The sequence below is a fragment of the Echeneis naucrates genome, chromosome 6, assembly GCF_900963305.1.
Source record: "Echeneis naucrates chromosome 6, fEcheNa1.1, whole genome shotgun sequence".
Classification (NCBI taxonomy): Eukaryota; Metazoa; Chordata; class Actinopteri; order Carangiformes; family Echeneidae; genus Echeneis; species Echeneis naucrates.
In genome coordinates, this window is record NC_042516.1 from 10,096,651 (window position 1) to 10,240,829 (window position 144,179).

Genomic DNA, 144,179 nt, shown 5'->3' on the forward strand with positions numbered 1-144,179 from the left:
TTCATTTTCTTTGAAATGCCTAACAGATCTATTACCAATAATAAAAAAAAAGGAGAAGAAGAAGAAGACAACGTCGTGAAAGAGAATGTGAGAGTCAGGAAATTAAGTCTGCATGAGTACACATACGCATTTTCGGTAGCGGATGTAATGGACCAGTTGGACAGGACAGCTTGCTTATGTTCAGGAAAAAAAACTTGTCAAATAATGACACAAGCTAATACGAGTGCACACAAACACACACCATCTTTAACTTGTGCATTTGCATATGCATAAGCATATGACTATACAGTATGTGAATTTCTTATATATTTGCATACATTGCACAAACATGTGAGCACAGACATAGGCAGTGAGTTAGGTTTCATTTAAAAGACTATTCCCCTTTCCACTTGAGCTCATATCTGACTAACAGTGTGGAACCAGCCAAATGTGGCAGCCAACTGTTCTCCATCCTCAGGCTATCCTTGGACTTGGCCAGAGTACAACAAATTGTATCATTGTGATGTGTGCGTGAATGTGTGGATTTTGAGAAGTAAAAGTAACAGAAAAAAATGAATTGAGAGATACTGACCGTGCAGTTGACTTGAGGTTTGATGAGATGACACGGCTCCTGTTTGTTTCATGTGTTTAGAGTAAGGTTTGCTTCATTTACTATCAATGCCATGTAAAGGTAAGCTAATTTATTAATTCATTATGGTAATGGAATTCAGAGCTGCAAATCCGAGATATTAATTCTCTGCATTTTCCCTAAAGATGTTTTTTGCAACAAGGCATTTCTTCATAGGTAGTTTGTAAGTTACAAGTAGCACTGCAAAAAATATTGGTTTACAAAAGCTACTTTTTTTGTGCCAGTCATAAATGCTCTGGTAGCTCATCATGTTTGCGACGTACATGGATGTATGGTCACGCATGCATCACAACAAAACTTAAAATCCATTCACAGTGACAAAACACCAAAAAGCAAGTGTTCATCATTGAAAACATAAATATATGTTTTCTGTCTGTACTCTATAATAAATGTAAGACCACCGATTTGGGTTGTCCAGGTTTGTGTGTTTGTGTGTGTCTACTTTTATGAAAGTACAAGTGTGTCTGCGCTTTAGACGCCTAACTGTGCATTTGACAAAGATTAATAAGCAGTAACACATCTTGGGGCTACCATGGGGATGTAGACTCTATATTTTGTTAAAGCCCACATAAATAAAGCTGCAGGGGGCCCTTTGGTGACAGCAAGAGAGAAAAAATAAATCTGAATATTTTTGAAAGGACGGAAAGAAAGAAAAAAGGAGGCAGACGGATGTAAAAAGTCGTATCCCCCATTTCACTGGGGTCACTTTGAGAAGCAAATACTTCCAGATGGTGTTTTATAAATTTTTATTTATTTCTGGGGAGTGATGTGGTTTGATGACATGGCTGATGAGAATATCTCTGCAATGTGCCCTGGGACAAATGAAATGCTGTAAAGAGTGCAAGGTTAAAGAGCTCATTACACAATCTGGTAGATCACAGTTAGTGCTTCAAGTTTTAACATAAAGCCCTTCTCAATGTCTTTTAAAGCAATTCCTCTTTGGGGAAAATTAATTACAGAGTTCTGCAATATCAGTAAAGACGTTCCAGGTTTTGGTGCAGTTAATTAAAGCACCACAGGTGCAGCAGTCGTTGACCAACAAAGACAAAACACAGATGATTCTTGGAACTATTGGTGGTATATTCATTCATTCATTCATTCATTCATTCATTCATTCATGTGTTACCACTCATCTGGGGGGTGCTGGAGCCAATCCCAGCTCACATTGGGCGAGGGCGGGGTCAGCCTGGACAGGTCACCAGTCCATCACAGCAGTGTTCAATTCAATTCAATTCAAGTTCGGATTGAAAAGTTACTTGTCTGAACCAAAGTTTAGGGTTAAGGTTCGAGCCAGGATCAGATTCACAAATTGAAACCCAGTCCTTTTAATTCCCTCTTTATTTGGAATGTTAAAGTTCAGCTTTCAGCATTTTCAGCTTATGTGATAAAAACATCATCATTCAAATTCACTTGTCTGAAGCAACAACCCGAAACTCAGAGATAACATTCGTCAGTATGCTTATTTTTGCATTTACCATTGATTAAGCTGAAAAAATATCAAACTGGTTTAATGCAGAATAACAATTTAACTGCAAGATGCTCACAAAATTAATCTGACACAATCCGTTGAATTATTTCCTCCAGAAATAATAATTATTGGTGATGTGTTTCCAAGAATGTTGGAGCATCTCATTACTTAACTGTCAGTCTAAGTTTTCTTTTTTGTTTTGTTTTGTTTTGTTTTTTTCATTTAACATATCCAAATATAATTTTGACAACCTCACAACCTCAGAGCAAACTCTAAATTGCCCGCAGATCTGAGAGTGAAGTGTGTGTATGGTTGTTGGCCCTGTGATGGACTGGTGACCTGTCCAGGGTGACCCCACCCTCACCCAGTGTGAGCTGGGATTGGCTCCAGCGCCCCCCATGACCCAGCAGCAGTTAAGCAGTTGAAGATAGATAGATGAATGAATGAATGAACAACCTCAGTGCAAAACAAGCTTTACTGTTTTCCTTTGAGCCCGGGTTGGCAAACACAACTATATAATATAACTACATAATATATAACATCAAGTCTGGGATACCTCTATAACCAAAAGTTGGAGTGGTTGTGTGTGTGTTTGCTAAAAAGATGGAGGGGTAATTAGAGAACACACTTGTATTATATTCATTTATTCACTGGGGAAGTCCAGCAACACAATGCTTCGGCACAGAGACAAATTCCATATCTCCAGGTGTAATTTATTAGGGAGTGATGGTAGATAATATGGATGCTCTGGCTCACACAGGAAACAATGTGTTATCCAGTTACAATGACACACAGCTAACACTGCAAAGGGCTTAGATTAATGATGCACCTGGTTTGGTCTATATGGCGTACACGTTAAAAGCCAATGGCTTGCATGTATTAGAGCTTATTAAGAGGCCACAGATGAAGGGAAGGAGAGGTGCTTTGAGGAAGATAGAAATTAAAAGAGAAGTGAAATGGGAAGAGGAGTAAAAGAGGGACAATCAAGTATAAGAAGTAAAGATAAAAGTAAGAGAAGAAGACAGACGAGACAAAGAAGTGGATGAAAGGCAAAAAGAAGAAAGGAGGAGACAGTAGAAATCACCGAAGTGCTCCCAGGAAGCAAAGCAAATTAATCAGAAACACATGTAGAGTACAATGTGTATATTATTATCAAAGAGACCATTGTGTTGAGTTTACTATAAATTAAAGTCCATTACAAAGCAGGACTCACAACATAGACAATAACCAGGGGACACATTTATCTCCCACAATGACAGTAAGACATTATAGCCACAGAGGCATAAAGCGAAAATTTCCCTGTTAACTACGTAGGTCCTGCAGTTATATAAATGTAACAGGATACAGAGTGACTGAATGTCCTAATCACACACTCTTCTTTAAAGTCTTTGAAATAAAGAGCTCTCAAATGTGCTCTGCGTACATCTTAGATTTTATCCCAACTAACACTACAGTTCACTACAGTTCACAGTGTGCCAGAAGTAAGTTTAAATTTTTCATAACAATATTCTCACTCATATCACTCCTTTTAGCTGTGCTTCGTTATTAGCCAGGCCTTCATTTCTTCTGATATGATAAATATATATTTAATATACCAATCCACCGAGTGCAGACAGACCGAAGTTCCATTTACTGTACCTCAACATGAAAGAACAGACTTTGTTTCACACTATTAGGAAATGACTGATAGGGACAAGTGACTATGATCCACCCCGTGTGACAACCTGCTATCATTACAGTATCAAATGACCCCCTGGGCTATATTACAACCACCTCGTGTCACCAATTACTAAACAAAGATAAGTTGTAATATCGCAAGCGTGCATTTATAGTGTCTGTTGTCAAATGTTAATGTTGCATAGAGGTCATTTGGGCACACTTTGAGTCTGTATGGTGGCATTTGATGGACGGAATCACAGCAAATTGCACACTGAATGAATGGCGGAGAGGTGCTGAAGCAAAACACGAAGGACCATTATTATTAGTCATAAAACAGGAATAAGGAGCTAAGATGTGCCCTGTTGGGCCAAGACTGCTATTGCACTTTGTCTAGTTTAAGCCTACGCTAAGTCGACCAGTTCCAAAATATAGTGGCGCTCACACTGTTGCTGTGTACGCGCTGGATATTTGCAGTACTGCATTACAAAAGTGTCCTCATGTTGGTACGCACGTCTTAGGCTGTGCCCATATTTGCAAGGAAAATTCAGAACTTGCATAAAATATTTACAGTATAATATTGGAGTAGCACTTTGAAATTTAAAAAAGGAACCAGATAGTGGCCGAAGATGACACATTGCAAGTGAACATCCAAAGTTAAAGTTTCTGCATAATTTTGCTATTTAATTTAATAAATAACCCAAATTGAGGAAGATTGTGCATTTTGTCCATAACGTCTGTGATGGAAGTCAATGGATGAATGCACTTGTGTCTCAGACTACTCCCTGGCCTCCCTTATGGACCTGAAATGACAAATATACAGTCTTGCTAATCGTCAGAGGAGTGCACTTGCCATTACACACTGCACAGCCCCACAGGGACAGTTGGGGAGAGAAAAGAATGGATAATTTGCTGATCTGGACATATTCTTTGGCTCTCTCGCTCTTGCTGTGCATGCACATGTGCATCTGTGTGTCAGTCTGGGCGTGTGTGTGTGTGTGTGTGTGTGTGTGTGTGTGTACACGCATAGGTAGCAGAGTGAGTGCGTGCACATGTGCAGCAGAGGGAAGAGAGAAAAAGAGAATAAATGACTGTAATAAATGAAGATGAACATTCCAGGGCCTCTGCTCTCTTCCTGTGTTATTCTCAATTTTTCTTTCCCCCACTGCCAAATATGTATTGATTTCCATGCATATTTATAATCTGCGCTGAACCAGTGAGTCTCCAGTGTTTTCAGAGGTGATAGGCCTGCTCCATGGAGCAGAATCAACAATATCGAACACACACAGAATCTCCAATCCCTCTTCTAAGCTCTGATGATATAAAGCACTCATTTCCAACTCTAGTTTGTTCTGGCATTGTGTACCTTGGGTGTGGTTGAAGGTTGCTTTACGGTCCTATGTTGCTGTGGAACATTATTTATTCATTTTTTTTCATCGCCGTTTGATTCTCTAAATCACGCTTAATATCTCTCTCTCTCTTCTGCTGTATTTTATGCTTTGTGTACTTTACTATACAATTTATTGGGTCATTTTAACTTATTTCCTCTGCCACTTCCCTTTTTCCGCTCTTCCTGAATGGTATTGGATGCTGTTATATGTCTTTGCGTGTGTTAGTCTTCAAGCTGGTTTATATAGCACTTTGATGAGACGACATCCCCCAAAGACACCCAACGTGATTAATTCTCTACTAAATCTTGGATTAATCGTAATTTTACACAATTATGTTCTACTTTTCTATGCTACCTAAACACGTATTCCATTCATTCCTCTTCCATCTGACATTGCGAAGTACAATGACTTCATCGTTTATTCCCTATCAATAGGCTTTTTGAGCGTAAAGCTCTCAAAGGGGAGACACAGGATAAAGACAAGAGGCAGGTCTCCTAAGTGGCTCTTCATCTGCCTGCTGTCAGGGTTGACCTTGCTCTGATGGCTCTCTCTTTGTGTATGTGTATGTGCGTATGTGTGAGAGAGAGAGGGAAAGAAAGGGAAAGCAAATGCTTCCTCTGTGTATTTTTTTTTTTTTTTTTTGAATAATGTAAATGTGTTTGGGTACTTGTGTCAACTTCAACACAAGACTCTTTACATGGTTGCTTATATAGTGAGCACAACCAGCATAAATGCATGTAAGTGTGTATTTGGGATAATGACGTTGTAAACATTGTAGGCCATCTTGCCGTCACTCTCTTTTCCCATTTTTTTATTTGATTTTATATCTTACTTTCTACAACACATCACATGGTTTTCCCTTTTTCCAGGTACTGGCTTTAAATGACCACAACACAACCAATTCCAATTTTGTCTTGTGTGAGTTGCCCTAGTCTGAAGTGGTCACTGGTCCTCTGGATTCATTGTAAAGGTGAGCACAAATCTTTTGGAATACACAAATATGAACATACATTGCCAGTCAAAAGTTTGGACACGCTTTCCTGTTCATTTGAATGAGAAAATGTGTCCAAACTTTTGACTGGTAGTTTAAGCAGGAACCGACAAACACATATGTCACCCCAATAAAAAATAGTATAATTTCAAACAGATGAGAAAGGCATGCACCGGCATGCACCACCACGGAGGTGCAGTCAGATTGAACACATACTTTGTTGGTGCCCAGTCTGTCCAAGGGTGATTAAATATGAGGCGGAGCCCAGCACACTAATGGGTAGATGGGAGATTTCCCCTGGTGCCTCATCCCCGTCACGCAATGGATCAAAAAAAAAAAAAAAAAGTCAAGTGATTGAGAGTTACATCAGCCAAAATACTATGTAACATGAACTGAATACAATGAAGATGACCCAACACTGTTTAGATAGAAGGTGCTGTGTGTGAGTATTCTTTGTGTAACAAATCATGTTAAATATAACCCAGTTGTGAAGATTAAAGGGCGATTGTATCTTAAAATGATTCTTTGGTCAAATATCAGAAATGTATGCCAAAAGAAAGGGAAAGCAATCGCAGAACAAACTGACATATCCTGCATCCATCCTTGTATCAATATAAATAAAATATGTAAAAAAAAAAAAAAAGAAAGAAAGAAAGAAAGAAAGAAAGAAATCTCAATTTATACATGCAATTTTCCCTGCTTTATTGTGCTTTGGAATACAAATGTATCTTCATTGTCATTGCACAAGCACAACAGAATTAAAATACAATCCCCAAAAGTGAAAGAAAATAACAGCAACAATTTCAAAACATTAACATTTTTCAGGTGTTGCTGGACTCATATTATTGTATTTTACAGAATCTTCCAGGTTTTAGTGCAGGAATGGTTCTGCCATAAAAACTGTTCTTTAATCTGATAATCTGGCTTTTCAGTGTTTTAGCTGATCCAAAGGCAGAGTAGGACAGGACAATGGAATAATAGAAGCGGCATGAAGAAAACAGGCACTGGCAGCAGAGGGCACATGAGCTGGCCTAACTGGTAGATGAGGATGGCTCTAATTGCTTCATCAACTTTAAATGGCTTGACATCCTTGTTGGACAGAGATTGACGATAATAAACATTATATTGTTAGGCCCAAGTAAGCAGAACTGAAGCAAAACTGAATTTACAATTTGCTAGTACACCAAGACTAACAGGTTAAAAGCACCATAGAACCAAACCTTGTTAAATTATTTTTACAATGAAAAGAATAAAAATGTGTCGCAACTTAAGTAAAATAGACCATTTCAATTATTGAAATTTCACTTAAGGAAAATAAAAATCGTTTAAACTTTCATCGAACATAATGGGAATAATTTTCATTGTTTATTTGTTCCTTGATATTTCTTATCTTTAATATGCATTAGAAAGGATTTTTCCCCAAAAGGAATAAAAACTATAAATTTAAAAGAGTTAAATTGATGAATGAATTCATGACTTATGACCAAAAATGTGTTTTATGAGGTCACTGACCTTAGTCTCTGATCCTTGACATCCAAATTTGAATCAGTTCATTCTTGAGTCCAAGTGAATATTTTTACCAGATGTAATGAAATTCCCTCTGAGTGTTCCTGATATATTGCATTTATAAGAGCGGAGGATAACCATGACCTTGAACTTTAACCTTTTGCCCAACAAAATCTAATCATCTTTAAGTCAAAATAAATGCTTTTGCCAAATCTAAAATAATTCCCTCAAGATGGTTTTGAGATGGTTCACATTCAAGAAGCAAAAAATGTGCTTTGTGATGCCATTTCAACCTTTGACCACCAAAATCAGTCCGTCCTTTAGTCCTAATGAATTCATGTGCGAAAGACAGCACAAGGAATGAAAAATTAATTTGCCAACAACAGTTGACCAACGCTAACCACCACAAACCCACCAACACAAAATGCCGTTTCGTGCAGATGAAAAGGTAGCTGTATTAGTTTTACTGGCAATGAACACTTTTCTTTTTCTTTTTTTGCCTCCCAGCATTTGTAGCGTCACAGAATCTTAAATAATCTTCACTACCAGTTGGTGGTCCAGTATTGGCCAGATAGTCTTGGCTGATAAACTCAAATTGTCCTTCACAGATCTCAATAAAGCTCCAGGATGTTACAATCCAGAACTCTGTACACACACAACTGTGTTGTGACAACAAGGCTGTGTTTACAGAGCAGTGGCATTCCCTAAATAATGGCGGGTTTTTAGAAACTACTGTGCAATTGTCATCCACTGCTGGCTGTGAACTTGCCAGACAACGCAATACCTTGGCTACACTTTCTCTTCCCAATGCGCAACAAGCATTGCGACACATGATACACATTGTTGCAGAGAACCGGAGTCAAAAGGGAAAAACGGAGAGAGAGGTGAAGACTTTGTCATTGAATTACTTTTGGTAAGAACATAAATGCAAACCCAGCCGATATGAAAAAATTGCACAACACAAGATCTTTTGTCAAGCTGCTCCTTGTTAAGGTCAGATATCACAACTTCAGCTGGTAGACCCAAGACTTTCTGAGTTAATTCAGCCAGATGCTGGCTAGCATACAGATGTGAGAGGGTGAATATGTCATTCCCAAAGTGTCAAACAATTTCTTTAAAAGGACACACCATATAAACAGAATAGTTAGCTACTTTGGCCCGCTAGCCGTCTTTTCACTTCTGCTGGAAGAATTCATGTGGATCGATAAAATTATCTATAAGATAAAAGGAATCAGATCTTTCAGACTTGGAGGCAGCAGTAGTAGTAGTTACATGCCTTGTTTTCATTGAGCTGAAGTGTTTGTCTGCCAGTAACACTGAGCAACATGAATTAGAAAAAAGAAATGCAAAGGATCACTAACACTCACTAGTGTTAGATATGCTAATGCCTGTGAATGGCAATATCTTTCAAACTGTACAGCTTGTAGTTATGCAGTGCGAAAGAGAGCATAGGCCCACTGGTGTTTACTCCCCAGAGGGCTAATAGCGAAGTCAATAGTCAGCCTTATTAAGTGAGTGGGAGATTGATTTTAACTTGCCAAGCATGTCCGCTGCCAGAATATGGAAAATCAAGATTTCCTTATATGACAGTTTTAGATAAGCAGCACTCTTGGATTCACTGTTGCCTGTCTACATATGGGCTTAAGTCCACCCGTACCTCGGCTCAGACTTCAGTACGTCGAGTCACTGCTCATGTTAAAAGTTCACCGCTGCTTTTTGCAGTGGAGACAAAGAGCATCCATGTTAACCTCAGACAAAAAAGAGTAGATAAAAAAACAATGATGCCATGATTAAATTTAGCAGTAACCTGAAGGGGAAAATAAGAGCTGTTCCGTATTGCACAACAAAACAACTACATCTAATGAGTGGGACTGCCTTGATATGTGAATTGATGAGACAAGGAGCTTCAAGATCTGACAGATTCAGCTTAGCGGTTGGCAATGATTGATCATTACACTGTGCATTTGCGCTGCTCTTATTAATTAGAGCAGCACTTTACCAAGTTGGGAAAGCAAATTTTCAGTTACTTCGAAATTTAGAAAGTAAACTGGGCTGCAATACAGCTTCATTTTTGATTTCGGAGGAGTGTCAAAATGTTTACAGTTGATAAATATTCATTAAATTATTCAAGAACATTTTTGGTACGCAACCTGTTTTACATAACTAATGAGTTAACTGTACATTTGGAAAACGTCAGCAACTGTATTATTTTTTTAAGTTTCTAGATGTTCTTCACCGTAGCAGTGTTTTTGGATGTTGTGAGTAAAAAACTATCCAATTAATTTAGTTTTGACAGCAAAATATTTTGGTAGCAACATATGATATGATATGATAAACTGTAAACTCACTAAGGGGAACTGTGTCACTAGCAGAAAACATTATGGACTGCTTGTAGCACTCTTTAGGGAAATATCTTAATCTTACAAATTTTATATAATTTTTGGATGTGCTGGATCACACTTAAATAAGCAGGAAATAAATGTACTGTTGCTTTAAGCTTTATCAAAGTAGTGTGAAAAATAGAATGAAGCAAATATAGGTTTAATTCTGTAACGGCTAACTGTTTTGTTATGACAGAAAAATTAGCATAATGTACCACAATTGCAAGAATATGCATATTTTCCACTCCTGAAGGATAAAGTTTGTATGTTTTGCTGAACTGTCTTAAAGACGTGTTTCTAATATTATTCTAACCTGATTGTTCCTAATGGAGTGGACTCAATATGAGAAAATTATTGCAAAACAGATCAACAGCACCACAAAATCCATCCTCCAACAGAGCCTGTTGATTTGACAACGCCTCACTTCATCCTAAACTGAACATAAGGACAGTAGATAGTTTTATAAGTGACAGTACTGAGTATTAAAACTTCCCATAGCAGTCCGCTCAGCTTGACAGTTTCATGGAGCGATTGATTGGAAAACCCCACTGGTTCCTATACAAAGTATTTTTGTATATAGTCAATGTGAAAATAGTTCTTCTTCTCAGTTTATTTATTCGTTTAGTAAAACATTTTCCTGATGACTTAATGGTCTCTAATTTGACGTCTTGTATAATATAACATGATGTTAACTTTTAAAATCATGCTCCCATTAGGAGAAAAATAAACAGTGCTGTGAGACCTGGTGTTCTTCGACACCCCCCCCCCCCCCATCATTTATCAATAAATGATGTGGCCCCCTAATGGAGTTGATGCTTCAAAGAAAATCTGAGAAAATAGAAAATGAGCCAGTTTTATGGCTAGTTTTGGTGGATTTAAAAGGTCCCGTTGAGTGGGCACTGTTGATGAATCCACCTCATACCATTGCCATTGGCCATCTGCCTCGACCGGTTGGGTTGAGAGAGGGAGAGAGAAAGAAAGAGCGAAAGAGAAACGAGGGGGGGTTAGCATAGGACACAAACGAGAGTTGAACTGTTGAATTTAAATTAATTAGCCTGAAAACTAATTGTTTGCTCTGTAAGCAAGCGCGGCACCATCGCAGCAGCTGCTTGTTAAATCCGCCACTGTTGGGGCATTTGGACGTGAACTTTTGTCTCTCTCTCAGAGAGCTCAGTCTTCTTCCCTTGCTGCTTTTAAAGCACATGGAAGGAGCCTATGTGGTCATTACTGAAGCTCACCCCAACTCCACCTGCTGATTCTGTATTCCTCCTAATAATGCATTCACCCTCTCCTCCACATTACACCAAGCTGTGTCTGATTGTGCCTGAGCCGGCCTGTGGTCAGCCAAATTACAAATAATAAAACATCAATGGTCACACAGATTCATATTTGTGCCCGAACATTTTGTTTGGGTTTTTATCTGTCGGAAAATATAAGCCAAAGTGTGGTGCAAATGTTAATGTGCTTGTATTTGTTATGCAAAATTGAAAAGGGGTTAAAAAGCATCCCTCAATATTGCCATAGCAACTGCATGAGCCTATCATAGGCTCTGGTCTTTTTTGGCTCTATTCCACCATCCTCTCCTTCCCCTGTCATTTTGCCCTCCCGCTCTCTCTCCTCTTCCTTTTTGAACATTCTGCCTATCTGCCACCCCGCACGACCTTCCTCGCTTTCACTCGTCTTCCTCTTTTCTTTTCCTTTTTTCTGTGCACATTTCATTCATTCTTCCCCTCGCCTCAGCTCCTCCTCTGCCTACCCATTCCCAACTTATCTTGGCAACTGCTCCTGACCCTGTAACATCGACATCCTGTGTGACCTTCCCCTCTATCCCATCTGTGTCTCTACATGCTCTCTTTCCCCCTCTCATTCCATCTTTTCAAATCTCTCATATATTTATAATTCAACTTTTCTGTTTTGTCTTTCTCTCGTTTTGCATCCACTTTTCCATTCCTCTTCCATTATACCGTTGCCCTTACATAACATTATCTATGATCTGTCTGCACGTGTGTGTGTATCAGTATGTTTGCATGTGACAGGCCACATACTAACTATAAAGGGAATTCAAACTAGGTCAGGCCTGCATTTCTAATAACACTACGGTCTGCTGACCTAACTTTCCTGGCTGCCTGATGTGTATGGGTTCATGCTTGCATCAGTTTCTGTAAATTTATCTTTTCTTTTTTTTTTTTTTTTGTTCTGACTTTAATTGTGTTGCCCTGCCCTATGATAATAATAACCTCAATTTCCTAGTGACATATTGACATCAAACCTTGCCAGAGAGCAGTGAAATCAGCCAGACATATTTCAGGCCACAGACCGCCTGACAGTCTGCCATAAGGGACACACTCCAGAGCACAGCTCTCTGTAAGTAGTTAACCTCTTGTCAGAGGTTGGGATGGTAATCAGTAATAAAATAGTGTGTGATATAGTTAATGTACACACCATCTGGTACCTGGTCAAAAGCTCAGCTATCATGTGAAAACATTATCACACAGGAATACTCATATGGCATTGAAAATTGATGCTGATATGTACCTTAAATTTAAGTTAAGGGTAAGTATGATCGTTAAGGTATAATAGGTAATATAACTATTTAGTTTGATGTAACTGGCAAACCTGCCAAAAGATCTTGACTCTTATCAATGTAAATGAAATGATTGATACGTTAACGCCACGATCGATGAGGATAAAATTGCATTGTTTATAATAAGCCGTGAATAAGTTAGTTAGTGTTCACCACTGCAATCAATCCAGATCTGGGGTTTACTATGGATGGATTCCAACAAATAGATTACATCAGTGTTTCCCAGAGATTCATCTTGGGTTATTTTGACTGAGATGACACAAAAGGCACAAAAATAGTAAAATACATTTGTAAAAATATCAATAAGTACAAGTTAAAAAAAAAAAAACAACAAAGAATCATCATTAGTCAACTTAATGACAAAAAATATGTGAAGACGTGTGATTTACATCAGCGTCTGTCTGGTGATGGTCATAAATTCGAAGCACATTATGTAACTTGCAACTATGGCCACTGTGCTAAAACTGCCGTAGAGCCGAGGGGTCTTTATGCTGGCATGATATAAAGACCCATGCATGATAAAATATGCTGGTGGGCAGGTTAATCCTTGATTTTATGCATTACATAACAAAAACAGATTTATATATTTATATATCAGCGGGTAAACTAATGGCTGCCTGATTCAATTTTCAGTATTTGTGGTAAAGAGCTTGGTTTTACAGGCCCCTCGGGAATTATTTGGATTTTTGAACCTATTAGTCCGTCAGGTTGCATTATTCTTAATAACTAGAAGATTAATGGACTGATTAGTATTAAAGATTGTGGTTTCCAAAAAAAATGTGTGTTTTTAAAAGTCATATAAATTGCTGGCATAAATGTAAAAAAAAAAAAAAATTGTCATTACATTACATACAGCCATACAGCCTCTCATGCGCAAATTTTTTTATTTTATTTTTTTTGGTTTATGTGTCAAATTACAGTTTTGACAGATACACAAGACTTAATAGTTATAATATCAACTACATTTATTTGGCAAGTTTGCTCAACAAGAACTTTCAACCTTAGAGAAGTTTACCAAAAAAAAAAAAAAAATGCAATCTTTCAGTGTTTAATAATGCTGCCAAAATGTATTTGTTAAATCTGTGAAGACATCACATATTTGACAGATGCAACTAAGCAAGGAGGGAAGAAGGATAAAGAGGGGTGTTAAGAGGGGATCTCAGTGAAAGAACTGACTGTGCTGGCTCTCCAGGGAAGCACTCTCTGCTCAATCGCTTGCTCTTAGGACCCCTCTAATGACATCTCCAGCACCAGATTGCCTCCCCCGCCAGAGCACTTGTTTTACGCTATCGTCCCAGAGAGATGTTCCTAACATAGGGTGTTAAGCAGGCGGACGTGGGTGGGAGGGGGCAGTCTATCAGACAATCAAATGACAGGATTTTCTCTTCCAATCATTTTTGATAGCATGTCTCTTTCCTCTCAAGCAATGATAATGAATTTAAAAATAGAAAGACTGATTTTTCGTCCTTTCCCTCCATAATGATTAGTTGTCCTTTTCTTTAAGGTGTTCGTCGTTAATTTCCTTTCTATTTGTTTCTTCATATACACAATAAATAAGGTCATAGTAATGAAACTTGCAATATTAAAACAGGAGAACTTTAAACAAAGAAGCATAAAAGAATAGGTATCTGTATATACTTTGTACCTCGAGTAAGTCAATTTTTTTCTTATGTCCAGTGTATTACAAATATAATAAAGTGATAAAGGAGGAGGCGGTAAGGTGAAATGAATTTTGCATCTTTGATATTCTTGGTCTTCACCATTTTGATCACTGCGTTATCTACTTTTACTCTCTTTTAACTTTTTTTTATGTATTTGTTTAAATTCACATTTTTTTACCAACTCCATTAAACTCTCCTTTTGTTCCTCTGCACAGCATTACTGGTTTATGTTGAGGTGATTTACAGAAAACAGCAGCAAAATTTGTGACTGGGGCTGCTGTTCCACACACACAAGCCTGGTGGCAGCAATAAGTCACTCAAAGCACCCCTAATTTATCTGTATTCATGTCTCTTTATAATCCCCCTGGATAATACCAGACAGCTCCATGCTTTTAAAAAAATCTTTGTGTTTTTAAAACCTTATCAAGTAGGTTGAATTCAGCAAATCGTTTTACAGATCTAATAATGGAATGAAAAACTAATTTGTATTTGTTTGTGTTCTTTGAAAGGGTTGATGTGATAGCACTCACAGAGCCTGTGATTGGGTGGTCGCCTCACAGCAGGAAGGTGCTGGGTTTGATTCCTGGGCCTGGAGCTTCTACAGTCTCTTCATGCCTGTGCAGGCACTCCAGACTCCCCCCACACTCCAAAGACCTACATATTTAGGTGACTCTGTCTCTGTATGTCTCCATGTGTTGGCCCTGCGATGGACCAGCAACCAGTGCAGGCTAGACTCTAGGTAATAGATGGATAGAGAACTCACACAGCCAGCTCTCTACATGCAATGCATGATTACAGTTAACACACTTTTACACTGCATAATTTCACTCTGGAACCAAAGTAAATGTAAAGTCACTACATCGCTGTCGAGTCAAGTGTCGCATTCTTTGGCCATATTACTCCAAAGATCGCTGTCCTCACATGAACATTAGCAGCAGTTTTCTCAGCAAATGCCCACGAACAACGCTCACTTCCAAGTCACAAATCCCTCTAGTGGTTGTTGTAATTACAACTGTTGTGTGTCAGTTGCTGGAGTAAGTCCACTGAGAGAGGAGGTTGGGATGGTTGGTTCATCAAAACACCAGACTTTAACACAGCACATACATTTGTTTCCTGTTACCAAGATATAGTTAACATTGGTTTGTTTTAAGCAAAAAAATGAAATGTTCCCAAACTGTAAAACCGCAACAGGTTAGTTTTATAACTGAAAAAGAAGGACAAAGCAGTCATTTTAACCCAAACCACTGCTGACTACGTTTGACTCACAAAATGTATTTCATTTCAGTAATCATTGATAATAGTTTTAGAGGCTACAGAAAAATTCTACTTGATATTGGTGCCACATTGGAGAACTCACAGGTATGCCATTAATTACAGAGAGTCCATTTAGAGAACTCAGCATTGATGGTAATAGCATGGCTATGGGCAGTAACAATGGCAATGTTGCATTGTATAAAAAGAAACACAAAAATAGTCAGAGGCAGACATTAACCACACAGCTGGAACTGTACAGTATACCTATGCATTGGAACAAATAAAAAAAAAAAAAAAAAAAAAATCTTACGGCTAAATTGTTGATTAGCAACGCTGTCGTCAATCATGCTTCAGTTTTTCATGTCTGTGGTGCGACTGTAGTTGCTGAAGTTTCTCCTTTAAGACAGTGCCTCCTCACAGGCAACATAAGTACACCTGTACACATTTGAGAGAGGGATACTGTAGGTTTAAGGGCACACTTAGGGTTCCCTTTAACCTTCAGTTCAGACAGAAACAAATAAGAAGTGAGCACCCTAATGTGCCTTTAAACTTGTCAACAACAAAACCATCCATACACAATTATACCACTTATTCCTTCAAGCTATAGGGATGTGAACATCCAGGAAGACAAAATGTGGGCGACAATTCATTGGATTGCAACCGGCAACACCATTGTGTTAAACGATGAAAGAGGTCAGAAACATTACTGGGATATGAAAATAAATGCTCTCTTACAGTGGATAGAAGTACCTTGAAACTTGTGTTCTAATGCAGTCAAGGCAATATCTGACAGGAATAGCTGGTTGGGGCAGAGCTACTTTTAATGAATTTGTATACTCTTTGTTACTGGGCGTTGTAATCTATAAACTCAGCAGCTCAATTTCTGTTCAAAACATTCTACGTTTATATGTAGCTATAGATAAAGAACAAAGCCGCTAAAGCTGGTTGAGGAGTGATTGGAATAAAAACACTGTGAAGTTGAAATATTGAGAAAAAACTGGAAAGTACAGGTACACATCCCTTTGAAAGTGAAGCACACTTCACACATTAATGTTAATCAGTTAGCCGCCTTCTACTTAATTTCACAGTTACCACAAAAGTCATGTAGCCTACTTAAGGTAAGCTTTGGGCTGAAATCACTCCACACTTACCAGGAAACCCCTGAACCACTGAGTTTAAACTGCGGCGCCAAATCGCCACTAATACCTGTAGCAACATGGGTGCACCAGTTGGTTATAATTATATTAATTGCGCCTCCATGCTTGTCGGTGTGAATGCTGTCCGCATCTGCTTTTAGAAACAGTGGCATATTCGTTAAGTTTCACAGTTCAGCACATAAAAAAAAAACCCAACTCCCCTTTCTTTCTAAGCCATCCTCAGTGATTTTACTTAACTCGGAGTACGAAGAGTGAAATTGTGGGTGCCACACTGCCACGTGCAGCTGTTCCAAGCCGCACACTGTTCTGAGAGGGCGCCCCGTTGTGGGGTGCATCGGTTGAAGAAGAATAAGTGTGCTGGGTGTTGTACCAAATGTGTATTAAAAAAAATAAATAAATGAACCTCTTCTAGAGTCCTTTTCTAAATCCTGGCACAACTTGCACCTGATTGCCTCACTTTGTCTTCTGCTGCCTTCTATTATCTCTAGTTCTGTTTTTTGTATCTCTATTCTCATTGTTTCTCCATTTATACTTTACGTTTTATACGCTCCTCTCACCTCCATTTGTTTGTCTCTCTCCTCCATCCCTCTCTTCTTCAAGCCCCTTGATCCTTTTGCTCCTCATATAGTCTACAGTTTGTGTCAACCCCCCTGATGCCCATCCCTCCCTTCCTTCAGCTCGCAGGAGGGTCAAGTGCACAGGCTTTTGTCTCAAAACATGTGGAGGGAATTAATTGGCTTCAGCATTTGGCTCTTTCCGCTCGACTGCTTCTCTGTGGCTGTCACCTGGCTCTCATCGCCGCTTCTCTTTCTCTCTCTTCTTCTTTTTCCTTCTCTCTGTATTTCTTCTATCCCTCCCTCTTTTCTCTCTCCATCTCTCTGGGTTTGCTCATTTTCACTCCTCCTTGTCTTTCCCCCTTTTTCTTTTTCTTCTATGCGTCTTTCCTGTCACCTCCGTCTCCTCTCTCTGTGTCGTGGCCCCCTTGTAAGATCAAGCCCTGTGCTGCAGCTGAAGGACTCTCATGTTGTGTCTAATGAGGAAGGATAATGTGTGCTGTTACAGATGATGGATAGGAGACGGAGCAGATGGACAACAAAATAGAAGAAAAAAAAGACAAAAATCACAGTGATATCTATGTATTCATACTTATATCCCATTCAGGGTGTATAAGAAATCATTTCATGGTTAAAGTTTCTGCTAAACACAAATTATCATCATCTCAGTACATCTTTTAAGATTTCTTAAAAAGAAGATTCTTTGCATTTCCGTTTATTTGTAGCCCAGTCCGTCTATCTGTGACTTCGTAGTTGAAATTTGAAGCTATGGTGCATTACGGTGGCATTCTGTGGAAGCTGCACAGATGGATGACAGTGCATCAGTCCTCTCTGTCATTTCACCATCCTCGCGCCCATTCATCGACCCACCCATCCTTGCATTGTCACAACCGTCACAATTCTAAAATGAAAGGGGAGAAACTGTTTTACAGAGGGGCTAAAGATTGATTCAAAACCACCTCTTTCCACTTCCTTATCCTATTTTATCCTTTCCCATCAATCCAGCCATCCGACCTCCTCACACCCTGAAATTCAGATGCTTAAAGAAAAGGGGGAAAAAAAATCAAATTTTCCCAACCCCTCCTTTTTTTCTTACCCCAATTACCAGACCCCACCCCTCAATGAACCCAAGCCCCTCTACCCCTCCCTGCAGCCCGTCCTAAGAAAGAGGGATAAATCAGGCTGCATATTAATTGTATTCAATGGGGCGACCATGTGCCTGGCGTACTCCTTGTTTCCATGACAACTGGCTCAGGAACCATAAAGATTTCAGGGGCAAATGGGGCTTGGAGGGTGGGGGTCGCCCCAAAAGAGGATAAGCATAATTACAGTGAGATAGAAAGCCAGTCAGAGAATGGTGAGGTTTGTAAGCAAGTGTCCCAGGCAGAAAGATACTGTACAGTCTGTGGTCTGCTTGAAATTTAATGGCCAAAACATCTTTTATGCGCTTTTAAAAACTGCTTCTGTCACGCAGTGTGTTACTGTGCACTGTTTGTTTTAAAATTGATGTTACCCCCCCCCCCCACACGTTTTTTTTTTTTTAAAGGAAACATTAAGAGCAGATCACCTGACATAAATATCACTAGACATATTCTGCATGCTTGTCCGCGCTGCAGAGTCACTACATCAGTGCAAATGATCTGTCCTTTCATCAGTTGTCTGTTCAGTGGAGGAGCGTACAAAAGAACTCGGAAGTCTTTTCATCCTGACCTGGCTCGTATTCCTTGTAGTGAAATGGATTTTCAGCTGATTAAGCACAACATATGGCCTGCTGAGTGCACTCACCCTTCGCAGAATGTATGTTCAAGAATTAAAATATATATATTTATATGTACGCATATTAAAGAAAGATAATTGATTTGTCGACACATTTCTGATGAGCAAATACACATTGTCTGTCAGTGCCATCTGTTTGATTTGGACTCTGTGGTGGAGCGTAGAAAGACACCTTATACACAGGCTCTGCTGCAGCATCATTAACACAGAGAAATAATGGGGAGTGATCAAAGAGCTTTCTATAAAAAACTGCTTTACAGACAAAAGATGAATAATAATAGAATGTAAATATGTTTTAAATTCATCTAAACTGAAGGATCTGGAAATCTGTCTGTATCTGCATGGGAAATTGATGTTGGCATGCATTAATTAAGAATTACATGAAAATTCTTTATTGATTTGCTTCATTTCGACAGCTGCTGGATGTTTGTTCCCCTGCTTCCAGCTCACCTGATGACGTGATGACCGATAATCTACTTTCTAGATCTACCCTTCTGCACCTTCTCCACCCACAAACGCTGCCTTTCAATCTTCACTTGACCCATTCGAGCTCCTCCTCCTACTACTACTATAGTTACCATTTCCATCCATCCATCCATCCATCTTCTACTGCTTTTTCCGTTTCCAGGTTGCAGGGCTGTTGGAGCCAATCCCAGCTCACATTGGGGGCGAGGGGCGGGGTAAACCCTGGACAGGTCACCAGCCCATCACAGATAGTTCCTTTTTTTTTTTGTAATTATTATTAATATAGTAATGTAAGACAATAAATGGGTGAATTTCTGAAAATGTTTGTTGCAAAGGATTTTTATGTTATTTCAGATTTCATTTCAAACTGTCAATGTCAGAGGCATATGCAAAGGATAGCAATGAAATGTAGGAAGCAGGTACCCTCCCTCCCTGAGCACTTATGTACTCACACACTTTTTTGGCACACGTGAGAGCTGTGTTTCAGGGTGCAATACATTGACTTTGCAAAAATTTGTTTTCTGAATGACTTATCTAGCATGTCAATACCAAGAATTAAAATTGGCCATGCCTCTTTTTGTCCCAAGGATATAAGGCTGCAGACAAGGAGGTTTACACACAGACACACACACATTTACATGCACATGCACATCTACACATTCACATGCACATGCCAGGGCATAGACTTGATGTATTATGCATGAATTTGGTTTAATTGCAGGGATCCTATTTGCATAACCTCTCCTAGTTTGATCAAATATGCTCATCTATATTGCAGCCCTCTGACCTTGGCTTTTGGCAGGTTAGTTCTTGTGGATGTGTGTATGTATGTGTGTGTGTGTGTGTGTGTGCACAAGTATACAAGATGTTCAAGTATACAAATATTTCATTGTAGGCTTAGATTCAATAACTGTATACATATTCCATGTGTTCAGAACACCTTTAGGTGTTTGTGTGCGTGGGTTGTGTCTAAGTGGGCCATAGCTGAACTTGTTTGATCTTAATAGTCCCTGTCATCCCCACTAATGCCGGCCGAGGCCCAAGGTAGTTAATCTCAGTGTAAATGTAGTCTGTCAACTTACTGCAAACTGAATTTGGGAGGTCAAATTCAAAATATAATTGGTTAACAATTTGCTGTAACATTCAAAACCTGGACCCAATAACAAGTCCACCCTTGGTCTCAATGGGTCTGACTGTTGCTATTTCACAAATGTAAAGAATATAATTTTCCATTTATCAAAATGTGTATCAGCATATTCATATCTTCACATCAGAATAATGTCATTCTCCTGTATTGCATATCCACATGTAGATACATTAGAGGTCAACCAACATGTTTATATTAATATTCAAATTATTGTTATTTTGGGGGTTTTTGTTTAGTTTATCTGCAATGAGGGTTTAGCAAAAGAGAATTAGATTTTTGTAGCTCAATGTTGCAAAATAAATAAATCTTATACCATGGTGTCCTCCAAAATGATCCTACAGTTAGATGAACAACTCTCTAAAACAATATTGAGGAAGACACATAACCAGATTTATTGTAGGACTGTATTATAACCACATTACTTTTAGCTAGTTGCTCCTAATAAACTGCCAACTGAGTCCATATTTGATATTATCAGTTCTATGAACAGGCTAAATTCAATTTCGTTTGCTGCGGAAAGTGCAGTGACTCATCTGAACTTGATTTTGTTTCAAGTACTGGGAACATTTTTAACTTTTTAACTGCTCTGTCTTAGCAAAGTTAGCACTGGTGTTTTGATTATCACAATAACTGTTGCATTTAAGGTAATTTTATTTATTTTATTTTTTGTTTACAAGATTATTTGACTTATAGGATGAGTAATGTTAAATGCTGTAGCCATTACGCCAGCCCTCACCATCTGAGTAGGATGATGAGGGTGGGGCTTTGTCTTTAATCTGAAGGTGACGCAGTCGGGCCAAAGGTAAAGTGGCTTCACTGTCACCGCAGCATCAGTAACACATCTTTAGCAAACTTCATGCGAAGTCATTCAAACTTATCGCTTTCATATTTTTTTCTTTCATTCTTTGGACAATAAACTCTGATCACCTGAGAACCACAATCGCTCACTGGATAGTTTGTTTGGCAGCGTGTTAAACATGCCGCTTCACTGCTTGTGGTAAAGCTGCAGAAACCAGGTTAAACTGTTAGGACCTTTTGCCCCGCCAGTGACTTACTACATCCTGTACATTTAAAATTGAACTAGATCTGCTCAGTCTCTCAGAGCTCTGTGTTCCTTTTAGAAACTCTCATTAATTCAGAAGTTGTTTACACGCTATTGAGATCAGCTAGTTACATAAACTTAATGATTAGCACCACCTTCTTTCGCGCTTGCTTGTGCAGCTCCTCTCCTTGTCAACTGAGTTGTTTCCTCCTTCACTGTAAACTATTGCAGTGTTCTCCTATATATAGGCTATCCTGGGGGAAGAGAAATCAAACAAGATAACATCTGACGCACAGCTGTTTTAACTTGACAGTTTGCAGTGTTTAATTTGGGGCTGTTGCACAGGCCAGGAAAGAAATCAGGTTTCAGTCCTATTCACAAATGAAGAAAACACACCATGGATGGTATTCAATATATTTTTTTCAAGGTAACACAAACAGTGGCTGCCTGCCACATAAACAGTTTGCATTTGTTTGAGTGTGTCGCGTTCCTTTTGACCTTTCTCTTTAGTTCCGTAATGATTTCACTGGATGGAGTAAAATCAGTTCTTGTCGAGGCAAACTGAAGAAAACTAACTTTAAAATTTGGCAAAGACTAAGGTAAAAAAAAAAAAACAAGTTGAAAGTAAGTGTCAGACTGAGCAAGAATCTTTTGTGATCAGACATCTGAATTCAGAGTAAAAATCTTGAGTTCCTAGTAAGTCTTGAAATGAATCTGTCTGTACTGTTGCATGGCATTGCTACTTATTGCTACATCTATAGCCCTGATCAGAGAACTTATCCAGTCAAAAACTACAGATTACAAAAGTAAATTAAAATAAAGACATATTTACTTCACATTGCATTTCAACACAGTTTGCACACTAAGTGGAGCAAAACAACTCCCCAGCCCTCTCCACACTGTTTTTTTAACATAATTCCTCATATAATCAGAATTTTGGACAGCGAAATCCGATGCTAAAATACACTGTGCCAGAACTCTTTCTCAAGCAGCATCTATACAGTTTACTGGAAGTCTCGAAATTGGTTCCCCGTGGCTCCAAATTTCTCTTAACTTTGCACATGTATGAACTTGACTTGGGCCTATGGTCAGGAATTTTTGTTTGTGTCCTTCCTTCCATCCTCTTTCTGTAACTTCACTAAATATGATTAAGCTCAGTCCAGGCCAGAAGGAAATACTCTTACCTTTTTCACATCCCTTAAATCCCTCCAAGAACCCACTGTATCATCCAGGCCTCCACGTTGGAGCTGCTATCTCAAACCCTAATTCAAAACCAAGTTTAATGGATGGATGAGCAGACAGATGGATTGGGGGATCGATGGACCGATAAACGAATTGGCAGACAGATGGACGAATGAACAAATGGTTGGATAAATGGATGGATGGATAGGCATTTTTACACATGGCTGTCTGTCTGTATTCCTGTCATGTCCAACGTGAGGTTTTTTTTTTTTCCGGTTTTTTGGGGTTTTTTTTTTGCGCTCAGCACAGATCTATGTGTGTGGGTGTGCATGTGCGTACATGCATGTGTGCATAGGAAGCGAATTTAGTTTTTATGTGTGCTTTTGATTATGTGTGCCAAGCAGCTGTGTTCAGCAGACAGGTTATCTTGGAGGGATGTGCGTCAGACGGCAAGATGATATTTATTTGGCGGGGCAGATCAGATTTCTGCTTGGACCATTTCCTACTGTAGGCTCCATGCGGTTCCGTGACGTCCTCCAAACATAGGAAACAGCACTTGCTTTTGGCCCAGGCCTGGTGCACATGCCGTAACTAGAACATGGCAAGGAAAAACAGGAAACAAAAAAAAAAATAGCAACAGATAATTTGCTCTAGCATATGCATGCATTTTCACCAGTCTTTGGGTGTGTCCCGAAAATATAGCTAAGATTAGACATGGTTGTATGTCAGTAAAGTTGAATCCCGCTGATGAAAACAAATTCCTGTATGTGTCATGTCTCATCATTTAAGAGCAGACAGCCAAATCTGTTTGTGCTTGTGTTTAGATGAATGAATGCAAAGCACTACATACGGAGCTTCTGTAGCTACCATAGTGGCTACATGTCAATAGCAGTCTAAGCAGTCCCTGGAGCCTTAAAACCACAGATGGTATAATTCTCCTAGACGCGTCATGCCATAAGCTGTTAATTCCTTTATGTTGAATTAAAGCAGGGCTTATTACAATGGGTTGTCATGTGCAGCTGAAAGGTGACATTATCATAATATAAATTGCTATAATAATCTGCAAATCGTCACCAACTACTTTTTATTAACATGTCTATATGTTTAAAAGTTTTGAATTCCTTTTAGAGCGTGTCATTGATCTTGGAAATCCACTTTGAGTTTGTCTTCACTTCACGTTTCCCTCTCTAAGACTTAGGCTGTAAATACCAATAACCTTACTAGAGGAAAGAACTGTGAAAGAGTCATTAATTATGGGTCAATGGTTTGGCAAGAGGCCACTGAGTGCAATCTATGAATTAGGAGCCGGCCAGTAGAGCCATTTGCATAATACTGGGGGACGAAATTGCAATTCCAGCGATCTATAGAGAAACAGTTGTGGGCAAAGCTAATGCATCCAAGTCAAAGAAGCTAGGCCAACATTCATAATAAATTATCCCTCATCTATGCAATCACTTGAAGAAATGATTGCTCTCTTTTCTCTCATTAGAGTCTCCTCTCTTTTTATCTCCTGTCTTTATCCTCTTTTTTTCCCTTCTTTATTTCGTTCTCTCTCTGCCCTTATTGGCATCTGTATGTGAATCAAAAGCACAAATACATACGATTATCCAAGTGCGTACCATTGTCTAGTTCCACCTTCCCCAACCTCAACTGTTCCGCACTGCCATTTAGGTGAATCTCTGTGCCTGCGTATCTCGCGAGGCGATGACAGGTGATGCATGGTAATCACATCAATTACTGAGAGCTTTTCCTTAGAACACCCCACAGAAGTAAAAAGCACAACCAATGTTTGTATGAATGAGGGAAGAGGGGCTTTCAGGGACGGGGTGGAGCGGGTGGCAGGGTGGAAGTCACATCGAAGATTAAGGAAGAAACATCCATGCATTTTATGCCAGCGATTTGTTTCAGCTATAAGTTCCTTTATTAAGGAAATGATTTTCTTTTTTATTTTGCCAGGGGAAGTTTGTAGTACTTTAAGATCTATAAACATTCAGAATGGTTAGAAAAAACTGATAAGTCTTGGGCATCATCAGACACTTTTATAAATCACATATTTCAACATTAACTATGAGATGGGCTGCAAAACCACAAAGAAGCACACATCCCTTACTGTTCACCATTAAAATGTCACACTCTGTCTTACCATTGCTAATTTAGGCTCCAAACATACAGTAAAGCATTTTCCCATAAACAAATCTACAATAAAAGGACAGTGGTTAGCGCTGTCACCCCACAACAGGATGGTCACAGGTTTGGTTTCCAGCCTGGTGCCTTTTGGAGTTTGCATGTTCTCCTCGTGCCTGCGTGGGTTTCCATCGGGTACTCTGGTTTCCTCCCACCATCCAAAGACATCATGTTTGGGTTAACTGGTGACTCTAAATTGTCCATGGGAATGCGTGTGAGTGGTTGTTTTTGTCTGTTTGTCTTTGTGTGTTAGCCCTGTGATGGACTGGGGACCTGTCCAGGGTGTGCCCTGCCCTCACTTGGAACATTGGCTGGGATTGGCTCCAGCACCCCCCGTGACCTGGAAACGGAGAAGCGGTAGAAGATGGATGGATGAAGCACACAGTAAAGTTTACCAGTTGTAAGAGATATGATTAATTCCCAACACTTTAAGAATGAGACCTTTCAAAGTGCAAATGTCAGATAATGGCGCGCCCCCAGACCTTTCCAAGAGTTTGGGGGCGAGAGAGTCAGTGCAAAGTAAATAAAGGCTAAAGCAGAGAGAAGGAGACAGAATGAGACAGACGCTCAGAGAAAAGGATAGAGGTAGACACATAGAGGATATGTACTATCCTGTGTCTTAAATCCCTCTTTGGCTGGACCATCTGCAACCCTGTCAATGTAGCTGTAATTAAAGGTTACAACAGCCGAGGCCACCCAGCAGGGGGCCGCCTGCCTCGACCCGCGATGCACGTCGAGTGCACCCCTTCACCCTCCACTGTCTCTCTGCGTTGGCCCTAATCTCATTTGACATTAACTGGGAAACAGTGCAGAAAAGGGGCTTTCCTTAGGAAACTATGTGCCAACAATGTTCAAATCCAGGGACCAACACTGAAAAACACAGAGTGGGAAAGTTTTAGGTTGTTGGGTTTATTATTGTTGTTATTGTTGTGGTTAACAACTTATTTTTTCATTCCATTTGAACTTTTTCTTTTTTTCCAGTTAAATCGTGTATTTAATTTCCACATAGTTAATTTGAACATTTTCAAGAATCAGGTAAAAAAACATCTAATCTGGACATTTTCTTTGACATAGTGTGTTATTATATTCCATTACTCCCAGGAACCTTTCTGAGTAAAACATCTGTTGAGGCAAAATAAATTGCTTACTGCCATTTTTGCTGTTTTGTTTTTTTTTTTTCCCTTTTTTTCCCTTATGCCTGTATGATAGCTTGAAGATGCGAATAAGAAAGGTTAACTACTCTGGACTGTGTGTAGCAGGAAATCTCAGGGAAACGCAGGTGGCAAGATGTAATTGTAAGTGAAGAGGGACTTTTGTGTCTCTCCCCAGGAAATGCATGTGGGCTATTGCTGGTCTCCCTAGATAGATGCTCCTCAGCTAATACCTAGAAGATCAGGAGGGTGCAAGGCATCTGTTTGTTATGACTTAGTGGTCCTGCATACATTACTGGCTCCTCGCCACACAAACACACAAATCACCACCACTGCAGACACATGTATTGCGCACACACAAACACACACATGCACGTACTGTATGTAACATTTATTAGTTATCTTGGCTCACACTCGCAGGAAAAAAATATTGCTCTCCTGCTGAGCTGCGACAGCAATGAAAAAACACTGTTTGCAATATTTCTCTATCCACTGTATCTCTCTAGCTCCCTCATCCTACAGCCCATGACCCTGCATTGCTTTAGAGTTTGTGATGCTGTATGACAAATGATACTTCCAATATTTCTCAAGCATCATTTACGTTAATATGGATGGATAAAATACTAGAATGGCTTTTCAATGTAGAGTATCATAAACTAAAAGAAAAGTCAATGTATCGCTGTAAACTCAATCTGACTGAATCAATACTTTGCTGAAAAATTCTCAGTAAAAATTGAATACAGTAAGCTTCATAAAATTAGCCTGCTGAACAACTCGTAACAAACCAGAGAGCGGGCAGAGTAGAATAGCAGAATGAATGTCAAAGAAATTGGGAAAAGAGAAGAATGTTGAGATTATGGTAAGGTGGCACTGAATGAACAATACCGAAGTGGAAGCGATATCGCTATTTTTAACTGATCTCGGAGCAGCTGTCTCTCTAATAAAGAAGAGCGTTGTCTGCATTCATCGTGTAACTTACTGTACCTCCTTGTAGCAACAGTAGAGTTGTCTTTAAAAACTACCTTGACTTCCAGCCATATTTATCATTTCAGTAATTGGGTGTGACCATATTCCATTGGGAAAGGCTGGAGACTGACAGGTAGAGGGGACAGCAACACTTCTTTAGACGTTTGCGCTTGTATGTTGAGGATAATCCTGGTATCTTTGACAGGTGATTAGCAATAGCCATAGCGTGCCTATCATGCTGTACTCGACTCAGCTTGTTCTGCTCTGATCTCAGGTGTGATTATGCACACATCCGCAGATGTGTCGGACCTATACTTGTGCAGAGGCAGAAGTTGCAAGCAAACAATGAAAAGTCCAGCCAAAGACTTTCAGCACAAGCGACACAGGCAGCACTAAATGTGTATGCTATAGTCTGGTCTAGATATTTGGTTTATATTCAGTCTAATAAACAGATTAATCGCTGAGTTGTTCTTCTATATACTGTGAGTGATGAATGGAGCAGCATCTGTGCCAGATTCTCCTATTAGAGTGGCAACAAGTGCAGGTATTAGTGCTCCACTTGGACCATGTCCAACCATACACACATCACACCTACACACACTCTCACAGACGGAGTGTCTGCCCTTGCAGGTGTTTGGCTTGCTAACAAGCATCCTCTAATTATTCTTTTAGAGAGACAATTAACCACTGACATCGTAACAATCATGATCACTAATCAGCTGATGATTTCCACAACATCATAATTCACGATCTTGTAAACCTTGTTTGTCTTGATGGCATTTCAATAGTAAAACTTTAATTGATCATGTATTTCCTGTGTTGGGCCATAAAACTTCTTTATGTCTTGGGCCTTCTCTCACATGCACTTTGTTTTTGATCTAAGTTTTATCCCAATAATTCCCTAAAAAGTAGAACAGAATGCACATGTCTATAAAACTGAATGATGCTTTCATTAGTGCTTTGACTCCCGTGACAAAGTTTCTTAGTATAACATGGATTTTACATCACAGGATGAAAGTAAGGCCAAAACACTACATTAGTGAATTGTAGGCTCCTGTCCATGCAGGAACTTTGTGGTACCTTGGGATTTACCCTTGGCTTATTGCTATGAACTAAATAGGAGAGAGGAAATCAATATCTGTTGACAGCTAGTCAATCCTAGACTCAATGCTGAAACTCTAGTCTGCTTAAAAGGACGCATCTTCCCTACACACATTCAATCTCAAAAACGAAGCCACATAGCTCAGGACAGAGAAAGCCCCATGTAAATCGGACCAAATAGAAATAAATCGCCTGACAGCATCACTAAATAACTTTAAGTCCAGCTGTCCCCGACTGGAAATGGGTTTACGTCGACTTGTACTGACAGCATTTACATGTGGGTGAGCCTGTGGTGGTTTTACACGCCTGGACTCCAAATGAATAGAAATCCTGACACATGGAAAAACTGGCTGAAGCTCCTAGGTCTTAAAAGAGGCCCTTCAGCATGGAGAAGGAGTGTTGTCACATATGGGGGGGGAAAAAAAAAGCAATTTCGGTCTTTCACGGTGCTTGGATAAATCAGATGATGCATTTCTGTGTGCATGCAGGAGTTGATTTATCAGCCAGTATCAGTGGGGTTGCAAAAAAATCCCCTATTAAGCTTAGGTGTTTGTTATCGTTTGGTCTATTGCCTTGAAAAAAGTAGCTCCCTCTTTTTCAGTTTCATATGGTGCAACTTTTTTTTTGTGGAAAAAAAAAATATTATTCGCAAATATCTTATTCTCCTCTTCCCTGTGGGCTGAATACAATTTGTTGCTCAAACTCTGTTTACATTGAACATAATTCCTTTGTATGCATTGTTCATACAACTCATGCTGTTCTTATTACTCCTGCTCCATCCAGTCTATTTCCACGTGCTGGGTGAGAGGCTGATCACAACCTGGGAAAGTTGCCAGTCTAAAACCAGGTTAATGCGAAGGCTAATACAATGTCACAACTTATTTTAAGAATCTATTTAACTGAATATATTTCTGGGAAATGTGTTTTATTTTGTAGGTTTAAAGGTAAATGGTCATGGCCTGGGCAAATGTGAAAAGGAGCTTTGAGATTTCATATTAGACCCCTGGGCCATAAAGATGGGAAACCTTTCGAAAAACACAAATGGCATGTGGCGGCCTGTTTTTATAGCCAAATACAAAAAAACAAACCAAACAGGAAGTCGTGTGGCTTTGATTTGTCATCCATTCACGTAAGAAGCAAAACACTTGTAAGAAATGGTCCTCTACGGTTGAATTCAGCAGTGTACCCGCATTATTTTGTCTTTGTCATTACAGCTTCAAATGTAGCATTTAACAATTGCAATAATAAAAACGCACCTTTTAGTTATTTCCTAAGAGTAGAGTAGTAGAGTATTTTCTTCAGTGAGTCACTTCACAGAGGAAAAAATTAGGCTTACTTTAAAAGCAATCATGAACACACTAATTAAGTCTGGTAGTAGTGGGTGTAATTGCGGTTTGTGGCTGGGATGAAAACATGCCACTCTTGGACAGCTGTAGCACAGGGTTGCGTACATGGCTGCATTCACAAAACTGTATGTGGATTTGGCCAGTGATGTTAAAATCCATTATACATATCACATACTGCATGTGAAGTTAGTCAATCTCTTCCCTGTAGGAAGTCTTGTTGAAAAATCACTGGGCATCATTATGTGTGAGTGTTATGCTCATAGGTGGCATTCATGTTCAGTTATGTGTGTGTGGCCATGTTTGGGGGCAGCTTGTGCTGCATCTCCATGTCTGAATGAGTATCTCTGTGTTGAGGGCATCCATTTAACACTGGTGATAGTGGCATGATGAGAGACAGCCAGGGGCCTCGGGACCTGAGGTTGCAAAGACCCCTGACACATCTGCCTTCAGGTGAGTGTGTGTGTGTACCAGAGAGAGACACCAGCATTTATATGTATCTAGTATCCCTTTGTGTTGCGTGTATGTGTGTCAGGAACGTGTGTGTGGTGTGGTGTCAGCAGACTGCAGTAGTAACTAGCACCAGAGGGAGACATTGGGCACATTTTTTGTCAGACTGTCCTGACCTATAGTGAAAGAAAGAATGAGACCGAAAGAAGGAAAGAGACAGAAAGACAAGGAAAAAAAAAAAAAACAACATTTAGATAGATGGAGAAAGAAAGGAGGAGAGGCTAGTTGAGCTGACAGATCACAGGAGCCTTGGAGCAGGGCCCAGTTGTCCTCTGTGTATGGTTGGCTGGGGGGTAGGTGATGTCAACCCCTGACAGGTAATTTGGTCTGAGCTGGACTCCCTGGAGCCAACAACACACATACACTAGCCCAGCACACACACACACACTCATACAGTCACAATATTGTACACACTCACTTTCACATGCACTATCTCAAACCTGGCCTGTATCCCCTCAGCTACTCTATATTTGGGTGTGTTCTTCAAAAGGACATTAAGAATGAACACGCAATAATGTCAAGTGTTGTTACAACAGAGCAAGAGGTACAGATCAGTCAGGAGTTCAGCCCCATCTGTAAGGACCCATCCTGTGGAGACAGTGCATGTCAAAGCTTTATTACAATCCATCCAAAAATTTCCTACTCACCAACTGACTGGATTATATTTCCTTAGCTTCAGCCACGTTGATGAAAAAGTCTCACATTTTCGACGTAAGAGTCATGAAAGAACAAGAGAACATATTTTTTCGAAGAAGTTAAAAATTCATTGTGGTGCACGTTAATGAATGAATATGGTGCTGACTGTCTATGTAAAGGACCCCTGAGGAGTCTCTATCATCTGTTGCACGATGCTCTGCTATAGATGTATCACGAAGGACTTCTTTGACAGGAGCAGTACTGCAGTTGAAACTGTGTTGGGCAGGATGTGCAGTCTGTCTCTGCCTGTTGGCCAATTACTGTTTCTCTCTCTGCACTGGGAACTGAGGTTCTCACCTTGTCTGCCCCAGCTGTCCCCGTGGAGCCCTGGTGTGTTGCGGATAGGAAGGCATGGTGAAGGCACGTCATCTGGCAGGCTTACTTTGTCCGTTAATGCTGTTTAGGCCAGGATGTTTGCACATTGGCTTTAGGGTTGATAGTGGCTCTAATTTCGGTTTGTTAATCCACTCTACTCTAAATGAATATAGATGCTAATCCCACTTTGCATGCATTTTCTCCTTCTGCTCTGACACGAGATGAGAAATCCATTCGGTGCAGAGAATATGAAATAAAGACTTGCTGCCTTGACAAAACATTACCTGCCTGAAATCTCAATTTCAGACTGTGTTTAACATTCCAGTTCTATGTGGTTTCTTTAAGATATTTCCATGACAACACTGTTGGTTTGTCTTCCGGTGAATGTTTGAATGTGGCCTCACAATTTTGTTGGAAATGTATTTCCTTCCAAATTATTTTTGTGAGTTTGCTCAGGAAAGAACAATGGGTTTTATTTTATTTATCGCCATGCATGTTGATGGCTTATTCAACAGACGTGAAAGCCAAAATAATATTGTACATTGTTAAAATATTTTAAGCAAATCATAATTATTTTTAGTTAAACGCCATATAGAAGTACACTTTACATTACACTTTTTTATATTTACATGCTTCTTTAAAACTGTAACTTTTAGATTCTGGTACCAAATAATGAGTCACAGGCCACTGATAGGAAGGCCACCCCATCTCCCAGAGTGGCTTCAAGTACCTATCTCATAGCAGACCTTTTATTTCCCCTTGTGTGTTCTGTATGTGAAAACATGTCAACACGCTGGTTGGCCCAGTCAGTGCTGCTCTGGCCTCTCCGGACTCACTAACTGCCTAGTTTATGTCTTGTCTGTCTGCTACTTGGATAAATTTGGCCTGGCTTGACTAGGGACTGTCTGTCTGCTGCCCAATTATTTTTCCCAAGCCAGGACCCCTGAACTCTCTTCTTCCAGGACAGACTTGTTCATCCCATGTGTACCGTATTTGTGTCGTTGAAGGTTGGTCTGGTCAGTGCTGCTTCAGTGAGGCAGGCAGGGGCATGTCTACCTGCTTGTGGCCGTGGCAGGCTGTTCAAACGATGAGAATGAACAGATAGGGTCATCTCTGGATGCTGAGGACTTACTCCACATGCCAATTTTGCAATGTTTTAGAGAGACAGAAGTAACAATTACAATTTTCATATTTGCTTTTGTTTGATGTTGAGTGTGTGATATGGCCCTTTAGAGGCATGCCAAACTATGGCTGCCATGGTATTTTGGTCTTCGCCTGCCTGTGTTATGGCTCCCTATTATCTTCATCAGGCAAGGACTTCTAAATCCTCTGGAGAAGAGACATGGAGGAGTGATCTCATGGAAGGTCATGGTCTTGGCAAGATGCCCCAGGAATTAATGTACACAGACAAACACTTACACATAAGCAAGCACAGGCAGTCCATTGTCATTTCCATCTCTCACATGTCTTTTTATCAGCAAAGCTATACTTACTTGTGGAATGCCAATAGATTCATGCACTCTCACACACACAACAAAGACAAACACAATAGCACACACAAAGTTCACAAACAGCATAAATTCAAATCTTTGGGGGCCAGACAACATCAGCCAAGTTAAGCAGAGGTGAAGTGTGTGAGCTATTGGTAATGATAATCTGGAATGGGAACGATAGGGTCAGTGTTATTCCTCACAGCTACTGCAAAGGACTCTAGCGAGATCTAACTGTCTGACAGCTTGTCTTCCTAATGTGACATATCAGCCCTTGAATCCTTCAAAAGACAAAAAGCAAGAGCTTGAGTTGAACTGAGTACTTAGAGCATCTGCTCTGCTAGTGAAGAAGAGGAAGGCAACTTGTCAGGAATAAAACAAAGAGAAGCAAATCACTAAACAGGCAACATACCAAAAAGTGTTCCTATAGAGATAGAAATTCAATCCTGGTTCATTAGCAACACAGGACCTCTTGCTCACTTTCAAAACTAAGGACTGAGCAACAGAATTGAGGCTTAAAAAACCAGAGGCAAGGCTAATAATAATTAGACCAGAAGGCCCAGGGTGCAGTGATAGGATCAGTTGTGACTCAACCAAAAGTGTAACTTGGGCCAACAGACAAAAATGCTTTGGGCTGTTTTTCATGGAGCACACACAGAAATAGTTGATTTGAATAGTGTCAGTGCCCTGCAGAAATCTCATATATTTAACTTGATAGAAATTCAGAAAAGAAACATGTAGTTTTCTCTTTTTCTATTTAGGAGTTGTGTAGTTTGCCATTAGTGAGGGTCAAGAGATGAAGACTGCAATAAATTGACAATGTTTCCTTTCAGTGAAAATGACAAATCTAAATAAAATTAATTTAATGGCAAAATTATTCTACACAAAATTTTATACTCTCTTCGTGTGTGGCTTTGTTTAAGGTTGGCACAGTTGCATTTACTAGTGACACTGTATCATATGACAGTGGGGAATTTGCACATTTTGTGTTGTGTTTTAGTGGTATCATCGCAAAGAGAATGTAAGCATTATTACATTACCTCATTATTCATCCCACCCATGACTGTTCCCCTCTCTACCTCTCTCTGTCTGTTAGCCTCCCTCCTCTCTTCCACACACATCCTCTACCCCCCAATTCCCCTGGTGGCAGCCAAGGCTCTAACTGAAAGGCTTCGAGGGAGAGAGAGAGAGAGAGAGAGAGAGAGAGAGAGAGAGAGAGAGAAAAAAGAGATGGCATAAGAGAGAGGGAGTGTTACACACATAAAAAAAGGAAAGGAGATCCTGGCACCAATGTACATTGTTTTCGCTCTTTGCCATGTTTCCTATTTTCGCTTTCCTTACCCCCTCCTCCACTTCCTCACTGCTCCCTCCATCTGCCTTGCTTTTTAGTCTGTGGCGCTCCAGGCAGATCAAAATTCAACTCACTGATGTGTGACTAACATTAGGACACACAATACGCAGCCACAAACACTTTGATCATAATTCCATTTAAAAGTGAAAATGTACGTAGCAAATAAAGAATGAGGAAGACAGAAGGAGGAGGGAGACCAGGAGGATGGGGAAGAAAAATAGGGAAATCATTATGCTTGTTACTCTGTCTTCATGCCCCATCAAGCTTGAGATGGTCGGCTAAATGTCAAGAAAATGAAAGGCACTTACTGTACACAATTAAGGATTAGTTATTAAAAATATGCCCACAGCAAAGATGGATGTTTTATTTTTACTTATTTATTCTTTTTTTCCCCTCATTTCCAGATTTGCTTAACAATTATTGTGAGCTGAAAATAATATGGCAGTACTATGGCTTGCAAGAAAATATGTGCTTATCCCTGTATTGAACTCGGCCATGTTTTGGCTGTAGTGCAATTAAGAAGCTTACAATAACAAACAGGTAGTAACAAACTCTAATATGTTCATTTTTGAGAAAAGTTTGAACCCACGTACAGTAAAGGTTGAAGGTTGACTTCATAGCATTCCCTTGAATACACTTGAAATTTGTAAATTAGGCAGTTATGTTTCCAATTGACAATGAATTCATATTAATATGGGCACGTGTCCGGAATCCAAAATATTTCCAATAAATAGTTAAAATAAATTATTGACACTACACAATCTATACCCATCACACCTGAGGTTACATAATGATAACGTGAACATTGAAGTTCACGTGAAAAACTCTGACCTGCACTAATGGGCTCTCCCAGGCCTTTTCTCAGAAGAATGAGTATCCGCTGCAACAGAAGATGACCAGTGTCAGTCTCTGTGGCAGGTGTGCAGTGTCTGTCAGTCTTCACACAGACTGTGGACGTAAAATTACCATCTCCTTATGTAGATGCAGGTCTATTACTGAAGTGTCTGAGCAGGAGAGACTCGATCGTCCTATATTGTATTGCTGCTTACAAAATCCACAGTCCATTCTTGGTTGCAGAAAACTCAGTTTGTTCCATTTAGCATGCAACATTCAAATTCCACTGAAAACAGCAAAAACAGTCACCTACACTTTGTACAGCCAAAGCAGCCAAAAAATCTTTGCCCTTCTGGTCAAACACCAGTTGTCACAGGTAAACCCTGATGCTTATATTCTTGAGCACACAGCACATTGCAGCAATACCTTAGGTTCAAATAGAGAAATACAACAGATTGAATTCTTTCGTACATCATACTTGGCTCCGTCGCCATATGTGGATAATAGATTCTCTGTACTTTGCATTCAGGATTCAATAGTACTGAGAGAGAGAGAGTGGTCATAGAAGCTGCAAGAAAGAATTGTCTCTTTGAGTCTACATTTCTGATATCAAAATCAAAATCACTTAGTTTGCATTTTTATCAACCTGCCCATGGTTTCAACACATCCACTTTCAAAGAAGCATTGGTGTTTGCCAGAAATGCAACACTGGGCATTGTGAATACAATCAATCTGGCTGATAACCTGCACATTCAATTTTTATACTCTGTCTAGAGGATTCCCTCTAGAGAGACGGCCACATCCTGTGTTCACTGTTTCCAATATGTGGACGTCGTAGAGCAAAAGGAGACAATAACTGCTTCCCAGTTACATGCTGTGCACCAATCTTTGTATCTTGTCTAGCTATGGCTGCATCCTTGATGTATGATGATGATGTTGATGTATATAAAATACCTGCGCAGCCAATACTCTCAACTAGGGGTGTGCTAAAAATCGATTCATATAAGAATCGCAATTCTCATTTACTACGATTCAGAATTGATTTAAAATGTCCCAAAAATTTATTAAAAAAATTTCAAACAAACAAAAAAAAAAACAAATCCGCAGGCTGTCTGCTTCCATTTTGTTTGCGGAACGTCCTGACGTCTCCACGGAGCTGGTTTTGGAACATACACGTGCACACCAAAACGAGGAGGAAACTACAATAATGGAGGAAAGAGAGATTCAACCAGCCCCGTCCTCGTTGAAGGCAAAGATTTTGACTCATTTTGGTTTTTACCTAGATCACTATAAAATCCATTTTATAGTAATGAAGTAATGAAAGTAAGTAATGAAATATAGACAATGTTGGCCAGTTCTGTTATTCCGTGTTCATAATGAATTCTGTTTTTAATGTCTATTTCAATGATTCTGTGATTCCTTGATCGCGGATTTTATAGGGCCCTATTTACCGAATGCCTGGGAATGCTGAGCTTGACATGAACTTCACAGTTTGCAAGGTTTCCAAAATGAGGAACCTATCTTTAACTACACTATGTCTTTTATAAATAGACCTTGTTAAGCAATATGTGATATCGCTTTTATGCAACACTTCCATCTCAGCATGGATAAATGTTTAAAACTGTGAAAAAGACACTTTCATGTCTCCATTTGTCATTCTGTTTCGCAAAGCAGACTGGAGTGGATCGTGAGGCTCCTTTGCACACCTATAGATTGACGCAGAAATCATTATTAATTAAATTGTTTTGGATCAAAAATTTATTTTGAATCGAATTGTAGCCCCAAAAATCGGAGTTGAGTCAAATCAAATTGTGAGATAGTAAAAGATTGCCACCCCTACTCTTAACATTATGTGATGATTGTAGCAAAACTTAAGGGGAAAGAAACGGCCCTCACCCTGTACAGGAGACCGGAGGCTCCGTTACTGGCTTCTAATCGCTTGACATGATCAAACTAGGATTGTTGGAAGTGTCCATGGTGTTTCTCCAGCAGCGAGAAGAACACATAGGGGCAGCTACTGGGCTTTTAGGTTTCATGAACTTGAGTGAACTGCAACATAGACTGACGTAAGCTTGCTATGATGTGTTGGGTTAAGTTGATCTTCACATGTACCAGCTAGGGTAGAGAACCATTGGATATCCTTACTGAGAATAAAATACTCGAGACAACCTTGAAATGTTGATTTTCTTGTCAGAAACAGTTTGACCATCACAAATGGACTTATTGGCATCCGGGCTTCAGTTTATTGCAGTGTCCTTTTCCATTTTTGGATCTCTAGAAAATATTTCACTGAATGAAGTTGAGATTTGTAAAGTAGGTTACATTTTTCATTGTTTTTTAAGTTAAACAGCTGACTGTGACAAATTTAGTCTTTTTTACATGGAGGCACAGTACACTTTTTCATATTCACAGGATGCTATTAATATATTTAATCAAAGACTGTATTTTTAAAGTCTACCAAATACCCACAAGAGCAGAGAAGACTGAAATAAACATCAGAAGCAGTTTGATTTATTCTAAATGTCCTGGATTTTGTTTTCCGTTGAAAGAGAAGGGAAAACAGGAGGTGGCGGTAACCCTCTCAGTCCTGCATAAACATTCATATAAAATAGTTTTCCTTGACAAGGAGGGATAGAGGTTACATCACAAATACTCTAAGATGTGTGTGCATGCATTTGTGTGTGTAGGCATGTGTGTCTGAAGCTGATAGCAGCAGCTCTCTCTCTGCAGGTGGTCGCACATGTGAATACCCAAAAAGCTGACGCTTTCTGTCAGTGATCACAGCCAGCAAGGTGAGAGAAGGAAAAAAACACACCTTGAAAAGAGAAAAACAACACATGATACCTTCACCACAACATTGTTCAAAGACTGTCTTAAAACCTTGGAAGTGACACTGCGGCAGCAGCTGAAAAATAGTTTGGGAGGCACTGAGTTTAAGCAAATAATGAATTTATTATTGAGGTGATGTGCACTCACTAATAAACATGCAGTACAGTTGGCCCTCCTGCTGTGAAGAGATTTATGACTGCATACACTATGGCAGGAGCTTCTGCTGGTGCATATGGTGTGTTTCTGTATTTGAAGTGTGTTTACGAGCAAAAGACAGAAGAGGAGGATGGGGAGATGAATACAATGAGAGATAAGTGATGAGGGTAGATGTGTAGCAAGAACACTAGGAACAACTGTTCTTTTCTTCACACATCACACAATGGTACAGGGAAGGAATTATAGCACAAACATGACATAAACCATAACTGTGACAAGCCATGGCACAATAATTCAGTTTTTCTACCACATTCATTTTAAATTAGATACATTTCACAATATATGTGGATGTGTTTGTGTCAAAGAAACTGAGTGTGTCCTGTTAAAAACCAAGCCCATTGGATGTCTGTGAAAGCACCGTATTTAGACCTGTGGTTATACATATTATAGCTAACAGCCTAAGTAAAAATGATGGAAGCAAAAGAGAGAGGTGATGTTGTGTATGGAACAATGATAACTGGTAAAACAGTAGGCTGTTTCTTTTCTGAAACCACAAGTCTACTTTCTTCATCCCAGATTACAACCTTAAGCATATGTTTATTATGTCAGCCATAATGATGGCTGTCCGCTAACCTTAGGGAAGTAATTTTTCCGCCTAAACCTAACTAAACTCTGACAATGGTCTACAACCTTAGCCATCCATCTATCCATCCATCCTGATTATTTGTCAGGATTGTGCCAATCCCAGTTGACAATCCAGAAATGATGATGACACGCCGAACAGAGGCTGGTCGTTAGAGGGCGCCACCCCGCCTGTTCCTCATGAAGAAGAGTCACCGATGAAAACCCTTGTTTCCTGAATTACTTTTACATATATATTTCAAAACAAGAAAACATGCAAACAATATATCCCGGGGATAGTGACAAAAAATAATAGTGTGTAAAGAAATATGTAGATTAAAAATGTTCACCGGTGTAGACAGCAGTGACATATTTCGCGCCGGGAGGTGATGAGCGATCACCTGACGCTCATCCGCGCATGGGCGTGGTCTATTTTCTGGCGTCCCTGGACCCGGTTCGTTCATTCAGTGCGGCTGCGCAGCACCTGCCGGTCCGGACCTGTTGGACGCAAGGCTTATGACATTGTGACATATCTTTGCCTTTCAATAAGTGTAAGCGGAGGAGACGAACAACCACTCACACTCAGGCCCACAGGGCTGAAAGTAACCGATCAACCTAGACGTGCACAGTCTTTGGCCGGAGGAACCCCACGCAGGCACGCGGAGAACATGCTAGCTGCACGACCGCAGCGCTAACCGGTATGGCCCTGCGTTGCTTCTCCTCTCCCCTGAGAACCATTCCTCTTAATAAAAAGGTGTGTGATGTGGGTTTGGTTGATGGGTGAAGCAGCCTATAACGGCCCAGCAGGTGTCGAAGGTCAAAGGTGAAGTTGAGAGTTTCGGCAGAGGCATCGGCTGTTTGAAAACAAAATGGCCAATCGTAAATGGTTTAATTCTCCAGCCTCCGCTTCCAAATTTGGGCCCAAACCGTGTGGAGGACACGGAACCGGCGGAGGCTGAGCCGCAGAGGGAAGCTAACGGAAGGAGGAACTCAGGCTCCCGCCATCTTAGCTCCGTCAATTAGCCCCTAAAGCGCAAAGCACACCAGGCCGATCCTCCTCTCTTTTTGTCTTTGGGATCATCCTCTGCACAGATGAAAACTCATTAACCCTTAAAGGCTTCCACCGGCTCAGCGTGCTGCACACACGCAGGACAGAACTCCTTCACCTCGTCTTGGAAAGGACCTAAGTCACAAGTTCAGGAGTGGATGGGAGGACATTTAAACACCGAGAAACTACCCCGGCCCTGCTGAGACTGAAATCGAATGCAAACTAGGACGAGGAGGCGCGATCTAAAGTAAGTTCAAGTTGTGTGTTAATGTGTTTGTGTCAGCACCCGCCGTGGTGTTGACAGCGCGTTTGCTTTGGCTATTTGGACGGCTTTGTTCTTCCGCTGTGTGTTTAATCATATATCCAGTGCTTTGTGGATATAATGGTGTGTTTCGTTGGGTCCTTGAAATGATGAAGCCTGGTGTTGTAGGTCCGTCTAGTCGTGTGTTTGCTGTTGGTGATTTTACATAGTCATCGTTAATGAGCTTCTGCATACTGTATTCAAGTGTGCCCATTGCTGTGCCAACATCTGGTTTATTCACTGCTTTACTTTCTAAGATGGTTGTTTACAGAATGTGGTAAGTGCGCCTGATCGGTGCCAATCAGTTTTTGCTGCCTCTCTTCACGCTCATAAATTGCTGCTTAAAAAACAGTCCTAATGAATTTCGACATATTCAATTGTTGGTTGAGTTGTTGGGACCGGTTGCTGTCAAGAAGGTGAGGGTGGAGTCCCCCCCCCTCACGTTGAGGTATCCATGAGCGACGTCACGCAGGCCACGCCCATCTCCATTCATAATGTAAACTGATGGTCTTAGTCCTTCATGGCATGGAGGTCACAAGAGGTTGGAAGTATCAGTTTACAATTTTGGTCCATGTTGACATGATTGCATTACATTGTTTCTGCAGATTTATCAGCTGCCTATTGATACTGCCAAGCCGAAGGAGGCCAGTGGGAAAATAACCAACTCACTGTCATGTTCACACACCCGGTTTGAGACAACTTTTACATTGTGACAAAGGTCAATATCATGCTGGGAGGAGCAATTAGGAAATGGTAAATCATGCACACAGTGAGGAGCAATACAGCTATGGTATTTAACTCAGTGATCATATCAAAGGGTCATAAAGCGAAGTGCCAAGAAAACATCACCACTACCAACCTTTACCGTTGACACACAGTAGGTTTGGACCGTGAATTCATGGAGTCTTAATGCCTCAGCAGAAATCCAGATTCATCAGACCCAGCTACATTTTTCACTGTCCAACCTTGAGCCTGTGCCCACTGCAGCCTCAGATTTCTGCTTTTGGGCCAACACAGCAGAAGACCAATACTGCCAGCCAACCACCCCGAGGTTTATCATGTGCATTCTGAGAGGTTTTTTTTCTCCTCCCTATCACAGCTGCAGAGTGGCCATCAAAGTTACAGTACCATATCATGCAGTTTCTATTGCAGAATTGTCACTCACTGGTTGTTTTTGCTTTGGTTTTGGGCACAGTCTCGAATAAACTCTGGAGACTGTATCTGGTGAAAACAGTGAAACAGTTCCAGAAGTATTCAAACTAAGCACCAACAATCAGTCAAAGTCTGATGTCTTTTTTTTTTTTTCTGTCCATTCTGACGATTGGTGTGAACTTAAACTGACGTTCCTGACCTAATTTCCTTTCTTTGCACTACTTAGTCAGGGCATTGCTGATCAATGAAAAAACAACAAAGGGCATTGCTGATCAATGAAAAAACAACAAAGGTCATGTGCTGTATTAAATCCTCCTTTAGTCCCAAATCTCTAAAAACAAGAGAATTTTGGATACACGTATCAACTGACCACACATTCTAAAGCCATTGGTTACCCTCTTGCTTGAAGGCAAAGTAACAGTATCAGTAACAGTAACAGTATAAATCAAGCCCATCATTCCTCCAAACATCCTTGAACATACATGCCGTAGCTACTCTTGTTTCACATATTTAACTGTTTTTATATCTTCCCCATTTTCTATTTGTTGCATGTCTTGAAATTGAGCATGTTTCCCTTAATATTGTGCTTTTAGTTTCATATCTGCTTTATCCTGGGGGCCCACCTTTATTATCTCAATATATTCTAAAAGACACCATACCATACAGTCTCTTTGTGAAGCCCTCTAACCTTGCTCTCAGGTCTGAGAGCCCATCACAATGTTCCACCCCCATGGTACAGAACAGCAATGACAAGTTAAGTAGCCACAGAGGATTAAATTATATGAAACTCATCCCCAATGGATCGACGTGTGTCTTTGTATTCCCCAATCTGGAGACTAAAGGATGAAGACAATTCATCATGTCACTGCTGGTACATGGGATAAGTGACAAACGGATTGTGTGTGTGTGAGAGAGAGAGCTTGTATATTCATTGCACTTTTGAAAGAGCTTAACTAAAAATGAAATATGATATGGCCAATAGATTTAAATGGGAAACATATGTACAAGTGATGGCCACAGTCAAAGATGATGCCTCATATTCTTAGGATTTGATTGGTATTATTTTAAGGAAACTTGATGACTACAATAAATGTTACTACTGGGACGTGTCAAGATATTAATCTACGTCTTACAGGGATATATAGTTATGTCACAGATTTTATTGTGACACATGAAAAGTGGCTTTTGGGGCGTATGCATATAAATTGGACCACTACAGAAGAGAGTTGGGAAAAGTGAACATTTTCTGTTTTTGCTGGGAACAAAAAAGCAAATAATTTAGAGTTCATTTGTCACTTCAGTGATACTGCTTACGCTGTTAAAAACAGCTTGCATAAATTCTTGCCTGCTAACATAACATCTTGGCAGATACATATCTGACTAAAAAAACTCACAGAATAAGAGTTTGAGAAAAGGCTGAGTAGTAGTTCAGTTGTGTCTTGAGTTAAGCACAATATTCTTTCTCTGCATGTGGGCAAAAGTGATTCATTTACAATCCTGGGTAAAGAATTGAAAAAAAAAGGACAACACCTAAATTCAAAGCATATTCAGCTACACATAAAATAGTTTTTCAGATTATTTCTGAATCGACCATAGTCAATGTTGACATGGGTTTTGTATGGGATAGTATCTAAAGCCTGAGACTGCTTTAGACTGCTTATTTATTTATTTATTTTTTTTTTTTTGAGAATGTTCATCCTCTCATGAAATCTTGCTCCTAAATTGTGGGTACCCTTTTTCAAATAAATTTTCAATGTGTCGGTTAATATGAAAGACTTTTGCTGTGTGCTGCTGTGCTAAAAATTGAGTAGTCGACAGTGTACTGCAGATACTGAGCTTATGGATTCGGGGTGAGATTGTATTACAGTTTTAAACTTTACCATCATCTCTCCTCAAGCACAACATGAACCAAAGCACATTTGTTGCCTTAGTCTACTGTGATAGTCATTGACATACACCCTCTATGCACTCCAGTCACTTCCTGCTGACTTGAATCGGGGTTTAAGGTCTATTTAGAGATGAAAGGTTTGGGCAATGGAGTGACTTTATCTCTGTCCAGTTGTTTTTTTAATGTATTTTTAATTATAAAACAATAGGATTGCCAATAGCAGCGCATACTGCTGTTTCTCCTGCTTGCATCACCGAACCTTGCAGTAACTGCTCAATGCATGGCACTCACCTGTACTTTCTCTCTCCAAATTGACCTTTTTAATGCGTTAATTAAATTAAAACGGCAAATCATTGCACACATCTTAAGCATCGAAGAATGAGAAAAGGCTTATTTAAAACCTAAGGATGGCTAGATTATATGTCCAGGGGCGTATGATACTTATTGGAGCACAAATTAGTCACACGGTGAGGCAAATTAAATCTGAAATGACCATGCAAATCAGGGCTGCATTTAGGCATTAAATGTACAGGCACACAGACACACATTCAGGGAGAGTGGTTTATTAGTAAGTATAGCTGAGGGATGTTTAATATGAATTCTTAATTTACTCTTCTAACTCCAGGGTAAGAGGCAGCCACTGTAAAATTATGTTAAATTTACAATATAAGGAACAAATATCCACATTTTAATATTAGAGAATAATAATTTGCTTGGGCAAGTGTGTTTATCTAGTTGAAAAAAGTGCTTATGAAGGAGATAGAATAGAACAGTTATGAGCAATAAAATACAGTCTGATATGAATGCAATATGGTATTAATATAAAATAAATATTAATATATGACTAATGATTTCTTATATGAATCTGAATATATCTTCCAGTGTCGGCTTAGAATAATCCTTACATAATGAAATATGTACATAATATTAAATGTTTCATGATCAATAATAAAAGTGTTGTATGAGTTCCTATTTTTTTTATTTATTTTTTTTTTAAACACATGAGAGCTACATACATCACTTTTAAAGGCATTTTTGATATTGAGTGGTGTGACTGAGTTTACTTTGACTTAAACATCAAAATTACATGGTTTGGTTGGATAAGTCATGATAGGAGTTCAAACTCATGGAATGATTGCAAGAATAATCTCTGCTTTTCTCCATGCCATTTTGATACAAGAATAAAGTGGTACAAGGGCAGTTGAGTGTAAGGAATGCAATACGGAGGAGATGTGATGAATCTATTCTCATGACAGTAGCATACAGGAAATAATACTATCCCAGTGAATTTAAGGCTACTGATAAGTCTGGCTCAGTACTACATTTCATTTCATTGAATGGAAATCCATCTGATGTTCCTGCATTAAATATTTGCTGCAGTGTTTAGTGGTACTGGTGGAGTTGAATGACAGTGAACCACTCACCCCATTCCTTGTGGAAGGAATTAATGCCAACATCTGTGATCCAATTACGTGAAGTGAAAGAAAAGAAATGTGCTCACGTGTGACATTTTTGCTTGAATTGTGTTAAACACAGTAATTATAAACACATATCACAAAGGCTTGTTTGCTAGGGATGCGACGGTACAGTTCTCCCACAGTTCGGTATGCATCACAGTTTTTGGGCCATCTTAATATAAAACTACTAGAAAAGGCAATATATTGCATGTAAAAATAATTAAAAGCAAGCACAGATATAGTCAAACCACTTTAAAATGTAACACCCCTCTATAAAAAAACAGAACAGTATCTAATAAAAAAAACATTATTGTAACCACCCTAATTGGAAACCACTTAACTGTTACAAATAGAATATCTGAGAATAGCACAGATGTAGTCAAACTACAAAATGAATCATAAAAGGAGCACTTATCTTAGTTGCTCAAAAAGGCAATATCAAACAGAAAGTGTAGTATCTAATAAAAATAAACAAAATTTTAACCCACTCATAGAAACTACTTAACTGCTACAAATACAATCAACAATCAACAAATGTGAACAAGACATTAAGTGCAGCATCAATTCACAATAGTTAAACTGCAAAGCAATGCTTGCACACCAAAATGATCCCACACCGTGGACTTGTAAGAGGACGGCACCTCTTCAAATGTTCTTTTTTCTGAGTCCTGTTCACTCGTCATGTTTGCTCAAGGTTTATTCTCCACTCTCTTTTCCAGTATTTGCATGCTGAGTGCTGATTGGCTCCTGGGAAATCCAGGGACTTCTGATTGGCTCTGAAGGCAGCATGAACAGAGCAGTGCTGCTCTCTACTGTGTGTGCTTCGAGTGTATCTAATCGCACAACATGCGCTGTACCAAGCTTTGATAGAGTTTCGTGACAGGCCGAAGCGTACCGAAATACCGTTGTTTGCCTTTGTGTATTGAACCGAACAAGGCATATTGAACAGTTCAATAAAATATTGATTATTGTTGAATATTGAAATAATTCCATGGCATACTGCACACTCAATGCACACTCAGAAGTTTGGATGGCTCCTTACTGTAATGAGCTGGACATGAAGATACACATTTTATTAATATATCACAAGACCTCATTGTCAGACAGAAATGTCTTTCTGCACGTCACAACCAGTTGGCTTTGCCACGGAGCGGACTAAATAATGATGTGCATGTACAGTATTTGTGATTTGGTAGGACTTTAAAATGTCTGAACCATTACAATTTAATAATCTTATCAACCACTTGAGGTGCTTTACACTGTTGCGCCTACTCATTCACATTCATATAGTGCTCCTGCATACATACACATGCTCAGGATCTTGTGTACGCACACTGAGTGAGGCACTGGGGGATCCAGAGATCGACCCGCTTTATCTCCTGAGCTGTATCCGACCCTGAAACATCATCTTAGGATGTCACAACACAGTCAAGTCAGGAGCAAGGAGAAGTTAAACTCAGCTGTCTAACTTTATTACTTTGGGAGTGTTTAATGTTCAGTGCAGAGGCGACACGGTGTCCAAACTGCAGGCCTGCTGAACTGAAATTACCTAAAAGTGAATGTGCATGCATTTGTTTCCCTGCCTTCATCTCGGCGTGGAATAGCCAACAGCCTCCCTCTGACCCTGAAGAGGAATAAGTGAAAGGGAAAATTTAAGAATGGATGAGTAATATAACTGGGTGAAACATGTATGGGTATTAAAAAGCAAAAAGATATTCTATAGACCCATAAAACTCCCTTTGGTTTTGGTGAGAATTGAATGTTTTACGTATTTTTTCTTTGAGGCCAGTGAAAAACCAGACAGATCCAGTCTCCCATTTATCTTGTAGTAATGCTGTGAGCTTTGAATAAAAGTCAGTTGTGAGAGGAGTTTTAATTTATCAGCAAACTAAGTCAATCACATAAACCACTATCACTTTTTGGTTTAAAAATCTACTGCTACACCGTTATTTAAGTGATTCATCTTCAAGTGCTACATGTCCATTTTTCTAAGCTCAAAAATCAAAAAACATTATAGTCTTTAGTGTGTGTGTGCGTGTGTGCGCCATCAGGGTTAACATCAGGAGACTGCCCTAAGCGCTTCCTGACATCTCAAGGCATCCTCTCTTGCCTGTTGTCTTACTGTCTTCCTCATCTTCTTTATACTCCTTATACTCCTCTAACTGCTCTTTTTTTGATTAATTGAAAACCCAACCTTGTGTCCCATCTCCATCGCCTCTTCCTACTTACTTTTCTCTTTAGGAGCCTTCTTGTCTCCTTCAAATTTCAGTCTTGCCTCCCCCATTTCCCTCTCTCTTCTGTCCCATCTCCCTCGATCCTCTCATTCTCCCCCCCTCTCTCTCTGTCTTTCGTTCAGTGCCAGGTCGTGGTGCTCGGTGGTTCCCTCTCTCCAGATGGTCCACTCTGATCATTTATTGATGACAGGAGAACAGAGGAAGGCCTTCCCAGCTGCTGCTGCCTGGCACCCCACTCTGTGTGTCTCTCTCTCACACACACACACACACAAATAAGCAGAGACGCACATATTCTCACAATGACTCGCACACAGGCTTGTAGTTATTGGGAGAGACTCGCATCCGATCACACATACAAACAAGCAGACAAAAAAGATTTTTCCCTTCATCTCCTTCATACGGTGTCACACATTTCTGCGTTGCTCTCTTCAATTGTCAAGCGTGATCCTGTGCTGCACTTTTGCACCTTTTCCCTCCATCCACCTCTCTTTTCCTGCCTCCAGCTCTCCATCTTTCACCTCCTGCTGTAGTGTTACTGACTCTGTCACACAGGAACAGACAGAAGGAAGGACAGAGGGTGGGAGGGGGGAGTGAATTTCAGAGCCTGACACTAGTGTGTAAGATTTTCAGAGTTTACACATGCAGTAATAATCTACATGCTATGTTTATAAGAAATAAACATCTATATAATAATATATCTGATTTTTTCCACATAGCTGCAGTTACAGCTCTAATTTTCTCAGGATAAAAAAGTGCAACTGGTTTGTTGTCAGCATTGTAAATTCATTCCATTCATGCTGCCCCCTAAACAAGCTGTCTGTGTGAACTATAGAATCCACAATCCTGTCTCCTATGATGCGTGTATATTTATTGCTAGTGTGCATTGCCAAATATGTTTTGAAGGAAACATGACGGCTGCATGGGTTCTGGACTATGTTGTGGATGTGCTTGGTTTCTCCACAACACATTATGTTGTAGTGACGTGCTCAGGTTTGACAGTAAGAAATTGGGAGTCTTGGGAGACTTAGAGATGTCCTAGGCCCTGCATATGTTTAGGTTGAGGACACATACAAGCCATCAAAGCTAAACAACCATCGGTCTCTTTTGTCCCCACCCTCTGGTTCAAGACATAGGAGTGTTTCCTGAATTAGCTCCCCAGGTTCATTTGGGTAATCTGTCAGGATAAGGATAATCTGTCAATATTCACAGGTGAAATTCAGAGCATCACAGTACAAGTACATGCTGTGTTAAGGTTAGATTGCTTTTGTTGATAACATAACATCATGCATAAGGTTTTAAAGTGATTGTGGTGAAAGCAGTGGTCTCCTATGTTAAAGTCTGTTGTTTTGTCCATTCCAACCAGATTTGTTTGTAGTTTGACATTAGATAATATCATACAATCATTTATATAAGCACTTTAAAGGTTTGTTACTTGAGCATTATTGTCTTATTTTTTTTTTTTTTTCTTGTTTTTCAAAAACACTTCACACAACCATAAGAGGACACTTAAGAGTAAAATGCAGCAACGGGTCATAATGAGCTGCTTACACAAGCAACGTGTATTTATTTATTTATTTATTTATTTTGTATGGGAGGGCTGTGTCAAACAGTCATAAAACAGTTCATTTAAACATTACAAAGAAAAGAAAATACATAAACCTGTCAGTTTTGAAAATATAATGCATTCATTAAAACGTTTTCTTCAAGTTGATTAAAAATTGTTATTTGGGGACATCCTCTTTTTCATACATTGGGTTTATGTTGCAACTGAATACACCAATAATACAGAATAAATTATCATTTTAAGGATACAGGTTGACACATTAAAATTAGAACTATCCCTGCTGTCATCATGTCTTCATACTATATAAGAAACTTCCCATGAAGTATCTCATATTGGCCACTGTCGGCTGAGTGTGTACCCCTTCTCCATGCTCTTTTCACACAACTGGGATCTGACATTAATTACAGTGAATGTGTAAAAGAAGAGCAGACCTGAGCTGAGTGCACTCTTTAGTGTTGCGTGTTTGGCGACTGCACTGCGGTTCTTGTGATGGACGATTGGACTGGAAAAACAAAAAGAAAAACAGAACAAAGAAACATTACATGAGAGGAAACCCAGTGTGACCTATGTAAACAACATATAAGACAAGGAAACAAGAAGCAGAGGTCCATAACTCCTGTTACTGCCTATTGGGAGCTAAACTGCTCCTCTGTTCTTGAGGAGATTTCGCCTGTGGAGACAACCCATTTTGCTTTATGTTTACTTGCAGTGTCCTCTTCTTTTTCACCCTATATGTTTTTTCTCTTCATCTTTTGTTCATCTCATCTGCTCCCAAGTCTCGATGGTCCAGAAGACCTGAAAAGCAAAGTCTGAACACAGTGAAGAGTCAAACTCTCACTGGCAAGGCACTTTTCAAAGCATGGTTATTCTAGTTTTGAGCTGTGTGAAGGACACATGATATGGATGTCTGCTTCTGCTGTCCAGGGCCAGTGAGATTTCTCTGTAGTCCTCTCAGATCCAGAAGTCACTGAGAAACTTACTGACATGATATCCTTGAAGGAAGACCATACAGGCAGTATGAAGGTGTGCAAGGTTTTTTATATTTAATATATGTCCAGGTTTTGTTACCCAAAGCCCAGCATAACCATGTCCTTCCTGTGACTGTGTCATAAATAGCCTGAACTGAGCATGCTACAACTTTGAAGTTACACATGGGAGACTGCCGTGATATACAGCTGGCTTCATCTGGGTACCCCAAGAGATGAATGAAAACACTCACATGCACACAAATATATTCCTTCATACAACACACACACACGCACACACACAAGAGCAACCTCTCTATTACCCCAGAGGTGCCGTTAGTGGTAACACACATTGTTCTGCACTAGGAGGGTCAGCCTATCTCTAGAGCACAGAGAGTGAGTGAAAAAGGAAGAAAAGTGCGTGTGTGTGTGTGTGTGTGTGAGAGAGAGGGAGACTGGCAATAGCTATCTGATTTGTAATCACAGAATATATGTATTTACTGTATTAAGAAAGGTAACTCATGATTCACCAACACTTTTCATTTTCACACGAGTTTCACTTGAGATTTTAAGATTAAAATCAACATTCATAAGTATCTATCTTGTCGTTTTCCTCAAAACAGAGAGGTTGTACATATTTTGTATTTTATGAGGTAAATGATGATAATGCCTCAGACACCAACACTGTTAGAAAATATGCTGCAATTCACGCTGGCTCATTCATCAAGAGCATGCAAATGCACCTCTAGGTGGCAACATTATCATGTGTGAAGCTGAATGAATGTGATGCAGAATCACAGCAGCGTTTTCAGCAATAATTAATTGATCACAGTAAAAGAAAGAACATGATTTTCTACAGGTTTAACACACTCACTGTCCCAAAAGAAGGATTTCACAAAGGACTAAGCATGTATTAGAAATAAATTTAAAACAGAGATTTTGTGTGGTTGAGGTGGGAGTGTTTTAGCAGAGAGCAGGAACGTTAAAAAACTGATAGAGGATGCAGTTTTTGCTATAATTCTTCAGTTCCCATAGACTGCCTCAGGAAACATCTGCAAGCCTGTGGAAAAGGTTACAGAGATGGAGGACAGGATGACAACCCATGTGTCTATGTTTGTGTGTGTGTATGTGCATATTAGGGACTGAGACAGGTTGACAGCCACAGAGCCCTGCTGTGGTCTAATCCTTTCACAGGTCACAAAGGGTCACCTGCATGTGTTCGTCTGTGTATGTGAAAGATACACACATACATCAACATAGCTATTTCCATTTCCACATTACTACAGTTAGACAGAGTTAAGCAGCATAGAGGGCCCACTGTATGTCCCAAGCCAACTGTACATTCCTTTCTGTCCCATTGGACTTTCTATTGCACACAGTACCACATCTGGATAACTTTAACACCCCCAAACATACCTGTGCCTGTATGTGGGAGAAAGCGTGTGCGAGAGGAATGTAACCTCAAATCATGCATACCAACATGCTACTGTTTAGTCCGCCCCCCCACCGTATTTAAGGTTTCATTGAAATTTCAGAGGCCTGGCCAACGCCTATCTTTTTGATGTCCCTTTTCTAATCCGCCCTTGTTATTTTTGGTTCATAAAATCAGAGACATGATTTATGTCATGTCCTGTGGAGTGTTATTCAGAGTTCACATTTTCAGTAAAATGTCTTGCACTTGAGTGAATTCCCTTTATCTTTTCAAAGTCAGTTTGAAAAGCATCGTAAAAATGTTCATAAGAACAAATTTTACTGGTGCTTACAACAGTTCACATGAATACCGCTCAGACTCCTTGATATACAGCTTTCCAATTCAGGACTGACAAAGGCTTGTTATCTTGGAAGAATTTTTAAGATGAAAGTTTGAAATGCAATATAACAAAATTTTAATATCATTGAACAAAAAGACCCTTTGGCATCTAAGATAAAAAGCAACTAAGTGAGAAAGAATGGAAAGAGTGGGGGCGCGAGCCTGAGAAACAGACATGCAGAAAGATCTGTACAGGTGAATGAGTTATGGTGGGCTGCTCATAGTTTCTGACCCTGCTATGTCATGCTGGGGACTGCAGGCTTAGAGCTTAATCATAAAGAGTTGCTGGCCCTGAAGACTTTGGATACAAGGTAAAAAACCTTGCCGTGGACAGATCAAGATATGTACATCGAAGCTGTTTGATTTTGCTTGTAAGACATCTCAAGTGCAGCGTATCCAGGAGTTTCCTCCCAGTGTTTCCTGTTTGGCACAGGGAGACGCATGTTTTACAAATGTATTGAACTCTGTGATTAAGGTCCTCAGACTGATGATTGTGTTCCAACATTTTTATTTGTTATTTATTTATTCATTCAAATAACTTTAAAGTTGTATTCTCACCTTGATAAAACAGATTTAATTTTTCATTTGTCTTTTTGTCAATTCTAATCCTCTGCTAATAAGAAATGTAATTACAGTGCAATTGTAAAATTTCTCATCATTTGGTTGCATCTTAATATAGCATCCTCTCTCCACCTCTTCATGCACAGAATACAAAACACTTTATAAAGGTACACAGTTCAGTTTTAAAGTCTTTGCACTCAGCTGTGAGTGTTTAGCCTCAATAAAGCAGCAGGAACCTAATGAGTCAGTTACGGAAGATGGGAAAATATGGGGAAACTGTGCCCTTTAATTCTGTGGGAAAGTCTTCAATCACTTTCCATGGAAACTTTGATTTGTTTTCATATACAAGAAATGCTGTGCATGGAAACCCTTCCATCTCCTTTGGTGCTGCAGATGTGATTTTAAGTATGTAACAACGAAAAATAAAATAATAAATAAACCTCAGTATGTTATTTCAGAATCAGACATTGGAATATACTATGATTAAGTAAATGAGAATTTAAACAGAAACCTTCTACTAATTAGTGCAGCATTAAAACGTTAAACTGTGAAGTAGCCCACTGATAGCTGTAGTTGCTTAAGTGGCTAAAAGGATTTTATTAGACTCATCTGTGAGTGTTTAACATTAGCGAAGCAGCAGGTCTAATGAGACAGTAAAACAGATTGAGCCTGAACCACATGTTGGATCTCACCACTTGTCTGGGAGGTCCTTATTAAAGAGTTTTCTCAAAGATCGTAAGGTGTATCGGTGATATTGTGCAGGCTTTCTGGGCCACATTATGGCAGTATAGGGTGCTATAGGAACATTAGTTAACCATCTGTAGTGCAGCATTTTAACATAAATCACAAGCTTTATCTTTTCTGTCTGTCTAAACTTCAAGGTTATTCTTTCCTATCATTAGAAACAATCATTACAATGATACTTAAAGGAAACGATCGTATCGAATCAAAGATATATCAGCTCATTATATTCAGGCAATTTTATGAAATCACTTCCACCCACCGGGGTTCACTGCCTTTCAACACTGGTAGGAAATCTGACATCAACGGCAGGCAGAGCATGTCATGATGTCATGCTTTGACTTACTGTTGCAGCTTCAAAGTTCATATTTCATAATCTCAATAGAAGATCATCTCACACACATGGTTCTTCCATTTCATCCAGCTTTAATTCATCTTATTGTCTCACCGCCAGACACATCTCTTGAGGGAAACCAGTGGCAAACAGGAATAAAGGTTGAGAAAACAATCAGAGCACTTGCACAACTATGTTTTAAATATAGATATTTGATCATTTTGTGCATTGATTCTCCTTTATGATCATGTTATATTGGAGAAAAAAATAGGGGTTTAAAAAAAACCACGCTTTTTTTGTGTGGAGCACTGCAGTGGAAAATTTATGTAATCCTCAGTGAGGCTACAATCTGCTAATCCCTCATCAATAATACATGTTTTAGAAAAACATGTAAACATCCCTTACTCCTCTGTTCAAAAATCGGGCTACCAAATCTGACAATATAGTGTCCTACTGTTCTAAAGGCATCTGTAAAACCATACACAAAGATCTGTAGGCAGTGCTAAAACAGGATTAAAATATAGGAAATGTATTGTGAATTTTTCTGGTTTCATACAATGATGTGTGTGTTATACCACATTGGTGTAGGAGTTTCTAAGAAGGTGTCACTCCTTGTGAGGAAGCTGGGGGATCTATCCTCAGATGACTTAACATCTGGTCTGATCTTGTGGTTTTTAAACAAGGAATAATATGAGCAGTCAGTGATTTGACATTGTGTTCCATAAAGTATTCAGTTCCAAAAAGAAGCAGATTTTTGATTCTTTAATAAATGATAAAGCAGATAAATATCTGCCTCTCAAATTCTCAAAGGCAACTTGATGTAATTAGGACATATTTTTTCCATGCATTTAGAACAATGATTAAATGTGGCTGCCCAGTGTGTCCTCTGCCTGCACTGGGATTTCAAAGCTCGGTGCAAATGCAATCAAGTTGGCTTAACTACACATCACAGTTGTATTATACTTTTGTCGATTTATCATCAAGTATGTCCAGAACAGAAAACTATTCCCCAGCTATACAGCCACAAGTCAACAGGTGGAGCTATTCCACACAACATTGACTATGGGTGGTTGGCTGAGTGTGACCCACTGTGAGGTCTTTACTGCAGTCGCTTAATGCCAGTTCAAAGTCTGGGATCTACTTGCAAGACAGGTGGCCATGATGCCATCTCGTGTGTTACATTCCACACTTAGTGACAGCAGTGGTTTCTATACATTTTGTTTATGTTTTTAGTTCAGAATAGCTCTGGGGGTTTAGGATGATGCTTTCAGAGCTGCATTCATAGCAGTTTTCCAATGAATGTGCAATGTGGGGGAGCCAATTGCTTATGAGAACAAGGATTTGACTGACAACTGTGTGACGTACATGAACTCAGGCTATGAATTATGCTCAAGTCAGATGGAAAGTCAGAGGTTATCCTAACTAAAGAGTGTGATTTGCGTCCCCCTTCAGCTACACTGCTGAGCAGAGAATAGTGAAGACAGGCAGGAAAAAAAAGAGAAATAGTGAGGCCATGCCACATTTATTTATTTACTTTTTAACTAAAGGAATAGGCGTTCAAATATGCAGTGTATCTTCCATGAAGAACTCTCCTCATTGAACTAATCATATTAGGAAGCATTGGTCTACTTAACACAACAGAACAATATGCTGACATTAAAAGTTTTCCCCTAGCCCTTAAAAGTTTTTTGCATTGTCAGATGTGTGCCTTTTTTCCCCACAAATCACAATTTAATTATTTCCACAGATGCCGTTTGAGCTTGGACTCGTCCCATGTTGTTCTCATTAACACATGGGAAAGGTCATGTGTGTGTGTGTGTGTGTGTGTGTGTGTGTGTGGGTTGGGGGGAGGGGAGGGGTGTGCATGCACAACATGTAGGAATCAGCTTGTAGCTCATGTTTATGCATAGTTTTCTCTCTTTCTTCCCGTCTGTCTGTAAACACTTTTTCATCGAAATTCTTTGAGCAACAAACTCTTTGAAGGACATTGCCTTTAGGTACGTCTGTCTTCAAAGCTGCGCTTCTGTCTCTGTCTATCTCTTTATTGCTAAGCCTACACTTGTGCAGCAAAAAACAAAACTCCTAATTTCACATCCCAATTGTTCAAAGCATCGTGCACATAGATGTAGAGTTGTGTATGCATATCTTTTTGTGTGTGTGTGTGTGTGTGTGTGTGTCTATCTATCTGAGTCTTTAAGTTGCTGTTTTGGCTACAGCAGGGCTGAGTTTGAACCAAAATCCTACAAAGAAGTTTGAAATCTGGCTTGGCTTTTCTGTTGAGCTGTGGTGGGTGCTATCGCACACACATACACTCAGAGATGTGGTGGGAACGCTATCAAAGGGAGAGATGCCTGCAAGGCACAGCAGCCTCAAGCCCAAAATTGATTTACATAGTGGGAGAAAAAGAGACGTAGGGGAGGGGAATAGTGGAAATGCGTTAGATTGGGGGTGTAGAAAAAAGAGAGACTGAAAGATACTGAGGGAGTGCAATAGATTTTAGGATACATGCAAGTATTCCCAGCTAAACTGAAAGCTTGTTAAAATAATATGGCCATTGTTAAATCATATTTTTCCTTCTTGAGGGTTTTAGGGATTTAAGGATTAATAAATGTTGCTGCTGTATGCGCCTCGATGCTTCACTTGCGTTAATTTCAACCTTGAATTCCAAAACTTAATTTCACAGCTAGGCTTAGCTCATTACAACATAATCACCCCATATCTTTATTGATTTATGACAAGTCATTTGACCAAAATAGCACCTGATCATTTGATGCAAAAGTTCAAAAGTCCCATGTAATAGTTATCCTCCTTCATTTCCTTTTTTTTTTTTTTTTTTAAACTACAGGTATGGACCCTAAAGCATCTTTCCTGGTTACAGCACTGATGTGTTCTTGTGGTTGAGCTGCCCTCCCATGTGAGACAAATGCTTTAAACCTGGGTTTCAGGATGAGAGAACACATTTCTTGCTTGATTCAATGGAGAGTTAAATGTTCAGAATAAAGTGCTCAGACTCACTGGGCCGGATTTGGAACTTGCATAAGCGCCGCACAGATGTACTACAGCGTGTGAACTCGCAGCCTTTTTCTTTTAACTACCACCCTCTGTTTTGCACAGACTTTAGAAAGAAAACAACTGTCATGCACAAAGCCAAGCAGAAGTTTATTTTCACTTATTATACACTTTGGTGTTGTTATCTAATAGGTGCTGTTATCAATATGCACACTGCCGTTTTGATAAACAATGGAGGATTATCTTGATGAAATGATGTAATACATGATTTTTCTTTTGACTATAATGGTACATGCAGACTTCTGCCTGACACTGAAATATTCAGATTGTCCCACTCATTTTAACCTTTTGGACATGCAATGTAGCATCATTTGCATCAAGGATCTTCATTTATGTCAGATACTGTACATCTCATTCCTTGACATGTAGGAATATGAAGCTTAATTAATTTTATTTATTTATTTTTTACATTTTCAAAGTTGTGGCCACTGACCATAAGGAGGACAATCTCCTCAGCAAACTAAATGTTAAGATTTCCAACCATCCGGGTCGTGGGTGTGCTTAAGCCAATCTCAGCTCACTCTGGGCGAGGGCAGGGTACACCCTGGACTGGTCCATCACAGGGCCAATATACAGAGACAGACAGAGACCAACAACCTCTCACACTCAGACCTACAGACAACTTAGTCACCAGGTAACCCAAATATTATGTCTTTGGACAGGGGTAGGAAGCCCACGGAGACATGGGTAGAACATGCCCATACAGAAAGGCCCCAGGCTGGGGAACTGAACATGCAACCTTGTTATTGTGGGGAAATGGCGCTAATGTAAAGATCTCGCCTCACATAAACGTCTCTTAAATGGTGAAAATGGCATAAGTAGTGAAACAATCATATATGGTATAGTCTGTGTTAACCCTAACCCATGGCAGTTTGGGTAATACGTTTTGTCATATGCTCAATGTTTTGTGTCTTGCCTTATTCCTATTGTAAGTTGCTGTAATCACCAATGGAATAGATGTCCAAAAGCACAAGTATATGACCTAAATTGTCCCCGTGTCCTTGGTCTATGCAGGAGTTTTAAATGATTGAGCATTGTGCTTGTCAGGTGAGTGAAGTCTGAAACTGGAGTATCCTTGAGAGCAAGACCTACAGAGCTCTGTAACATTTGTTGCATGTTTTTCTAGTATATATGTATTGTAGGGATGGAAACAATAAGTTTGTACAATTGGAGCATTCGTTTTTGTTTTTCTGAACATTTTGCAGTCTGGATGGGCTTAAGGATTGACAGTATTAATCAGGACTGGGTGATAAATTGATTTCATAGATTTTTAACTTCATCACAACACTTCCCTTCGACTCCCATAGTTCAGAGCGGGCTGAGCTTGTTGTTATCATATGTGATTCACACAACCACAGTGATGCACTGTTAGGCTCATCATCTTGGACAGATACATATGGCAATTTCACTTTGACAAAAATGGCATCAGACTTTGTGAGAAAATGAAAAATACGAATTTTTTTACATTTGAACCATTTTAACACAAAAGGGATTTTTTTTTTTTTAATCCAAGAAAGGAAAATCAAAACAAGTTTTAAATTAAATCTTTGCCAATTTAGTTTGTTTTTAAGATGGAAACAAATCGATTAAAAACATAAATCAAGTTTGGTTTGAAGAAATTGGAGGTTTAAGCCATATCTCCCTGCCCTAGTAATGACATAGTCAGATTGAGTTAAACATGGCCATGCTTATTGTGGTGTTTGCCTCTGGAGCCCTCATTGTCTCATTTGCATGTGTGTTTGTATGTGTGGTAGAGTAAAGGGTCAAGTCTATGTGGAAAATATCCGCTTTGTCAAAAATGTCAATCCATAGTGCTTTAAAATGTGACACAGAATTGGCTCAAAACAATTCACATGGCATGCTGCACACTGACTCAGCTCCTGGCCTGCAGCAGTCTCTGCAAACAGAGGCTCAATTGCCTGTTAACTCAATCACTCTCTGTCTTTCTGGTGTGTTTCCCCTCACCAGATTTCAACAGGAAGGTGTAAGGAAAAAACAAGACATCAGCTGGATGAGATGAATTCACCTGCACTTGTCTTCATCTTGCTCACTCATATTTCTCATAACTGAATTGGAGATTAGTCTTTCACAGAATCAAGGGTTACCTTTGAGAAACAAAGACTGAAGTTCAGCGGTCAGCAGCTTCTAGCTATTCAGATGTGAATAAATGCACCTTTCTTTCTCTCAATATCCCTCATACTGTCTAAATCTGTTTAGAGTGAGACATCATTGGGACTTCTTTTGTTTATGAGGGCAAAAGTAAGCCTCTATTATGTAAGTCATGAAAATATAAGCTGATTTTTTTAGGGTTCCATTTGTAGTAGTCTGTAAGTTTCCAGAAAATGAATGGAAGTCAATGTAATGCCCTCTGAAGTTGTGAGGACATGGCTGTGTGTGTGTCTGCTGATCCTGTTGTTTTCTGACAGAGGTCACACCAAGGCTTCATCCTCTGCAGAAGTTCTGTGTTTGTGCACACAGTTTTAGTTTTTCGCTTCTACTGTGACATTGGGCTCTGAAATGTTTGGTGTCTTTGCACTTTTGTCCTATGGAGATAATTAGTTATGGCTGTAAGGTGTCAAAAGAGCCAGACCACTTGAGCCATGTTTTCATCTGTTCATATTTCTGTGGATGTGACCTCTGGATGTGAAATCTGTGTGGGACAGAATTATGATACAAAGAAGACGATTTGATCTGAACAAGACGAATACAACCCCATTATTAATTAAAAGGCCTGATGTAGGGGAAAATATCTCTTTGAGATTTTTCAGACAGAAATTCCGATTGCGATTTGATTTGCAATTTCATTTTGGGCTTTTCCAAGTGTTGGTCACTTGTTTGGGTGTCATTGGGTTCCCAGTTATTACTCTGTCACACATCAGATCACTGAGTAATAAAGTCGACGGAATCGCAGCATGTCTGAGACATGAGGATTTTCCACGAGGTAGCCTGATCTGCTTTACTGAGAAGTAGCTCAGTGAGGACAGCATGGACATTGGATTTGATGGCTATACAGACATAAAGGCACACAGATCCATCAGAAGGCTGGGCTATCAGATATATCCTATTAGATATCACATAGGCCAATTCAAAATACACAAAGAGGGTGTGCTCAGTGATGCTGCACACAGATTTCTTCATTTATGTAGTTGGCTCAACTCATCATTAGCATCACCGGAAATTGGTGTCCCAGAAAGCCACTGTGTTATTCAAACCATGAACAAAACGACACTTCACAGATTGTCAGTGGACAACTGTACATCGCATTGGATGTTACATGGGCAACTAAATTCAGAGTGCAGGAACAAGTGTGTATGAGAGACTGATCTGCTTTCAGACTGTTTCATCTCCCACAGGAGTTTGAAAAAATCACGTCAATACTAGTCTACTTTCCAGGTCTGAATAATGAGGAAGCTGCAGTAATGACAACTGACAGCTCTTCAATGGCGCACTTTCTTTATCTCCAGATCAACCTGTGTGTTGGGCGACATGTGAGCTGGCTTCACCTTCTAACTCGGGTGTGTACACATTTGGGTGAGGCTACTTGGGTGAGAGTATGACTCTCTTATGGGGAAAGCTGTTCACTCTTGGTCTGACTCCCTGCATAAAGTATTTTCCTCATTTACAACTTTTGTCATTTGCTAATTGTTATGTCTGAAATTGTGATTTTGATGAAAATCGATTGATCTCTCAGCCGTCACATAATGTTCTTCAAAATGGCTAAACGTTTGGCTCAGCCGCATAGACATGGACATAGAAAATGACAACATAGGTTTTTGGTGTGACACGAATGAAGGAGAAATAGCTTTTATCTTTTGTAAGGTTTTGTCTTCTTGAAACACAGAGCACGATTACGCTAATGGAGAATAAGCCAACATTTGTGTTTCAATATCTCACTAAGCTCATTGTTGGAAAAAAACCCCAAAAAAAATAACTGATCTCACAGAAATTTTGAATACTAAACAACCAATATCTAAAATAATTTATGATTTCATCATGAGGGTCTTTTCTATGCTTTTTAAGCCTTTCATTCCATATTCTGTGTAGTGCTCTTGAAAACACAATCTGGATTTAAAGTGCCACTGAAGCAGCTTCATGTGGCAAGCTAATGACATCAAAATGCAGATTGGGAGCTTTGGCTTTGGCACAAAAACACCTCTCACTTCTCTGACAACTGTATGCTCTATGTAACACACACACACACACACATACACACACACACACACACACACACACGTAAGCTCACTATTACAGCCCCACAAGCACAACTGTGTTAGCAGCTACTCCTCCCAAACGCCAAACACACGCACGGTCCTCTACTCACACAGTTTGCACAGTTAAATCAAACTGATTTGCTGCCATTGTGAGAGGAAATTAGCATAACAAGGATGGGATCAAATGAGGTAGTTACAGCTTGAATCATAAATTGCAGACTGAGCGAACGTGCGGCTGCAAATGGATTGTAGTTCACATCAGTATTCATGAAAAGAGAGAAGTAAGCTTTAGAATTGGTTGTGGTTTTTTTTTTTTCTCTCATTCTCAATTTTATATTGAAAACCCTGTATCTCAATTTTTGTCTGTTTTTGTACAATATTTAGTTCAATTAAGTCAAGTGGGGAAATGACCAAGACTAAAAGACCTAAAGATCTAAAGACCAATAATCTTTAGATGGTATTGGGGAATTTCCATTTTGTGGATGAATGGTTGAATTATCTGTTTGCTTGAAAATGTTTTTAAAAGCTGATTTTCTTTTAGAGAAATTAATGTATTTATAAGGTAAGATTTCAGTCATATGCCTTTTGAATCCATATGGTGATGTTGGCATGAAGACAGGTTCTGTGCATGTAGAAGTATAAGCATGATCAGGTAAAAAAGAGTTTTTGCTCAAGTTGTAATCACCAGTTACTCTGCTGTCAGAGATTACAGCAATCTATCAATCTATCTAACCGCCAATCTATCTATGCATTAAGACTCTGTGCTTAAAGTCATGCATACATTAATATATTATGACAAAGAATTATTGTCTTCCGCGAAATAGGAGACTATTAACAAGCATGATGTTCATTTTTAATGTACAGTACTTTGGCCTGCCAATAAAACACGTTATTAAGCAAAAGAAGCAATGATGTATAATGTAAATGTCATCTTTTTGGCATTCCACGTTTGCCAAAGCAACTAAATCTCTTCAGCATTACAAGCATGATAATTGTATTGCAAATGTGACTGTTCACCAATAACTTATTAATTACAACACTGAATTGGTTATCCACATTCGCTGTTTGAATTTTAAGAGCTGCTTTACTTGATGAAATTTCAACCCATCTCTCTGTCTCCTTCTTCCCTGGGTCTGCCTCTTGTTCAACATTTGTACAGTCACACTTTCCAGTCTTTCTAATTTCTCGCATTTCTCACATTTTCCTCCTTTCTCTGCCTTCTTACTCTTTTTCATTCCGTTGTGCAGTGAATGTTTTCATGCACTAAGCCATCTGTTGACATGATGCAAGCAAATAGAGTATTAACATGAAGCAGACATGTCCATAGAGGCTTTAGGTATGCGATTCCATGTCCTATACAGTACCAGCCATATCTCTAATACCAATAATGCATTAGTTTTTGGTGAATGCACAGTTTTTGTGGTTAAAAAAAACAACAAAAAAACAGTTCTGACTTCTACTTGAATGGCCCAAATCTTCATCCAAAAGGGAAGACACCAAAGGCAAGAGTTTGAGTACGCATCTGAAACCATCAGTAGAAAGCAAGGAAGCAAAGTGAGTTGTGATAGATTCATCACACATGTCAAAGTGAAATTCTTGCCTACATTTGAAGTGTTGAAATGTGGATGGTGGGAAATCTTATTTATGCTGAGGAAGTAACAAATTGAAGACTAAAATAATATTCCACAGGTAAACTGTTTTGAACACCAAACGTACACACTGCCTGTTGTATGAAAGGTGGGTCCGAAAAGTTTTATTGTGACAACTGCAATATATTAAGCTCGGAATAACAGCAGTAACAATGGGCTCCAATGGTGGCACATAGTCTTGTAAGGGAAAAAAACCAAACAAACATGCCACTATCAAAGCATACCCATTTAAATGCTCAGCAGGTTTAAAATATCCAGATTTTTTTCTAATATGAGTATAAGAGTTATCTCTCTCCTGTGGCTGCTGCATCTGTGTTTTCTAATGACAGGAGTAAGATGGGCAAAAAAAAAAAAAAAAAAAAACCAAATCTACAGCTTCTTTTCCCACTTATACCACCTGCTGTCTTGTGTTACTGCTACTGTGCAAAGTACCACTACAGTTTTGCATCTATCCTTCACAAGCATCTTTTCAATGCGAATGGGTTGTTGGCTGGGATTTATTACCTCTCATGTACAATTGTTGTCTGTTTACCTGGCTCCTGTCCCCAAAACACTGTCTTAGAATAAGATTACATGGGATCGGGCCGATAACTGCGAGTGTGAGCATCTCTATGCTTGGATCTTTGGTGAATTAAACAGACGTAGTTTGCATAGTTCGACAGTTAATTGACAAATATAGTATGTGGCATAGAATAGAAAAGACTGATGAAGAAAGCCTTCATATAGTATCTTTAAATTGCCATTTGGCTTGTTGATTAAGTAAATAACACCAACATTAGTTAAGTGGAACCAAGTCTGAATAGTTTTTCTCTTCTTGCACGTGTTCAGAAAAGCATACAGGTGATGATGAGGCATGCTCATAAGAGGCCCTGACAATAAATAAATAAATAAATGAAAAAAGTTGCTGTTGATAACTTGCACAATGAGTGCTTTAATATGAAAAGGTTAATGCCATATTCCTTTGTGACATTTTGCTTGCTAAATATTCACCATCATGGATTTGGAGAGCTTAACCTTCCATATGAATATGAGGAGGTTATTGAGAAATACATTTCAGCTTCCAGGCATGACTGATATCACAGAGAATCCAGATATTAGCTAATAAAAAAAATTGGAACTCAAAACAGCAACTTTGGTCTTAATCAAAAAAGCCTTTGTTACTTATTCTGCTCCATGGCTGATAGTGACGTTTCCCTGAATGTAATTAAGCTTGAGCCTGTAAGGATAAAAAGTAAGCTTGTTAATACTTTCTGGTGTAATGAAAAAAAATAAAATAAATAAAGACAAAGAATAAAATACACACAAGTACTGTCTCCCGTTTATTGCTTTAGAAATGATATTGGATCTAATAACCCAGAGCTCTGAGACCACATAGCAGGCTATTATTATACCTAAAAAAAAAAACAAAAAAAAAAACCCAAAACACAAAAACCACACCTGGCAACTGAAGGATAGAGGAAGAGAAGGAGATTATGGAAGGAGGGAGGATTAAGAGAGAGAGAGAGAGAGAGAGAGAGAGAGAGATGGTAAAGAGGTGTACAGAAACACCATGGGGTCAGGAGAGGCAGTAGCAAGAACATACAAGACAATTGAATCAGTAATCCATCAATCATCCTCTGTCTTTGTATTCTACAACGACTTAAAGTAATAGGAGCAATTGCATCAAGCCAAAAGCTTGAGGATGATTAATGAGCTACCGTCGTGTCCATTTGTGTCTATTACTCCAGACTCAACTGCTTGGGTCCAATTTTTTTGAGAGTTAAGTGGCCTTTGACATGGCATCTCAGTGGCACTATGTGTATAGCAGATTTCGAAGAACACGACGGAGATGCACCTGGCTGACTTCTATGAAAAGTAGTCAGCCATTTTTCAATGATGTAGGCTTCTTGTAGACTACTCACATGATGTTTTACTTTGCAGTGAGCACAGAAAAACCAAGGCAATTATTCAATCTACTAGTTCATGACCTCTGCTTCGAAAACTGCCAGGCTTTAACTCTGGTTTCATGCAGTTCATTCCAAGGAAAAGCCCCACTTCAAACAAACGAGCTTCCTACAAACGGCACTGAGAAACTATTCCTTCACCAGACTGTTCATTCTCAACAATATGGATGCATTCAGATTAGGGCTGGTCTGTCATTAATGCATTAATCAATAAGTTTTTAAAAACTGAATAGTTCCAGTGTTGATTGTTATGTCTTTACAAAGGGGGGCATTGTTTTTTCCTTGGTCTCAGCTGCATTGTGAAATATTGGATTATTACTTAAGTTGAGAAGTCTTATATTTTCCATATTTGTGCCTTACATGTGACCTTGGAACCCCCTTTTTTTTTTTTTCGTCCCTTTTAAACTTTATGATGTCTCAAGTCTGGGCCAAGCACAGCTAATATGTATTGTTCCTGAATCATTCTGTTGAAGAAAAATAACCTGTATCCGTGCACATGGATGTTTTTTGGATACAGATGCTTGTTATGCCTATTCACCTCAAGTAAAAGAAACAGTTGAGCATCCTCCCACCTTCTCTGTATATCATGTTAGGTGTGCACTGTATGTCAAGGGGGCGCTCCTTTAAAAGTTGAAAGTTTAATAATTCTCTGTGTTTGAAATTCACATTCCTAATTTAGACATGCCCATATATAAAATATTCTTGCTATCCAGAAACTTTGATTAATACACATCCATGCAACTGCAAATCTCAATGCTGCACAAGAGCAGACATTTATGCATCTTAAATGGCTACAGTGTCAAACATGAGCTCACAATCTGACACAAATGCAGAATGCAGGCGTTCCTCCTTTGAAACTCCATATACTTTTTTTTTTTTTTTTGGGTAACACGAAAAAAGACAGAGGGTGGGGGCTTATGTAAGGGGGTATGGGGCAGGGGGGGGACAATCTCTTCAGCAGCCCAGAGTCTTTACAGTGAGTCATGGTGAAGCCGGCTGGAGAGAGATGGAATATCCTACCATGCATGGATTGTGGTAATTGCCCCTGTGTATGGGATAGAAAGAAAGAAAAAGAAAAATTGTGTGTGTGTGTGTTGGCAACACCACCTCCAGTCTGAACTGATGAGCTCATTATTTTTGCTCCCAGAACCCCCTCCAGTCTTTGGAAACAGCAACACACAGTGGAGCTCAGTGTGAGGTTGTGTCTCTGTGTGTGTCTGCGTGTGTGCGGGACCATGGCCTTTGCCTTGGAGGTCTGCCTCTGAACTATTTATTGTAAAAGCGATAGGGATAAAGAGAGGTGGTAGCGAGGGGAAAAAGAGACAAGCAGGTAAAAAGAGAGGAGAGTGAGCCAGTCAAAGCTGCGATCATGTCAGATCTGGTAAGAAGTGAAAGATATTTAGTAATGCTGTATGATGTGCTTGTTTTTTTTTTTGTTTTTTTTTAAGGAAAATAAAAATACAAGTTTCTGAAGATGAGGATCATAAGCTTTGAGGATTAAAAAAAAGTAGCTTTAGATGGAAGATCATGTTGCCGTTGTCTAATCGCTGTTCAAATCCTGTGATCTGTTGCCTTCCCTGTTTTGCTTGTGCTCAGTATGGGATATATACACATCAGACTTGACATGATTGTTACACCACAAAACTCCCAGTCTTGCATAAAAATTCACAAGCCATGAAAGTAAGAAGCATCCTGCCAGAGGATCTCATGCAACATGTAGGCTGATATAAGGAGCCAAATGACTGCACAGTCACTGTGTAATTAGCATTTCAACCTTCTTACTAAGCAAGATTAGGGACACACACATACGGAGGGGATCAAATCCCTATCATTTTGATAATTAATGCCAATATAATAAAAGGCAGGCCGTCAAACGTAAGACTTTGGGCAAGACAGACATCATATGGCAAAAGTGAGCTGCATGATACAAAACAGACACACACACCCACTGTGCTTTCATGTGGTTTGAGTTTGGAAAGTGTGTGTGTGTGTGTGCGCTTATGGATATATGTGTTCCTTAATGAAATTTAAATTCTTTCATTACGTCCTCCTTAATTCATGGATCCTGAATTTGTGTGTATTTGATTATATGTCAGTTAGGCCAACCTCTTTTTTTTTTTTTTTTTTTTTTTTTTTTCCCCTGTTTGGGTCAGGTCAGGTAAACTGAACCATTTTCATTGTTTTCCTTTCTTTCTGCCTGTGTGTATGTGAAAAAACCACAGAAAGCATGTGTATAATTAACAGCACGATAAACCCTGCTGTGTTAAAATGCAATTAACACCACCAGTCATCTCTCATATCAGAAAATCACACAGAGGCGTGAGCAGGGTGGACGTGTGCTTCATCATATAAACTGAATATTCTCCGTAATCATATTTTGTAAGACCCTATTTGCATCTGAGCATCTGTCCTTTCATTTAAAACCCCTATCTATCAATCCACTTTGCCAAGGTTTTGCTTTTTTTGCCTGTCATGTACTTACTTCCATGTCTTTGTCTAACCAGATTCCATTTTAAAGTACTCAGTGTACTCAGTGCAGATTGTTTCTAACAACTGTCAGGTATGTAAAATCAGAAAACTCTTGTCTTCAGGATATTTTTTATTTTGCTGCAATATTCTTTGCAGCAGTTGTTTATTGTAGAGGAGAAAATGCTTCTGTCATGTTATGAATGTTATCATCCATCGTCTACGGTCTGGTTTGCATAGTGCTTCTGGGGGCTCGTGATTACATCAGATGTGGCCCGAAGAGAAGCAAAGCTGCAGGGTTCGGTTTTTTGGAGGATGTGCTTGGTTACAACGGATGGAAAAGGAATTAATTCTTCAGCTCTTTTGGCTGATGACGTTGAAGAAGTAATGGTGGCAGAGATATGGGGGCCTTAGCTCATCTAGGGGTAGTAACATTACAAGAATCCGCTTGTGTGTCAGAGAATTTGGTAAAGAGCTGTAGGAAAGTACCGAAATAAAGCAGACAACAAGCAAATCAACTCTAAAGGGAAATAAAAGGGTAAAACCAGTATAGTATGGACTGTCTATGCTATATAGATGCACCTCAACTGCTAAATTTTGTAGCATCACACCTGCCAGCTCTGGTGTTCTGACAACAACCATTATTCTAGAGGAATTATTTCATATTTCAGACTGGGAAAGCCATACTGTACAGCTCATGCATCATAGTCCTAGATCTGCACGTTAATGATGATGTGGCGACAATGTCCACTCCTTGTTTTCCTAAGGGCTTTAACACAAGACCTCTCTGTCATGCCTTGTCAGCAGCTGGAGCTACAAGCCTCATTTACCAGATTCAGATCAGTTATGTTGCACCACAGTTTAACTGCTGAAAAGTACAGGAAAATAAAGAAAGATAGCATCTGAACTAAAAACAAGCCCATAAAAATGTCCTCTAGCAGCAGCTATTACCGTGTTGTATAAGGCTCTGAATCTAAGCCAGCAGTATTAAGAATCAAGTATTACCGCCAGGTCAATAAGTTGCTGACAAAGCAGTTTTTGCCCAGATAAGAGGTGCCTTTTCATTCAGGTCTCACATAAAGTAAGAATAGATAACAAGCAGCTGATTTGCAGTATTGATGAAGATAACGACAGGCAGAGGGGAGACTGTTAAGTCAAGGATACATTAGAGACAATGGAAGAAACCGTGATGAGTCTGTTTACAGCTGGAACAATGTGAAAAATAGACAATGGTAAAACAGATTAAATAGATAATTGTGACTTTAAGGAAGTTTGATTTAATAAAGTCACATCTGTGTTACACTATTACTATGCTACAGAACTGAAAGCCAGCCAGTGAACCATTGCAGGTCAGGACGGGGACAGGAGAGGAGAGTTTTTCCAGGTCCGCTGCAGCTGTGGACATGACAGCATGGGAAAGCTACAGGAGGCGGAGATAGAGGGAAAGAAGAGGAAGAAAGACATGAATGAGCTGCACTGTGGGAAAGTGGAGTTGAGCTGGAGTCGAGCTGGCTGCGTGTCCAGCCACTGCTGAACTGATGTGAAGCAGTAAATGCAGAACTGCTATGTGAAACAGAGCAGGTCAACTCTGCTCCTCTTTCTCCTTGTTTCTAGCTTTTATGGTGCATTAAACAGTAAAATTGACCAACAAGTTAGCAATAAAAATAGTAATAATAATAAGTGCGTTCCCCAAAATATCAAAAGAATCAGTGTAATGAAGTTTCCCATGACTGACTAGGCTCCATAAATTATCAAAAGAACAACACAGGAACTTAAGTTGTACTGAGTTCTGCACACAAAAAAAAATCACGCTGCAGCAAACTTTACTGTATTTGACCTGCAATGAGTTACTGCAGAAGTACTGCACAGTAGGAAACAGGACTGAAAAAGGGTGAAAGGCAGGATTCGTTCAAGGAGGCAAAAGAGGGAGACAGAGAACCAGCTTCAATCGACAGCAATGATGATTGAGACCGAACACGAGAAGGGGCTTGTATTCACATTGTGTTATGTTTTTACAGCTCATCATATGGTAATTGGAATTATGACATCACTTTTCACACTTCATCATAAGGTTAACCACTGAACAAGAGGGGGGGGGGGTGAAGCAAAAACAGGATTGGAGAGGAGAGACAGTTCTTACATCATTGGAAGAAAAATGTCCTCCCTATTTAAAACTATCTTCAGATTGGACAGTGGGGCTTAAACAGAGAGTGAGTGTGTGTGTGTGTGGGGGGGTGGGGGTGTGGCCATATGACTGACGCATATACGCAGCCAATCACAAACAAGCATTCAGGTTCACTGCTAAGTTTACTGGGTCAGTACAGATGTGAAAAGAAGAAGAAAGCAGGAAATAGAGGAAGGGAGTGCACATTGGGTTCAGTATCTGCGAGTACCAGTCACAAATTTTCCTTCTCGGCAGCGTCTGCTCAGGCTTTGGTGCTCTTTTTCTCCGTCATGCTCAATCATTTATTTTTATCATCAGCTCTTTCTTTTAGACTTTGCTTCCACATTTCGCCCTTTTAGTTCCACATGCTACAAATTGTGTATTGTGCCCTTTCTCTCCATTGCTGCATGTCCTCTGTTTTCCCTCATTTTCCTGTCACGAACTTCCAAAAATGAACAGATTACATGCTTCAGATTAGTTTGCCATGCAGAGCATTGTTTTGTTAATTAAACATAAAACAGTGGCAAGCCTTACTATCCCCAGTTACAGAATAGATTTGGAGGTTGATAGGAAACATTTTTAAAAATAATACTATTGACAAATGTGTTGATTTTGTCCACCATTTTAGCTGTTTCCCTGCATGTCCTTCCATTTTATTTTTTATTTATTTGCTTGCTTCTCATTCTGTTGCATTTCCTCTCATTTTTCCTACCTTTTTTTGCATCTTTGTTTTTCACTCCTGTCTCCTTTCTTCTAAATCTGCCTCCTGCTTACTTCCATTGCTCCATGTTTGCTGTTATTGTAGTCAGCCAGCAGGTGTATATATACACCTGCCAGCTGACTCAAAGTATTTGAAATATCAGGGAGGTGCTTAGAAAAAGATCCAAGCAAAAGCTGGAAAGTAAGTGATGTTGTAGAATATATTTTTGATTGTGGAGGATTATGTGGGCTTAAATTGAGGGGTAATTTTACTGAAATCCATTTTTTAGCGTTTTCTTTCTTTATTTTGTTTTATTTTATTTATTTATTTATTTATTTTTTTTAACATGGCTTGTGCACAGTTGAATAGAAATATACCTAATGGGGGCGGGGCAGTACATGAAACAGTAGATGAAACACAGATACAGCATAGGAAAGAAAAGAAATCACAGAGAGAGAGATCAAGAGTAAAATATAAAGAGGGTAGGAGAAGCTGAGAAACACAAACAGGGGAAATAATAACAGGCTGAGGCAGCGGAGAGATAAGAATGAAATGTGAAATGGTGGCTTGATTGGGATGAAAATGAGATGACACAAATGAGACAGAGAGGAATAGAATTGATGCACTATTCGTCGACAACACAAAGGGTGCCACACACATTCCTTCATAAACAATTTAAATGTATTTCTCGTATTACACACTCTTCAGTTATTCTGCACCATATGCTTGTCCCATTTACTTATGGTTTCACATGCAAGCGGTGCTGTGACTGTAATTTAAGTATAATTTGTTTCTGCCATTTCATATGCCTGTATCTTATTGTTACCCATACGTGGCATTCAGTTTACATACAGTATGCTTCTATTTCCACCATCGCCATCAGATAACATTCAGCACAATCACACTCGATATTGGACTGGCCATTCTTTCTTTCATAGCATGATGTTTTTCTGATTACCATCAGAGGCAATATGGGGCACTGCAATTCACTTGCAAATGCTGCATGTATAAGACAGCATTATGCTTTTATTGGCGACTGAAAACATTTCTAATATAAGGACAGACACAGGGGGAGGAATAAGAAGGCACTTTGCTTGGTGCAGCTCTCAGTAATACAATTTTGTGTACTGCAGCAATAGAAGACTCCCTCCTGTGTTGAACATATACTGCACTGGCCTGTCAAACAGGCTTTTATTATGAGAGACAGACAGGGAGAGAGCATCTGAGACAGCAGGAACAATTACAGTATTATTTGGGGTTTGGTTATTTCCTGCCACCCTGCGTGTTTTTATGGGAACATGCAAGCAGCTGTATTTTGTGTGTGTGTGTGGGGCTTGGTTTGTTTTGTCCTGTGTCTTTTTCCACATATTCTTCTCAGTTCACTTAGATAACACACAGGAAATGTATGTTTTCCGAATCCTATGATACAGAGGCGACATCCGGAATATTAGATGGACAGCAGTGATGATATTTTCCATAATCATTTCTTTTATCTTGTGGATAGTTGCCCTGCCTGCCCTACCTAAAGCTACCAACACCATTCCATCCCCATGTTTTCTCTCTCAGGATATGGCAACAACATGGTGTTATTGGAATTAAAGCTTTGTGTCAAGTGTGGTCATGTGACGTCAGGCAATGGTGGCTATGATGATAGTGATGGTTTTACTGAGTGTTAAATAATCACTCCAGTGCTTATTGTATGACATTTAGACATGGCATAACTTTTTTTTTTTAAATATGATATGATTTTTCGTCTTCTAATGTGGCATCAACAATGTGCATTTCAGTGGACACAGTTCATTGAGTTTGATTATTTTTCAGTGATCCCTATTTAAAACGATTTATGAGCAATCACCTATTTTTTTGGAAGCGCCTGTTCTTTGAATAGAAAGGCGATCCCTGTTCCTTCAGAGGACTGTAGACTTTGTAGCGCTGCAGAAAACCTGACCTGTTCTTTCATTTGTGCTTGATTTTGGCTAATGGATGATAATGACCCAATTCTGAAGCCCAGAATTTTTATAACAGCAGCAGTTGCATTCAAGCATATTTTTCTACTCCAAATTGGCCTTTTTACTTGAATTAAGGACGAAATTCTAGCCAGACTGGCTGTTGGATCTGCATCATGTCTAGCTATTCTGGTCAGTGGATAATTTTTACTGGCTGTCGTCAAAAACATGCTCCAAGTGGCACACTTTGCTGAGTTTTCTTTATTGAGTAAACCTAGAAACACAGCTTTTTGCATGTGTACCTGGAGTTCTACATTATACTTGAAAATTTGACAGCTTTTCGGAACAGGGCACAGACTCTGGAGCAGCTGTTGAGCTCTGTGTCACATCTAGTGTCGGCTGTTGGGAAGACTGACAACACAGTGTTAGTCACTTCTTTGCAACAACTTCAGCAACTGGAGGCTAGAAGGCAGCAGAGTCCACCTCTTGCAAGTAGACGGTGAAATCTGAGTTAATTTTAACAATAACAAGCTCAACATTGTGACCCCACTTTGAGAAGAATTTAGTATGTGACCACATCATAAAACCACCAGAATTCATCAGTACTCTGTAACCTTAAAAAGATGCGTTAATAGGTGCACATGGTTTGCAGTTTTACACAAAAATAGCTCCTCTAATGTGAAATTCGATTTCACTATATCACCACGCTGACAAAGTATTAAGGGGGTGGCCTCTACTCAACAGTGTTCAATGTTATCAGCAGCACAGGGGTTGACACAGAGCAGTGGCTTTGGCAAAAGCCAGTGCTGAGGAACTGAATAGTAGAGGCTAATAAAAAGATAATCAGCTGCTTCAGATGCCTGTGTATCAGCCATAAGCTACTAATATCACTCACCTTCAGCTAAATGCGATACCCTCTTCATATCAATGAAGCTTTGGTTTGATTGAGAAATAGATAACCGTTCATTTCAAGATGCAGAGTGAGAACTGAATAATATCAGTCTATAACAAATGGGTTGAAAATGGATTTAAATGCAACATTCTCTCAAACAGCAACAAGGAACACTGAAATCATATGGAATATCTTTTTTGTTGAAAATCATTTATATTTAGTGCCTGCATCTGCAGTATGTGTATGCTGTAGTTACATATATTCAATGTATATGTATATTAATATTTTCACAATTCTTTTGAGTGCGATATGTTGTGTTGAATGAACGAACAAAAAAAGGATGAATTATTCTTTGTCATTATACAAAAATGTACAATTAAACTGTTTGCGTCTCTCAATATAAAAGCAAAAGATAACAAAAAACGTTTAACATCCAAAAACACACATTCTATGAGTGAACGGTAAAGAATAAATGACACTGTCAAAATTGTAGAAGTGTCAGTGCTGAAAAAATGACTGCGCAGCTTAGACAGTAAATAAATAGTTGTCATTTTTCTCTGCATACACACATTCCTGCTCTCTCACCTTACAGTGATTTCAACGATCATTCAGGGTGAAGTAACTGTCATGCGCATTAATGACACTGAAGAGTTCATTGCCACAGATGTAAGTCAATGGAAAGTAATTTGCCGAGCTCCAGAAGGATTTAGGCTGCGGCACCTTGTTTGATGTTTTGACTCCCTACTGTTATTACTTTACTGAATATAAAATGACACAGTAATTACGAGGTAAAAGCCTGGCAGCTTTAATTAAAGTTTATATTCAGCCATATGGATTGAAAAATTAAATATCTCTTTTCATTTCGCATACAAGGTAATTAAAATGTCAAACAATATGTCACTGTGCAAATACTTAGAATCACAGAGACTATCCTAAACAAACAGCTCCAACAGGAAATGGCCTCTTTCCTGTGAAATTCTGCAATGCATCCCAGCAGCATAAAGTTAAACCAGCAGGCTCAATCCACATGTAAATATGAGACAATTCAGTATTACATCACTCGCTGAAAGAAGCCCAGCACTGTCGTGACTTCAGGTGATCCTCTGTGACATAATTTGACATGTGTTAACTGTCCCCACATCAACCACACAGCTATTGTCAACGAAGCCGCATTACAGGTATAACTCATGGCATTACACAAGATATCAAGTCACCGCTCATCAAATGATTCGTGTGAGAATATGAAATGCTATGGCTCCTCACTTCGATTCATATCAGAGGAACAATAACTATATAACTGCACCATCAAAGATTGATTTACTGTATTGATTTTAGATTGAAATAAGACTTTTATGAATGGAAGCAAGAAGAAGAAAGAAAGACGCAACTCTCAAACCATTTCAACATCCTGGATACACTTTTTCTCCCCAAGGGTCAAAAATCACCCAGCTTTACTAAACCCCAGCGATGAAGCAGCTCTATTTAAGTTTGAACACAAATTGATTTTGCATGAAGAAACACAAATACAAACATGAAGTATTTGTTCATCAACTTGAGTAACAATCTAAGCTTATTGCACAGTTCACTGGACACCACTCACCGTTACTACAAAACATTTGTTATTGTTTTCTTACTCTTATTTCTAAAGCTACTTGATAGGTGTACATTTTTTTCAGTAAGTGATTTGGACTCACCTTGGGACCCGGACACACTCACTAAATTATGTAACCCTTTGTGGGCATATGTGTCAATCTCAAATCCTTACACAGTTCTGTCCATTTTAATGTGTCATCTTGGGCGACAACTTGTTTAATGGCTGGTTTAGAATGTTAAGATTAAGTCCTAAAAGGAGTTTGTCAGGTTGGGAAACTACGTCTCTGGGACAGGGATGGACAGGAATCTAAATACATAGATTCGATAAAGAACACCTCAAAGACAAAGGAAGTGGTTTCCAAAACTCCAAGTTTCAAGGCTCTTCAGCCAGTGACCATGTGTGGAGTGGACACTGAGGTGGTGCCAATATACAAATATCTGGGACAACATCTGAGGGGACCAGAGCAACACGTTGCACTCTACAGGAAGTGGCAGAGCTGCCTCTTTCTCTTCGGGAGGCTCAGATCCTGAGACATCTGCACAAAGATGCTGCAGATCTTTTACAAGTCTGTGGTGGCAAGTATACTGTGCTGTGCTGCAGTCTGCTGGGGAGGCAGCATAAAACAAAAGGATGCAAGGGAGCTGGATAACTGGTGGAAAGAGCTGGCTCTGTGAGTGGAAGCAGATTAGACTCACTGGGGGCATTGGTGAAGCGATCCACACAGAGGAAGGCAGAAACCATCTTAAAATACTCAGTCCATCCACTTCATAACACCCTGGTGGATCAGAGAAACCACAGCAGCGGCCGGTTATTCCATCTCTGATGCAGGACGGAAAGATACAGAAAACTTCCCTCCCACTGCCATCAGACTTTACAACTCCCAAACTGTTAGAAGATAAACTTCCAAACAGCAGAATTTCCCTCTGGAGACTAATTAAAGTATATCTCATTCTGATTCATGCTGTGGGTGGTGGTAAAATGATTTTTAGAACAGGTGAGTTAGATTTGACCTTGTTTGCACCATGGTAGTGTCCAGCTGTCATGAAAATATGAACTAAAGTATTGTTTCACTCTACACATCTTAGGTTTCCTGTTGACTAATGATCCTTGAGGTTTTCTCTGCTGTTAACATTATGAAGGGTCATTTTTACTTGTAAGAAAACAAAGGGCCACATCTCTGAAATGCAGATAAATTTTATCACAACATACTGCACATATACAGTTAATGAAATGTTAATATTAATAGCAACAAATGCTGCTCTCTATATTACTAAAACACAGTACCAAGTGGCAGCTGCTTGTTAAGCAGGCTAACACATACGCTGCGCATGCAGTATCATGGACTTCAATCTGGGCTTCCATCTTCTGCACTCTTTCCAAGAGCCATCCTGTCATTACTCACTTTTTACTGGCATATTTATAACACCGCGCTCTACCAGATTGGAGACACACATATGAATAGGACCAAGCTGAGCTGGAGGCAGCCAAGGCGGAGGCCAGATCTGTGAGTGCCGGGCTCTTTAAGATGAAGTGCTGATGATGAGGGGACTGTAGGTCAATTCAAGCCCCTGAAGACGGAGAAAAAGAACCTGGAGCACAGCAGAACATCAAGCACATTCATCTTGAGGTTAAGATAAAACTGCAAATACAAAACACTTGAATTAGTAGTTCCATTTAACTCCCGTCAGGATCAGCTTTCTGACAAAATAAGTCATATTTACGTTTATCAGTCTACTGTGATGAGATGCATATTTCAAAAGCAAGCGACTCCGTACGACGATTTTATTTTATTCACCATCCATAACCCTCAAATTTAGTGGCTTACATTCTATAGTTTGGGTTGTAGCTATAATGGCAAGAAAAAATTTTTCTAATTTTATAGTCAAGCAGTTTGGTTTATGTGTTAACACCAATCATTATGTCATAGGAAAACACTACTGAAAGTATCCCATCAGACCATAAAAAGTACCTTTTCAGAGAATTAGGTTTACAGTTCTTTTACCATTTTAAATATTCATGGTATGTATTTCATATGGTTTAGGACTAATATCACAGGGACTGTGTGTTAGCTTCTGTTCTGCCAACTCAGCCTCTTCATTTCCAACATTGAGAGGGTCTCGAATTAATATAGAGAAAATTTGTTCCATGGTTGACGTTGCAGCTGCTAATGCCCAAGTAAAACAGCATCAGTGGGATATTGATAACACAGCCAAATACAGGCTGACGCACAATCTATAGCACAAACCATGTGTGACATTGTGTTATCCTGTGATTATTATGCCAAATGCATTGAAAGTTTGTTCTGGTTTGTGGCTTCTCCTGAAGTGAACATCTCCGAATTGAACAGATTGGTGAAAATGGTGAAAACCATCAATGATGAACACCCTGGACATCGCATGGAAAAAACCCAAAAAATAACGAAGCAGTGAATCTTCACATTTGAACTGCATGTATGGGCTCAGTTCCCTGATGCAATTCATCAGATTGATTTACTGAATTAGTCTGCAGTCTAATGTAAGATCCCAGATAAGGCAACCTGTGAGCCATCCAAGATTCTCAGTGTTCAGCTTCAGCTGAACATGGAGGTCAAGGCTGAGAGGCTGAAAGGAAGTTGGCAGACAGGGATGAGGAGATGGAGCAAATCAAGAGGAATAGCCAAAGGGCAACCCTCTCCATGCAGAGCATCCTGAACTCTGTGTGGAAAAGCAGGAACAATACTGCGAGGATCAAGAAGAAGACAGAGGGAGACATGAATGAGATGGAGATTTGACTGAGCCAAGACAATCGTCCAGGCTATGGAGTCCCAGAAACAGCTCAGAGATGTCCAGGAACAGCTCAAAGTGGGCTATGGACTATTGATTCTGTAATGCTGCAGCCAAAAACAACAACAACAACAAAAAAAAACAAAACCCTGCAACCAGCAGCTCAAGGCATCATGCATGTTAATGTGTGTCTGTGTTTTTCACTGTATCAAACCAAATGAAAAATTCCTCTCTGCTTCAACAAACAAATCCATATTTTTGTGAAGTAATATTGAAACTAAAATACAAAGAAAAGAAGAGTTAATTGATTAAGTTAATTGATAGAATGAAGATGCCAATTTTGACATTTACACTCACTTTTTTTTTTCCTCCAAATGATAGAAGCAGGCTAACAGGTGTGTACAGACCAGGATGCTGCATCTAGAACTGGAAGAAGCTCAGAGGCCATGCATCAAAGGGTCAAAAGGCTGATGTGCTGGACCATTTGGTCTTATTCTCCACATGACCTCAAAAATACAACGCAATCATAGTAACTTTGTATCATTTTCCATTCATTTGGCAGGTGTTTTTGTCCAAATCAACTTGTGTTCAGTGCATTTGGAGAAATGCTTCCTTCTGCCATGTGTTCCTGTAATGATCAGGTGTGATTCATGTACCAATGCTTTTCCTTTCATCTTATTCATACCAACAGAAGATTCTCATGTTTTCAGTTCTGTTCCATTAGGAAGTGAGGCAGATGAATACAGAGAGAACACCCAGATGGGCATTTTAACAGTGCCGATAAAATAGCTATTTTATTCACTATTCTCGTTATTGTGCACAGAGGACAAAGCAGTCTCTTGGAAACAGTGAGGTGATTTTGATGCCAATCTTCTTGTCACACACCAATGGGCCAAATTCCCCCAAAAGCACTGCAATCATCTAATAGCAGCGGAGCATTTCACTTACAAACACAGTGAAAACTGAGCCACAGCAGTGGCACTACACCGTACAGGCTGAATTTTGGCTTGACTTTGAATTACACAACTTACGCTAAGTAGAGTGATTTACAGGATCTTAACTCTCCAAGCCAAAATTTCAGCATTGTGGCAGAAATGAGGCACAATAGATACCTGCAACAGCACAGAGGTAGTGATGAATATTACCTTCAGGCTGCGCTGTAGGAGTGAACAACAGAGGAAGCGTCTATTTCGCATGTACATCAGTGGCAGGTACGTACACGCGCACACGTGTACAGTACACAAAAATACTGACATTGATTTGTACACATGCACAAGCACTCAGGCACACACACAGCTCAATAGGTGGTCTGACAGAAGTGGTTTATTGTGCATGAATGCTCCTCAAATTTCACTGTGTTGCATCAGCCAGCCAACTGTGTTTTTGCTAAATTAGTTTGCCCTTGTTTCTGAGAACAAATGAAACAGCAGAGTGTGCAGAGTAAATGGCATTTAGATCTTACATTTACAATGAAACACAGCCGAGTAAAACGTATATGCAGTATAGACTTTTCCTGAGCAACTTTCAGAAGCAACACACATTTTATGTAGTAACAAAGAATGATACCAACACCTTTCATCCACAGTGGATATTCTAAGTAATTTAGGAGTGATTTATCAGTATTTTTCTATATTTTTCCGGCAGAACTTTCATGTACCTGAACATAGATGTCTAAAATGTTTAAAAAATGTAGTCCAAATTGTCGGGAAACACTTGCTATCTGATTATGCAGATATGGTGATGAGGCTTTCAAGCATTGTTGGTCTCTGACACTCGCTTGGTTTGTTGAACTAATTAAATGATTAATCCTTTCATTACTTATTCATTTATTTGTTCATATATTTACTCATTTCATCAGTCGTTCACTGAATCACATAATGTCATACAAAGAATTTAACACCATCATACATTTATTATATTTTTTGGTGGGCTGATAAGTCAATGTTACAGTTACATTAAGCCCATAGTTCAGGAGATGCCTCTTTCCCCCCTTTTATGTTGACAAAAGTCAGCCCTGCAGACACAGACACGTTTTCACATTTGACTGTTGACTGTTGTTCAGGGTGCTCTGGCCTAATTCTGTTTAACATAACACAAAATTAATCACACAAGGGGATGAGCTACAATAGCATAACTAATGTGTGTTCTTGTGTCACTACAATGACAAGCAGCCAGATCAAGAGTGAGCCGTTCAAGTGACCCTGCAGCAAAACCAGGAAAGTGTGATTGACAGCTGCAATATTCATGACGTATTTACCGTCATGAGCAGTGTCAGTCAGCAGCAGGCAGCGGGCAAGTTTATTCCCTCTGAGGTTTAAAAATGTATCTGCTAAGATTTATGCAAGACTGTACACCAACACAGTCACAGGAAATAAAACGTAAACCCAATGTAACAAACAAGTTGCCTGCCTTCTGCAGTTGTGTGCTGTGCCTCAAAAACAAGTGTTTGTAGCTGTGTATATTATCACAAAGTTCTTGTTCTTGGGTGTAGGTGATAGCTGGCACTGTAAATGTTTCATCATTCTTTCTGCCTTCTTTCTCAATAAATAATACTAATAATAAAAAAAAAAAAAAGAAGGCATGTCTTCTTTTTCAATCTTAGTGAGGAAATATTTTTGTTGTACGTGTGTTTGTCAGGACACATTTGCAGTCTTTACACTGTATGCACAATATACACTTTCCTCGCCATGCACACACAAAGCTGTCAAGCCTTGTTTCTTCAGTGGTTACCGACTTTGTCTTTTATCATGGTAAAGAGACAGTGTGTATGGCATGGTGACAGTTGCACATACACAGCCGCTGAATTAGGCACAGCCGTGCTGATATTTTTAGCTGTCAAAAAAAAAAAAAAAAAAAAAAAAATTAGTTTGGGTGGTTCTGTTTTTGCATTGTCTTTAATCTCATCTCACATCCTACGTTGTACTGAGCATTCTTTCTTCTGTACAGAGTTGGGCTGGTTTGTTCCAGTCTGGGCTTGTCTATAATGTTTTGGTCTGGATTGTCTTTATTCTATTCGATTGGACCTCAAAGGGAAAAAAGTGTTCCTCACACTGTTACAGTCAGATATATGGTGCTGGAATTCAACCTCCACCCCTGTTTCAGATATTTTTAACTCTTTGACAGTTTTTCCAAAAGAAAGAGTCTTTGAGACAGAGTGACAGTGAGAGTTGTGGCTGTGAATTTTCCTCTTTCTTTCCTTTTCTCTGTTCTCCTGCACTCTGTTAGATTTCCATGTTGTTTCTTCTATTTTAAGCTGCTCTTTTTCCTTGTTTTGCTATTCCATGTCACCCCTCTTTTCCATCCCGTGCTCTTCTTTTTAGGGCTTCTGCTGTAGCACATTTGTCTGTTCTGTTCTGCTCTGTTCTGACCTTCCTATTATCAGCTGCATTTTTAGTATCTCAGTATCAGGTGCAGTGAGTGACAGTTATTGGTCTGGTGTCAGTGGCTCAGGCTCAGGCGTTACCTCTCTTTAAGTCTGATCTCATTTCCTGCATACTTCCTCTGTAGGGTTAACGGCTGCCAGACTCATACACATCCTGGCTGAGGTACATGCAGGGAAAACAAAGTAGGAGCCATTGGTGTCACGGCAGTAGAAAATAGCATGTGTGCACTGACATTCTATTCTATTCTATTCTATGACACTCTATAATTGCTTCAAAAGTCCAATTACTGAAAGAGATGGGTAACAGGTGTCTATGAAGCTCTTATGACAATAACTCCCCCTTAACTGTCACCTCTCACATAATTTTTGCGGTTTAAAATTGAAGTTTTTTATTTGCCTGAACAGAGGAGTGAGCATTTTGAGGTAAGATACTTGTAGAGAAGTGTTTACTCAAATGACCTCATCCAGAGCCAATAAGTCGAGTTTTGCTTGGACTGTCTAACAGCTTTAGAGGCATCAGGCCACAGCAAAGAACCCGTAAAGCAGCAGGGAAAGAACAATTGTGAAGACCTAAACAAAAACACCTATTTGATTCTCAGATTTTGCAAGTCCAAAGATCTTTTTTTACTGGCAGAAAAAAATATATATATTTCTGCAATTTGTAATTCACCCTACTTACTTTACAAACTTAGATTAATATAAACAAAAAAAATAATTATCTGGAACAGTGGAACAAGCCAATTTTCCTTATATCAAGGTCTATATTCATAGCACAACTGCCATGCTGTTGCTGGCATTTCTTGCCTTAATTACAAAAACAACTGATGGGCCTATTTTTTTTTTCTTTGCTATTTCAAACACAATTCAATATATGAATAGAGGAGGACAGCAGCTTGCAAAAATAAGGCTAGTTGTTGGACAGAGCTGTTTTTTGAGTTGTTGAGAAATTCTATGTTTCTCAGATTTTGAGGGAATGAGTTTAATGTCACGAATGAGTAATGGGGAGGGTTATACATGGCATTTGGAGCTGTACAATGCCAGCTAAGTCAACTGAATCATAAATTTTTTATCAAACACTTTATTTAGTAAAGTTCAACTCCATTCACTTCCTGTGAAACAGCCTTTACAGACATTTTAGTAAAATCAATTTACCTTCCATTCAGTTCCACACCATTCAATATATATAGGATCGTTTTCACTCACTTCAATCAATTCAATGTGTAATGGAAACGTTTATGGTCACTTGTGAAGGTTCTTAAAGGGAGACCAATCTCTGACCTTCTTCTTGTTTTTTATTTACTTGTTAGACTTTTAGGTTATATATCATCAGCATGCTCTTGGTGTAATGTGGCCTTCCATTTGTGGTATAATGGTTGGTCCCAGTGTCTTTGATTTTTCTGTCTGGTAGACTGACTTGGGGCCCAGAGTAGAGGGAAAGGAAGTGTGATAAACTGTCCATGGAAAACATAAGGGGCCCCTATCTGGCCACTTTAGCAGGGGTTAGTAACCACAGCCAAAGATGGATGGGGGTAGATAGGAAGGCCTCTCCCTGCATGGCTGTGATACGGCGAACCCAGCTCTGGTAATTTTGGTGTTCACTGGCTAAAATTTGTGTTCTTAAATAAAGAAAGCATTTCATTTTCCCCAGGTTTTCATCCATGCCAAATTACACAACTTGCCCAAACATTTAAAGCTGGTAATTAGCCATAGAAGCTAAGGGATGGCATTGTCAGTCCATCACTCTACAACTTTGTTCCAGACTGAAACATCTCATGGTTCATAGTTCCAAGAGGACATGGCCAAGTGAAATTGCAGACTTTTCCTGTTGTGTCCTAATGAGGTTAAAAATTTTTGATTTTTAGAATTCAGGCCAGATCACTTGGGTTAGGTTTGGGGGACAAAAGGCTCATTTTTTCATTTAGGGTTAGGGTTAGGGTTGGTATAGGGCTGTATTTAGGTTAAAAAACAAATTAATAGAATTCCGCATCAGCCTCAACTGCACATGAAAAGTGCTGTTTGGGTAGTGTTTGCGTGCCACCAAGATAAAGCCAAGCCAGTGAGCATGATAAATATTGGCATGTTAGCTCTGTCATTATGAGTATCATAAGGATGCTGATGATTGTATTAATGCTTAAGTACCTTCAGTGCAAGCCTAGTTCCACAGAACAGAACAGTTAGCATAGCTCCTTTCTGATTTTAGGATTTACCAAATATCATAAAACGGTCAATGACGTATGAGTGTAAGAACAAAAGCAGCCATTGAGATTCTGAGGTTTTTTTTTTTTTTTTTTTTTTTTTCATGAACATCTTCTTATTAAGAAGAAACAAGAAAACTAGGAAGTTGTTCGTTATATACAAGATGGCAATGCACCATTCCATCTAAATGTAAGTAAAGCCACAGATATATGATGAAAAGAGGCTGAAGACAATATATTTCATTTAAAATACAACACTTTGAATAAATTCAAAGGTGATTCAGTGTTGCATTTCCACGATTCTTTACAATATTCATTAATAATCTATGTTGCCATGATGAAAGTTAAAAGCTGTACATATATTTTTACATGAGGGCACTACAATCTGGGCACATTTCACCACAGAGCTTTACATATTGTATGAGGACAAGTCCTTAATGTTGTCTTTGTTCCCTTGCGACCAAATTGTGAGCATTATTTCTTAACAGATACTGCGCACATTCATGAATATGTTATTGAACTTGAGTTGTCAAACAGTAACTGTACAGTTTGTAATAGTGCAGTCCTACACATGCAGACATGGGTCTCTGCACATGTTTTCTCCTAGCAAATACATGAAAGTCATCAGATAAAAACACCTGTACAGAAAACCACTTACAGCATCATGGAATAAGCTGAAACATGGTGGTTGTCTTGAATATACAGTTAATATAGATGTCATTAATACATTGCTTTGACAAACATAACCTTGGCAATTAGAGTTTTTATGATATAACACAGAAAACAACATTTGTGCATGTTTTTGGGGTTTTTTTGTGTTGTTTTTTTCCTTCCTTATTTACAGTTGGTGGTAACCTGTAAAATTCACACTTGAAAGCCACGGGTGACTGCACAAGCTAAACTTATAATATATACAAAACCACCAGATGTTGCTACTTACAGAAAGTGATGAACCTGAGTTGGAGAGGAAGTGGAGATGACAGTCATTAGATATTAGATGTACTTGTGACAAAGAGCCATAAGTGCGAAACACAAAAATGACTAATGCTCTCTATTTTCCTGTTCAATCTAGAGGTTCTTCAATTCATCATATTTTCTTTCTTCGTTTTCGTGGAGGTTACTTCCCAGACCTGAATTACAGACACACACATAAAGAGAACACACATATACAAGCATTAATACATGAATATATTCATGTTCTTTTGGGAAATACAACAAGGTAAATTTAGCAGAGGCTTCACAGGGGAGTCATGATCTGTAATTTTTTTACATAAGTGTTTTCAGCAGCTCATTGCTGATGGACTGTGTGGGTGCACCTGTGATAATATGTGACCATGCGTCATAGGAACTCGATCAGCTCCCAACCAAGTAGCCAGCTGAACTGCACCCGAGAGTGTTTTCTTAACAGGAGGCCCAAATGCGAGCCAGGTTTGGCCCACATGTTCTCTTATGACTATCTCTATGTTTGCTTAGTTTCAGGTAGCCGGAACTGAGAATGCTTAGGCTCAGCATGCATAGTCCAGATTTAGGATGTTGCAGAACCATATTTACCTTCCTTGCTGAACACAGTGAGGGGAACATAACACAATTGCATAACACAAGCTCTTTGCTCAATTGCATTGATCAAGTCTTGAAAACATCACTGTAATTTATTGCCCTACAAGACAGCAATGGTTTAATTAGAAACATTTTTTTGTTGAAACAATTGAAAGCCTTCCCCACTGGAGACATTTGTCCTGCAGGGGATCTGTAGCTTAAGGTATCTCTCTGAGGATCCCATTGTTGCCTTCATTGCACAAATAGCAATTAGTACACATTTACTCACCAGGCATCCAACAAAAGGCACCCATTATCTATAGACAGGAATTCTGAATAACATTGTGAACCTCACTATTCCAGGAACCCCAAGCGTGGGAGCTTTTCTCAGCATTTTGGAAAGTATAACCCAAAGCCCGAGTCTAAATCTGACTGACTATGCGAAATAAAAGGGACCTCATAAATCACCACCATTTAATGTTAGAGAACTGACATATAAATCACTTGTAGTCTGTATTATCCCTAGAGGGTATATGTTCTATGCACTGTAAGGCAGTCTGCCTCCCAACATGTCCATCTGGCAAACTTCACATCTGGATCACAGTTATTATGGCAGTTGTAGGATATAACAAGGTATGGTACTGAATGGTGTGGTATGGTATAAAATTCAATAAAGTTTGTTTTTAACCTCTGAAGTGGCCAACTTACAAAGTATAAGTAAAGTGTAAGTGTGCCTAAATGCCAATATCAAGTCCTGAAATAGATAGTTATGAAAATACTCAATCTTAAGTCTTACCAGTGAAAGAAAGAGGTTCTGTTTCCTGTATAGGAAAACTCCATTTGTCAGGTGAGGAAACAATTATGTGAAAACTATAACTATAAAAGCAGCTTCAACTATAAAAGAGGATATTATGTAGAAGCCATCAAAGAGAAACACAGAGGGATATGATAAATTATGTTTAGAACAGCAGTTGGACAAAATTACCCACGAGACTGTCTCTCATATGTCAGACAGTCAGACAGTCTAACTATATCACTGTGTGTCATCTAGCAGTGAACACTACTGCCCTGACTCACCATGACAGATCTGAACACATTCACACACTAACACACACAGACACACACAAACACACATGACCACATACTGTATTATGGCACAAAGACCAATTATCTAATGTGATAAAAATTTGATCAATACAGTGTTTATACTTGAGTTGTTGAGATGAACAATTGTCAACAGTTCATTGTAATGGTCTTATCACAAATGCATCTTATCCTCATTAAATAGACACAGCAGGTTATTGGAAGAGAGCTGGTGTCCAGAGTATTTGTGCATGGTCTTCTATGCACAGTCCTTGTCATCATGTCTACGGTTACGCAAGACCAACAAAAGCCTTTGATTTATACTGAAAACATGAACACATGGTTTGTTACTCACATGAGTCCAAACAAGCAAAAACAATAGCAGCTACCAATCAACACAGCAGCTAAGTCAACCCATACAGGGATGATATCAAGAGACCGAAAAAACAGATGAAAGGCGTGCAAAGGCAAAAAGAGGTATTGTAACTGGAGAAAGCAGAGGAAAAAAAAAACCCTTAAATTAAAGTACACTCCTTTCCTGTCTCTTCACCATATTCAGTCTTCCCCTACCTCCTATTTCCAAATCCCTTGTTGTACTGTTTCTTTTTCCAACTCATTTTGCTGCCTCACTTTCTCTATACCATCCCCCTATCCCCCATCTCTCTCTCTCTCTCTTTCTATCTCTTTCTATTCTTTCTGTCAGTCTCTGTCTCTGTCTCTCTCCCTATGAGCAGACAGGCAGAGACAGGGAGGCTGTTGTTGTGCTTGCAGTCTGACACTATCAGCTCATAAATCCCTGTCAACAGCTTGTATGTCTCCTCTGCTCTCGTCTACTTTCCTCTCCTCCCTCCTTTTTCTCCCTCCGCTGGTGAGGGAGTGGAGGAACCCAGTGACCTGCCAGTGAGGCTTTGACTGGTACAGATACACACATGCACACACAGTGCGAGTTTGGGAAAATAAGCTCACACAGAAACACATGGGGCAGCTACACATATAGATGGATTGATCGATTGATTGATTGTCAGATAGATAGAAAGATATATAGAAAAGCTGTGTTTGTGTGATTTGTGATTTGATAACCCCCCTTCCTCTCTCTACCTCCCTCTCTTTCTCTTCCTCTATCCTTGTCTTTCTTTCCCTCGGGCAATGTTTGCCGGCAGACAGTCGTCACTGACAAGCGCTTCCTGTGGTTGGGGTAAACACCTGGGTAATGAGGCCACAGTGCACAACAACTACAAAAAAACAAAACAAAAAACACCACCCCACTAGGGTTCACAGCCCTCATGCACTGTGTGAGGGCATATACTGTTGACACACGATCAGGTCATGCCAACACATAGGGGCTCAGACACTCGTGCAGTCGCACAAGAATCCTGGAGACAGACAAGCACTGGCATGCATTCACATAAACACGCACACACACACAGAGCCACACATGCAAACTGTATGCTTGGCTCAGACCACTATACTAGCAAGTGAGCCAACCCAGCTATGTCAGCCAAAACTCGATACCCAGGCTGGCTGCAGTGTGAAAGGCACACTGTAGCGAGCTGAGGTGAGGGGGAACGAACCGAAGTCAAGCTTCTTCTATTCTTTCACCGGCACTAATAGTATGTTCTCCAAACTTAGACACAAATCCCCTCCCGAGTGTTGTCAGTGAGAAACTCAGTTTGAACCGTTTGCAGTGTGCCTTAAGTCCTGACTGGCTACAGTGCAAAGTGCAAGATCTACTGCAATGACGTGTAGAGCTGTCAGTCTGACTGCAGTGTCTGGAACACTGTATGTCACTGAGAGCTTTTTTTTTCCACTGAAGTGATGAGCCATTAAAAAGGGGAATCCACTGACCAGTCTCTTAGCCTTATGCACATGTCACTCATGACACAATGGTTAATGTGTGAGTGAGAACATAGGAGGCTTCATTTGCAGTTAAGCGGTGGTCCTTTTCAAACATCAGACTAAACGTCATATCGCATCATAGCTGAAGATAAGTTGATGAGTGGAGTTGTGCAGTACACACACACATTTATTCATTGCATTGCATTGACAGTATCTATTACTTCTCCACGCTCAGGAACTTATTCACACTCAACTCACTGTCACCTGTACTCATTTCTTAAATGTGAAAAGGGATCAGCTTAAGGATAGTTGTCACTAGTATACTAGTGTATACTAAGTATATTTTATCACTTTTGAAAGAGCAGAGCTCTTTGTCCTGCTTGTCTTTGAGCTAAAGGAGACTAAATACATACTGAATTAAACTGATATGGATGTTCCTATGTGACTGCGGATTTGTAGAATACGAAATTTTGTATTTTTTTTTCCTTCTTGTTTTGTTGTCTTTCCCTGTCCTTCATTGATGGACAAAACACTGCACTAATTCTTAAAGCTTAGAGTCTAACAAAACATAAAAAAATTATTTGGAGGTAAAAAAAAAAAAAGGTGGGCAATTTACTCAGCAACTGCAACCAATAGTACATGTTCATGCCCCTCTTGTTTTGTACAGTGTTCTGTCATCCAGATTGATTTTGTCACAACAGAATCACACATTTCTGCTTCACTGCCTCAGAATATCGTACGCATATCAAAGTCTCAAGAATGTTTCATGTTGAAAGCACTAAGAGTACAAGTGATTCACTCAAGAATCATCTTATTGTGTTATCTCTGGACAATATGGCGCTGCCTGCATCTCATGTGTCATAGAAACAACAGGGAAGCCCGTAGTGAATCATCAGCCCTGCCAGACTAACAAAGCTGGAGAAGCCTTTGAGCTCTGTCAGTTCTGCAGAGGTTTTAATGTCCAAAGGACATCACATGAAGCTGTTGTTACTAACTTTGGCAAAAACGTTGTGTGTGCAAACTGTTCATCATGTACATGTGTACATGTGGCAGTGTCTGCCTTTGTGTGTGTGTGTGTGTATGTGTGTGTGTAGTCCACACATGTCTTTGTGTGCAAAGGAAATGGCTGACAGTGAAAAATGTGACCAATTCTAATTTTAATTGCCAATGAAAAAAAGGCCTCAATATTTATGGGTTCTGTCCAGATGAACGGAGGAGAAGAGTTTTAGCATGAAAGCATATTCCTTATCGCAATTAAAAAATGCTTTAACATGACTGCAATCCCTTGAAGTTAGATTAGCAGTAATATTGGAGAGATCGGCCCCTGGTCTCGAACAATGGAAACTGAATAGGGAGAAAGAAATTATTTAAGAGTGCCAAAGGTAATGCTTTCTTTTCGTTGTCTCTTTTTTCTTTCCTTGAATTAGCCTCACGCAATTTTGTGTGGAACCACTTTTTTTCCCCCCCGTCTCTTTTGAACAAGGAATTATTCGACGTGCACATGACAAAAAAATTACTTGGAATCCAACCTCGAGCCTTGATTCAAGGGACTGCAGAGTAGAGAGAGGGGGAAAAAAACAAAACTAATTTGACAGCACAGTTTGAGATCCTTTTAAAATCATTTGATGCTTGGAGTGACAGGAAAATAAACTTTAGAGATGTACATAAAGCACAGCTGAAGAAGTCTTCAGCAAAAAGATGATTTAATATATTGTAACTGTACATGGCAGCTTTCTACACATACGCAATGAAAGAGATGTGTACACAAACAAACAACTTTGGTCTTCTGAGTTCAAATTCCCATATTACAGAGAAAACTAATTCAGCCAGTCCTTACAGAAAGAAAGACAAACCCATGGGAAGACAAAGAACTACAACTGAGAGCTGTGTAATTACAAAGAATGAGTAGAGACAAAAAGAGAGAGTGAGCTTAACCCCAGGCACAGAAACAGGAAGAGAGAGAGGGGGAGAGAGGGAGAAAACATGGGGGGCTTGGGGTTGACAGGAGGCGAAGAGAGTGACAAGGTTGGGAAAAATTATCCCGTGTTAACCTGAAAGAGAAAAGAGAGAGGAACAAGGAGGGCAAAACAGCAAACAGCGAGCAGCTGCTGAGGATTTACATGCTGTAAATTATTCATGCAATCAGCTGTAGGAGCACAGAGACGGAGAGAGATGGAGACACAGACAACAAGGAGGAAAAAAAATCTGGCCTGCAGAGACAGACAGGTATTGTATACTGTAAAAGACAACAAAGGGCATGTAACACCTTCCCCCGACAGTCCTGTCTAGACCAGGTGATTCCTCCCCTCTGACTTTCGTCCTGCCACACCTTAAAGGATGACAGACTGCTTTTATATACCTGTATTATTCTCCAATTTCATTTACGGCCTCAGTCCTCTGTTTTCAGGTAAAGAATGACAGCTAAACCTTTGCCACAGGATGTGTGCGTGATTGTTTTTTTTTTTTTTTTATATATCTCTATATATATATCTTGTTTGAACAAGCTGCACATGAGCCACTGTCACTGTTCATTCACAGCATTTATTTATTTTCAAAAATCCCCAAGCACTTGTAATGTTCCCTTGTAGGTAAAGCTACCTGAGGGTAAGGAATGCAGAGTGCATGTGAGCAAAGTGACAACACTGACCTTTAAAACTCCACCTGTTCTCGGGGGGGCTACTGTGGTGTAGCCATATTCCTGTTTCTTACCAAAACGCTTCACACTTTGACCACACCGCAGTGAGAGAGTAAGTGATCTGCTCTCTGGTGTGTAAATAACTTGTGTGCTAGCTTCCAGTTTTGAATAAACCTTGTTAAGGTGCAGAAACTAAACAAAATATTGAACATTATTTAGTGTTTCTGCTGCTGTTCCGTATGCTGCATATCAGTAGACCTCGGCGTGGCATATGAGTGCATGAGTTTTACTTTTTTATTTCGTCTGCAGGGCAATTTAATGAAGCTCCCCAGTTAATGTATTGGATCAAACTTTCTGCAGGATTGATTTGATTTGGCTGTATTGATGTTTTTTTTTTTTTTTAACTTCTGCATAGGCAGAAAACAGAAAAAAAAATGCACTAGGGTATAACAAGAAAAGGGATAGATACAGATTTAGAAGCAAATTGAATACATTCTGAAAAGATTTCTCATAAATTATGTCACCACTATCACTACTATGTCTCACTCTCCTGCCCCCCAGTGCCCCCCCACCCCACTACGGTATACAGAATGCATACAAAATGCCACATAAAAATTAAAAACTTGCTGCACTCATTGCACTCCGTCTGTGCTTAGTCATACACTCTGACGCCCAAGAGCTTTTTGAGAAGATGCTGATCCACAAATTCCCATGGGTTTGGTGGAGTGGACCAGAGCCAGTGGAAATTGCAAACAAACACTGGAGCTGCTGTGTCTGACGTGAACACAAACAGCCTCAAAGCCCTCATTCTCACACATCACAACCGTATGTGCAATTGTGCATGTGAAGGAAAGTAGGAGCAAGTGACAAAGTAACCGTGTGTGTGTGTGTGTGTGTGTGTGTGTGTGTGTGTGTGTGCGCGTGCGTGTGCGTAAGATTGCAAGGCCTAGAAGGCGTTTCAAAGGCATTACAGCATTAGATTTATGAGGGCATTCTCAGCAACACTGGCAATAAAACAAAGATCCCAGTTCCTGTCAAAAGTTCATATTAGGTCTTACTGTGGTGAGAAAATGTGGGAGGCAGAGAGAGCAAGAGAGAAGGTGGAGGGTAAAGTAAGAGGTAAGGCTGGGGAACACGAGGGCAACAGAGACAAATTGAGCAAAGAAAAGGAGCTGGACAGCAGAGGAAAAAAAAGGAAAACTATTTCAAAACGGGGAGAAAGACAAACTTCTCATGCCAGACCAAAGGCGAGAAAAGGCCACAACTAACAATTCAAAGAGCAACCAAAAGAAACAGCCACCAGCTCTCCCCCTCCCCTGCTGCCTCTCCACCCCATGGTTTTAGCGGCCAAGCCCACACCACATTATGGGTCCCTGGGTTTTTTATAATGGCTGGGTGTGTTCTGATCCCGCACTAAAGTCATCTGCAGTTAAATCCCATTCCTAATTAGTGGTGGGAAACAGAATGAGAGAGGGAATGAGCAGATCGGTTGAGGGACAATTAAACAACACTGAGGGGGAAAAACAATATTTTCAAACAATATTTCACATTGTGTGTTGTGTTATGCTGCCACATAAGGAACATAGAAAAAAAAGGATCAAAAATGATGCTGTGAATTACAAACTAATGACTTACATTTTAAAACATTTCAACTTCTCTACTTGATGAAGCATAATCCTACTTTAAATATCTATCTACATATATCTTGCTATCTAGTTGGCATAAAATAATATTTCGAATTTGGTGGATGTCGGATGGATATTAACATATGGTAGTGACTTGATGATTTCCTTTACAAATGTGAAAGCAAAACTGTGTTTTCAAGACAGAAAGTCCCATTCAAAACACATTGTTTTGAATAAGTAAAATTATTTATCTGAAATGCTGTAACAACCTGAACACGAGTGCACGTGTGTGATGAGCAATGCATTTGACTTCCAGGTGTAAAAAGACATGAAACGCTGACTGTAAATGGTAACACGCAACAGTAAACACTGCCTTACAGGAAACGGCACACACTCACCTGACCTAGTGGTTGAGTCTTTGGGATGATTGATGTAAATGTGTCAGTGCTTTTCTGCGACATACAACTCGAACCATTTTAATTTATGGTTACAGTTAGCATAACTTTGACTTAGACATCACTCAGTGATTTGGGTGGGGGAGTGACAGACAACAGGAAGTGAGTCATTCTTGCCAATAAAAGCAGCAGTTTATATTGCAGAAGAAGGAACCAATGCATTCAGACAGTGTTTTAAATTTACCAGTTCAGTTCTGCTAAAAATGCAAAGCTCAGGAGCAGATACGAACAATGCACTCTGCTGCTCGCTCTTTAAACTTGGCCTCATATTGTAAGGCTGACAGACAACACTTTATTGACTTGTTACAGGAAAACCTTCCTGTTCACAGTGTGTCTGCATTCAATCTATAATACCCTACTTTTTCTGAGTGTTGAGGAGCTTCTCCTACTTGAAGATGCAACACAGATTTGCATATATTCTCTCCAGTTTTTCCTCCATAAGCTGACCTCTATCCCTGAAAATTGTCCTCATACTGTAACTTGGATTTTTAACTATTGTGGTCTATGACGGAGATTTTCAAGCTTATAAAACCCATAGTTATAAAAAGACTCCATATGCAAACCATAGACATTGCTTGACATTGAAATAATTAAAATGAATCGTAGCTCCAATATAATGGTTTTTACATTAGCAATGGATTGATCCGTGGGCCTAAAAGCTGCTCAGTGTTCACTGTTGTGTTGTGTTTCTCAGTTCACTGCAAGGAGCACACTGTAAATTTCACGTGACACATATCATAACATTTGATCTTGTGAAACTTGTTCAAAGGCATTGGCTTGGCTGCGACATAGATATCCAGCAATCCATTCTCACTCTGCGGCATCGAGACTGCAACAGTGAGCAAATGTTTATCTCTTTCGTTAATCGATCGAAGCCACAGCCATGCGTTTGGCTTTTAAATGCAATTTACAAGCAATGAGAGTCAGTTTATGATTATGGATTACCATTGGAGTTTGAGTAAAGTTTCCTTTCCATTATTGTTTTTTCTATCTCCCTCTCCCCATCCATCTTACCATTAACTTCTCCATTGAGCAATTTTTTTTTTTTTTTTTTCTGGCCGACACACTTTTTTCCCCTCAGTGTTATGTTAGAGGCCGAATGTGCTGACTCGCAGCATGGACATGATGTCAACACGCTGGTATGCACCTCCATCTCTCTGGGGGTGGAAGGGTGGGTTGGAGTTTGATTGACAGGTGGTGAGTCAGGCCACTGAGCATGGAATGTGTGCTGAAAGCAAGGAAGAAAGTAGCGAGAGGGAGATTATAACCGACTGACTGTACTTACTGAGCAATTAGGAGTGAAATTAATTGGTTGGTTGTCCCTCCATTGGGCTGTTATTAGACAAGGTGCTCCTCTCCAGAAACCATTTAAACATGAGCTAATTCACACAATCGTACTGAAGATAACAGAACTCCTGTGGCACTACTGAACATGGTACGCCGCTCCTCTGTGGGTTAACAGTGAACTAAATGACAAAATATCACAATTCATGAAAAAGAGTTGATGGTGAGAGGAAGAAAGGAAAGACAGCAGGAAGAGAGAGACAACGGAGCGTGAAGGCAAGAGGAAGAAACAATATTATCTGTGCATGTGTCTGTATGTGTGTGCTTGTTTGAGCAGCATGAAGCTGAGGTCATGGAAACTTAACTGGCTGTGAGCTTTGGCCTGTGGATTAGCTAGGACATGCCTGTCCTCTGGCAGGAATGCTTCATCAACAAACATGCCCACAGACACACACACACGCATGATAACCAACACATGCATGTACAAGGTCAGGTTTAGGAATTACAGCAGTGTTTGAGATGACCTTGTTTAGGCCACTTCTTCAAATATGTTAAACTTCATAGGCTCTATAAATGATCCATCCAAAGCACCAGCACGTATCACATAATATATTGAAGCTCAAGTACACTGTACTTATGATCTTACTAAGTTATAGACATTTAATAGTTGATACTTCTCAATATTTAAATGTGTACTAAATATTTGATTATCATTATTTAAAAAAAAAAAACAAAAAACAAAAACAACATATATTCTTAACTCTCCCTGTTGGCGGAACATTGACGCAGTACAAAATGCTTATCACCCAGAAGATCAGAAGGAGACAGCCTGCAAAATAAGCTGTCATGAAGACTAGATCATATCAGTAGCATTCAGGGTTTGGCCTGACATTGTAATATTCATTATAAGTACATGAAATTATGGGACAAAGTGACAGGGAAGTATATGCATTTCGGAGATGTGACATAAACCAATTAAGACTAGTGTCTTTTCTCACAATATTGCAAAGACAAATTATCTGATAAACAAGTCTGAACTTTTATCTACACCGCTGAAAGAAGATCTTTTGCATCTTCAAGTAAAGCAGATTCTGTACAGTGTTTGCCGCCTAAAGCAGACCTCTTCCAGACTTCAAGATTTCACTGATCCCAAGAAGTGGCTGCATGAGTGCTTGATATCAGAAGAATTTTATCTAAGAGAAGGACCAAAAGTGCTAAAATGAAGCTGGGTGCATTCAAATTTCCAAAACATGAAAATACTGCCTGTAACGAGTTTCTTAGCTTTTAGAAAAAAACTCTTGAGACAATCGTTCCTGTATTTATGCTCACTTTTTGCAGCATGGGGATGCTCGCAAGACACGGAGAAAACATAACTGGTGCTAAGTAATTAAAAGGCTTGAGTCAAGGTAAATATTACTTTGTACTGATTTCATGCCCATAGATTTTTCATACAGAATATATGTAATATTTTATTTTGAACGCTGTAAGAAAAAAAAAATTAACTTGTGAAAGCAAACATTTAACTCTAAATGAATTGAGTGCCTTTCCCGTCGAGTGCTGTGCCTTCCCCTCCGGGGATACAATCCACCCACCACCTGGAAAGTGTTACAGTTGGTTACAGTGGTGCATATCTTTCCCTCAGTGAACAGGAAATGGTTTATTTCTCCTGTGTAGACCTTGTCCCAGCTAGGGAAGTGGCTAACCACATGAAGCTCGTGTGATCCAGTCTGTTTACACGCAGTAATTTGCACAGGTGAGAGAAGATGGGCCGCTGGGATGAACACAGCAAAGCCTTGTTTAGCCCTCACTATGTAGAAACGGAGGTCATGAGGGGAAAGTTCTGAAATCTATGTCATTCATCAGTCACAGACGAGAATTTGTTCAGGTTTTAAACCTCATACAGCATGTAAAGCTCTTAGAAATACTAAAATCAGTCTTCTTTTTAATTCTGATTGAACTAAATACATCACAGCCACATAATGCAGCACACATTCAGACATCCACTGAATCTAAGTGGTTTAAAATGACTTTGCAATAACAAACTTTTCTTAAGCCACACCTTTGAAAAACACGGCGGCTCATTGGTTAGCACTTTCATTCAAAGCAAAAGTGTCATGAAATTATTTTTACATCATATTTTTTTGCCATATGTTTGCGTAGCTTTGAATCAGGTCACTTTTTTCCACTGCAAAGGCATATTAGGTGAATTGGACTAGAAAGGAACTCCCCCCGTATCACGCAAAGCAGGACTCAAATATATTTCAGATGACTGAATTGCACTCACACTTCACTGGAAAACACCTATTTTGTGAAGACGAGTTGCTTGTTAAAAAAAAAATCTGCTGCTGCCTGCTTCCTTTTCTTAGCTTTCCTGTGGACAAGTGGTTAAGTGTGCACTTTAGGTCTGTTGTGGGGACTGCAAGTCTTGTGACTGTGTTGTGGAGCTGTTGCTTGCAAGACAGAGACCCACAAAAGTGTCAGTCTGAACTCGTCACATGGGCCCTGGAAGACAGATGCACAAAGAAATAAGCACTCTGACATTCCTCCAGCAGCTCTGAATCATCCCTACACTTACTTTAAGGGCAACTCAACAACAACAAAAAATAGATGATCAACATTGTCTGTGGATACAGAGGCCTCATTATAGAGACTCTTGTCAGTGAATGGCCCTTTTCCCTATCATCCCCCTTGTTCTGTTTCCTCTGTGACCTCCATCTTTCCTCCCACACTACAGTTCATTATCTTAAGTTGCTGATGGTTGTTGCCTCGTGTTTCCATCTCTTATGTTTCAATCCCTCGACAAGGTTACTGAAGAAGGTTACTTTTTTCTGATCCTTTATATATCATCCTACCATTCATCCTCCCTCCTGTTGCTTTGCCTGTTTTACAAGGGCATTCATAGTTGTTTACAACTCTTCCCACCTCTTTTTTTCCCCTCCAATAACCCATTCATCCGTCATCATCGGTGATCATCCATCACTGATGTAGCCAGTCCTCCATCTTTATCGTCTGTCTAGCCACAGTTGTTTATGTGTGTTCGACTCTATGCTCCACGCTGTTTCTCAGACCGTCCTTGCTTTTTTTGGGGGACTCCTTCAACTCTTTCCCCTGTCCTATTCATTATAACTTTGTCCATCCTTTTCTATCCATCTATCATTTCAGAATAGAGTTTTTGAGGCTTGGTCCTTCTCTCTGCCTGGCTCTCTCACCTTTACCCAAAGTTGGGTTTCATTTTCCTAAGCTCTTTCGTCATCCCTCTCTTTCTCCCCGCCACATCTCTTTCCCTCCCTCTTTCTGAGAGAATTTATTTGAATTTTGTTTATCAAGTATTTCTCATCTTGCCCTCCCTTGTCCGCTGCTCATCCACTTCTCCGGTTATTCCCTTTCTACCCCGTGGTACAAAAGTTGTTTCCCTTGCAGACCATATGTAGCTACCCTTAAGATCATATACAGGCAGATGTTATGGTCGATGCTGATTTCTCTCTTCAGATGAAAGAATGGGGGGAGGGATCACATACATGACCAGACAACACCCAACCTAAAGGACTCTGTGTTTGTGTGTGGCATGAAGTTTGAGGGGGAGCTGAGAGGCAAACATATGCACACATAGTTGCTCAGATACCAAACAACCCCCCGCCGCATGTCCATCTCACACGTCAGAATTTATTTTCTTTCCATTTTTTCTTCTTTATTTATGCAGCAAATCCCCTTTTCAAATCCAGCCCACACCCGTTCGTCTGACTGACCGGCTGCCCTCTGTTTCCTTTCAAAGAGTAGAATTTCATAGACCTTGAGCAAAAATGGAAGAAATGGTGAGAGGGAGAAAGAAGAAACACAGCTAACGTAATAACCTGATTTTGCCTCAGTTGGTTTTGATTTAAGAAAGGAAGAGTGTGTCAGAAAAACAGCAGGCGCTCTCCTGTCTCGATTTCATGCCAGATTTTTGAAGAGAGAGGCGAGAGAGGGATGTAGCCACAGCCTGAAAAGGGAGACAAACTGAACAAAGAGAGATAGAGACAGTGAATCACACCCCATGCCAGTGAAATGAAGTGAAGTGACACAAAGAGACAGAGATACCATTGAGAAAATGAGAGGGAGAAAGGCGAAGGGATATGGAGAAGGACGAGTGGGAGGGTATTACCAATGGTGGAATTTTTAATAGCACTGCGATCAACCGTACCAGGAGCGCAAACACAAGTAAATACCTCGCCTCCATAATTTCAACCTCTTTTGATTAAAACGCAGCAACAGTATGTCTTTTTTTTTTTTTTTTTCCCGGCCAGCATGATTCTTAATCAGTCAGCAAACATGACAGTGAACCTGACACTAGATAGTAAGGGAGACACCCTGACAACGAGATCGACAGGGACAGCAATGCTTCTGGGTAAACACAGCCTTGCATTCCACTCACACCACATACACACAGCCAGTTGATTACCCCAGGTGTCTGCATTCACACATGAGGAGCATTTGAATTTTAAACTCCTCCAAAAAACATGTGTCAGCCCTCGCCCATCTGTCTGTCACCCCGCAACGCCCTGACAATAGCACGAGCACAAATGAATGTAAAGCTGGAAGAATGTGCCAATTTACCCCAATTTCCTGCTTACCGCATCAGACTTTCCTCTCAAATGTGTATTTTTATTTTTTTTTTTGCATAATACACGAGGCGTGCCATTTCCCTTTCCAAAAGCATCACCATATCAACAAGGATGTCCCAATTTGCCAATCCTGAAGCACATCCCAATTTAGTGCTTAAAACATTATAATTTTAGCAGCTATATACAAATGTACACCTCTTCACAAATTAAAAAAGAGGGCTACTCAGCTTCATTTCCACATCTAAAAATGAATCTAATTACAGTCTGTTTTATAAGCATATCAGGCTTTATCATTTGTGCTAGGCTGCTGGAAATCCTTCAATCTATAACTTTTCATTTGACCTGAAGATGAATTAATCTGTTTGCTTCCTGTCAAATCTGCACCTTAAGCGAGCTTGGGTGTTACAGTATGGTCAAGCAGAGGTCCTCATTGATTGATGTATTAACCGATGAACAACATGCAATGTTAAGTGCCTGGTACTATCTTAACCTCCCTTTGTAACCGTTATAGCTGCCTAAGCTATGATGTGACATCCCATATAATAATAAAAATAACCACATCGCATGATGCATGCAGCCTATGAAAAATGAATGAAAAGTTGTAAAGAGGGTTTGCAATGTGGTGACGGTAATTGCTTCCTACGAGGCTGGTAGCTGTAAACAAGACAACTACAGGCATAACACTAAGTGAAATAACAGTGATTTTAAATAATGGGGCCCATATATTTAAGTAACCACTTATCATTTCTTAAAGTTGAATTTAGTTTTGCTTCCTTGCGTTTGTTTGAGTTGTGCAGTAATTACATTGGTCAAACTTGTTATTCATAGGTGTTCCTTTGGAAGGAGTAATTCAGCAGCTGTCTTGTTTGACAGCAAACCCAGCACGGTATAGTTTTCGGAGGCGGTGATATAAAATGTGTTAAAAAAACGTTGCATAAACACAATGATTTGATCTCATACAAACTTAAAGATAAGTCAGAGAAGCCTTCTTTGTTCCTGTGCAAGATTTGGATATGTTTGGTGAGCATCCAGGAGATGAATGTAAGCTTGTAGCCCATGTGGAATTCAGCAGTTGTAGTCTATTTGAAGAAAATGAGAGAGGAGTGAAGCCAAAGGCAGAATGATACAGGTGTTGTCATTTTATGCCAGTGATAGAATTCAAATCTTTTTTCCAACCTTTGCGCAGGGGGAAAATGATAAATATTCAGCTCTTTCTCTGCTGTTTATCACGTCTGCTGAGTTTTCAATTTTATTTGTAACACAAGGGATTGATTAAAATTCCGACCAGCAGTGTCAGAACACTATTCTAGCTTTGAAGGGCAAGTTTTAATAAGGTTTTATTAAGTGAAATGGGTCAAAAACCTCTGAGATTTTTGGGTTTGGTTGTTTCATAATGCATCATGTGGGCCTCTGCAGTGTGTGATTATGCCAAACTCATTTAATCAACACATAATTTTTCTTTCAACCTTGATTCAGTTCCTGCTATACACAGAAGCAGATGTAATCAGAACAGTCGTCATGTTCCTAGTTGGATCGTGGTTTTCTTGTTGCCTTTAAGAATGGTAAGAATGGTGAACAGCTCCCCTTTCGACTCCCTACTTTTATTCAGTCACCCATTCACCCAACAAGCTTTCTTCACTTTGCTGCAAGTATTTCTGGGCTCCCCCACCCTCACTCAGTGTGAGCTGGGATTGCCTCCAGCAACCCCGCGACCCGGAAACGGGTAAGAGGTTGAAGATGAATGAATGAATGAAATTCTGGGCTCAGAGGCGTCCTTTCTCTGTCTTCACACTGTTTGTATGATACCCTTTTTTGTGTCTGTACATCTATGCTATTTCCATACTTGTCCAATGCTAAAGCCAGCTTTAGCATTAGCAGCTGTTTACTTCAGCTGAGTCTTTGACATCGTCTGACTGATTTTTTTTTTTTTTTTTAAGTTATAAAAATCTGTTTATCACAAAGTATGGTAAAGCCAGCAAGTAGACTGATGAGTGACTTTGCATGACAAGTATGATAGTAACAAAAATGGAATTTCACATAGTTATAATATTTCTGTTCAAGAAAGAGACTGACATGCGGAGTGTGTGTGTTATTGCAGTAAATGCAGTTGCTGAAATGGACAGTTCAAGTGCATTTAATAATCTCATATAGAAGCATTGGTATTCTTTCCTGCACCAATTCTTATTACTGAGGGCTCTTACAATGACTCAAATTAAAACTCCTATTAATCCGACAGTGTAATCCCTCCATTGCATGGAGCAGTCTTTTCAGCTTGAGTGTGGATTAGTGAACAGTGAGACCTGTGTTGGTGGTCACTGGTGTATAACACCTCATAAAGATAATATGCATGGTGTGTGTGCGTGTGTGTGTTTCCTGCTGTGCTGGTGGTCAGCATTGTATAGCCCAGAAAGCGTGTGTGTGTGTTGGAGTGTGTTGGGGGTATGGTGTACATGTGGATAATGTGCTTCTTTTCTTCCTTTGTGGTTACCTGGTGAAGGGGAAAATCCCTGTGAGGTGGTCCTCTCGCAATGTGGACTACAAAGAAGGAGGCCTGTAACAGAGGAAACAGTGAATTAATAAAATAAGGCCCCTGGGTGGAACACTCTCTAGTCAGAGGGCTCAGAAATAGCATTGAAGGCCGAGTTTTGGTGGAATAAACAGGTGGGGACAAAATGCGTTTAGCAGAACTTGCTGCTGTCAGTATTCAAGACAGATAGTTGGAGGGAACTTAATTCACATTTTGTCACTTTGTCGCTCGTGCTCATTTGTCAGCATCCCAATCATAACCTTTGGATCATGATCATTTTCATTCTAAAAAAACAAACCCCCCCAAAGGCCAGTTTCATTTTAAAGGAATTCAGGTTATAAGACATTTTTCCATCTCTTAGTTTGCCCCCTCTCCAGAATCTCATCATGTTGCTCGCACAAGCATCCCTTGTTTGTATGTACAGTATCTCTAAGCATCCATAAAATCCTAATTCCAACCTTCATACTGAAATACACCTCTTGACCCCACTGAATCTCATTCCCTGAGATCATTTGCTAAACACAAATTGGAACTTGTGGGCAAAAATGCAGATGGTGAATGTGAAATTTAAACAGTAATAATAAAAATCATTTATACCCCCCTGCTGCTCTACGGGAAAATCTATATGGCACAGCCTTCATACAATCATGATAAGATATTGGTCAGAGATGCACGGCTGCACAGCTCTCACCGGAGCTTGGAATGAATGTATTCATCACACATTGTTGTTGCATCCCAAATGGGGACAATCTTAAAAGCTGGTCGAAAACATAAAAAACAGTTTATCTTTGTTTGAGGTGACGATGGATACTGGAGTGTGTGGAAGTGTGTATGTGGCGCTGCATCTATAAAGACATATACAATATGTACACATGGCTGACTGTTATGCCATGAAAACGAGACCCCCTGGTCTACAGTGGTAAACCATCTGATAGTGTTCCATTAGTTTCTAGCAAGCATGTGTTTTTAAAACTTAATAGTTTGCATACATTTTGCTGGCAGCGCTCCATGATGAGGTGGCGTTTTTCTTAGTAAAGGGCTTTTAGAAAAAAAAAAAAAAGACAAATTGTTACAAAAAACAAAATCAAATTACTTTTTGACTTGGCAATGTAACATTTTGCTGACTTTAAAGTGTCAGCCTTTCCAAAACAACAGTTTATAAATTGCTCTGAGCAGCACTTCACAAAACAGTGAAGGCAGTGGCAAAATAGTCCAACTGGGTGGGGGGGCTAGCTGGTAAACATGCTATCAAGAGAAGTCATGGCTGAAATAGGAGAGGGTTCTTTCCATGGCTGGGGACCGATCCCGACAAGTAAAGGGGTAAATTTGATGCTGAACTCGCAACACATCCTTCAGACTGGTAAATAAACAGCTGGTAACAATGGCAAAACTTGCTTGCTTTCTAACATGTCGTCGGAGCACTCAGATTCATTGCTTGTGCATTGGCAGCAGTCTTTCTCCAATATCAGGACATCTTGTGATCCTGATGTCCTTTTCAATTGCAGCCATTTATCCATGTATGGAGACCTACTGGAATGCTTCCTAAGCACATGAAACCAAACTATTTTTGAAAATCACGCTGTAATCAGGATACATGTACGCATCATTTTGCAAAAAAAAAAAAAAACAAAAACCAAAACCCTAAACATGGGTGATGTATAGTGTACAAAGGTACAGCGCAGAATGAAAATGTCTTATTCCCCTCACTCTCTGCTGTTCACTGTTCTTTTGCACGGCAGCTGTCCCAAATATATAAGGCCGTTTTCTGAAAGTTATGATTATTTCATTCCTTTTTTAACATACCACATCAATTATTCAACCTTTGCTCCACCAAATTTGATTTTTTTCCCTTCCTTTTTCTTTTTTTAATTTAACAAAAATGACTGAGTATGTGTGTGTAAGTGCGCTTCCACTCATCAAGGGGGAGCATGAATATAAAATATTCTGCAAAGATAATACCTCATGCCTTAGATGAGTGATGAATGGTGAAGGGGGTGGTGTAGAAGGTGGAAAAAAATGCAAGTACTTGGGAATAAATGATATCTGCATTAGCATAGGACAGCTACTGCTACTTTCACTGGACAATAAATTGCCTCATGTCCTCATGGTAAGATGTTCACACAAGAAGTGTTAACTGTGACGGCGGATAATTTGTGTATGGAAGTCTGAATGTGAATATATCTGTACTTTTCTTGTGCCAGTTCTACTAAAATGCAGCCGCACTGCCTTAACAAGCATAAAAAAGATTCGAATATTATACATTGACAGACAAAATCTTGGCCTGCTACACTGTTTCCTCAACTCAGATTACCTCAAGCTTTTCAAAAACAAATTTGGTAGTAATAGTAAACTTTTAGTGTAGCAATATGAAGAAGTCTTAAAATGGAGAACTTTCCCCTAAAGAGCTTCAGATAAATTAAATAGTTTGCAATTTACAACACTCTCATTAATTCGTACCTTTACAAAAATGCCTCATTTATCCTTTTGGTCTCATTTCCACACTCGCTCCGCGATTCCTCTTTTTCTGTCTCTCTTCCTTCTTCTTCCCTGCCATTCCTTTCCTCTCCTTACATCCTCATCCCTGCTAATGAGCCCACTTAAATCTATGCCAAAACACAAACAGCAAGAGAAGAAGTAGGTGCAGTGCTTACTGGAAGCTCTGTTTGTTAAAGGATTCATCATGCGCGCTGTTTTCAATAAATAATAAATGCAAACGCTGACTTTTGTCTGCAGACAAGACTTTGGGACATGAATTATGCATTGTTATTCCTGGATAGGGCAATACAGGGACAGGGTGGCAGTATGTTGTGTTTGTGTGCGTTAGTGGTAGATCTCTGGTGCAGACTGAATACAGTTTCTGAGGTTTGCAATGAAGGCCCTTACAGCATATGGACAGATGCGATTACAACTCTCAACAAGTAGTTTTGTGTGCAGATGCATCTGTGCGAAGCTCCTGCAAATTTATTTAAACTTTGTCTTCAAACTTGGATTAAAAAGATCGAAAAATGGCAGTGTTCAATTACTGTGATTAGCTTATCAAGCCTTTGTGTTGCTTGAGTGGTGAAAAGCAGGATGTGCAAGTGCCCTCCTGTCCTGTGTTTAGGAGGTGTGTGAGTTAGCCCTCCCAGCACATTTTGTGTTTACAGTATTTTTCCATTTGATCTCTACTCTCTCTCTTCTCTCCCCTCTTTCCTGCTTTTCCCTACTCTGTAATCATTACGACAACAAAGGAAGCCACGTTCCCACAAGACAGTGCAAAGGTTCCGATGCTAAAATGTATGTGTCTGTTTCTTTCTTTCTTTTTTTCCCTGCTTTTTGTCTCTTTTCTATGGAACATGAGTGGAAAACTTGATTGAAAATCAGGAAAAAAGGGAATAATTACAAAGGGGGAGAAAGGCAACCCATCTACCCGCGACAGCAATCATCAGTGAGCTCTGCTGTCATTTCACTCTGCAGTAAATAAATCATCAAAAGAAACAAAGGGGAAACAAATATGCAAATAAACCCCAAAAAGGCCAGTAACATCGGCCTACTGCCACATGGGAAGAATACTAGTGGATTATTATCATGGCAGGTTATGACTGTAATGAATCTGATTTCCTCTTGTTTCATCTACCTTGACAGTACTGAAGTCACACATACACAGTGAGGGGGGGGCCTGAAGGGATTTGACGGTTTGATTGAGGAGGGAAGAGAAGGAGGGAGGGAGGGATGGAAGGATTAAGGACAAGGGGAATGGAAGGATTGAGGGGGGAGAGGCAGGGAAGAGGGGCAGTCGACATCGGAGGGGAGAAGAAAGAGATTTGGGAGGGGAAGGGAGGAAAGGAGGGAGGGAAGCTTTTGAGGTTGTATTCAACAGTGCTGTGAAAGGTAGCCATCAAGGGCTTTGATGAAAAGTGCAGGCCTTCTAAAGCTTAGGAGTGACAGCATATGATTTGGTCAAAGCATGAAGCTTTTCAAAGGTAGACATTCTCACTCCCATTCATCTCTCTCGGGTTGAATATAACTTTTGGGCTGAGATCTGGCAAAATTCAGAATTGGTTTGACAGATAGGCTGCATGTGGTATTGTCGCTGTGACTTACAGACAGTAGGCCGGCTAGAAATGTTGACATCCTGAAATAAAGATTGGGCGGAGGGGGGGGGTTTCCTGTAATGTTTCAACAAACTGTCCCAGATCAGCAGCTATGCTAAAACCCACATTCTTTATTAAAGGGACACAGGATGTATAATTCTGTATGCCTAAAAGAAGCCTCATTAGCTTTGCCCTTCAATGGTAGCCATGTAAGTGTATAACAGCTATGTATGAAGTCATGTGTGCAGCTCCTTGACCAAAAACCTGTCAGGTGAAACGGTCAGCTGCCCGGAGAAACTATTTTAACTCAATTTTAAGCAAGAAAAAAACTAGACTAGAATTAAATGCATTTTCCACATGAAATCAGCGCTTTCTATCTTTCAAGGTCCAAACCCACTTCTTATGGCTTGTATGTGTGTTTTCTACATTCGGTAACACCTTAACACATGGCCACTGCTGCACACAGTTCTTTTGGAGTGGTGCTTGAGGCTTATTAGCCGTTTGGCTCGGTAACAGCAATATGGACAGGCTTTCTGAGCCAACAGTTGTTAAAACTGAGGGCTGAGATTTACAGGCCCGGGTCAGTGGTAACAGGCAGCAAGCCTGTCAGATGGTGCTGGTGTGCCACTTTTACACACAAATATATTAAATGCATTATGTCGAAAATAGCCTGCACTTTAACACCTGCATGCACACACTCATGCTCAGCATGGTAACAAAAGCATACATGTGCACAAAAATGAGCATGCATGCCTACATGCCATTATATCTGATAATGGTGTCTAGTTTGCTCTCCCTCACTAAACACACACACACACTAACATGCGTACACACTCACACACTTACACACAGATAATAGTGTCTAATTTAGGCCTTCATATCTGTAGAGTTCTCCAGAGGACTAGACCTCATCAGGAATATATTTGTGACCTACATACTAGGAACACAGACAGACAGATAGACACACATACACACACACACACGCACATGCTTTTACAATGGCACACAGATATCCGTAGTACTTAGAAACAGCTGCAGAGTGCGTGCTTGCTTGCAGACAAGTCCATAGAAACATGCCAGTGCACCCTGGGTATGACTGTGCCAGCAACACAATCAGAAACAGAAACGCATACAAACACACACATGTAGCCGTGTAAGCATGCATATATGCTGCATACATATCTGCGTCCACCCACTCCTCAGAACAAATACACATAGTTAATGCAGGAGCAGATATATCCCATCCACTTAAAGCAATCACTCATATATGCTGAGGGCACATCTGCAGTAGATGTGATACGGTAACTGCATCATGTTTCTGGTGAGAAGGACGGGAATCACTGTATTTGTGCTGTATAATGCATTCTGTTGGCACCAGACAGACCTCCAATAATCATTTATCATTTATGGGCATCGTCTGTCAGCTTCACAGTCTACTAAATAGCCAAAAGTAGGAGAGAGAAAGGGAAAAATATTTCTTCTAAACATACCAGAAGGTCTGACTCATGCACAGTTATCACCACTGCAAACACCTAGACAGACAGTTGGCCACACAGACTGAGTGGGTGATAAAGAGAGTCAAAGTGTAAGATTTGAAATGGCATTTAAGACAGACAGTAAAAGGAGATAGTGGGCATTAGTTCTGGTGCCCCTGCTTTATGTGTGGAGACATGCTCCGGACACTTGTGGGCGACTGACTACTCAGCATTCTGTTTATAAATCGTTAAAGGAACCTGACTCATATGCACGTATTGGAAGATTATGTTTGAAGATAGAGCCGAGGCTAGGACCACAACTGGTGCAGAAATAGTCTGGTGCATGGAAACACATTAACTATTTTCACATTGCATTGGTGGTGAGAGGGACTTGGCTCAGTGGCAAAGAGGGCCTGACTCAGATGTAGTGGTGTCTTTACTTAGGACTGTAGCTTTAGGAACTAGTTTCACACCACAACTGATGGAGTACCCCTTTCTTGTAGTTACAGTTATACCAGATTCACTGTCCCAACTGCAGTCTCTGAGAAACAAAAGGTGCTACTTGTAAATTTAGTTGGCAATTATAGCTGTTTATATTACCAGTTTAGATGTAGCACTTTCACATCAGCATCATTATCATCATCATCATGAATGTTTTTCCTTCAGTTCAAGTTACTGAGATAATCTGGTCCATCTTGTCACTTTCTGAAGACAAAGTTCAGCTCAGAAGGTGAATCGTAATTTCTTGTCTCATAATCACAAAGATCTCTGAAGATTTACTATTTAAAAAAAAAAAAGAAGAAGAAAGAAACGACATCCAGTGGCAGAGAGCAATTAAATGACATTTTGTGTTTGGATTCATTTCTGTCAATAAGGGTAAATTGGAAGTGGTATGAGTGTGAAGAAATTTGATGTTAACCAGCTGCTGATGACACAGCGGAAAAGTTGATCCTTCTTCACTCCCAGATTGCTCCAAGAAGGCAGCTGATTGTGTAATTATCTGTTGCCTCAGTAAATCAGGCGCTAATTACAGGCAGATTGTGTGCGCAAATTGAATGAAATTTGAGCTGTGCTTTCATGTGTGTATATCTGGCCCAGAGTAAAAAGACTCAGGTAGTTTATTTCATCGATGGCAAAGGACTTGTTCGAGGCAGGAGAGTTGAAACTTTGAACCCTGTAAGTTGAGCAAGATGTTAATTAAATGTCAGACAGACTGACACGAGGGAGCTGCTAGCTGCCCTCCAGGAGGACAAAATTAATATCTGCTTTAGTAATTGCAGGCAAAAACAAGAAGGGCTGCTGGTAAAATGTGGCCTCACCTCAGGACTGCAAAGACCTGCAGCACAATAGCAGCAATAAGAAAGGTCGAGCCACACAGTCTGCAAGTTCTCCCCATGACACGATATCACAGCATGCAGGAGAGAAACACATATGCTGCGCCTTCTATTTGCACCCTGCAGACATTAAGAATAAAATATGACCAAAGTTTCGACAAAGTTCCTCCAGGTGTAATGGCCTAGCCAGAAAATAAAAAGCTTCTTTGTCTGTTTCGGTTACATAGAAGTATGGAAATGCGCGTTTTTCTCCTGCTGCCTAGAAGTAAGACAGTTAGAAGACAAATGGTCTATGCTGCTACACTTACTGGACTGACTGCTACACACAGTAAAGATTTATACTATAAGGTGTTAAAGAGTATGTCTTTTATGAGGATATAACTGTTCTATGGTATGCACCACTTTTTCTGCTTTGATGCAGCTTTACACATTTTCATTTTGAAGAAACCAAATATATGAACTATGAATTCTTTCTGTTCTTTTTACAGTATATTTTTATTTGTTACCATATGCCGGTCATAATTTTCAGGCCTTTGTGGTATTTTAATAAACCCTGTCTTTCTTTTTGTTTATTGACTGTCTTCTTCTGTGCATGCATTAGCAACACAAATGCATTACAGCCTGCCAGTAATGGAAGTTTAAAAAAAATATATAATTAAGCGAATGATTCAGTGTTATGTTTCTGTGATGTTATCCAAACAGAATGAGACAGAAAGTGACAGATCTAAAGGGACATAGAAAGTACTAACATACACACTGAAATAAAAAAAAAGGGTGAGTGGAACAGAAATGGTTTCATAATCATACGTTCAATGTGTGCTACCAAAGAGCTGAGCCACTGTTATGTAAACCAGAATGAAACATTTATGAGCAGACCATCATCTCATCCTCCACCCATTGGAGTAATGCATGAATGACCCATATGGTGGCTTAGCTACTATCTGACACTCATCTATAGTGAAATGAAAGACTTTGAAAGGTTCAGGCTGTTGCTGAGGCATTAGACCTGAGGAATAAGAAAATGTATATCAGAGGGCAGTGAAAGGGACAACCATTTATTAGCATGAATGGGAAAAAAAAATCTTATGTTGCCAGATTAACTGAGTTTATTGTGTATATAGGTGAAATGTGGAGATGGGTTTTGATGGTGAAAAGGGAAGATGAAGGACAGAAGCAGAGATACAGGAGGAGGAAGAGAGGAGCGAGAAGAGAGACGGGGATTAGGCAATAAACAGACAGATGAGATCAAGAGACAGATCTGACACGCTCAGGCAGCATACGGTTTCTGTGAGCCTGGAAGCAGCTGAGCTAACCACGTGCACGCGCACACACAGGCACACACAAACGTTGTGATGTGGTTTGCTCTGACTTTGTCTCTGGCTGGGTGTATAGATGAGATGCTTAGAGAGGGGTTGCAGTATAGGAAGTTATGCCAGATCCACAGCACACCACACCCCACCATCATAAGGAGAAGGGGACTTAGTAGGCTTTGGCCTTCTGTTGTGGTTTCTTTAATTCTACCCCTTTCTTTTTTCCCCTCTCTCTGTCTCTGTCCCTGCTGTCCGTCTGTTTCTTGCTACAACGCTCTGTTTCCCTTCAGCTGTTTCTCTGCATTTTCTCCTCTCTATAGTCATCAGTCTCTCTCTCCTCATTAACCCATCCATCTCTTTACTTCGTAATAGGTAGAACAGGACCATGAAAAACATTCACACTGGGTTAACGGCATATCTGAATGCAACCTTTCCTTCAGACTGTGTGAATGCCTCCAGCCGAGCAGCCTAATCTCAAACAGGGAACCTGGACCAGAGGAGGATCTTTCAAAAGCCTTGTGAGAGCGTCAACGCTGAGCCACTGGGACGCTCAGGAAGTCTGAGCCACATCACTCCCACAAATGGTTGAAGGACCTGATCTTTGGGACGTGTGTAGACATAAGTGCAGTAACATGAACACAGGAGGAGTTTAGATTATGACTGTAATAAGTATAGGAACCTCATGCCAGATAAACCACACTGCTCTGTGATCATAAGGTGGTGGGTTTTGTTGAGGTTTAGGGCTTCTATTGTGGTTGCTTTGTACTTCAGTGCTATTACGTGTATTTTTTTTTTTTTTCCAGGATTACCATGACATGCATGCACCATTTCTCCCATCACTCAACTTCTCTCTCTCTCTCTCTCTCTCTCTCTCTCACCCTCCAGTCATAATTTTTTTTTTCTTCGGCAAAGTGAAACTTTAATATCCTTTAATGAGTACAATAAGATATTTACAACAAATAGAGCTGCATTTTATCATTTGATGTACTCTGACTTATAGCTGCTCCCATCGTTTCTTCTCTCTCCCCCCTCCTCCTCTTTCCTGCTCTCTATTCTGATATAAATCTTTCCTTGTGTGGCAGAGAAAAAGCAGAGTCATCCCTCATTCAACCTCATTCATTGCAATAAACTTTAACCTAACCTGATCAGGACTCTGGGGGTCTGAGTAATCCTGAGCTCACATATATGTAACACCCACACGTCTGGATCCACACAAATGCAGACACAGCCACGAGTGCACTTACACGCACATTGAATTTGATAATCAGTTTTTCTGTCGATATATATAAAAAAAAAACAAAAACAACACACACACACACACACACACACAGCACACTACCATCCATCCATCCACCCCCACATCCCTTCTTCCCATGCTTCCTAAACCTCAAGAACCCACACTTTGTGTCTTGATTCAATTAAATCACAGTCCAGCCTACATTGTGACATATACCTCATGGAGGGGAAACGGCAGATGTTGTGTGTATTTGCTTCTGTGTTTTTTCGGAAGGTTCATTTTTTGGGGTGTATGTGAGAAGAAAACATCATGATCTGCTCTACTGAGGCTCTTCCTGCTCATTGTGGTAATGGATTAGTGAACTTTAACCCCTTAATATATTCTATCCCTACCATCTTCTGCTGCCCCCTTCCTTTCTTTCTCCTGGTCTTTTGCTCTTTCTCTCACTTCCTGTCTGTCTATCTCTCTGTCTCACTCTCAATCTCTCTTCCCTAATGAGACAGGGACTGTCCTCCCTGTGGGGAAAGGGGTCAGTGGCCCTGACACACACACACACACACACACACACACACACACACACACACACACACACACACACACACACACAAACATACAGACATAGACTCCACACATGCATACACATGCAGATAGGACACATGCAGACATGCACACATCCATGCAGATAAAAGGACAAACCCCCTCCACAACAGACACACACACACACACACACACACACACACACACACACACACACATAGACACACTGACCCAGAAATCCCATCTCTATTATGCAGAACATCAGTTAGCTGATGGTGGAGCTGATTATGCAGCTACCCTCAGCGAGCCCACAACTCCCTGGTGGATATCTGCCTTTAAAACCCCAATCCCAAATGTCTTCTTAGCATATCAATAGAGAATTATATATTTCTAAACAGTAGGACTTGCATACATACAGCTTTTCGCAACTTTCTCATCTCATCATGTCACACGATGACCCTGTTTGAAAAAAGACAAATTTAGGCAAACATTTCACACTAAAAACATCCAAAAGTAACATTTAGCTGTCACACTGATATTAAGATTATAGACGTTCCTCATCATGAGCTGTTTCTGCATCTGTCATCATATATTCTATAAATATTGTATAACCAAGTGCACATATGTTATTTTCAGCTTGGAAATTAGTAGAATAAAATTACAAGTTTGCCAAAACCCTGCATGGAGAAATATTTATTTATTTACTTCCACTAGAGTTTGGGAAATTCATCTGTTGGTCAACTTACTTAACAAATGATTTCCCAAAAAAAAAAAAAAAACTGTTCAACTCAGGAATCAACTGTTCCTGTGCTCCTGGATAAGATTTTAGCATGCACCACATCTGGTGACAGATGGTGAATAGAGGCTTTAGCAGTTTGAAATAGAAAATTTACAGGACTCAGCATTTGAACTTGGACAAATGAAACATCCAATTACTTCCCTTTGAATTTCTGTTACAAGTGGGTGCAACTGAGGCTCGGCAGATAGTGTGGGCTGGCCACTAATCACAGGGTCAGTGGTTCGAATTTCATGCCGTCCACATGTCTGATTGTCCTTTGGGCTGACACTGAACACACTGATCCTGTGGTAAGGCCACAAGATTTTGTGTCTTCACCATAGTAATTGAAACTAATGTGCACTGTAATGTTTAATGGTATGGATATTATAGTGCTACGGGAAGATACATTATTCATATATATATATATATACATTTCAATCTGTTTTTTTGCAGTGAGGAAAAAAGTACTTCTTGCTTCTTGTACTTTTAGTCTCTGCTTTTTCACTTTCCACTCTACACTGGCAATTAGTAATCACAAAAAGTCAGTTTTCTTAGTTTGAATGCTGCTATCATCAGTCAGCAGAATGAGTGTTATCATTGCAAAATCAAGCAAGAAACAGCCCAATGGATCACTTCATAGATTTGGAGTTGAGAAATTGACATTCTTTTTTTCCCTTCTCTCTCTGTCTCTTGCTCTCTTTTTTTTTTTTTTTTTTTGCTACATACTGCCTTCTTCTTAAATGTGATGTCTCTGGTACAATGTGAGCGAGTCAGCAGCAGCACAGAAACTAACTTCAGCTCACTCTACAAATACCTCGGCTTGACTGGGTCCCAGAGGGCCGGCTTTATAGATTGGTGCAGTACAGAGGTGAGCAGTGGTGACCCCAACAATGATTGCTTGCTAAGCAAATAAGCAGTGTAATCTGGCTCTGTGCGTGCACATGTGTGTTTTCATACATGTACGCACGTATGGGCACACAGGCCATATGGTTGTGTGCTGCATATGTGCCTGAAAATATCTGCAAATGTGTTTGTGTGTGTCTGAAGCCCCGAATGTGGTCCCTCATGCATGGTCATTGATAATGCCATGCATTGCCATTCTGCATGTTTTAGCTTGGTAATTGAAAGGCCATCTGTGGTCTACTGGGGAGGTTTAGTAAAGGGTAAACTACCAAGCTCATTATTTGAGGGGAAGGAAGCCCCCTGAGGCCAAAACAAATAAGTTTGTGTCCAGTTTAACCTTCAGAAAACTCAATTACTGTAGGTAAGGTTTATGGGTTTATGTATGTGCAGTATTCATCCATGTACTTCAGGAGGTTTCCAGAGTTGCATACGTGTTCTCAAATAGCAGCAATAAAACAAAGTCATGTTGACCCGTAGTTCTGGGCAGACACAATCAGACACTACTTTATCACAACGACAGTATTGCCTTTGCCAAAGAGAGTAAGAAACAAAGAAAATTGGCCGTACATAGTGAGTGCGTGTCTGCTTGTTTGCCTTTGTATGTCTGCTGGGTCCATAAACATGGAAGCAGACATGACCTGCATGTCTCAGCAGTTTCCTGTGTAAGATGAGGTGTGTGTGTGTGTGTGTGTGTGTGTTCGCGGTCCTCCTGTCACTCTTTGGATTTGTGCTTTCCACTCTATTAGTGTGTCTCCATGTCAGCTCACCAGAGCACATGTGTGTCAGCCTTTACATGTATGTGTGTTTCCATCTGTCTCCTGTCACCACCAGTCCTCTCTGCACCATTAGGACCTGTTAAGATCAAGGGTCATTCCTCTACAGGTCAAAGTTCACTCTCTCAAAGGTTAAAAGTCACCAGTGTCAGGTCAGCTGTGAGGTGACATTGAACAAGTACACATCTGCAGCCTTGACAATTAACACCTTTGGGAACTAAGAGAACATCTCACGTGGGCCACATTTAGTGTATTCGGTGTAAAGACTTACACAAGTGCTCTCTGAAGAGTGTCCAGTTTTCAGTGACAAATTGCTACTCAACAAAAGACTTAGTGTTTTGCCAAGAGGATATGAAAGCCCTGATGAACAGGAGCTGAACGTCTTTGACTGAAGCAACTTCTGTTGGAGGCACTGAAATGAAATGAATAAAACTGACACACTGATGTTTAAAATGTGGACAAACAAAAAAAGTCACACATCAGAGTCATTTGAAAGATACTACTATACTTTTTTATGGCACATGTATATATGCTTTAATTAGTTTCCCATGCCACTGTCTGGAGTGGTGCGTTGTAGTTGGCTGCTTAAAATATAGCCATATTATAAGAATAATCTTCATGTCAGTAAAAGAGAACTGCCTAAGAGATGACTCATTTCACAATGTCTTTTGAAAGTCTGGGCTGAAAAGAAGACTTGAAAGGGAGGAAGTCCAAGTTCATCCTGGAATTAAGGATAGGGACTGTTTGGCTTATATACACAGACATCCGTTAATATACACACACAGTCACACTCGCAACTTCGTCCCAAACAAACATTTCACACATGCGCCAAGTCAACCCATTCACCCAGCCCCAGCTATTAAAAATAAAGTTTTCCCCTCCAGCTAAATTAGGCCTCACCATAATTGAGTCTGCACTTTCAAGTGATTTTATAGAATTCCACTTGACTGTGTTTTTATTGTTTTTATGCTGTTTGCTATAGTGCTGCATTCTGTTCCATTGTGAGTTATGTAATGTTTGATAACTTGAGAAACTGGTATTATCATGTACATTCCTCTTCTGCAATGATATCTATTATTGTCATCATTAGCTACAACAATTCAACCACGATAATCCAGTCAAACCAAATATATAGCCTTAAATCATCAACTTTAATTTCCATATTTTCTCTCAGAACCCTAAAACATTGAAACTTGACATGCACTGTGCCATAATTACATTTCTGTCTGTGTTCTTTCTTTCTTGTGAGTGCCTAAATCTGAGCAACTTGGGGTCATTGAGTTGATGGACACACTGGAAAGAATGCAGCTAGGAGATGAGATAAGAAGTAATTGACAGTCATTAATGTGATATAAGAGAGAAACTAATCATTTTGTCCCCTTATCTGACATATTGATGTATTTTACATACCAAAAATGGACATGCAAGCATACGTACACTGCCAGTCAAAAGTTTGGACACATTTTCCTGTTCATTTGAATGAGAGAGTGTGTCCAAACTTTTGACTGGTAGTCTATATGTGACATGACAATGTGTGTATGAATGCTAAAGCTCAATGTTTAGAGCCTTAAAAGAAAAATAAAGGTTAAATAAGGTCCTGAGCAGATGTTATCACAGAAGAACAAAGTAATGTTATTCAGCAGGGAAAGAGCCCAGAGCAGCTCCTGCTGCTTTTCTTCTCCGTCATTTTATTGGCAGGAAAGGAAGCCTGGTTTCCAAGGTGATTCTTTGTATTCTTTGGGGCGTTTTTATTGAATGAAATAAATAAATAAAGAGACTGGCTTACTCAGTAATCGATAAATAGTTATGTTACTGCAGTCTTCAAAAACCTTTCAGTAACCGGTTACTTCATCATGCGCCGTTTGCGGATCATGTCCTCCTTTCCTACAATTGCATATTTTCTTACTCCCACTCTGTTTGTGGCGTTATTTAGAGTAAACCCTATTTTTCTCCTATTGGTAAAATGGTATGAACACTGATAGGCGATACAGGGCTGTTTAAATATGAAATGTCATGAAGCTGAATATCAAGTGTGCATGTTATTAACTCTATAACATCCTAGATCAATTTTGCACAGTTTCCTTGAACTTCCACTCCTGTTTTTACCTTAAACTACACTAAATCTCTAAATTTACTTCCAACACACAGAAGGACGCACCCCTTCTAAATTCCCAAGTGTGTGAGCCTCAATATGTGTGTGTTTGTTAGTGTGCAAATGTATGAATGTGTCCATCTTCTGCCAGGTTGAACAGGATGTGGGAGGTCAAAGGAGAAGGTCAAAGGTCGAAGTCTGACTAAATAATTACCAGATAGTCTTTCAGATGACACACAGGCACTCACTCATGCACAGTACATACACACATATGTACAAACACACAGCTTCATGACTATATGGGTTGTTATTTTTTTTGAGATGTCTGGACTTTGTCTTCCTCTGTGACCTCCTTAAGGTTGTGAACACACCTTCACTTACACACAAACAGACTTGAGCAGGCTCTCATTCCCTGCCTGTCTCAGTGGTCCTCAGCCACACACACGCACACCAGCCTGAAAGCTTGTCCCGCTGACAGGCTATCGGTCAGGAAACAGAGGGGAGAAAAGGAGACGAGAGCAAGAGAGAGAGGCACGGTGGCTAGATTTAGCCTGTCAGTCACAGAGGGTCAGAGGTCACTTTGAAAGCCCACTGACATGTATGCACACACACATGCATGCACTCACTCACACATACAACAGTGTTCATCAAAACAAGGTCAGAAGTGGAGGGCAGACAGCTGGCTGGGTTTACAGAGAGAATGAGCGAGAGCAGACTGCTGGGTAGTTTTACGAGTGTCTGCCCTTTAAACAGAGACTGGAAGAAAGTTTAAAGAGGGCACAAGTGAATGTTTACAACAGGGCAAAGAGGTGCAAGCACTTATTTCATTTGTTCTGAATGGACTGAAAATCAATAGTATGCCCCCTCAAGAATTCATGGGCACATTTTAGAGGAATAATATTCATTCAATCAGCAAAAAGAAACTCTTAAAGATACCATAATATAATTGGATTGCACAAACTCTAAACTTTTCGTCTTGATATTTTGCCATAAGCACTGCACAACCTAGCCCTCTTTCTCTGGCATCCTTTGTTAAAAACAGAGGAAGGAAGCAGGTAAAACAAAAACACTCCCCATGCCAAATCCTCTGTTTTTCACTACATGTTACTGTTGCACACCTTGTAATCATCAAGATCAGTCTAGACCAGGACATGCCAGTTCACCTCCTGTCTCTGGACTAAGAAAAAAACTCCCGTCTGCACACAGATAATTAGTGCCTTAATGAGAAGACATGGGCAAAGAGACCTAGACGGAGATACATGCACACACTCAAAGACAAATGGATATATCTGCACACTTAATCACACAAACTGCACATGTTCACACACAATGTCACGCATCCAGACAGGTAAGGTTATACACACAGACATGCCCCTAAACTCTCAGCAGCCATATGGCCTATGGGGCAAGCATTTTCACTCACAAGCTTAAGCCTAAACAAACAAGACATTTATTGTCTCTACTGCAGAATGTAACAATTGGGAGAGAAAAAATGAAGGTGAAATTAGGTGTACAGAGAGTCTGTAGAATCATGTAATGAACTCTGATGGGAATGTCAGTACTTCCTTTATTTGCTAAGTTCAGTTAATTACCTACTGATGGAGAGCCGTTCCTCAAGTGCACATGGAATACAGATTCAAGCCAGTGGCCTTTTAGTCTGAGGCCGACTTCTCTAACCTCTAAGACAAAGTTGGCCTGAGCATCTTACACTCTTAAGGTTTCGGATTTCTTTCAGACTGTGGTGGCTGCGTGTTGCTGTTTGCCATTTCTTCTGCAGCACAGTGATAATGTTTCCTTTTCCTTTCAGTCCATATCATTTGGCTTTCTGTTGGTGGGGTTCATTTCCTTATCTGCTCAGTGGGGGTCCATATCCCTGATTATTCTGCGGTTCCCAGATCTGTATCTGTATGCTGACACACAGATTCCAGAAAAGACAGGCTCCATATTAGACGATTTAAACATAGAAATGCTTCAATCCCTGTTGTGGAACACAAATTGTCGTTGGAAGGCAGCGAAATATATTTTGGAAGAAATTGACCTGTTGGCCACTTTATAATTTGTAGGATTTTCTCAGCAGGATTTCATTTCATGGAGTAGCACTTTTACCCCACACAGGACCCCTGAGCCAAAAAGGATGGAAAAGCCTAAATAATATGACCATTCAGCAGAATACAAAAAGCCAAGCCAGACAGAACAACATGGGTGGTCAAGGTAGAGCAGCCAGGTGGAGTTAAAAGGAGAACCGGAGAAAAAAGAGAACGGAGAGGAGCATGTGGCCAACACAGTGGGAACCCCAGTGGTCATTTCACCCATGGGCACACACACACACACTCTCACACCAATTGATAGACTAACTGATAAAGTGAAAGATGCATGGTTAACCAAACATGGAGACAAACAGTGAGGAAGGCCAGAAGCCAGATGAACAGATACGGATGCATGCGAGGCTACAGTCGCACACAAACAGAGAGAGACAAACTGGCCCACCTGGCAGGACAGGCTGAGTTTGCTTTGCCTGTGGGGATGATCAAGTGCGAGCTGGGATACACAGTGATCTGTCTCATTAATGTTGTGCTGTCTGGCTCATAAAATCTACTTTTTTCTCTCCCAGCTCATGTAAGAGTAATGCTTTCCTTGCGATTTTATATTACCATCTAATCTCTCAACTCACCATTGATCATTTGTGTGTCCAGAAAAGGTGAATAATAAGCGTGTTTAAAAATTCAGCAGTGTACTGTATAAAAGTGTGCACAATTGATGCAATATAGGTAGCGCATAGGTGAATCTGGAGGCAGCGGTAGGGTTAATATTTCATTTGAGAGATCATTTATATTTTTTATAAGGCTGTGTCAAGTACACTACGAAAAACATCCATCTTAACAAGTAATATCATCTCACAATCAGCCTTGGTAGGTGGTTTGTGTGGGACTGCTTCCAATGCCGCACCTGCCCGCAACTGAGTATCTAATAAAACTCAGCCCCGTCCCACAGGACAAAGACACATATTGCCCTTATGGATCTTTTTAATCTAAAAAAATGCAATTACAGTTTCTCAGCTGTTTACTAATCAAAGATTTTGTTTGTTTGTTTGGGTTTTGCTCTCTTTTTTTTTTTTTTTTTGCAATGGCTAAAGATACAATCCGCACATTTGAACAGATTTTCGAGCCGTATTGTTTATCAAAAAGGAACCTATAGACAATACATAAGGTTAAGTATAGTTAGGTAATCAGATTTAGGGGTATACAGTTGGTTTTGAACCATGAATAATTTATTTTAATATTACAGAGGAGATATGAAATTTCATTCAAAACATGTCCAGAGATGATCATGATAATGGCCGCATGCAGTGAGCACACACATCTGCTGTTGCAGCATTTGTTTTGGGACTCACAGATGGAAGCATAAAGTGAATTTTAGGAGCTGTGCAAGAGCATTCAAAGGCGAAATATAGGATTAGATGCCAAAATTAGTTCTGACTAACAACATAGAAGACTTCTGTTTCTCTATTTTGGCTTTTTGCCTAATTCCGCACAGTTATCGGTTAAATCGCTGACATTTGAATGACTGACTACACAGCTGCTTCATCCAAGAACAAATGGTTTGAATGTTAAAAAATAAATAAATAAATAAATAAATCACTGCCGCAAAATTGACAAGTATTCGAGACCTTCAGAGCAGCTAGTAGCTAGAGCACATCTTAGTATTCACATTCATTAGAGACAGACTATAATCGTGCGTTATTATGATGTGGTGTAACAATGCAATCTGATGGCAGTAAGAGAAACCTCCACCCTGCCACATTGGGAGTGGAAAGGTTGCATGCATGCAAACGCCTTCTCTCTTGCTAAATCAGGTGAGGGGGGGGGGGACGATACATTTCACAATGGTGCTGTTGTATTATTAGCCGCTCGGAGGAAGCTACAATTGTCGCAGCAGACTCCCCCCCCAAAAAAAGAGTAAAGTAAGTCTGGGAAAATATCAGCTTCCTGTCTGTGACTTCAGGGTTTAGCCTGACTAAGTGTTTGCGTCTGCCTCTCTCACTGCTTCATTTCTGACCCTGTCCCCCCCCCCCCCCCCACAACCACCCCCTGCTCCCCCGCTCTCACTCCCTCCTCTCGCTTCACAGTTATTTGGCTTCCTCCTTGTTTACCCAGATCTAAGTTGTCAGGGAAAGCCAAGTGAGTTTAAAAAAACACACGCATGTGCACACACACACACACACACACACGGGCGCGCACACAGACTCGCAGCGATCAAAATTAGCTGGCATCAAGGCACCACGAAACATCACAGCTAAATCACCAACTGAACCAGTATCTGATTCTCATTCAGTACACTAGAGATTATTGCTGTAATTTATGCTGACATAAATAAATCATACGAATCTGTGTGTGAGGATGTGTGTGTGCACATGGGAGACGGGATGGAGAAGGTGAGGGGAGGCTGAGAAGGAGTGATAGTTAAATGAGAAGCAGACAGTATTTCATTTACTGTTGTTATTATTATTATTTGCTCTAATGATCAGATTTGGTTTCCCAAGAGCTCTTCTCGGCCTCGAATGCTCACTGGAAGCAACAACCTCTCAAAAATGAAGAGAGAAAGAGAGAGACAGGACATCTCTCTGTAGCTTATCTGCTTGATAGCCAGTCTGTATCTCCCCGGGGCAGCACACACTGCCTGTCTGACCTCAGCTGAACTCAACTCAACTGCAGCAACAGTCCCTGCTGATGTGGAGCTGAGAGAAGGGGAGTTTGAAGAGAGCGGTAGAGTGAGGAGAGGAGTGGGGGGGGGAGAGAAAGAGAAAGATGAACTCCCTTTACATGCATGATGAAGAGGCAAAACCCAAGACATTCCCCTCCATTAAACTGCTGCTCCATTAAATTACAAAACTGAATCACTATTTGAAAATCAGTAAAACCATATGCTATGCTTGAGCTGGAGTGATGGAATTAAACATCACATAAAATAAACATCTCATAAAATATTTGATTTAGAATTTGGTCAATTTATAGGCTGAAACAGACATGTTGAAACTTGTGAACGGGCAGCAATACCAAGAAATGGTGCAAAGACTTACTCGGAAGATCATCATATTTAACTATGAAATTATCTATTACTATTAGATACAGATCTCAATTTGTATATTGTTTTGTATTCCTAAAGAATATTGGAACTAATTGGCATTGTGACTCCTTGGTTTATTTTTATTTGATCTCATTTACAGTATGTCAAAGTATAATGGCAGTTCGGAGCGTTACACAGCTGATTAGTTTGTGTTGGTCAAGTATGATAACCTTTTTTCTTCTGTTATTGAACTTAACTGTCCATGTTTTGTTTTATGTAAAATTTTCAAAAGACTGACTGAGTCTTCATGGGTTTTCAGAGTGAATTGAGGTTAGCTAATCCCACAATGCTCAGGAGCTCTGATCCCTCAGGTTCATGGATGGATTACTCACTGCTACCACTTAGCAGTGCTTGGATGAAAACATCATCTTGCATCTTACACCATCTCAGCCTTTTCGATTGTAGGGCAATCCAAAGTTTTGAAACATTTGTTAAATTTGAAACCAAAGCTGTAATAATAATACAGCATGTTGTAATTTTCCATTTTCTTCATTTAAAAATAAATGCTTGGTTTTACTTGTAAAAAGACAACAGTAGAGTTAACGGAAAATTGAATTAAGCCACGCTACCCAGTTGACTCCATAGACAGTCTCTGTGATATCACTCATATGTTTCTGAAAAACAGTTGGGAAGCATGGCATAATGTGCCAATACAAAAAGGGGCAGCCTCAAGTGGCCTTTCAAGGGACTTCACTGAAACTCTGTTGCTTCCTTCAGGTTGCTCCATGATTGGCGAGGCAGACCCTATAAGAACTGAAGGTTGTGGCTTGTGTCTGAATGAAATTTGGGCTGACATGAGAACAGGGGGTTGTGGTGAATGCGTCTGTGAAAACGCGGTGTGTGTGTGTGTGTGTGTGTGTGTGTGTGTGTGTGTGTGTGTGTGTGTGTGTGTGTGTGTGTGTGTGTGTGTGTGTGTGTGTGTGTGTGTGTGTGTGTGCATTACAATGACTGAAGATGAGTTAGATTAACGCAAATGGGCAGAAAAGATAATGAGAGAGCAGATAGAGTCAAGCACTAAATCACTGATGGACACTGGAGGTATGGGATGAAAAGATGGAAGAAAAGATGGAAAGGCACAGAAAGAGTGATGAAGAAGGAGCAGAGCAGGAGAGAAGAAGAGAGAGAGAGTGGAAGATAAGGAAGGAAAGGGAGAGTGGGTGTTCACTGATTCCAAAGACATAGTGAGGGATATGATGGAGTTGGCACGAGAGAGCAAAGGTAGAGAGGGGAAGTGTTGAATTCTGAGGAACGGGCCAGCAAAGGCCTTGGACCCAATCAAAAGACGGTTTTTGATTATGTTTTCCATTTCAGCTAAAATAATGTCGTAGTCAGTTGCACCAACCTTGGTCTTTGAATGGATCCAGACTTTGATCACATTTCCCCGTGGCCACAGATGAAATGCTAAAGCTTACTGCAACGTTACAAGGAGTGAGATCAGCTAACCTTGTTGCACTCTGATAACCCATGAAGAATTATTCAGTTTTGTGGCGAGGAGACATGGTGGTGGTGATTAAATATTTCTTCAGATATCTGATCCCAAAGATGACCAGTTACGGTTGCGTGGGCGAGATTAACCAACATTATTCGCAAATTGACTGATACATATTTCAACTGGTGTTCCAGTAATTAATATTGATCGGTCAAATTTTACAAGTTTGGCAAGTGAAAACTAAAGAAAATTTATATAAATAACAAGTGACATTTGTACCAAGAATGATTTAAATCAAATGCAATACAATGATTCTATACATTACTTATTTCTTTATGAGTGACACATTGAAAGACTGGAAATGCTTCCAAAACTTTTATTTCATTATAAACAGATAAATCATTTTGGAGTTGGATTTTTCTTTAAAAACTTTAAAATAATACTATGGGACACTGCTGCAAAAAGCAGAAATATTGGCAGCAGCCATCATAAATATGTGATACATTACTACAACAAATTATTACTGATATTCTACCCTGATGGACATTAATTCTCCTATTAAATAAAATATTGATTATGATCAATATAGGAGAGTGTGAGTAGAAACAGAAAACTCCAAAAACAGTAAGTTTTACAAACTGGGTGAGGTCTCAGCGGTGGCAGTGTTTACAAGAAGCACCTGCAAAAACAAACTGTGCGGACATACAAAACTGTACATTATGGTCTCACTTCATTACAAGTGCGTACAGAAGTTCCTCAAAGTGCACACGGTCACATCAAATGCACAAAGTGAAACAAGAATGTGTGCAAAATTCCTCAGAGACCAACTTGTTTTTCAGAGGAACACCAAAACAGCACGCTTTTCCTTTGCGGGGCGAAAACACACGTAGAAGCTTCCCTCACAAATACAAACAAATATATCATGACATTTCTCCAAAACGCTAAATCGTATAGACCCATGAAACCTCTAACAAATGCATAACAAAAGCCTTCATGTGTCAAGCCCTTCACAAACTCATGCATATATGCATAAAAGTTCTCACATGCACGGGTGTGCACTGCTGCTGTCTGCCTCCCACATGTAGTGTTTGTGACGCATCGGAAAAGTCATTAGACCCACACTTCCTCCCCAAACTGAGGAGATAGAAGAAAAGACCGTCTTACATGAAACACACAGGAAATGTGTGGGTGACTGACTGTCTCGAAGTGCGTACGCGTGTGTATCAGTTTGTATATTTCTTTATGCGCATGCACATGCATGTTTCCCAGTCTGGAGTTCTGTCCCTAGGGCTGGTGACCAAGGTCTTGTAATTGCTTGGCTTTGATTGCTTTCACTGAGTGAAGTGCAGCAACAATTAGGGCCAATTAAAACACACAGCTAAGGCTGGACTTACTCAGCAATCAACATTTCCTACCAGGATTTACAGAATTTGCCCGAGGCTTCACTTCCTAATTTACAGGTTCAGACTTGACTGGATAATGTCAAAGTAACCTGGTTATAATTGTGTGACATCAACAATCATCATTAACAGTAAAAACTAGCTGCAAGGATTAGTTTAGCCCATCTAGACTGAGCATCTTTGCCAGCGGCCACCACACTTTGAATTACCGTAAGTGTGCAAATGTTTGGTCTATCAGAGCAATTCCAGCAGTTTCAGAAAGCAGAAGTTCACTTCACAGCCAATATAGGGTCATTTTGGTAATTCCACAGATACTGTTGCTGGAAGTTGTCAAATCTGTTCCTTTGTTGTTAACTGTTGTTAACATTCTTTCAGCGTAATGTAAACTGCCACATTTCGAAGGTTCTGGAAAAATGGGCAAAAGCCATAACTCACAGGACACTTTCTGGCCCATTTATGGTTCAAATAAGCAACAAGTCCAGGTGGACATGAGGAATCTTCAGTTACAAAGGGTTAAAGCATCCCAAGTTTACTTGGAAATAATGGCAGGTTTTACAGGTTTTAAAGATGCTGGATGTGTTTTTCAAACAAGGCAAGAAAATGTCTAACGTCTAGGCCAAACACATATGGTGGTTGCAGATTTTAGTTTCACAAGTTTCATTTCTTCCCCCACAAAGGTACAAAGAGCTCGAGCTTCTGCTTTTTGATAGAACTCATAATTGTGTAACTAATCACTTGACATATAGCAGTGTGTGTGTGAGCGTGTGAGCGTATGTGTTTTTCTCGTGCGTCTTCCTTTACACGTGTTTAACTTTTGCATAACGTCCAAAAACCAGCGCTTCCTGGTGTGATTGCGCGTGGGTACGTGTTTATCTGAATATTCAGTCAACATCAACAGTTTCTGTTGTGGTGTGTATATGATCGTGGCATATATTCATGTTTTGTGTGTGCGTGTGTGGTCCAAACTCAAGTGCAATAAATGATCCGTTGCTGCAGTTTGTGAAAAAGAGTGAAACAGGAAGAATATAAGCTCCAGAAAGACAGGAAGAGGCGATAGAAGGAGGCAGAGGGAGGATCCTGGGGTTTGGACATCTGCTGAAGCTTCAGGAAACTTAATCACTTCATGGCTGAAGGTGGAAGTGTCTACCTGCCTGCTTTAAATCATGTCAGCGTGTGCACACACACAGACGTACACAAAAACAATGTGCAATGAAAATAGCCCAGGCAGGTGAAGGACAGCTTTTCTGACTTCCTTGGAAAAGATTACACACCTTAACACACACACACACACACACACACACACCAGTGGATTATTTGGACACTGCTTCTCATCTCTGCCATGAACATCTGTCACCTCAGCAGGATCCAAACTGCTAATAAACATGCAAACCCAATGCTCATGTACACACACACACACACACATACGCACACGCTTTATCACACATTTGTCACACATACACAAATACCATCTCTCTCCCTCTTGATTTGTCACACATACACCCACACATCTCTCACAGTCAAAATAAATGGTTAAATTTGGCCCCTTCTCCACGTCTTACTATGTTAGTGTTTTATCACTGTCTGTCTACATGCACACCTGCACCCACAAACACCCACCATACTTCCACGTGTGAGTGCGTGCGTGTGTGTGTATGAGAGACTTCCACATCTCTGGTTTGTGTTCTTATTTGATTTTGATGTCTCTCAGTGTTCAAAATCCCCCATTTATCTCACAAGCCAATCCTTATGTAATGAGAAACTATTTAACTGTAAGATCTCAGCCTCTTGAGATTAACTTTAACTTTTCGTATTTCAATGGAAAAGACCCTTTCAGGTGCTATTTAATGGCCCATGAAAAGAGAAAGTCTGTGCATGTAAGGTCAACTTCACACCTACATGTGAGTGTTGTAAACTGTAACCTTTTGCTTCTAAGTTTCAGGGTGAATATTTTGTTTTGTACTGCTCAAAGGAAAAGTTTTAGTCTTTTTAACTTCTCATCTTATTAATTGCTTTTGGTATGTATGGGTGTGTTGTAGTTTGTATTTTCACATTCAACTATTCATGGATATGTTTTTCAAAAAGAGCTATGGCAGCCACATGTTCCACTGACCCCAGAAATGTACTTTTAACCGTTGATACACCCTCAAACCGATGCATTTCCTGTTCAAAAAGTCAGAGAAAGACATATTTAGGGGAAGGTTACTTTTCCTGTAAAACAGACTGCAAAGCTTAAACCTTCAAAAATGACCCACACTTTTGCATTTCTTAAAACAATCAGGAAGCTTATGGACGACACGATGAAACTGTGGCAAATGTTGCATCCTCTTTACTTTCACATTCAGATTTGTGCATTCATGAAATTAATATGTAATCATTTCTCACTTCTAACTGTAAACATGCTGCACACAAATGAAATCTTTGAACTTTCAGAGAACTGTTCAAAATTGTTGGGTGTCGACTGAAGTAAAACTGCACGTACTTTTATGCATAATGAAGGGGCTGGTCTAGTCGAGGTAATACTGTTGTGCAATTTCCCTCCTGTCAGTTACATTTAATAGTTTTGCAATATTCAGTGTTTAGATGTTTGAGTTGCTCCTTATTTGTCATGCTGGGGTCTAATAAAAAAAAAAAGATAATATATGTGCAAACAGTAAATTAAACCCATGTTCCTCATCATCAAGAATTTCTCCAAGACACTGCTAAATTACATGTATATTCATAATTTGCATTTTTTTATTCACTTAATATTACCATCTAATTACATCATAAATACAGACAGCACCGTAGCTGTAATTTAAAAAAGGTTATTAGTGTATATTGCCAGTAAAAGAAAAAAAAAAACAAAAGAGCATGCTCAGTTAGTGCCTCACCTTGACAATCCAGTTCCCCTGAACATTCCCATTGTAGAGGTCTATTGCCAGGGAGGATTCCTCCAGTGTTAATTAAACTGTCTGTCTTGGAGAGAATTAAGGTCGTGATCTCCCAGACCTCACTACTCCCACACTGCCTGAGAAGAAAGGAGAGAAGAAAAGAGACTTAATGAAGGAATAAAAGGATGAAATGACTTAATGAACCGCCTAACGAGGCCTGCGGCCGTTTAATAAGGGCTTATTAAAGCTTAATTAGAACAGTAATCCTGCTTGTTTAGAGTCATTCAGTGTTAACTTGTGGCTGATTGTGTTTTTATGATATTTGGATAAACAAGGAAGCATCATCATACCACAGGAAAGAAGACAAGTTCAACTGTGGGCGCGTGTGTGTGTGTGTGTATGTCTGACAAAATAGGAACTCCATGGTGAGCAGTGACATAGAGGTCCTAAAGTCACATGCTAGAGTTTGATTTACATCCATCATCTGATTCAAACATTCCTCCCAATAAGCGCATTGCCCTTCTTGTCAGTGTGTAGCGGTTAAATTTTCAGCATTTTAAAGGCAGGTAGTCAAAGCTTTGATATGTAACTCCCTTGCATCCTTATGGAAGACCTGGAGCTCAAAGCGCAATAGATGCTGCATGTCGTCAGAGAGACCCCTTTTTTACTCACTGTGTCCGTTTCACTGACTTACTAATTATGTAACAGTCAGACTATAACAGCAGATTTTGAATCGGGCACACAGGAACTGCTTTATGGACTTCAGCAAATGGGTCACATGGTTTGTATATCCAGAATGAATCAAAAGTACTTTGGCCTTACTCATTGATTTTATTTTATTTTTTTACACACAATACACAGGGTTTCCTTTATAGACATCAGCATGACTCACATGAGTCAGAGACCAAGCTGCATTGTGTTGACAAGAGTGCTAGGTATACAGAGCACTTGAGGACGTAGATTTTCATTATTCACAGTGATGCCATCACCCCCGTAGAGGCCTGAGTCAGCCTCACAGGGCGCTCTATCCTACTGGTATGCCCAGCTCAGCTCTCATTACAATGTTCTGTCATTCATTTCATGAGTGATTCAGATTTTCAGTGCCCATGGGCTCTGATATTAAGTTACCAAAATCTTGTGGTCTCAACAATGAAAAGAGTTACTCATCCTTCATCCTGATCCCATGAGAACCCAGGATGACCCCTGATAAACAATACCCCACAGTATATTTATGACATGTTCTTTCAAATGATTGATTCAAATTGGCCACCTTAGACTGTATGTGCCCGACATGTATTATTCTGCACGCATTGTAATGGCAAACTGTGGCATGGTAAACTGAAAAGTAGATCTGGAGCCAAATGTCGACACAGTCAGCACACTTTGTATCTGTGTGGAGGTCATGATATTCACCAGTGGACCATGATCTGGACTTGCGGATCGAGATGTAGACACTTTTTCAATATAATTTGAGATGTATGACTCAGGAAATCCAGGATTTTGACTACTGACGTGAGTTTTAGAGGCATAAATGACCTGATTGTTGTGACAAGTAGAAAATGGCAAAGCTAAGAGCGATTAGCTGGGGTTCGTTGTAAATCAAAAAGCCAACCCTACCTCCATTTGAGGCTTGAAAGCTTTCTTTTTTAACCCAAAGCCGCAACACTGATGTCAGAAGAAATAAAATTAGCTAAGATTATGTCATGCGACTTTGTCAAGACAGAAGCAGAATTCCTTCAGTACAGTGAGAATGTGTCCACATTCAGCATCCAAATGTCCCATTTTAGGGACTAATAAAGGATCATCTCAAGGGTCATTAGAAAAACTACACAAAGGAAGAGAGTGAAATGAGCAATTAGACTAATACAGTATGTGAGAGTGAGCAAAGATGGCTCGAATGGTGACACACAAGCAAGATCAATTTGCAAGTGCACGCTGACTCATGTGCTGGTACACATGACTCGGGTGATCAGGATGTTTTTCTCACTGGCAGACTGGCACATTAACGAATGGATAGTGCTGAAGCTCGACTTGAGAGAGTTGACATCACCTCAGGTCTCACAGAACACACATCCCATTGCTGTTGCTGTTGTGTGTGAGCACATCATCCGTCTTTAACAGTTCACCCTGGACAGGTTGCCAGTCTGTCACACCCACCCTTTCCCCGCCCAGAACGACTCTGTTTAGCTCCAAACCATATTAACCAAACCAAACCATTAAGGTCGGGATTTTTCAAATGCTTTATGGATATATGAGTTTCTTTAGATACTTTCACATCCAAATGTCTTAGATGAAGGTACACTAGAAAATGTCTGTTCAGTCAAAATTTGCTTAGCATCACAAGAACCGTCTTATTCCTCCATTTGTATATCAGCTTCAAGTTTCACACCGAGCTCCCGCTGTCTGGGAATAATGTCATTTAGCCAGAGGGCAGACTAGAGTCTCACTCCGGAGCTATATTCAGTGATTTTAGACATGGCAGTGTAGATATGTTTAAAACGTCACACGTGTGACAGCATTTCAGGAGGAAGGTTTAAACCCTTACAGTCAGTTTATGGCCCGGCGAGTCCGATGCTCTGCTAAAACACACAATCCCCTCTGTTTGTTTCCAGAACGCCAAACAGCTGACGACTCCTGCAGAGGGGACAACAAGTTCCATTGTTGTCACGTTTCCCCTCTTCCACACATAGGTCAGTTTTATGTCGGAGGATGAGGGATGCCACTTATTGTTCTGCAGCATGAGAATGATGTCACCTTTCCTACAGGGGGCTTTTTTCTGTGAGCTGCAATTTCTGCACGGATGCCAATGCATCACATCATTTGCAAAACTGCTTCCCTGCTCCTCTGCTCTGTCAGTTGTGCACTGGGGAGTTACAGCAAGGAAGTGTGGAGGGGGGCGGGGGGTGTGATGTCAAGTTTCCAGTGGGGCCTAAAATCCCAGAGTTATAATTCTAGTGCACAGCACTCTGGGAGGAGATGATGACGGTGCTGGTCAGAGCACTGGTCATGGTGGTGATGGCAGTGATGACGTAATTTCCCACAAAGCCATTTGCCCTTGAATTTAACAGCATAGTCCGTTTACCACTGCTGAGGAGGAAGAATCAGCTGATTTACCTCTTTTAATCAAAAAACCCCTTTTTGAGGGGAGGAGGCACCACCACTTTTTATGTCCCCATTAATGTGCCTATTAATATTAATATCATTAATGTACCATAAGTTAGAGGGGAAATTAAGTTTACTTTGAATTATTACATGATGTCTTGATTGTACAATATTCAGCAGAAAATCATACCCCCTCAAATTATGGAAAAAAAAAAAAAAGTAATCTAAATGGGTAAAATATTTAATAAGTTGATCGTGTTATAAGGTCCCACAGTATGCACAGACACGCTGTTCGAATACTGCTCTAACTTTTAATTTCGACCCATTTTTGCTCTGGTAATGTAAATACATTGATATTGTATCAGTTATATATGAAGTGAGAAAAACTGCCATATCACATAATGAGATAAGGCCTACGATATAGACTGAGACATTTTACAAGATTTTAATACCTGTTTGCATTTTATGGTTTTTACATCATCAGCTGAGACAAGCCTCTCGTGAGAAGGCGTTACTAAAATGATTAGGCAGTGGCTGTTTTTGTTTTGTTTCGTTTTTTTCCTCAGAAGAGGCCACATCCTCTTGTGAAGTGTAAACTGCTCAGCCTCTGAAGAGGCAGTCCATCCTCCATGGCTGTACTCGACAATGATGAGAACCTGCACTTGCTGTTTGTATTCTTGACAAAAGCAATTACTTCAACATGCTCAAGTTTCTAATGTGAGTCAAATACAGTGTCATCGTACCCCTGCTCCTAAAAAAAAAAACTGTTGCTATCATTATTTCCGCTGTTGTCCATCTTTTAAATCTTCACTTTCTTTTGAAGATTCCCTGTTATTTTCATGTTCCACCACTGTGTGTTACTCCTCAGCTGTGAATTATGTCACTCTGCCACTGGGCTTCTTGCTCGTTATGACTAAACAAAATAAATAAAACAGGCAGAGTTTGACTGTTAAAACATTTCAGCACTGAACCACCGACTACACGAGAGCTTTTAAAGGGCTTGCACATGTAAAAATCAATTTGAAGCTAAAAAAAATCAATTTCCTCAACTGTATCGTTGTAAAACACATCAATACAGGCCAAAGTGTCAACATTACTCTCATATTGTAGAGGTTGCCACTGTTAAAAGCATGAGAGGTTCAAAGCTCCTTCTGGAATTCAAAGTCAACACAGTCTTGTCCAGACATTTGAGTTGTAACCCCCACCTTTGGTCTCCAACACATGAAACCAGAAAATGTAGTGAACTTTTAAACCTTGGTGGATGATACTGAGAATCAGACTTTAACAGTTATTGAGCAACTTTTTCTTTGTAAGTTTTACTGTTTCCAATGATCCCATCCCATTTCCTACATTTTCCCAGTTACACCCCTGTGTGCTAAAACTATATCTAGTTTTACGCAGGGCATGATGTCATCCAGCCTGTGGGGTTTTCCCACATTCATGGCTCAGCTGATAACACGTGGTGGAGAACTATTTAAACACATGGGTGTGTAGAAGTTTTAAACTCTCAAACCCCCCCCCCGAGAAACAGGAAAGAAAATAGGACCTTTTTTCACCTCCACCTCCAAACGATCGGGTAAATGCTCATCTACTTTGTGATTACCTTGGCTGGTATATAGTCACCCAGCCCATGCTGATGCAGACGGGCTCCAGCTGTGTCTCACTCCACAAAACCTCCAAAAATCATTTTGTATCGTAACCGCTACCTTTTACCTTCTAAGCTCCAGTTGGCTAAATCTACAGGGCCTTTCACCGCAGGGGTTGGATTCCACCTACTCTGAAGCCTGAGTGTTTTTCAACATAAGCATACGTTGTGGTCACGCGCTTGATCCACCCTGCTATACAAACCAAAGACTTCCTCGCCAAAGTAGACGCCACATTCATTCAGGGAGAATTTGAGGATAACATCTGACCCACTTATGCAACTGTAAATGAATGCTGCGTTGTTGTCGGTACGGTGAGGGCGCAAGCTGCGAGCTACTCTGAACCCCCACTGGGGCTCTCACAGGATAAGCTCAGCTGATATGGGCCCTTGAGAGGAAGTTGGACTTATTTATGAAGGAAATGACATCAGTGGACTTGGATCAGACGCTGAGCTCATGCTGACAAGATAATGGCTGAGAGAGAGCGAGAGCGGTGTTTTGTTTGGCTCTGAAAGTCAGGTTGGATGAAAGGTGAACAAGTGCACCATGGCTATTTTAAACATTGCTGTCTGGTGTTAAAGTAACAGCATTGGGTACGTTACTTTAAAAAGTTACAGCTACTAGCAACTTCCCCCAAAAATGAGTTATTCAGTTACAAATTATAAAAGTCACAAGTTACTTTCAAGTAAATGTTTACATTTTCAGATGTGTCTGAATTTGGACCCCACCTTCACCCCTCATTAATGGAACTTAAAATACATGTGCATGTTCAGTAAGTTTGAGTGACTTGACAGACGTGGAGAGGCTAAACTTCCATTTAGAGAAGGCTACTTTTGGATTATTTGGGCTGCCTTTTCTGTTTCTCATTGACTGACTCACTTGTGTCATTTGTTGTGTGTCTGACTATGTGTGCTTTCGAATATCTTTAAACAACACCTGCCCAACTCTACCTCTGATTGGCTCACCATGAAATTTTATGCGATTGTCATGTGCCCACTAACCAAGGAAGAACAGTAAAAACAGTCTTTGCCTCTCGTCTTAGAGAGCTAGTTGGTCTGATTGGGGGGGGGGGGGGGGGGGGGGGACAACTTCAATGCGCAGCATTTTTTGGCAGTAGCGGTAATGACATTATAAAGATGGGAAGAATAATCAGTTAGATTGCTTGTTACTGAAAAAAGTAACGCAGTTAGTAACGCTGTTCATAGCGCCTTTATTCCCATCACTGTTAATTTATCTGCTAAATGGCTGATTTTCATTGAATAGCACTCTATATATATTCATTATAAAGGTTAGGACACATGGACATTTGTAACGCCAGTTGCTGTGTGTCATCATGCCAGCACAGTGTAGTTTCAGTCTAGGGATGGCACGATTATAAATGTTGATGGCAGTGAGAGAAATAAATTGCTAATTTGCTATTGTTGTGATTTGGTACAGTTATTAACTTTCATGAATTCCTAATGTTTTCTATCTATTATACCCACGGACACTCACACCAGTTGTAGGCCACAGGGTGTTGTAGTGTAGTTAAACTGTTGTGCATCTTTAACTTGTAATGTATCTCTGGATGGTGATCATGCAGATGTTTTACCAAATTGGAAGTGTTGGTTTCTCTTACGGCAACTTTCTTTCAGCAGGCTTTGCATATTGGGAGGCTGTCGTCTTTAACAGCCCCCTGGTCGTCCTTTTTAGAACCAAAATACTCCCACACTGACAATTTCAGTTGTTTTTTTTTTCCTGGATGGATAAGGATTGCTCAGTCCCTTTGTCATTGTTCCCATAGCAGCGTTAGCTTCATTGGCAATTTATCCAGCATGCACACCAACTTTTTACTGTTCCGGTCCCTTAAAAATGCAAAAAACAAACAACTAAAGAAACTCCAAAAACCTGTTTACTCTGTGGAGTTTAGCTGATAGCCATTGGCTACAGAGGCTGCAGTGCAAGTTGTTCAACAGTAATTTACCATAATGCCCCTGTTTTCCTGTGGGCATAGTGACTTTTCTTATTTTGTTTGTTATTAATCCCAGGATTACTCAGCCTCTATGGTTGAATAATTGTGATGTTTGAAATCACAGTTAATAGTACAATCGGAAATTAGTGCCATCCTTATTTCTATCGCACATTTGCATAATGTTGTTACATGACATACATAAAGATGTATTGATCTTTCTCAACAAATGGTCTCTCCTGCAAGCGTAAAGATGATGAAAATGTATTATCAGTAGGGGTGGGACTCTTTTACTATCTCACAGTTCGATTCTACTCTGATTTTTGGGGCTATAATTTGATTCAAAATCGATTTTCGATTCAAAACGATATGATTCATAATGATTTCTGCGTCAATCTATAGGTGTGCAAAGGATCCTCATGATCCACTCCAGTCTTCTTTGCAAGGCAGAATGACAAATGGAGACATGAAAGTGTCTTTTTCACAGTTTTAAACTTTTATCCATGCTGAGATGGAAGTGTTGCATAAAAGCAATATCACATATTGCTTAAGCAACAAAAATAACAGGGTCTCTTCATAAAAGGCAGTTAAACGTGGCTTCCTCATTTTGCAAACTTTGCTCAAGTTCATTTCAAGCTCAGCCTTCCCCGGCATTTGGTAAATAGGGCCCTATAAAAGCCGTGATCACGGAATTAGACACTAAAAACGGAATTCATTAGGAACACGAAATAACAGAACTGGCTGACATTTTAAATAAACTTTTTTTTTTTTTTTTTTTTTTAAAGGAACGTATCTGTCTGGAAAAGGCTCTGAGAGGGTCACAAATAATGCACGCCCCCCCCTACTCATGAATGAATGAATGAATGTGTGGATATACTTGAGAGCAGTAGGTTCAATTCCCAGTGGGGGCAGCTGAACATGTCTAAGTTCATTGGTGACTTAATGTAAATGTACGTGGTGACGTGAGCAGTGAGAGACCGAACCCCTGCACAGAGTCGTGACTAGACCAGAGACGAGACACCAGGACCCCCCAAAGACTAGAACAGACCCCTCCATCGAGACCGGACCCCGGTCTCTCTCTCTCTTTTTTTTTTTTTTCCCCCCCGGAATAAAAAGGGACGTATCTGTCAGGAAATGTAAAACGAGAGTCACTCACTGAGCTCAACACAAAGAGGTTGACTATCATGTACTTCAATGGAGACGTCAGTAATCGGTGGAAAACCAAAGAGCATGGGGACAGAAGAAATTAAAAAGTTTACAGTGGATTTGATATTTCAATCAAAGTTGTGGGACGTATGTTTCATTGTTTTATTGTTTTTGCTTAAACGTGTGGAAGCATTAAAGTTTTCAGTTATAACTGAAGAAATTTTCATTCTGAAAATTAAAAACTGGGGAAAAAAACTATTATGGGAAAAATCTAAACAGAATTTGGGAAACAATGAAATTCATTTTATAGGGCTCTAGGTAAAAACCAAAATGAGTCCAAATCTTTGCCTTCAACGAGGGTTAGGGCTGGTTGAATCTCTCTTTCCTCCATTGTTGTAGTTTCCTTCTTGTTTTGGTGCTTACTGCACATGTGTATGTTCCAGAACCGTCTCTGTGGTGACATCAGGACGTTCCGCATATAAAATGGAGGCAGACAGCCTGTGGATTTTTTTTTTTTATTATTTTTTAAAATCGATTTTGGGACATTTTAAATCGATTCTGAATCGTAGTAAACGAGAATTGTGATTCTTATATGAATAAATTTTTTTGCCACACCCCTAATTATCAGTATGTAAAATTGTGTCAAAGCTTCAGATCGCTGATTGACTTGTGGAATAAATCACCATAGTGAACATTCAATAGAGAGAAATGCATTCTATTCACATTCAAGAATTTGAATAAGGCCCGATAAAGGATTTCAGTGAATGTAGTACAGTTAATTTTCTGGGCAACCTTGACTCCTGGGGGATTTGGATGAACTAGATTTTTATGCTGAGTAAAAATTATTAAAATACAAGCAATCTATTGCTGCTTTTGGATTCTACCAGTCTTTCTTTTGTATTTACTGTACCAAAAGCAATTCACTCACACAAGGGACTATTACAACTTTCCAAAACAACATTCTGGTGATCTGCACTTTCTATAAACTGCTGTGTGACGACCTCTAATTGTCCAGGGATTGGGACAGCATGATTGAAAATAAAAGCCCTTCATGCTAAAAAGAATGACTGGAGGGGCTTCGGAGGAGCTGTTGGACCTCCCAAGAGCAGAGCTGGACTAAAGCCCAAAAGCAAAGCTTGTTGCTGGGTTGCAGATCTCAGAATATACCCTGGATTATCGAGCCAGAGAGCCAGAACATGCCTGGGGACAGTGGTGAAAAACTAATACTGATTTTGGCCAAACTGGGATACTGTTTTGTTTTAGGGTTTGGATATTGATGGCAGTTGGGATAAAAATATTGGATTCTAAAAGGGAAGGGGGGGTTCCTGTAAGTTTATCACTGAGGACCTCACCTGGACACCTGGATACTGAACACCACACAGAACACCACACAAAGCCCAACATTATTTCCTGAGGAGGCTGAGGAAGTTTGGCATGTTGCCTAAGATCCTCAGCAACTTCTACAGCTGCATTGTCGGGAGCATACTGACCAGCTGCATCAGTGTGTGGTTCGGCAGCACTACTGCCACGGACTGTAGACCCCTGCAGAGAGTAGTGAGGACTGCTGAAAGGGTCAGCAGGACTCCACTGCCTTCTCTGCAGAGACCACCACAGAGTCCGTTGGAGAGCTGCCTCCATCCTCAAGGACCCCACCCACCCCCAGCTCGGAGTGTTCACACTTCTGCCCCCAGGCCAGAGGTACAGAGGTGTGAAATGTAGGACTACCAGACTAAAGAACTCTTCTTTCCCACTGCCATCAGACTGCTAAACAAGAGTTAATAATTGCATCGACTACCTCATGTAACAGTCAGGCAACTGTTTACACTACATTTTGCACATGCCATAATCTTCGATGTTTCATTTTGCACACAGAACTAATAGCTTATATGTCAGCTCATTCTATTTGATCTATTTCTATTGCATTATATTTCTATTGCTGTCTTTGAGATTGTCATGATTTTCTTTTTTTTTTTTTCTCACGGTGTGCCTATTTTCTACATATGTGCGCATTCATTGTGGACAGCAAAAAAAAAATTCATTGTACAGGGAAACGTCTTTCTTTACTGTACATATGACAATAAACACTTTGGATCTTGAATCTTTATAGTCCAGATAGATCCATTATTTTGAATCAGTTTTATTATAATTATGTCTTTAAACCCACTTAATAAAAATGTTTTCATAATTACAGAGTGATGTTACCGTACACTTGGCTCTTGTATGTTTTACAGTAGATGTTGGAAATAGTAAGCAAATACCTTTTGGCTGTTCAAGCTCTGAGAGTTCATTAAGGTAATGGCCAACCTGGGGACTGCCAGTTACAGTAACAGGGTATTCTTATGTCCATGCAAAAGCAAATAAGGCTCAGGGAAGTGGCTCCATCAAACAAGAGAACAGCAGCACTTACTTGTGTATTAATTCCTGGAATATGCTGCATCAGAAGCCATTGTTCATACTGCAGTGGTATTAATGGGTGTGTTTCTTTGTTGTTGTCGTTATTTATATATTGTTTTTTCATCATATGTGAGCCATTCTATTTCACACAAATACTGTATATTTTTAATGAAAACATTTCCTAAAGCCCGTCACGGATTATCTTTTCCGGGTCTTACAACAAAGAAGGAGAGGGAGTTGATTTACACAAACAGAATGGTCCCATCTGGCCTGATTAACATACTACATCGCTAATGCTAACTTTTAATGGTGTGATCATCTAACACACTCATTTTCACTGAATCCTTAATGAAAAATTAGCATATTAAAACAACATATTGTCTGTCACTAGCTCAGGGGCATGATGCAAGGTACTGTCAGATTCCATTTTTGTCTTAAACTACAGCTTGAACAGTCAATAGTGGTTTTTCTCTCAGATATGCAGAAATAAGCATTAATTAGAATGTAAAAACATATGTGCTCAGACAAAAATATAATTTGAGTTAATGCATGTTTTTACAAGATGTCTCCCGGAAGTGCCAAAGTCAATCAAGCCACTGATGCATTGAAGAGTTGTTGTTTTGTTTTGTTTTGGGCGGTTGTTGTTGTGTTTTGTTTTTTTTCGCATCTGTCATCAATGTGTATCCAGGTAAGTTCATTTCATTGCTTCTAAGGTCTGCTCAGTACGTTCAGTGGGATCTCAATGCATTTTGAGCAGCAAAAACCATTGACTCCTTTCATTTCCTTTGCATTTGAGGTCTAATCATTGAAATGCGTGTTGCACAGGCTGCAGTCTCACTGATCCGCCCCTCACACACCCACCTGGCCCTCCACACACATCAAAACACTGTCCTCTGCAGAATCTGTCGCACTAATAAGTCACGGCGTCTCTTCATGCATGGAAGAGGAAACATAAAATAAAAATGCAAACGCTGGCAACAGCCTTTTAATGTGGCTATAAATCACGAAGGACCATCAGAAGTAGCTAGTGGACACAGTGGGACACAGTCCTCTGTTAGCACAGACACGATGGATGGATGGATGGATGGATGCAATAGACAAGAGCTCTAAGAAGTGCCACAACTACACATGCCTCAGACCACCACTGAAACCAATAATTGCTATGAAAGCCCTCTTTTCAGCCCACGGAAAGTGGGAGAGAGATAGGAGAGCAGGAGACAGGTGGGTTAATGTGGAGAGGAGGAAGGGGCCTACATATTTCACCTCCATTCACCTGCTGACATGGCCTCTCAAAGAAACCTTTCATTAAACCTTCAGAAGAGTCAGCTTAGTCTTGTCAATGCCATCAATTTAGATGTCATGTTACACTGGCTCACTGTCTGCTCTTTCATATAAGGGATTTTTTTCAACTCATGATTTTCATGCAGGAGGATTGGCAAAAGCTACGCACACACCGGAAAACCTCAGAGGTTGAACCCTCTAATGCATCAGTTAAGTGATTTAAGGCTCGCATGGTTAACCTGCACACACCTGAATCCACCTTAGCAGAAAAAATGTGTGTAAGGAAGTGACACCTTGAAAGAGAGTCTTTCAGCTACTCATTAATTGAAAAATGGCATCTGAGGAAATGTAGCTTTTATCATTCAGGCATATTTTGATCTAAAATAATCTGCTACTCTTGGCAAAACTACTTAAAACACCTCTGCATACAGTGTTTCCTAAATTATATACAGAGGCTTAAAATGGGCCATGACCCATATTTTACCTCTTTTTTTCCTGCTTTAGGTTTGACAAACAGCCAAACAGCCATGGTTCATTACAGCGTTGAACAGACTTTTTTGGATTTGGGTGGAGTGAGGCTCAATCATTCTTGGCTGAGTTCAGCCTTGCTGCAGATACGTGTGGTTCACATATGGGATCTCAATGGGTCCTTTCAGAAGGTGATAATTTAGTCTGCCAACACCTCTTCTAAATCATTAACTTTAGGGAAAGTTAGCCAAGGCAGCTTATTTTTTTCACATACTTGTGCAGTGAGACGAATGCTCAAAGCGCACACAGGGAGGGAAGTGAGAGAGATAGATATACAGGAAGAGAGAGTCTCAAAGCTCTCACCTTAAAATAGAGCACATCATAACATGCTGATGTTGATGTAAGACTTGAGAGGATTGGCTGATTTAACTTTCCACAGATTAGGCTCAAACTACCCTCCTGTCTCTCTCAGAAGTGTTTTAGGCCACCCACAGATCATAAGGAGACTTGCCATACACTCTAAAGCTAAAATGTGGTGTCAGCTATTTTTCCTACCATCCTGCTGCCTATCTGTCTCTCCCTTATTTCACCTTCAACCTGTCTGCCTATTGCTAAGTTTCATGTCATATATTACATCATAAATCAAAGTGTTGACAGCTAAACCACCTGTGCACAGAGCAACTCCAACATAGCTGTTAAAAATATTCATGCTCAAGTTCTCTATTTTCTCTTTCTTTTCTTCTAAATGGTCTTGTATGATCAATTTCAACCCACAATTCTTGGACAAAGAGGGTGTAGCATGCGAAGAAAGTGAAGTGGTGGAGCAAGAGGGCCCCCGCTTTTCATGCATTTGCATTGACATATACCGGTAAACTGGTTTTACTGTTTTTATTCAAGCTGGGTAACAACCCAGAGACCGTGTTAAACTTCCTAGACCTCTTCTGGGCTCTGGTTTACTCATGTATCATAGCTTCTTCCTACAATGACTGAACAACTGTGCTCACTGTTCCTCAGCAGTAAAATAACTGTCATTCACTTGAAAGCATTCACTCAGATCTCTCTAAAGTCACGTACCTGCACAGGCGTTTTATTTTACAGCTACAGCGCCTTTGAGATCCAAACTCTGTGCTTTTTTTTTTTTTTCATCATGATCATATAGAAATTTTGCCACATACCATGTCTTTTTGCATTTTACCTCAATTGTTAATCTTTAGTGTTATGGGTGCTAATGTACCAAACTCAGTAATGGCAGGGGAATCTAGTCTTTGGCTCAAATAATTAACCCAATACTTCATTATAAGGTGAGAGCAAACTAAAAACTCCACCCTCTTGCTAACCCCCTGCTGCAGTAATGTTGTTCTCTAGCTAAACTTGACTTCAGACCTCAATTAAAAAAAAAAAAGACATGCCCATGGGGATCAATGGAGCATCATATCAGAAGTGTGAGAATGCAGTGAAGCATCAGACTTACAGGCAGTCATGTGACTTTGAGCGTGGCACCCTATCAGTGTGGAGTTCAACCTTAATACTCTTTCCTAAAGGCTTTTTTGAAAATGTCACATTAAGTCCACAGAGGTACATCTGCACCAATTGTAATTTCTTCTGCATTCTATCCTTGTATTTGATTTCATCAGCGTTATGGATGCTGTTTGCTCTCTTCTTTTTATTTTATATCCAAGCTGGTGAAGTAAACACGCTTTAGTCAGTAGTGTGTGTATACACTGTACCTGCCAAATACCCTTCAACTGCTCACAGCTGTACGGAGATGACCCTGTGAGGACAGGCATCACATTAAAGCGGACCTCATGCATTTATTTCCTTTCAAATAAACATAATCAAATCCCATATGCTAAAAATGAAGGCAATTTGGGGCCATGAGGGGTCACAGTGCAGCCACAAAAGTACACACCTCCACAGATATTCTGGTTATTCCTCTACACATACACACAAGCAAACAAAAAATCAACCTACAGGCAAACACACAGAGTTTGGCCACCCAGGACGAAAGAGAGAGAGAGAGAGAGAAATGGAAACTTTAACTGTGTTTATAGCCTCACTGGATTATAGGGTAGGGAAAGAGACACACACACACACACACACACACACACACACAGTTTCAGTTGCTCAGCTGTAAATAATTAAACTGCAGCTCCATCAACCCCCCACCACCCTCTCAAACATACACATACCCAGAAACCTCAATTATCTTTATTACAACTTCCTTTCCTGATACGTATTAGTTGTCGATTTTACAGAGAACAAGCACAGTAGGCCTATCTTTGGAATATGCGAGTTATGTGTGTGTATATTTGTGTGGTAGCTGGATTATGTCAGGTAGAAAGGTCTGTCTCCCATTGCAGGTTCCACCACTGCCACTCTGTGACAGACAAACAAGCACTCACCACTCACTTCACCACTGCACAATGCTTTACTTTCACAGTAAACTCACAAACATCCTGACGTGGTAATTTAAAGCTCACTTTTTGTAAGGAAAGGAAATCCATATGACTATTTCATTAATTAAATAGTTTTTGGATATCTCGACCAAACAAAACTCTCCCGCTGTTTCCCTTTGAAAAGTCTGTGTGTGCCCATGATCCATGACTCCTGCTTTAAGTTTAAAAGACTGTCAGTTTTCAAAAGGTGGCTTGAGAGGCTAAAATAGGTACATTAATTAAATTGGAAAATGTTCCCTCCAAAGTCACATGGAGTGCAAAACTAGTAAAACTTGCCTTGGCTTCGAAGTCGTAGATATGGTGCAGGGTGACTGACATGTTGTTGGATTAGAGGTCAGTAACCTTCCACCACTAAATCAGCTTTGGCTGCAACAAAAAAAAAAAAATCATTTTTGAAAACTTTGAAAGCCACTGTGCGTAAAAAGTCAGCTGCAAACCATTTACTGTGGAGGCTGCAGACTTGGTGCCAAGTCTTAAACAGCATGTCTTATTGGCAGAGCTAACACAGCCAAAAGCCTTATAGATGAAAGACTTAGACTGTACGAGGCCTGAGGCTCATAAAAGCATTTATAGTGTGAACAAGTCTGGAAAGATTACTTCTTCTCTATGTAATCTATTACAGATTACCTGCCTAAAACTAATCACAGAAGCATTGCTTTTGGATACTTAACTTGTTGGAAGAGAAATAGAGGTTGGTTTTCCAAGCTTTGGGATTGGACCAATCCATGAACCCACTCGGGGACTTAAAATGATTTTCCACATGACAAGAAATAAGAAATACTGACATGTTTTATTGAGTCTTAGGGCCAGGATAGAGGAAACAGGAGTGAGACAGATGTAATGCAGTGACAGGCTTTAAAAAGGAAAATGAAAGGTTCCATTCTTCAAACTTAATTTATCTGAAAATCTATAATAGCTCTGATCAGCACAAGGAGATGCATCCGTTTTATTGGTTGCTCAAGAAATGAGGATCCCAGAGGAGCATCCCGTCTTCGCAGCTGTCTCTTCCCTTTGACCAAAAGGTTAAAAATAATGAGTTGCAGGAAAAGTCAAATTTTGATTTTTTTATTTATTTATTTATTTATTTTATTTTTCACATTTTTTGTATGTGGTCTTCCACAGCTGCTTGTTTTAGAAGATGTTCTTTTTTTCTTTTAAGGCAAAAACCCAACTTAGAGCAAACCAACATAAACTATGCACACCTCTCCCACACACCTCACAATTATATGCACACACATACACACGGCTGTTGCTTCCTGAGAAGCTTGCCAAGTGATGCAGGTCCTGAGCCAAGGATTTGCACTGTTGCGGGTTTCAGGGTTCGGTGCATGTCAGAAGTGCAGTTCACAAGAAACATTAAAATACACACACGCATAAATATATCCAATCGTACAGTACACAAATAGGCAAAAGTGTTATCAACTGTAAAACCTTTAAAGACTTAAGCTTCTAACCATCTGTTGCATCTAATACAATAGCTAAAGCTGGCCCTCACTTCCTGCCTACTGCCTTTGTAGTTTTCCTCTCATCTCCATTATGTGTCTCATCAAAACATGTGAAAGTCAAAACCGTTGATTCCCACTCTCTTTGCTTTTGCTGCTCCATTAATCACACCCTTTCAAACTTTTCTATTGTCATAATGAATATTCGTGTGTGGTGGGGACACAGCAATAAAGGGGCGGAGTAATATAAAAGTAGAAAACATTTTCAAGGAAAAAAGTGAGACACTGTGAACTCAGATCTGTATCTTGTCAGCTTCTGGCCATAGAAAACACACTGCTGTCTGCTCTGGATGGCCAAATCCAAAGATTGAATGATTTTAAAAGTTTCACCTTCCAAAGATATCCTAACAACATTGAACGCAGCAGACAGTTTGCAGAGCTTTTTATTTTTTTGTACTTTGTACATTAAAATGTAACTTCTGTTATAATATAATGTAACGGGCAAAGTTTCTGTTGCCATTTCAATATTACGACCAAGCAAACACCATATAAATTATTACTGAATTCTAGATTCAAATGGATGGCTGATATACTCAGGAACTGTGTTCAGGCTCAAGATTTGTTAAATTAACAAAAGGGAGCTTATTTTTGACCGCTTGCATTTGTTGATAAAAGGAAAACCATGTGAAGGATTAACGAAAATTGATGTGACGTGTCGTGATGCATCGTGACACTGGATTGAGTCATTGACACAATAATTGTAATTAAACCGTATGAGACCAGTGGAGAGTCACACTCCTAACTATGAATGGCCAAGGTTGTAGTCAGCGTGGCTTTGTGCAGCATAGCTGAATCAATACAGTTTGGGTGTTTTGAATTATTACACCGAGCTACTTGATGAAGTTGCATTAGGAACATCCAATTCAGAGGAAAGGCAGCAGTACAGGCAGAGGTCAAACTAAGGTAATAGGACACGTTATTAAACATAGGTAAACTGGTTTAATTTTCTTAGAAACAGCTCAAATTGTTCAAGGGTAACTGGCTGACTTTGTCATGTTTCTTTATAAATGAATGACAAAGAAATGTCAGAGGACTCAATAATGAGTGATCGGATGATTTCTGCCTTTTGACTACTTAATGAGCAGCTCAGAGGACACCAGCAGCTACCGGCAACTTTGAAGTGGAATGTTTTACTTTGTGGTATTCAATGCATGATTTGCATTTGGAAGTCATCTAAATGACTCCTGTATTATTTTTTTTAATCAGGTTCCCTGATTTTTGCATCTTCAAGTACTTAAAAATATGCATGAAGGCTGAACATGAGTTTTATCAAGCTCCCTCTCGCTGTCACAAGGAGATGTGGGCAGATTGAATTACTTTTCCTTTTGTTTTCCATTCCTAATAGATGTTCACTCCATTGCTCACACAGCTTCATGGATGGATGAGTAACGGGGGGGGGGGGGGGCATCTGTACGACATCTGTACGACTGCAAACTAAACTCATGCCTGCTAAAAAGCTAGAATCCTGTTTTTTATACACTTCTACAAATAGGCATCCTTACCATTTGATTAAACGACTTTTCGGACGTTTTTCAAAAATGCACCTCATGATAAATCTATCTCAACTTCTTTCAGCAGAAATCCGGAGCCAAGTCATTGGTGCACAGTCTACGACTTTCCCTCTGCAGACACGTCTCTCTGTTGACTGCATGGCAGCCGACCTGAATGGGCTTACATCATTCATTTTACACTATGTATAGGTGAAATCACAGCACTGCCATTCTCTCTAACTGATGCGTTTGCGGATTTTGTCATCTTTGTGATTTTAAAAGGATGAGAAGCAGTGAAGTAGCTTGGACGTGACTCTTGGTTGACATGTAGTTTCAGTGGGCTGAATTTCAGTAAATTTTTCATACTATTTCTGTTGCTGTCCGATAAAAGAAGGAGAAACACGTATTAATGAGAGCAGCTTTTTGGGGTTCAGCTTTGTTAAATGCCCTGTATTGCAATGCGAGCACAGAAGTAAACAGAGAAAGTTCAGAAACCAGAAACAAACAAAGGTCCAGCCGCATACAAGGTTTTCACCCAGTCTTGTGTTTTTACAGCACACTTGTTATTGCAGGAAAAGCACTAATAACTTAAGTAATAGCTCAGTTACATATACATGTGTCCAATCACAATGAGGGCCCTTACAGTGATAAATAAAAATTTGCGGTATTATTTATGTACATATTAATGTTTTTGGGTACACCTGTCTATGGAAAGTTAAGATGACTGAGACGTCTGTTAAGAAATCTTTCCCCTCCAAAAATTCAGCATATAAATTATTACATCTCAGATGTTTCATGACTCCCAAATGCTACAAGCGTATCATCAGACAACTCAATATCTGTAAACAGCCGAGTCTGGGTCAAGAATCCATAAACCCCTGCTCCTTGTGGTTTCAATTGAACTCCCTCTGTAAACATCTTCAGAGCAGCTAGTGATTCGAGATGGAGATTTATGGATCCAACACTTCAAAACCTTTTTTTTTTTTTTTTTTTTTTTTTTGGAAACACCTTTAAACAATGACACGGAGACCACGGAAAAGCAGCACAAAATAACCGCGCTTCAAAACATAGATAAACATCATCAGAACCCAGTAGATTTCCCAACAGCAAGAGCTAAAAACGAGAGACCCTAAAGGAGGAAAACAAAAACTTTGCAGACCAAACATCTTTTTCAACTGTGTTCTTGAACTCTTTTGTGATATAGTTTGCAATAAAAACAAACATTTCATGTAAAATGGGAGATCCATGAGTACATAAGAACCTGTCTGCCAACTCCCAAATTTTTCATTGACAGGAGAAGAGCAGAATGGTTTCTCTACGAACCCAAAACTAATGAAAAACTTCTACAAACTGTCTGGACTCACTTCTGGGTCAACGGAGAGAGAGAGAGACAGACAGAGACCTCCACACCAGAGGACACACTGAGCTCAATTGTCTTTTACACTGCACAGATTCCAAACACAACAGAAGCCCCCTCCTTAAAAAGCTTTCCTCCAGGAGACGATGTGGTTTTGTTTGCAGGAGACAGACAGAAGGAATGACTGTAAGAGAAGAGGACGGGATGAGAAAAGGAGTAAGGACGAGGTGTTAGAGGAGGGAGGGTGTGCTGTGGTGTGGGGGGGAGGCAGTGAGGCATCTTTCCAGGGCTTCGTCTTTAAAGGCCCTACTTTGCATGGAGACAGGGAGACCCAGTGGACAGGCCACTCAAGCGTGTCAAATGAATGACCTTCCTGAGACCTCTCGAATCCACCTGGCCAGCTTTTTCTTCCTGCCAGCCAGCTCACCACCTCTCCAAACCTCCAGCCCACCCCGGCATGGCCCCTCTTTCCACCTCGCCCTTATTTCCCCTTTACATCTCTCCATCATCTCCTCCCCCTCTCCTGTCATTCACCCCATCCATCTCTCTCTATCCACACCCCCTTTTCTTTGCCTCCTTCACTCCTGCCATAAGGCTAACCTTTGCAATGTCAAGTCCTTACTTTTTCATTTAGGCTAGACAATAGAACCACGTGCCCATTTTACTCTCTGTCAGCCACAACAGTAATGATTACAATCTCAATCTCCTAAATGTCCTCATGCAGGAAATACTCAATTTCATTTATAACCTTTAATTTCTCTCTCAATCACCATAACCTTTCATTTTGTCCACAACAAAAGGACTGTTATGGTCACACTGGCCTGACAAGGATTTATAATGGGGCTTATCATCACAAATAATGGAAATGCTTCACTCTGCCCTTTTACTGCATTCATACCAAGTGATAATAATTATGATTAAAAACATGTCTGATAACCAGGTAATTTACAGTAATGTTAAAAGAAGGTACTTAAGGTAGAAAACTGATATATTTAAGTTTGTGGACTCATTTAATTTAGCATTCCCTCAGTCTCCTTTGAACCAATAGTTCACTGTG